Here is a 144,179-nt window from a genome sequence, read left to right on the forward strand (position 1 = left end):
CACTTGTTTTTATGAGTGATTTGTAATATTGCAACATTCAGCTATACGGCATCTAACACCTTTGAGAAATTTGCAAAATGTCCATATCCAATTATCCCAAATTAGTTCCAATCGTGTTAACTGTAAATAGATTAGAACCACCATGTTTTTCCCCACTCAACGCAAGAGCATTTTTCTCTTAATATCTGGTTTCTGTCCTTTTGGAGATAGTATGGCGAAAGCTCAAAAGCAGCTATTGGCCTCTACTTCATGTATTTTTTCGTTTTAATTTGTGCTTCCCTTGTCTTCTGCATTGTTCTCGTTGTAATGGTTTTCAGTGCAGGGCCAAATCTCGCGATTTTGACAGAAAATTACAATTTCAAAGCTCTAGCATTTGAAATAAAATAAGTTTGATTTTTCAAACATCGAGATGTTCAAAATTGTCACAAAACAAAGATGATGTTTAAAGGTCATGCGTTTATATGCAAATTATTTGCGGTACTCTTGCACAGGCATGCAAAGGCCACGGAAACCTGGAGAGACCTCAACGTCATCGGCATGAACCAAGTCATCCGTTTTCAGGTTTCAGGATTTTTTTGCAATGGTGTTTTCACTATCTGTGCTTTTGTAACAGAGATAATTGTGACAATTATCGAGGATAAACGTGAGAAACAGAAGAAACAACCATATATCATTGACGTCATGAACAATGAAAGGACACGCCATCTAGCCCTGAAGGCACCAACCATCACGATTCAATCATAATTGCACCCGGAGTACTGTTCATCAAATAAAAAATTATGTTTCCATAACTCTTCATAACTCCCATAAATATAATTTCTTAAAATACATAGTTTCCTAATATTTAGCAAAATACATTACTTCCTTTCCCTGAGTTTCTGGTTTGGAAATTCATAATATTATTGTACGTTTTATATCCGAGTCCTGCAAGGCCGCTGTGCATGAACAACTACAGCACAACACCTGAAATGCACTTTCTCCGAAGGCCAAATCTTTGTCAGTAATTTCCTCTGGCTAATGATACATTCATGTCACAGACGGTATTAGCTCAACGACATTGAAAGTTTTTGAAACTGTCACGGCTTCTTTATTTCTCACGTTTTAGTTTTTCTGTTGTTCGATATACATGAGATTTGATTTTAAAAAAAAGATGGTGCCGATTATGAGGCCTGCTTACACCTCAGATCGATGCAATGTGTTAAACAATGCTGACCATTTAATGAGTGCATGGGATAGATCATAATTCATGATAGAATCATGGCCCAGACTAACCACACCCATTTCCAAGTCGATTCGACACCTGGAGGCTAGCCTGTCTCTCTAAACTTTTCATAACCAGGGGAAATTTACCGTTGTGCCATTAATCAAACGAAAACTCGTCCAAGTTAATACAAGCTTCTGGCAAAATTCGTCTCACAATCGCTTAGACGTGTTGACTGGTGTCTACTGGATGCGCGAAGGCGTTTGCGCAGACGTAGACGAGCCGTAACGTCATTTCTGCTGCGTGTAGCTCCACGGTAGGCCTAGTCATCCGTTTGTCCTGTAAGAAGAACATATGGTAGAATAAGGCGATAAATAGGCTGACAAAGTGACGATGCACTTGGCAAAGAAATGACTGTGGATTAATTTTGAACGCTGTTTGAAGAGCATTCGCCTGGCATGGCGTTTATTGTGTTCCGGTGGACTCAAAGAAATTTTCTGATAAAGCATCTTATTCGATTTTGGAGCTGTTGCCCTGTACCCTAAAAGTCCGGGTGGTGACTCTGCGAATAGGCCTAGATCATCGGCCTAGATCAGTTTGCAATACTTGTTGTCATTAAAAACAAGTATGGTTTTCCCCCCCCTCTTTTCCCATGTATGTTGAAATACAATTTACAATTTTATAAAGTATTAGCCCTGCCGAGAAGATGTATGAAATCTTATTCTTAACAGGTAAATGCGAATCTCTAGGCTTCAATGCAGTTGCAAACGGTGATATTGGGCACTCCACACGTACAGACTGTACAAACTGTGCTGACAAGTTGGCTAATAGCAATACTATGAAGAGAACGACACAAGTGGCTGCATTTGACAAACAGAACAAGAATGGAAATACAGAAAAGGTTACTATAAAAGGAGCTTTAATCAATTCTCATAACTATTCAATGGTTTAACAACATGGTGTAAAATTTGTGTGACATATGTATGTATGTATGTATTGATGGATGGATGGATGGATGATGGATGGATGGATTGATGGATGAATGAATGAATGAATGAATGAATGAATGAATGGATGAATGAATGAATGAATGGATGGATGAATGGATGAATGGATGGATGGATGGATGATGGATGGATGGATGGATGGATGGATGGATGGATGGATGGATGGATGATGGATGGATGGATTGATGGATGAATGAATGAATGAATGGATGAATGAATGAATGAATGAATGAATGGATGAATGGATGAATGGATGGATGGATTGATGGATGGATGGATGGATGGATGGATGGATGATGGATGGATGGATTGATGAATGAATGAATGAATGAATGAATGAATGAATGAATGAATGAATGAATGAATGAATGAATGAATGAATGAATGAATGAATGAATGAATGAATGAATGAATGAATGAATGAATGGATGGATGAATGGATGGAGGGGTGGATTTAGGAGTTGATTTACGGACGGCGGTTGGATGGATGGATGGTGGGTGGGTGAATGCATATGTATGTATGTATGTATGTATGTATGTATGTATGTATGTATGTATGTATGTATGTATGTATGTATGTATGTATGTATGTATGTATGTATGTATGTATGTATGTATGTATGTATGTATGTATGTATGTATGTATGTATGTATGTATGTATGTATGTATGTATGCATGCATGTATGTATGCATGTATGTATGCATGTATGTATGGATCTACCATCTACGTTTATACGAACATGTGTATGTTGCATAGTATACTCACTTTTATTCATCTACATGTCCGTCTTTTTAACATTTCTTTATCCTTGCGTTTGTCGCTGCATGCATTTAAATTTAAGTGTGTAGATTTTACGTTACTAAGTGTATATACACGGTTACAGCTGTATAAAGACATCGCAACATGTTCTGTCTGATTTCTTTTACTTCCAAAACTTTGACGCCAGTTGATGTGAGTACACATGATTGCCGTCGCTAGAGCCATGCAACCCAAGCAGATAACAACTGCTCTAAGGACGTCATTCGCCATCAAGGTGAAGAAATACCATACTCTACATTTCTTATTTTTTATTTGATGTTGAGAAATGGAAACCTTAGAAAACTCACCAGACAAACGTAGACTATGCTTGGGGGTCACATCTAAACTTACAGCAATACAATCGCCGTTTTCCTGTAGATATTGATATCACATTATTCTCCTAGCATTGTATCCTGTTGTGGTGAACTGTGACGGATGTTGTGGTTGTTGTGTAAACTACGGGGCAATCCGTCCCTCTCTCGTTCTTTTTGCCATGCGGTTACAACACGTGGATGCCTACATCCGAGAGTAAATCGTTTAATCGTGGAGATGAGAACGCCACGTGACATGGACTGTGTAGGAAGTGAAACTTTGCAGGTCGTAGAGGGAGTAAGTTCCGTATATGAAGAGTGAAACAAAACGTGAGACGTCAGAGAGAATACAAAGAAGATAACAAAACTGTGAAATTATTTTGTATTCGCTGATGTTTTATTGCAGTTGGTAAGACTAGTGATGACGGGTTACAGTGCTCGTCATAACGGTGTAACAGCACAGTTCTCAAATATCATTTATCGTTGGTGATATTTCAATCCATTCAGCCTTTGCCAGAGCAGTATTTAATGAACAAAATTTAGACATTTTTGTAATTTTATTACTTTTAGACGCAATTTACATTAACGACTGATTGATTTATACATGGTGTAATGTTTTTACCTGTTTGTTTCTTTTCTTAGTTTATATTTTGTTTTCGCTATACACAAAGCCGCCATCTTTGGCATTTTCTTCTGCCTCAACGCGTTGCCACCAGCAAAGTATCCAATTTTACGCCTAAATGTTTCCAAATCCGTTTCCGTTTTCAAAATCAACGATTATGCACCTTACCAAATTTCTTGTAAACTTCTCTATGCTGCAGTACCAGTCACGCATAAAAATTGTCGAAAATAGCGTAGCGTTGACATTGAGCATTCTGCTTCGTATCTGTTAACGTAACTCCTCTCGGGGAAAGCAGGCAATACATGTAATCGTTATAAACAAATTTAATTTGGATTTTGCATGCATATATCATTTTTTTTTGTCCAAGGCCATGTAAATTGAGTTACTATCGTCCACTCGGGTACGCTCAAACACATTATGGACTGTACTGGTCGACGTAATTATGGTATACACGATTGGAACTAATTTGGGATAATTGGATCTTCATATTTTTCAAATTTCTCAAAAGTTTGAGGTGCCCTATAGCTGAATGTTGCTATAATACAATATTACTCATAAAACAAGTGTAGGCCTATAACTTAAAAAGGAAAGCAGACTTGCTTGCATTTGCAGATGAAACCGACAACACTTCACTATCCAATTATCCCAAGTTAATTCCAATCGTGTTGGTAATTCTACGAGTACGTTACATTATTTACAGCAGAAATTCGATATAGGATATATTTACAAGTCAAATAGTGGGTAATTATTTCTTGGGTTTGTGAGTGTGTACAATAGTATACAAAGTATGATAGACATGTTGTTAATCTACTGATTTTGACATACAAATAATCGCGCAACAAAAAATATAACACACTCGTAGTTCACTATTAAAGCAGTACCATTGCATTACAATACGTAGTAGTATTGTTTTGAAGGGTACTTGCTCATATGGAAGTTATGTGGCGAAGTCCAAGGACAGGAGCGATGGGTCGACCTCGAAATTGAAAGACTTAAATATTTGCTCAAACTTTCCGTAGGGAACTTAAACCTGTCCTTTTAGAAATAAAGGATAAATAAAATAAAATAAAATAAATAAAAAAATAAGGATCACCGTGCAAAATCTGGTACAAGAGAAACAAATAAGCTAATATTTACCAACACTTGACTTGAAATTCAAAATGGCCGCTATCCCTGTGCTAACCCTATAGCGAAAAATTAAATTTTCGATTTGCACAAAGATGAGCTGAAAAAAGTTTATTTACTCCATCCGAATACTGTCTCAGAGGCGCATTCTAACCAAAATCTGCAAAGCAAATATTGCCGAAATGTATGTCTAGGCTGCTGTTAGGCGCATGCTTTCTTCGTACTTACGCGCGTATTTTTGATTTTTTTAAAACTTGTATGCACTTCATGAAGTGCATACAAGTTGTAGAAATTACGATTTTTCCAAATGTTGTATGTGAAGCCCCAAAACACGCACCACAACGCAAAATAATTCAACATTTGAATTTGCACAGCTGTTGAGAAGGAGTCCAATGCCGGTCCCTGCGCAACAGTCACTAATCATCATTCTCTTACAAAATCAACAATAAAAAATCGGGGGTCACCGTGAAAAGTTTGGATCTAGCGAAACAAATTTTGCGATATTTGAAATTCAAAATGGCCGCCATTCCTGTGTTAATTCTACGGGGTAAAAAAAAAAAATTTCGTATTTTCGGAAAACTAGACCGGTGAAATTTTTTTTCTCTTCAAGAGCTTTAAAATGAACCCCGACAAGTGGTAGATCAGAAAAGAATTGTAGAAATTTGAGAGTCCGACTATCTTCCTCCGAGGCGCGATCTACCTTAAAGGGCCAGTTGAAACTGTAAATGTTTTTCTCTATTTATTTGTTTTGCATGACAGTTGAAAGTTCTTGCTTTATTCCAAAAACCACGTCGAAGCACAAGTTACTTAGCTTGTCAACACAGCGTCTGAACGCGTAAAATGCTCTGTTTTTACTATATTTACATTGAATTCTAGTCCGAACCATAATACACTGGTCAACGATAAGTACAGTCTGCAATACATGTACAGGCTAAGTTGAAAAGCTGAACTTGAATAATTTTTATCTCTGTCTGCATGCTGTTGGGAGTAGCGCAAGTGACTGCACTGACTGTAGTTGACATTAAAAACAAAAAAAATCATGAAAAAAAGCACTAAAAGTTACTCTTTCATGGCACAATTACGGCTAAAGACAAAAAAGTCAAAATATTCAAAAATCTTACTGGCTTCAAACTCAAAAATACTCTTTGTTGTTTTGTTCAAATTTATTCAAGTATTCCGTGTATTTGTTGAAATCATATAAGGTCAGTGGTATCATGTGACCATCATCACAGGATTCGTAGCATAAGAATTAATAATTGGGTGACCTAGCCGTGAGCAATTTTCAGTAGGAACGCGGTGATCTGAGCATTATTGACTTTCCAAGGTTATTGAAACAGGAAACAGATCGCACGATTTTAGAAGCAAACCTCCTTTTTTGAAACCTAAATGCAGCGTTTAGTCGGAAATAATAAGATTTTAGAAGCCATATTACAGTGCACGTACTTGTTAACAATATCCAAAATATTAAGCTGATTCCACAAATAATGGTAGCATATTACAAGGAAATAGTTGTGCTCCACTGTACTGTCCTTGGCTCTACATGGATGAAGTGTCAAACCTCCACATCCGAACATGAACATAAATCCTTGCCTTTCCAGCTTTCAAAAATATCTACGTTCTTAATTGGCGTAGATAGACCGAGTGGCTGTAACACTTGATAACTTTTCACGATTTTTGTCTTGTATGTCAATTGCAATTATTTATTCTACTGCCGAAACTTTGCATCTTAAATTGTTAGCACAGTGTCTATGCCTTTACGTGTAAAATGCACTGTTATTACATGCATTATTGAATTCTAGTCGGGACCAGAATTCACTTGTCTACAATGATAATGCAGTGTACACAGCTAAGAACAGGCTGAGTTGACAAGCTTACGCGCGTACGTCACTTCTTCAGCATATGGATGCAATGCAATGTGCAATGAATTGTGGCGGGAAGCGGACAAATCAGTAATATGTCCAACTCTAACACGTGACTGTGATTACCGATGTCATTAACACGGCAAAGGTCCGAGGCATTTACCCAACAACGGCTGGTTTCGCAAGAAAGTTGACAAATTTATGGCTATGTGGATCACATGGCCATGACTTATAGCAAACAACAAAAATAAGGCAAACGTAGAAGACAGATCGTCTGAGGATATTGATTCTCCGTCGGTTAAATTCAAAAGAACCATGTAGCTCTGATCAAGAGTGCGAGATGTCAGGGCAATTGTGCAGCGATCGTGTATGGGTTGCTGTAAGAAACTGAGTAAAAGATATTAACATTTTCGAAGATTTGCAAAATTTTACTTCCGCCAAGCGAAACACAAATCTCTATTAAATGAACTGAGAAACAAATGCTTGTAAATAAATGTGTACGTGCATATCTCCTCTTACTGCGTGAATGTGCAAATTAAAAACTTTGAAGAAGATCACAGCTTGTACCAAATTATCATTTAGCCCTGCAATCAAGACCGGTTAGGGGAAAAGCTTGTTAGTCTCTGTCTGTGTGTGTGTGTGTGTGTGTGTGTGTGTGTGTGTGTGTGTGTGTGTGTGTGTGAGTGTGTGTCTATGTATACCCCCTCTCTCTCCCCTCCCTCCCTCCCCCTCTCTCTGTCTGTCTGTCTCTGTCTCTCTCTCTCTCTGTCTCTCTCTCTCTCTCTCTCTCTCTCTCTCTCTCTCTCTCTCTCTCTCTCTCTCTCTCTCTCTCTCTCTCTCTCTCTCTCTCTCTCTCTCTCCTCTCTCTCTCTCTCTCTCTCTCTCTCTCTCTCTCTCTCTCTCTTTCCCGTCACCTGTTGACTTGATTGACTTGTACAGAAAGACAATTTTCGTGAGTTATCCTTAGCCGATCAGTTTATGAGTGCGTGTAAGAATTAACACCTAGGGAGCAGCGAGGGGAGGTATAGAATATACGAGCCACTGGATCCACGCTAGCTGTCATAGGCAAGTTTAGCATACAAAACGTTTATATAAGGTCACCTGCAGCGTCGGCAGTGAGGTCTCTTGGGTGGCATGATCCCCGCCATCATTTAATCTGACCTTTCGAATGAAGTTTGACTAGCTGTAACGCTTGTGTAACACATGTAAGGCAACGGTCATTATTTACGGCGGGCGGGAGGGAGTCGGAGGAATCTTAGGGGGTTTTCAGTCGAAAAAATGAAAGCTACAAAGGGGGTTGCTCAAAATGTGTAGAGGAAGAAGGGGGCACTCAATTTTCGGTGCAAAATAAATTGAAAGCACCTCTCAGATTACACCAGACAGCACAATTGCACATATCGATTTCTCAAAATGAATTTCATTTTGTTGGTTTCACCTTTTTCAATCGTCATGACATAGCCGATCATAATCTAGCAGCTAGGGTACACCAGGATTTAAAATGTATTAACTATTGCCGTATTTTGTAAATTTTACAAATACATGTATTGATATTTAACTTTTCTAAGGGGGGGGGGTCAGTCAAAATTACTGTAATAGAGAGGGGTACTCAAATTCATCATGATTGGCAGGGTATTACTCGATATTTCAGACTTTTCGATGAAATTCCTACGGATCCCCCCCCCTACTCCAGCAGTAAGGTGATCCCCCGCTCAAGAACTTTGCTCTTGTATCTTCAGAAAGTTCAAGTTGATAGACAAATTCTCGTCGCATCCTGCAAATGGCTGCTTTCGTGTTCAACGTTGACAAGTCTTGGTCAGGAAGCGCGATGTTTCCAGCCTGAAAACTCCAAGACTATTAGATCTCAGCAAGGGCTTCTTTTTCATCGTTAATTTAGAGGTTCTGGGAAATGTATGTGCTTGCTCGTGTACCCTCCTTGAGCATTTGAAGTATATGTACCATTGCAGGAAAGAAGTCACACAGAAAAGAAATATGAACACAAAAATTGATGATCCGACTTACAGCCTGACCTTGGGATAAATTGCATGGAAAGTTACTCCACCATTTCATTTTATGTTGCCGCTCATGTTATTTTACAAAATATCAGGCTTTTCAAGAGGCTGACAAAATAGAAAGGGTGGCATTTCCACTCTACAGAAATACTTTTCTGCAACAGCAATGTTGTAATAAAGGATGTCACAGGTGGGTTATTGCAAAGTGAAGAAAATGCAAATCATTCCTTTAATATATATATATATATATATATATATATATATATATATATATATATATATATATATATATATATATATATATATATATATATATATATAACAAACATTCACGGTCGCATGAATGCGTGAAACTCGAGTAATAGTTACAAGCAGTTCTCATTTTATTGTAATATTGCTCCACATTCCTGCATCAAGCACTGAGGAATTGCAATCAAGTTTTTCTATTTTCCGGTTAAATCGATAGTCAACTCCTTGGGACTTTGGCCCAGTACGATTCTTTTTAACAACACATCATATAACCCTGCACTTGCAGTATTCGGTCGGAGATTTTTACTTTTTATTTCATCTACTGCAGTCACTTCAGTATAATTAAAATCATGATCACCCATGGCTGTGTTCATAAGACATCACGTCTTCCGTTGTCAAAATGAAGCCACTATTAATTTCTGGTGTCGGTAGAGTGTACATGATGATGTTACCATTTGTTGGCAGTTCAGATGTAAATGTGTATTCATCTTGTATATGGATTGACTCCACTGAAAAAACGCGGCATCCTCGCTCCCTCAGTAAGCTGACCATCATTTGCATCGAGTTCCTGACAGCTGTAACGCTGATAATCCGTTGCCCATGGGCATCTTCAATTGCACTCTCCATTTTATACTCCTTTAAAGGGAGAGTGGCATCCTTCTCAAATCAACACGGTGAGAGCTTCAGAGAGATTATTTGCTCAGCGGCCAAGTGTAGATACTGAAATGAAACTAGTATACACCGTCAAGGCCGATGGATTTCCTTCCTGTCGCTGGTGTGAAGTAGGATGACAGTTTCAAATAGGCCTGTAGCAGCTCTACAATACGTCTTTGTGTTAGGAAGGACACCAGCGGAAAAACACTGATACAGCAGAAGAAATGAGCTTATTCATAAACACGTCTCTTCTATCATGTCCCAGGGTGAAATATCATGTACTGCTCAAAATGTTGTGTAGTTTTTTTTTTATTTTTATTTTCGTAAACTCCTGAAACACGAGAGAGAGAGAGAGAGAGAGAGAGAGAGAGAGAGAGAGAGAGAGAGAGAGAGAGAGAGAGAGAGAGAGAGAGAGAGAGAGAGAGAGAGGAGGGAGGGAGGGAGGGAGGGATATGAGAAAGCTAGTCAATGTCTGGGGATCAAAGACTATTTATGCAGAGAGGGAAATAGAGGTCGCATTAAATCAACAGAGAGGAATATTCCTGTCTTAGAGGAGACAGGAATATATATATATATATATATATATATATATATATATATATATATATATATATATATATATATATATATATATATATGTATATATATAATATATATATATATATATATATATATATATATATATATATATATATAATATGAAGTTTGCCTTTCATATGTTTTTCTCGTATACAAAAATAAGTTGTCCATACATTTGGATGTAGGAAAGGTTATATTTTTAAAAAAGACACTTTTGCCATGGTTGAGATAGCAATGTTTGAATATTTATCAATATTACGTGGTGCCAGAATAAATGATGAAGAGCGTTTTATTTGCAAGTACCAGTGTCTTTCTGTCATCCAGATCGGACAGAGGATTGGAGTGGAGGGGACAAACATTGACAGTTGCACCGAGAAGTAATGTATAAAATGTTAGCTTTCTGATCGAGCGAGATCACAGTCAGTCACGAACGGTTGGTTTAGGGTCCATCTCTGTTTGAAGTATAGGGTTTGGCGTCACTGTCCATTATAAACTTCTTTTCTTATTTCACTTTGTTCAAACTACTGGTCAAAGTATTCAGCTATATATCCAATAAACGAAAACGTGTGCATGTGCATATTCGTCAATTGCTAAAGCAGTCAGTCAGAACAACTACATAGATTAGGGAGCGTTCAGTTGTTATGGCCGGGGGTGGGTAGGCAAATTCTTCCTGCGCATCAGTCAAAATAAGTGAACCCCCTCTACCCATTGTACCAAAAAATTGATGACCCCCCTTTCAAGATGACAAAAATTTCATGACCCCCCCCCCCCACATTGCTTGAGTAAATTAGCTGCACACCACAAACACCTCAGGGGTATGGAGCGATGGAATCCTTCCCCCCAAAAAGAGCTTAGATTTTTTCAAATGACCTTCCTTACAAACTCAAAAGGTGTTAATGCTCAGATTTCCCATTCTGACTTGCTATAATTTTGAAATTACCCCTCAAAGGGGTTGGACAGAAATTACTGGTGATCGCAATATTTTTGCGCAAGCGTACGCGTGTGTGTACATATTTTGATATTTGGATTTCATTAAAAATCAGCTGTTGATAATGTTGATTCACTATACATGGTATTCATATATTTTCTCATACATGAATGAGGAATCTATGTAATACTTTCTCAATGCAAAACTATATCTATGCATTTATAGATATTTGATAATTTACATAAATGTACTTAAATGAAATAGGGTTGTTACAACTAGCATGTGGACAAAAAGTTTGACCTTAGAATTTCACCAAAAATGTTCATCAACTATACATGGGAGTCAATGATAAAATTGTGAATAATTTTTTTTCCAATGAAAAACTTGGTATATTTGTGCATATACAGACGTTCAATAATTAACATAATTGTACTTGACTAGAATATGATGGTTAAAGGTGCATATTATGTGTACAAGAAATCTGATTATGGAATTTCACTGAAAATGTTCATCCACTATACATGGGAGTCTATGAGGAAAGTATGAATAATTTTTTTCCAATACAAAAATAGGTAAACCCATGTATTTATGTACTCTCGATTATTGATATCAATGTACTTGATTAGATTAGGGTGGTAACAAATGGATGTGTTCGCCAGAAATTGGATTTTGGAATTATACCAAAATGTAGATTCACTGTACATGGGAGTCTATGAGGAAAATATGAATAAATTTTTTCCAATACAAAGAACAAAATCTGTGTATTTTTTATAGACATTTGATAATTCATTTTAAAGTACTTAGTTAGCCTAGTATGGTTAAAGGTTGATATGTGTGCAAGGAATTAGATTTTGGAATTTCACCGAAATGTTGATTCACTATACATTGGAGTTTATGAAACAACTAAGAATATATTTTTTTTACTATGCTAAACTAAATTAATTTGTGCCTTTATAGGTGTTTGATAAATAATACAAATGTACTCGAATTCAAATAGGGTATTTAAAAGTTCAGATGTGGACAACAATTATGATATTGGAATTTCACCTAAAAGTATTATTTAACTTTTCATGGTACTAGTAGTCTCAGTACAGGTAACTGTTAAATAATTTTCCTGCCAAAACTTGTATATCTCTAATATGTAAGTAATAGGAATTGTTCATTGCACCCAGTGCAGCGAGCTTGATTTATAATAAGACAAGCCTCAGAGTTGTCAAGTCAAGATGTTCATGTGACAGATAATTATACTTTTGTTCAGATTTACAGGTGAATAATTTCAGAGAATGAAATCATGCAACGAATCATTTTTATCTCCCAGAATATTTCTGAACACTGAAACAGCTTTTTGACGGGACGGATACTTATGAAATTAAGTGACCCCCCCCCCCTCTGAGCTGTTTGAAAAATACATGACCCCCCCCCCCCCCCACCTTTTGCAGTTTTCAAATTTGAGGTGACCCCCCCCCCTGGATTTTGCCTGCCCACCCCCGGCCATAATAACTGAACACTCCCTTATGTAACTTGTCAGTCACCCGAGTAAACAGTAAAGTATAATATTCGTAATGCCGTAAAAAGAAAATATTCGCAACCTTCTGACTTTTGAATATGCAACATTATCGAGAGTTACGTAAATATCTTATATATATATCCGCTGAATCGATACCACAGTTGTCGAAATTCGATTATAAATGAACAGTTACTCGATCTAAAAGAGGAAAGAAGAACCCGTTGATTCCATCGCATCCAAGGGTAATCCGAGTCTTGTATGTTACATTACCTCCAGTGTGACGTTGTTGAAAACGGGACAAAACGGTTACGTTTTATGAGGTTACGGAACATGCGATAGCATTATCATCGAATCTTGAGTGTCCTCAATAGTCTAGTCAACTGAATTGGTAGAATGCGCTCCGGTGTGAAATTTTCGGACAATCACATTTTACAATACTATGCTTGTAAGCTGCTCGCGTGACCTCGTTTAGGTTTCTAGGTTAAATGAAATTTCCACCAACTCATTTTTCGACGATCTCGAAAACTTATTTGTTTACCACAAAGCTGGCAAAGTGATAGATATAGCAACTGGTCCGACTTGCAAATATCGGTAAATTTCGGGTTATATGTTTCTATAGTATCAGGACTTGACTCTCGAATACAGTTCTTGATTGTTAAGGAGAGTATTTTAGACGTTGCACGAGGAAAAACTTCCAGCAAAAGTTCAAATATTTCAGTTTTTACGCGCAAATTACTTTCATTTTTGCTTGCAAAATCTGTCCTGAATAGAAAAAGTGTGCGATTATAGAGACGTTCGTAAGGGAAAGTTGCACTGTATAATCGAAATACAGTACATACATACATACATACATACATACATACATACATACATACATACATACATACATACATACATACGTAGGGACGTACGTACTTATTTTTTGAAATTGCAACAATGTTGACGAATTCCTTCCCTCTTGGTTGAAATTAATTCTTATCCGTACAGTCAAGTTCTCGTTAGTTGTAAATCTATCTGTAAAATTTAAGTCTGTTAGATTGTGTAATTTTAATATTACTGGTTGATAATATGTGGAAAAGTTGCAAGTCTACGGCTAATGGCGGAATCATATGTGTGGAGATGGGGAAATTCAAGACAAGATAAATATTACATTCTGCGATGACTTTCAAAGTTTAAAAGGACAATGAAAAATTTGGTAGCTTGAAGGAAAGGACACTTTGAAGGTGAGGTTATGCAGCTACTGTAGAAAATAACTATGGAGGCCATAGACTGACATGTTTGCTAGCGCTGCCACCCAGTTTGCATATATTTATGGATGTTCTTCTCTCTATGGCAACCGTGACTCCAAGGCTAAATTGAAACGTTGGAAATGTGGAGACACACGTCCTACATTGACAACAAAGTGACTGACATTTTATGCAGATAAAGACATATAACAGTAAACATTGTGTTGAGACATTGTGTGTTTGTGTCTCTCTGCATAATAGTATATTTATGGGTAAACATCTCTCCATTTTCTGGACGATAAGGAAGCTCCAGATTTCAACATATCGCTTCCAATTTCCTCGTAAAACACAACCACGAAACAAGAAATTTCATTGGTTTACTTCAAGCGTTGCTCGAACTTTGATTTCGTCAGCATATAGATCAAGGGTTCCACTATTCGACAAGTTCAAACACGATTGGAACTAATTTGGGATAATTGGATTTTCATATTTGTCAAAATTCTCAAACGTGTTAGGTGCGGTCCAGCTGAATGTTGCTATATCGCAAATTACTCATAAAAACAAGTGTGTAATATAAAAAGAAAAGCAGATGAGATTACATTTGTAAAAATGAGTTCCAATCATGTTTTAGTCACTCAAGTCGGTAAATTCGCCTGTTACTTTCTTCCGTTCGATAGGTGTGTAGAGACGTCGTTGTGGTTAAAGTAGACGTGTGCCTCGAAAATGAAGGGAGTATACTTTTACTCAAACTTTTCTCAAGCAAACTTCAAATCATTCTCTTTCGAAATTAAGAATAAAAAACCGGGGGACTAGTGGTGCAAACTCCGGTACTAGAAAAACAAATTACCCAATATTTACCGACATTTGAAAAACAAAATGGCCGCCATCCTTCGACTTGTGTTACCTCTGTTTGGCAAGTAAAATTCCCGATTGTCACAAAAATAAGCCCGTGAAAACTGTATTTACTCCAAGTTTCAAAATGAATCCCTTAAAATGATAGGCTAAAAGAATATTGTAAAAGTTTGAGGCAGAATATCTATCTCTGAGGCACGTTCTACTTTAAAGGGAAACCGTCGGCGGAACTACGCCTGTGCGAGTTTCTTGTTTATACACAATGCATTTCGCGCACGATATCTAGATGCACTCATCATTATACCTGCAACATTTAAATTATACGATGTAGATTATAATAGACATGTTTAACTTTCATCAATCACCATCCTACCTTGGATACAGTGTTTAAATTGGTCGTAGAGGTGCCATGCAACATTTGAGCGCAATTCCGATGAATGTATCCCTTTAAAAAGTCGACGTCGACGCCTGTCAATTTTTGCATCTGGCAAAACTGAGGGGACTTATATGGCCTTGGCTCCGCCAGAATGGAATCAATATTATTGAAAAGAGTAACAGAGACTTTATTTTTCTAAGAGTGGTGTATTAAAAATATTCACGTAAAAGACTGAAAACAAAAAATAAATTGACGAGTTGTGTGCGCACAGGACTCGAGGATTAGACCATGGCGAGTCGTCCACACTCTCGACCAAGCATGTGAACAAACCATTTCTCGCCTCTCATTCCCACTACAAAAGTGAGCCCCACTGGCATGCATATGCACATTGCACATATAGACAGATATGGCAGCAACAAGACTCGACCGGGTGTCACAGTGCTTTCATGCGTTTGACATCAACAAAGGTCCCTCGTCAACCAATGTAAATTTGGTCTACGCTGTTTCGGTGACGTCACTGGCTTACCGCTCTTACACACCAGCACGCTTATTTACCTAAAGACGTATTGAATCGAAAACAGCAGTGTGTTTTTCTTGCGTGTCTACAACCATCTTGAAGATTAGATATTGTGCTTCGGTGTATTAACCTTTGCCACGCATTTGGCATTTTTTGCTTTCTCCTGCCTTAGACGGACGTTGCCTGAAACGAGTATGATCAGGTACATCCAATCGCATACAATTCAACTTTCTAAATATAGCAGTTTTAGGCAACTGTCGGTAGACAGCTGCCCTGTGGATCAGAGGTGTAACGTGATGGGATTAACTGGCGGAGTCAATCAGTTACCTTTGATAGAGTGTGCTTTTAACAGTGTTTCGATGTCGATGTGCGCCTTGAATTACTGCTTTCGAGAGACCGCTATTGACTTCCTGGAAAACAGCTTTGTAATATATGTTCGATCAATATGAGGTTGCAATTAGCTACCCACCATAGGCTCGTGAATAGTATGCGGCAGATGTTCCTGTGTTGTTTAGGTCGGACATCCGCAATCCAAGTATCAAACACCGAGCAAACAGCAATTATTATGACCATGATGATCTATATGTAAGCTGAAACATCAACACATATATTTAAAACCAAAAAACATTTTTTCTGAAAGCCAATGCAGAAGAAGGTGGCATGGCATTACATGAAATTGTTTAAAAAACTCCGCTAACTGTGACTGTTGATGTATTTCAAGTATTTTTGTTCAATCTGTAAAAACAGTTTCTAGTTTTACCACCCAACTCAAGTAGAAATCCTAATGTTCGGCTTGTTAAAGCAGTCGAGACGTATATCTGTGTAATTTCGACACCCAATGCTATTGATAACTCTTTTTTACCGCCGCCTATAAATCATTTGTCACCAATAAATAAGTAACGTAGTATATTGTGCACAGTAAGCTTTTTAAGGCTCCTAGGTGACAGATATTCGGCCTACCAAAATTTTCTAGGGGCTCATTTAAAAACTCTCAGAGTTACAGGCATTTTAACCGTCTCAGTGTTTCGAAAATCGAAAATTTTAGTTTCCCCCATAGAGTTAACACGGGGATGGCGGTCATTATGAATTTCAAATATCGGTAAATGTAAGGTTATTTGTTTCCCTAGTACCGAACTTTGCACTTTGACCCTCCATTTTTATTTTTTTATTTTTGGTGAGAGAATGGTTGACAGTTTCATTGAGGAAAGATCGCGAAAAAGTTTAAGTCTTTCACTTCGAGGCACATACTACCTTATATCTCTGAATTTCGACATACTACAGGGAAAAGAATAAAAACAATTTTATTTTCAAGGATAAAGGTAACGGAAAAAGCCAAAGTCACCGCGTTATTGCCCTTTTCAGTGTTTAATTTGTCAAATTTCTGAAGGACGAGGACACGTTTTCATCAGAGAGAGTCGTAGAAACACAGTCATGTGCCACTGGAAATACATCAATACATTCTGCCGTTGAGTTTCTAGTCAAAATCAATACTATTTACTGATCCCTTGATGGTCAGGATATTGCTACGGTCGTCAAACGCGCAACGGAAACATTCTCTGAGGGCGTCGTCGCAAAAGGCAGCTGTTCATACTCATCGATGCTTTGTAGCTTATAAAATGGGCAGCTTGCGTCTCGCAGTGGCTCTTCTGACTGTAAGATACACAACGTGAAAGGTATACAGTCACCTGTAATCTAAATATGCCCATATATGGTCAAAGGGGCTTTCCTTGTATTCAAAATGCCGATGTGAGGGCGCTGTTTTTAAAAAGCGACCACCCGACTTTTAAAATCTGTGATTGGTTAGATTATCTCTTTCCATGGTAACTGTGGCGAAATTGGAACAGGTGACAGTATACCTTTAACCATGTACTCAGATGAGACGCTAATAGAACTAATGCCCGTCTAAAACAACCAAACGAATCGACGATCTACTCAAAATCAGTCTTCGGTATATTGAAGATGACGGGTCTTTTCCTTAGAATTGCTAATCTCTTGAAACATACTAACATGAATAGGTTTTACATCACATCAAATGAAATGCACCAGGCAGCAGAGTAATTTAAAGGTATACTGTCACCTGTTCCAATTTTGCCACAGTTACCATGGAAAGAGAAAATCTAACCAATTACATATTTTAAGCGGGTTGCCGCTATTTAAAAACAGCGCCCTCAGATGGGCATTTTGAATACCAAGAAACGCCCCTTTGACCATGGTTAGATTACAGGGGACTGTATACCTTTAATGAACATTGACTCTTCAGAATGTGTGATTGCTCTTCGACACAAAGGTTTTGTCCTTATCATTTGCTCATAACATACGTTTATCTCATTACACTGTAAAAGCTGGGGCAAAAAATCATGGATGTGAAAGTAAAGTTACTGATCCACAAATGTAATTTCATTGAACGGTAAGCTTAAGCGATAATTTGTCTTGTTGAGCATGAGTCAGTGAGGACTTTGAAATTTTCTATTACTTGGGAGGAAATGTTATCGCGAAACAGACCTAGGCAGGGGACGTGAAAATGCAGGGGTTGTGATGTAAACTTTTTCGTCCCTTTGCAATTGTTTAAATTGTTCACGCGATCTCATGATATGCATTTTATTAGCGACACACAAGTCGGTTTGTGAGTTCTTTTCACGTACACAATTAACTTAACCAGCTTTCACTTAAACGTTCAGAAAGCTACGAGAACGTCAATTGAAAAGAAACACAAGTATCACTGTCTGTCTGTCAAAGCATGCATGCCGCATGCGCGGTTTTTTTCTGGTGCCAGGTGTGGTGAAAAGAATTCAAGAAAAACGCTAGTTTGGGGTCTGTGAGAAGACCTTCGAAGACACAGGCGAGAAAAAATAGAAGATCAACAACAGTTAGAGGCGAAAATATCTCATCAAGGGTGAAATACCTTATAAATACAGCAGGAGTCTTTTGTCTGAAGAAGCTGTATGAGGTGTGTTTAAATATATATATATATATATATATATATATATATATATATATATATATATATATATATATATATATATATATATATATATATATATATATATATATTTGTGTGTTTATTCAAGAATTAAAGTATGGGCGTTGCTCGTACGTGTCCTTGCCTCGGCTCGCATAATCCTTAAAGAGGAAACTTCGATCCCAAGGACTGGATGTCTATGGAAACGCTGTCTTATCCGTATTGTCCTCCCTTCAAAGGACTGAACTCTCTCGGGTGTTTGTTTCCGCTTTAGGCATCTGGTATTAAAGTGGCAACGCCTTGAACACTTTAATAATCACCTAAAACCAGACTATTTTTGCATAGTGTCATCATTTTTGAACAGAATTCATTACGAAAAAAAATCTGTCAATGTCTTTGAAGGACACAGTATGCTAACTGATATTCATTGTCACTCACATCAGCAAAAAATGACGTTTCAACGGTGGATTGTGCAAGAGGCGAGCATTCTGAACTCAAATCCTAAACTGAATGTTTATATTAACTTACGCCATAATCATTCCCTTTCACACAAGCGAATTGGGGATTTGGGGCGAGGCTGGGTGTCAACCACGGTGTCCCCCTCACTTGTTAAGTTAAAGATTGTAATACCCAAGAGATAATACGGAAACACCTCGAGACACCGGGGAAGCTGTATCTTGCCCGATAGCATCTGTAAGCTTGTCTAATTGAAATGAACATAAGTTGTGTTTTAACAGACTGACTGAATGCCGCGCCGAATTCGCGAAGGCACTGGGGTCCAGCGAAACGTTCGAGCTGCACTGCAACGGCAAAATAAGGGCGGCTGTCTACAGTTACAGTAAGTTGCCTTTATGGCAAGCCGAGCGAGCTAAATACAGGTGGAAAAGAAATGAAGAGACGAGGTGTGAAGAGACAACAGAAAATCTCACAGACACAAAGGTAGAAACTCAAAGACGTGCTACTGTAAACTTTTTCAAAAAATCCGGATATGGAAGCAACTTCGAACATGCATTCAGAAAGCAGTGTCACTTTCTAGATTTCAGAGAACTCCAGCGATATTTTTCTTTCGAAATATCTACTAAAAATTTGCTAGCTCAACAGTTTCCTTAACTGTTTTTGCTAGTTTCGTATTGTGGCATCTCCTATATCGAAGTCATTTGTAGTGGGACGTTTTCGGGATTAAAGTTGAATAGAAATGCGTGTGGCGAGCTTCAACTGTTTCTTGTCTGCTCACTTCTACCTGCAATCTGTAATGTTATAAAGAAAATTAAAATATTTCAAATATTCTCTATTCTTCCAATACTTTTGTACATTTCTGTGTATTTGAAAAATGAATCTTAAAGATGAGTTACAGTGCTTATCAGAGAGGGGTAACATTGCAGTTCTCAATTATCATTTATCGTCAAGTTGGTAGTATTTAAATCCATTTACAGCAATGACCTAACAACGCCCGACGCCTTCACGATTCTCTTCAATTTGGAAGAATTTCGTAAAGTACTTTGAGTAGATATATATAGTGTCCAAAGGCTGTCAGATCTCAGTGGGGTCAGGTACGTTTGAGTGCATGTATGGGACGCCCTCATTACATAATTTTTGAGTTTCTAACTAAAGGGGGCGCCCACCAGTTCTCACTTCCACAGTGAACACGGGCTACGGAGACATTTGTTTTCAACACTGTGGCTTTCAGAGCTCCTTGACTTATGACGACTAATAAAATGGAATTTACGCTATGACAGATGAATCCATTGTATTTAAAGAGCTTCATGGGATTACATTGACTGACTTTCTGGCTGTTCAGAAATTGCTATTTTCTGAAAGTTTGAGTGCCAGCTGTATTAGTTTGAATAACAGGATTTGATGAAAGTATTGATGTAATCAATGCTTAGGTAGGACAGATTCTTTATCATCAAGATTCCCTGAGTTGAGTTGAGAGTTCCTCTCTTTGGCATGCTTTACTTAATCTTCCAGGCCAAAAAGTGATGGCTTTCCTTTGAATCGTATAATGAGCCTTCATGCTGCCTTTTTTGGAAAAATTTGCCGTACAATTATTCCCATTCTAAAAGGACAATGATAGAAAGGTGTGTAAGTTCATGGAAGTTTCCTGTTCAATAATATTTATAAGAAATTGCTCAGTATCTTGGGTTATGCGTGGGATGAGAACTTCAAAATGGTTCAACAATACGAGACCAACGCTAAGACTTCAAACGTTTTGGATGTATAGGCGTTGTTTCTATGTCTGAGAAAGTAGCAAATATTGTCCAGTGAGAGTGCAACAATAATGCGAAGAAAAGTACATGCTACAATAATTTATTTCAATTATTGATTTATTTAGCCAATAGAGTTGATATTCAAAAACTGGTATTCTACAAACATTCAGCTCCATTATGGACTTTAAAAACAAAACCTCAATAATAGTCCCTGAGGGAATACAGAAGATTTATATTGAACATCTTTAATGTAATTCCATCCTTTTTGACAATGGGACGAAGACACATTTGTTAGGCCTATATTGTGTGTTTTCAACTATGTTCTGAACTTGACAATGCCCGTTGAGAAACGATGATAAAACCAAAGGTATATGTATGTTTAGACACACCTTTTTAGTGGTAGGATGGAGTGGTAGGCGATCAGGACTCAGGAGTCATACAAAAGTACCGTATGTACCATTAACGATGAATATTTTATGTACATTTCTTTGTAGAAATCTTCATAAAATAGCTAGCTCAGTTTCAGCCATGTTTTATTTGTCATACTTACACAGGTAATACATGGACTACAATGTATCTTACTGTCTTTTCCATGATATGGAGACTGTTTCCTTTGAGACTGTCCTGCATGACATGACGTCTTAACCAAGACTCAGCCTGTGTGTTATTCTTTGATTTACAGCTTGCCATGGCCCAACACTCTCTATGTGTGATTTCACACGCCCCAACGCTCTTTCACATTTCCCACAGCCAGGTAATCTAATGCTAACATCAAACCAGGGATCGGTGACAAATGATATCAAAATTCCTGAGAGTAATATTTGTGCAAGCTTACATCAAAAGAACTAAAAACTTTCAGAAAGATACAGTTTTAAAAGGTGCTTAAAAACAGAGAAAAACAAGCACGTAAGACTGGTTGTGAACCGTCACGTCGCAAACCGTCACGACAAAGCAATAGCCACACAGCATTGGATAAAAAAGTGCATTATTTGACCATTTACCAGACAAAACAACCATTAGCTGTCCAGCTTTCATCCCTAGAGTGAAATACCTTATATTTCTATACTAAAAGTTTCCAACCAAATACAGCATTCATTGTTGAAAACATCTGTGTAAATTTTGTTTATTGTAATGGACAACATTTCAATAAATTGAAACGATGGTGGGTATTCTCGATACCAAATACTATGACTGGTCGGCTTTTTGTGAGTTTGTCTTCTGTTGTTTTTTTCTTCAGCATATTAGTGATGTAGAATTCACCTGCAAGAATTTCACATACAGAGAAAAACGGAAGGAAAAGTTACAATTGTACTAATGAAGTCTTCAAGAAGATCAATCAAATGCTTCAAATTTCAGACGAAGGAAATGGCTTGGGCGATTAGAATGCTTGATTTTCAAATGATGTCATAAGTCCTATAAAATCAGCATGAACTTTGACCTTCCGTGCCACTAAGGAAATACATAAGTTCATTCATAGAAAACTTCACCCACAGGATTCCCTGTCATTGCATCTCACAACAGACTACATAATTCAGCATAGTTGGGTATATCCTGACCAGCAGAGATTACATACCTGCTTTGTATGATGACCTGACCAATGGGCCGCTGGCAGCGTAGGCAAATCCAAGTTCATTAGCAGTCTGTTCCCAGTGTTTGAATTTCTCTGGTGTGACGTATTCCTTCACTTTCAAGTGTCGCTTTGTTGGCTGCATGTACTGGCCGAGCGTCACACAGTCAACGTCAATGGCACGTAAATCTGGAATGGAAAATATCACAAATGGTCCTCACAGAGTGGACTGTGTCCTTGTGTCATTTACATCGGACTTCAGAGTTTTGGATCATAGTTTGCAGAGAATGAAGTATTTTTGTGTACACAAATAATGGTGGTCACTCACTTTCCTTAGCCTGATTAGTTGTTTACAGCAAACCATTAAAGAATTGTCAATCCCTACAGTGCAAAACTGTAGCAAATTACTTGGCAATTACACTGTGAGGGTATTCACACCCATTCCATTCACAATGTGTGTTGACACATTAATGAGGAAAAGATAGCTTCCTATTTTTAATTTGCTTGTCCCTTCTCGGTGTGGTAATGCCATAAATTCGAAAAACAAGTCTCTTCTTTGTTTTGCAACAGGAGGCACAGAATACTAAATTTCTATTCAATTTTGACAGTTATTCAAAGGAAACTGAAATAATGCTGTGACAGTTCTTAGTAAAGACAGCTGAAGAGTTGTTCTGGATAACTCCATGGTGTGTCATCCACCTATACACGAATCTAAAGGATTTTCGACTCAATGGAATCAAAACATTTTATACTTGGTCATCAGTTTTGGATAAAAAGAAATCAAGCCACACAGTTTAACTGCCTCTTGATAAAACAGGAGTATCCATTAGCATAATGAACATCAAGAGTGAGGCTGAATGCTGTGATGGTCAAAAAACCTGAGAAACTCAGCATTACCAGGAATAGTAAAGTACATGTTGTGAGTTTCAGTGGCCTCCTCTCTCCTAGTTTGGAAGAGAGTGCTCAGAAAATATTTAATATTTGTAGAGTTGAGCTGATGTTTTTTGGCAAAACTGAATAACACTCAGACCACAGTTTAAAAATGTTTACAAATCAATATAATTCTAGGGAGTCTCATCTTTCTTAATTATGGGACTGACCCCTTAAGACAGAAAACCCTGACTGCTTCCTGTCAGGAAGGAAGAATAAACAGTTCAGGTGCACTGAATCTTTCACGCAACAGGACAAAGGAAAATTCTCAACAGCAACCTACTAAATAATCATTGTGACAAGATAACAGTTTACAAAATCTCTATTATAGGGAAAATCTCTCCTGAGTCACCAAAGGAAAACTAAAATAAATGTACAACTACACATTTGCATGAGCATGCAAGACGACAATCAAATAACAAGAAGCAAACAACCATACAACCAGGATGTCAATTGCAAGTCAACAAATTCATTTCACGTACCTTTCATGGTTTGGAGGACTTCGTCATCTCTTTCACCGAGACCGAGCATTATTGAAGTCTTGGTTATCATAGATGGAACAACTTTCTTGACGTGCTCCAGTACAGACATGGATTGTTTGTAATTTGCCCTGGGGTCACGTACAAACCTGCCACCAAAGGATAAATCCAGAAAAACTATCAGAGTCACAGGCAATGTCTTGAAAATGAAGCCAGAAAATTTTTATCATCATCTGAGATGATCGAGCAATCATGAAAAAATATACAAATTTGCAGTTATCACTACAGGCTGAACAAATCTACAAAAAACTTACCTCAGGTAGAAACAAGTAAACCATAGCATGATCGTTTAGATTTTTAATGTCTTTTCACACCCTTTGGCTCATTTGCATGTTCATTTTAGCAAGAAATCATCTCTTCTTCAGTAAATGAATGGTGCATTTGCTAATTATACACAAAATGCTGAGGTGATAGACAGATAGGCAGATAGACTGACAAACTCATGTACAAAAGCACAAACATGTATGTATGCATGCATACATACACACTTACATGTAGAGATGTACACACTTCTGATGTACATGTATATGTACATGCATACATATATTCACAAATGTGCATGAAGACACTGACATACAGGTAGAAAGACAGACAGATATTAGATACAGATGGATTCAGAGCCCCCAGTGCTGCATGTAGTTAAATGAGCTTTGTGATGAACAAGTCATCGTTGATGACACAGTCCCCACTTGTTAATGGTACTTTGATTACGGGTCCTCAGAGAGGATAGAGTCCTCTTCATTAGGTCTGTGATAAAAATACTGTGATAAAAATACTTTTGAATAAATTCGCTTGATACATGTCTGAGTTCAGGACATGAAAAAATCATAACAAAATGGCCGCACAGCAGCTATATTGAATCGCATCACAAAACAAATTAACGTGCATATGTATGACCAATCGTATCACAAAACAAATTAACATGCATATGTATGACATTGGTCAATCTCCTTTTACCAACTTTGAATAAAATCGCTTGATACATGTCTGAGTTATGGTTCTGGACATGAAAAAACGCAATAAAATGGCCACACGGCGGCCATATTGGATCGTATTACAAAACAAATCAATGTGCATGTGTATGACATAGGTCAATGTCCTTGTACCAAGTTTGAATAAAATCGGTTGAGATATGCCTGAGTTATGGCTCTGTACATGAAAAAATCGTAACAAAATGGCCGCACAGCGGCCATATTGGATCGTATCACAAAACAAATTGATGTGCATAGCTATAACATTGGTCAATGTCCTTGTACCAACTTTGAATAAATTCTGTTGAAACATGCCTGAGTAATGGCTCTGTACATGAAAAAATCATAATAAAATGGCCGCATGGCGGCCATATTGGATCGTATCCAAACAAATTGACGTGCATATGTATGACATAGGTCAATGTCCTTGTACCAACTTTGAATAAAATCGATTGAGATACGCCTGAGTTATGGCTCTGTACATGAAAAAATCGTAACAAAATGGCCGCACGGCGGCCATATTGGATCGTATCACCAAAAAAATTGAAGTGCATATCTATGACATTGGTCAATGTCCTTGTATCAACTTTGAATAAAATCAGTTGAAACATGCCTGAGTTGTTGCTCTGTACATGAAAAAATCGTAATAAAATGGCCGCCTGGCAGCCATATTGGATCGTATCACGAAACAAATCGATGTGCATCTGTATGACATATGAAGTAATCCTTGTACCAAGTTTGAATGAAATCGCTCCAGGCATCTCTGAGATATCTGCGTGAACGGACGGACGCACGGACGGACGGACGGACGCACGCACGGACGCACACACGGACATGACCAAACCTATAAGTCCCCCCGGACGGTGTCCGTTGGGACTAATAACATGGTGTATGGTAGTTGATCAAAGTGTCAATGATAAAACTCGAAGAGAACATTTTTACAACCCGGGTCCGATAATCAAAGTTACACGATACATTCTGTCTAGCTCACATAACACAAGCAACCCTCTTTGAGTGAACCCTGCTCTACGACCTTGAGAGACACAACATCACCTGGGATACACCTCACCTCTGCAGAGACTCCACTGTTTCAACATTATGTGCGTACACGTTCAATCCAGACTTAGCAACCGTCGTCACGGCCTCCAGGTCACCACGGAAATCAGGCGTCAGACACTCAACTAGTATTGCAGGATTTCTATGAGAAGGGTAACAAATGAAAGGTTATTCATTTTAACGAAACAAAGGCCTCTAATTCATTGTACACAGAGAGAAAAATCCATGGTGACCCTGTGACATTTAAACCATTCTGATGAGCCTCCATTGTACTGTACTGCCATTCACCATTTTCACTAATGAAATGTCACTACATTGTGAATGCATTTACACCAGTCTGTTCTAATCCCTGCATTCCAGATGCGCTCTCTCTCTCTCTCTCTCTCTCTCTCTCTCTCTCTCTCTCTCTCAGAACAGAGAGCTCAACTCATGAACACTACCTAACCATTGTAATTTTCTTTGGTTTGTAGTAAATCAAGTTTCTTTAGGTAGCCACAGACACTGCAAGTGAAGACTGTACTTCTAATAGTGTGATTTCACAGCATGTTCACAGTTCATAGACTGCATTTTGAGTATCCGTACCTTATTTTGACTTCAACAACTGTCTGTGCAAATGTGAGGCGCCACCATCTTTTAATGTCTGAAGAAAGTAATGAATGAACACATTTTGATACAAACAAACAGCTTGAAAAAAAAAAATCTGTAAAGGCACCCATTATTATTCTTGGTACTCTACGAAATAATCAAGTTGCTTGCATATGAAGTTAATTTTCAAGCAAAAATATTATCAGATAACAGAGGGGATTTTCTTCTTTTTTTCAAGGGCACACAGTATGCAAATTCATGTATGCACTGTAACTTGACTGAAAGCAAGCCAAATAGTCTGTGGACTTCCAATGACCAATCACTGGCTGCAGATGAATTGCTACACTATTCATATATCACAAATTTGAATATGTTTGTTCCATTTGTGAAATATCAAAATCATGTTTGCGACTGGAATTTGTACATGTATTTTGGAATTGGGAGGTGTCATCAGTGTTTGAGGAAATTCAACTTGATAACAGGCCAACAATTTCAATGCTACTCATACTACACTACAGACTTCACATAAAGTTGGAGAAACAATTTTACCTGTCTCATAATTCAATTCATGATAAATCTCTCATTCTATCTTAAATTCTTAGCGAGGAGAATGTAGACAGTAAAAATTTCGATCATGCTTGATGAAGTAACGCTGATCTAAAAAGTCAACAAGTTGTATTGCATTTTTTTACCATCTCTGTCCACTGAAGTCAGCACTACATAATCCAGGCCCCAGCTGGCAATGGCTACAGCTGTGTTCACCGGTTCATATGGGTCAGGAGGTGGTGGGGCCCGCGACGTTTTCACTGAACAAAATCTGCAGCCCCTTGTGCAAGTGTCACCCAGCACCTGAGTTAAAGGAAAACGCCAAAACAAATGGCTAGGTATCGTCACATTACACCAAATCACCACTGGCTATTTGAACTTGTCAACAAATTATATTTACCAATAGGCTGGCATAAGCATAAATTAGTGTGAACTGAAACACTGCCCACATGTTTAATTGAGATCAATGTGTTTTTTCAATGAATTTATAGAAAAAAGAAATCTTATATAACCTTGATAATACACTAATGTGTAGACCTGTAGACAATAAGCAGTTGTCTTGAAATTTCCTACAACAACTTTATAATATTATCATCATTATCAACACCCTGTAAGATGGTGAACACCAAAAATCATTATGCATGAATACGCTTAACAACAAGTGAATGAAATTTTGTTTACCATGATTGTTGCAGTTGCGGTTTGGTGTTCTCCACCTCCCCAGCATTCACCAATATTGGGACATTTGGCTTCCTCACAGACCTGTCAGTAGATAAAGTGTGCACAAATCAGAATCATTTGAAAATTTGACTCATGAGTGTTTCCGGAGAGAACATGATGTACAGTACCGTGTTTTTGACAAACATGTGGCCTTTGACATTAGCCAGTTACACTGTAGTCAATTCCCTCTGCTTTAGCATTGTGTTATCAATTCCCAATTGGTTTTTCAATGCCTGTCTCCAACAGGCAATTGAAATGCAATTTCTAGTTTGGCTTTACATTACCAAACAGAGCTTGGGAGTTGACTCTCCCTGCCTCCATGTACCTGGACGCTGCGCCATTGGAAGCCTTTACAAACCCAAACTAAATGTCACTTGTCTTTTAAACCTGTTTGAATGCAGAAGGCTATCTTGCCAAACACAACCCTTTGCTACCACAAGATGTTTTGGAAGATTTTAACCTCACTGATTATCATTAAACTTGCCTTGCCTGTAACATTGTAAAGCCAAAGCACAGATGACTTTGCATGTACAATATTCAGAAATGAAGAGTTGTTGAAAATACGAAAACAAAATTTCTGGGGCTGGCTCGTTTAGATATGACCAATATGGTTGTAAACTGAAGCGATTGCACGAGAGGTATAAAGAGTTGTTGATGACAAAAAATTCAAATTGCCTTGTTTATTAACTAAAACAGCAGGTATTCTAGAGGTACACGTACCCAGATGATTTAACCTGTTCACCCTCAATTCCCTGTAAACAGGTCCACAACCACCATTGATATTAATGGGGTTTGGGTTAATCCATGGTGGTGAAAGGGTTAAATTCATTTGATCCACACACAGCACACATAATTAGTTTTTTTGTTAATATTACCAACTCACAGTATGAAGTTTCAGGCTTCTCAGTTGCTTTTTGAGTTTGCTGTAATTCTTGCCCATAGGGATTTCTGTCTTTAACCATGGTGGCAGACGTAATCTTTTATCACCTGCTTCTAACTTCAACTTCCCTGTGTAGCCACCACTGCCTTCCAGATCAGCTGAGATGAAATCAGCCAAGTCCGGCCCTTCCGAAAGTTTTTCCTTTTGCTCCTTTGTGAGGGATGCATACCGTCGTTTTGACTGCCTTGAACAGCAGGCTTCATTTCCCTGATGAGAGCAAAATGTACAAATAAACCACACGTTGAAAACTCATTCTTTAGATCCAGTGAGTGTGTGTGTGTGTGTGTGGTGTGTGTGTGTGTGTGTGTGTGTGTGTGTGTGTATACACTAGCGTACATTGCACAATAAACAAACAAACAGACAAAATGATTTTTGATGGGACTACATGTATGTTACAGCACAGACAGCAGAGTTCCCCCTTCTACTGTCCATGGTTATAGGAATTCAAAATTTCACATCCAAGATCCTGGTCTACTGAAAGGCACCTTTACTTTTTATATGAAGAGCTCCAATCTCCTATCGATAAATATTCAAATGAGCACTACCATATATGGCAATAGCTTCAACTGCCAATCAAATACAATTTCTCTATGTAAGGACTCCTTTTTCTGTGATCACTATCCCTGTAGAATTTGAAGTAGATTGAACCAACAACAACAAACAGCAATCGTTTTTTGTTTAAAAAGTTGAATCAAAAGAAGTAAATAGTTAGAATGATAATTAAAAATAATAAGATTCAATTAACCATTACTAAAGCAAACTACACAACTGCATGTCATTATCATTTTTAGTGAAAGTATTTTTTTATGTATTTAGCCAATTTTCTCTGCAGTTTCTCTTCTCAACAGAATTAATTTGCAGACACATATATGACACAGCATTCCTCTCCTCAATCATAATGAAAAGTTGTTCCTTTACCACATACCTCTGTGAATTGTCTTTTTTTTCATTCTTTAATTGCCTTTTTGAATTCTTTGACTTACAAGTTCAGTACTACAGAAACTAAAATAATTTGTGTTCTCACAACTTACTGATCAGTTCTCTAAAATATCTCTTACAACTTACAGAATGCAGCAGTCAATTTGATTCACGTGTGGGAAATTACCTGGGGCAAATGTGGCAGATTAGGTAGGATTTGCCATGAAACTGAGCAGGCAGGGGTGGGGCAATGACCTCATATAGGTCTCTAGTCGGTGGCACAGTTGCTAATTTTGGGTGTAGATTTTCTTTCACCTTGGGATGGGCATTTTGCGAATTGCATAAGACTGCTTACCAATCCCCAAGCATGACACTCTGAGATTGGGAGACTGACATTGACTGCTTCATTACTGTCTGGTTACCTTCTTTAAGAAGGTAACAAGACAGTAATGAAGCAGTCAATGTCAGTCTCCCAATCACATCCATGATAGTTTAGAATAATGTTACCTCCAGGAGTAACACATGGAGGGGACCAATAAGATATACCGTTTATCTTATGTATTTTGCGTATATTAAGTGAAGTGGAGGAACTAGGAGAATTCACATTTTGGTGTTGAAAATTAAACCTCAAAATGTCAGTTTTCGTGACCTTGGGTCCCCTGAATTACATGTAAAACAAATGAAAGCTTTATTGCTGTACATGATGGAAACAGGAACCAAGGTAGTGTCATCTTTAGGTGTGAAAGTGACACCCGTTTCTTTACCTGGCGTTTAGCTTGCAGTGCTGTAGCCCGAGGTTTTGTTGATACCGCGACATTGGCACTATAGGCATTATCGGATAATATTATCTAAGTTATCCAAGTTACAGTCTAATATTAGACGAGTGGGGAAGAGGCAGATGCCCGACATACTGTTTTATCAGATAATATCCGATAAAATCGATAATATGGTCTAAAATCTAAGTTAGAGTCTAATATTAGACGAGTGGGGAAGAGGCAGATGCTCGACATGCAGTTTTATCGCATATTATCGGATAAAGTGGATAATATCATCTAACTTCTACGTTAGAGTCTAACATTAGAAACAGATGGGTGGAAAATTCTAAAAACGCTTTTTTTTATGGGATAAAATCGATAATATTATCCCTATTAGATCACTTTGGTCTCATGTTCCTGGAACTCTCTAACTTAGACATTTTACACGATATTATCCCATAATAAAGAAAAAGCCTATGTCGCGCCTTCATGGAGATTTTGCCTGGGTATTTGGGTTGAGGGGTAAAACCAGACCCAGATACCCAGGCAAAACATCGAGCTACAGCACTACAGCTACCTGGCATTGAGACTACATGACATAGCAGTATCTACTGTCACTTATGTTTCGACACACAGTATGCAATAGAAATTTCTGACGCATACAGCGGCCTTCGCCTTGTATCGAACCACAAGCAACTGTGGATGGAGCTACGGCACCATTCGCTGCTAGCTGCAGTACTGTAGCTCGAGGTTTTGCCTAGGTATTTAGGTCAGACGGCAAAACTTTGCCATCCAACCCAAATACAGATCGTCCATGTAGCCGACACGAACACGAAGTGTCTGTTACCGGTTACCAAAACTATGAAAAACAGTAAAGAATGTGCTACAAAATCACTATCAGTTTTTTGAAGGTAGAATAAGTCTGTGCCTTTGTATAAAATACTATAAAAATAGTAGAAAGTGAGCAACCAGCTGAAAGTTAGTTGAGGAGACCTTTACCGCATATCATTTGCATCTCATTGTCGGCTACATGGACTGTGTGCCCAAATACCTAGCCAAAACCGAGAGCTACAGAACTGCACTGCAGCTATTTATACTATGGCGCACTACACTACAGCCAGCTTGCCGTCTCAGGCTGTAAATAGGGATGCAAAATCGCTTATTGCCGACATATATATTTGAGTAAATATTTGAGCTTTGTCTTTTCGGGTGTTGCTGCTTTATTGCCGAGCTCCTGCCACGCAACCATTAACAATAACACTATATGTTGCATTCAAGTTTGTATCATCGATCCACTCCGATCTCTGACGACATTGCATGGCACATTGGAAGAGAAAATAACATTATATTGTCGAAGGTGACACGATTGAAACTACGAGTTTCTAACAGTTCTTTGTCTTTCACTTACCAGTCTGGCGAACTGGAATTGTAGCACACCCAACTTTTGCTGAATCCGACGACTGAACAAGTCAGCCGCTGTTGTGTAAGACCTGATGGCTGCCATTTTTTTTCCTTCTCATCTCATCGGGAAAGGTCACAGGTTAAAGGGCATACTTTAATACTATTATTTTTCTTATCCTGAAAACATTGAAGAATATCTGAAAGGAAGAAACCAAAGAAAATTATTCACACCAAAATATATCTTATCATTTTTTCGTCTGACAATGGTTTTATTGATCTGCAGACGAAGTCTACACCGTGTTTCATTTTTTGTACTTTTTGGGACAAAACCCAAATTTTAGAAATTTAATATTCCCACTGCCATTCTTACTTCTGTATCATTCCGCGGAAGCCCTCATCGAAACTTGTTCTCCTTTAAGGTGATGGCCTGGCTTGTTGGATGAAATTTTCCTTAGCTGCTGTGTCTCTAATTATTCGATGCGCTCTAAAAAATTATGCTGGTAGGTAAAACGGCGAGGGGTTTGATTTTTGATGGCGGATGTCGAATGAGCAAGTGCTAGGTTGTGCGGTTATACTACTCAGCGGCGCGGAGACTGCACGAAGATCTGTGCAGAGACGGTGCTGGTTCAGAGAGGTGTCCCCAGTGCGTTCGTTCTCCGAAAATCAGGTGTGCAAAGTGACGACAGCATTTTCAACCACCTAAAGGATTTGCACCCTTTTTCGGAGGTAAGTGTAAGCGTTAGGGACCTATTTTTTACACGCTTTATTATTGAACGGCTTTGTCTAAAATTGACCCGGCTGCGTAACGTTCAGATGGCTGTTGCAAATATTGTCGTCTGCATCGCGTACAATGTGTTGTTTTGGTTCATATATAATTTGTAAACGAGCGCGAGAAGGAACAAACCGGAGAGTGACGGTATAATCGTGTACCTTGCAGTGTGCCATAATATAAATAATTTTTCCACATGAAAGTTGTGGCTGGGGCAGTTCATTATGGTCCCGCACACGTAACACATCGTGACTGGATAATGAATGAAAAGTGGTAAGCTGAACATAATGTACACATGTTGGACCAGCATATCGGCCGTATTGTTGCAAACAAAAGAATGGGTCATGTGATCATGCACTGGTGTAATAAACGTAAAGCTGTTGAATATTATAATCGTTTAAAGCGCTTAATAGACGGATTTACAAACCAAGTACCTGTAACTTTGCCCTCCCCTTCCAAATATATTTATTACTAGTACTAGCTCACACTTTGTTTATGTATACCAAAGAGAGCTTATCTTATAAGTCAGTGGCATCTGCTTGTCTATATATGTATTGTGTGTATGTGTATGTATGTATGTATGTATGTATGTATGTATGTATGTATGTATGTATGTATGTATGTATTTGTGTATGTTCCTTCACATCATAAACTCCAAAACTGCAGGACCTACCATCTACACTTTGGTGTACAGGTGCTCCCAGGGGTGGAGATGGGAATTTGGTGAAAATGAAGATGTTAGTGTCAAAAATGCAATGATGTCAAAAAAGGGTAAAATCCTGCAAATTGCTAAAGTTCTGAAATTGCAGACCAGATTTGGTTAAAACTGAGTATGCAGGTTCCTTAACCCTATGAGTGCCAAAGTCTATTGTTGTCCCCTTTATAAAATAAATCACAGTCAATTTTCTCAGATTTTTGCCAAAAATTTTGAGAAAAAAACTGAAGCCAATGAAATGTGATGTCATTGGTCTAAAATTATAAAATCAGGAAAATTCATAAAAATTAGTAAAATATTAGACTAAAATTTGGGCGGGAAATAAATTACAGCGCTCAAAGGGTTAAGGTGACTTTAGCTAGATTTTTTTCAAATCATGGTTGAATTTTCATATTTGTATTTTTAGGGTGATTTTTTTCATTTTTGGTCAAAAAATAATTTTTCTCCGAAACTGTTCGTCAGATTGCTTTGAAACTTTGTATGCATGATCCTAGGTTGACCTCTGTCAGATTTAGGCAAATTGTGGTGAAATTTTCATATTTGTATTTTTAAGCAATATTTTTCCTTTTTTTTGTCAAAAAATTATCTTCTCCAAAACCGTTAGTCTATTGCTTTGAAACTTTGTATGCATGTTCCTAGAGGCAACCGTAGTTAAGCATCTTCAAACTGTGGGGGAAACTTTCATATTTGTATTTTCTGGTCAATTTTTCTCATTTTATGTCCAAAAACCATCTTCTCTAAAATGGCTTATTCCATTGCTTTGAAACTATGTATGTAACAAGGTGTGTGTGTGTCAAGTGCAAAAGTTACCAACCATACTAGTCCTTTGCCTTAGTATTTGACAGATGGTGCACAAAAATGTATTCAAATGCATGTGACATTGTGAATACATTTACATGACAAGCGAAGGCCTATAGATTATAGAAGCTTTTAAATATGGTATGTACACTGCCGCATCTAACAAAGTACGAGCAAAGTGTTATTGACATTATTTTTAATCACATTAGATCAGCATTGTGTGTGTTTGAGTGTGTGTATTATATATATATATATATATATATATATATATATATATATATATATATATATATATATATATCATACAAATTACTTCAAGTACAAAGTAATAATATCTGTAACTTAAGTTTCATGCATCCTGCAATCATCAGACAGATCTGATGATTGCAGGATGCATGAAACTTACTTTGTACTTGAAGTAATTTGTCTTATTTTATAACACTCAGCTTTAGCATCTGGCACTGTAATTTCCCACAAGGTCATTGTATACTCAATATATATATTTATCACATGAACTGGCCTGTATCTCCACCTGTGTGACGTACACCAGCACAGATAAGAAATCCATATTACCCCTGTTGTACGTCATCAACCGGAACTTTTTTCCTGCAATGGTACCGTTCGTACATGCATGTCCTGACACAGACCGATTTGTCGTGATCGATGCCGCGCTCTTATGGCATTTTGACAAAAAGGTGACCCGATAAATCCAGATATGGAAACATAGAAGGCATGTCCAACAAAATTTCGAGTCGCTAAAGCTTTAGCTATTCCCAAGAATTGAATGAGGATACCGTCGATCGTTTTAATGGCTCAGTAACGTCACGGCTCCAGTAGTAAGGCTCAATGTGGATGTCGTCATACCTGGCGATCGCCAAGCGTCGTCGTATCTGGCGATCCCAGTTAGCAATAAACCCGAAAGACACACCTCAACGAAAGTTCAACTTAATAAATGAGTACCGTATAATCTTCGGGAAAGCAACATAGAACGCACAAGCATAAAGTAATTCGACGAACAACGATAAATTTCCTTCATCACACAAATTATTCCGTTTTTTCTCGATCGGAATCAAACTTGCAGCGTAAGGCTGTAGTGAAGACATAAGCTGTCGACCTGTAGCCTTAACTCGCTGTAGTGCAGCGCTGTAGATTCCGATGTATTTCAAAAGTTGACTCGGACAACACCCACAACAGAACAGAGTTCCCGTCAAGTAACAAAATTGGGATGTACCTATGGGCAATATATGTGTCACAGCAAACATCAAAGTCCGTAGACGAAAACGTTGCCGACCAAGATGGCCACCGGTGGAGACTGGTCACGGCAGTGCCCTCTACAAGCGTACACTTTGTGTGTCATCGATCTGAATCTTTCGGGATCGCCAAGGTCGTAAACTTGTGATATTTTAAAAGCCACAGCATCTCTAAGAATGATAACTACTGTTTCGATCGTGTCGTTGCATTAACTTCATAAATACAACTGTAAATATTCTAAATAACTCAAAAAACTATGGTTATCCGTTGCTAACGTGGTGAAAGCTATGTCCGCCGATGGCAGACTTGCCTTGGCAGTGATTGACACACGCACGTGACCGAATGCTTATGTCTGATCGGTGGAGATACTATTCGATATAGAAAAATTTCAGCTTAATCGGATTTATGAATGAAAGCATACATGTACCTGTAAACATTTGCACATCTCCTGGGTGAAGGGCCGCTTTACTCATTAAATGAAAGTAATCCGCATAAATAAATCACAAAATTGCGATAAAAATCATGCAGTTTGTTGCAATAATTTTGATCCATCCACATCAAAGAAAAAGAAGAAGACTGTTCATGTGGTAAATATATAATCCCAGGGAATTTTTCTCTGTTTGACGTCATCGTATACGAGTGTTTTTCGTGGAGCCGTACAACTTTGAGCCGAATATATAAATATATATATATATATATATATATATATATATATATATATATATATATATATATATATATATATATATATATATATATATATATATATATATATATTATAAGAGAGAGAGAGCGAGAGAGAGAGAGAGAGAGAGAGAGAGAGAGAGAGAGAGAGAGAGAATGTGTACATGTGTGTACCTGTAGTATATACATGTGTGTGTGTGTATATGTGTGTGTGTGTAGTGTCATGTGTATGCTGTATACACTTTACAGGTGTACTGGTATTTAAATATATACCTAACATAAAGACATGTGTATGTCAAGTGGTTTGTATCATTGAGATATTAATGTGATAGATAGAGTGATGTGGGTTAAACATAACAGGTGGCAAATTTTGAGATATTCAGTGTATTTTTTAAGGTAAGTGATTAATTTAGTATGTGCATATGTTTGATACCCATGATCGATTTCAAAATTTTTTTTAGAGTCAACTGTTTTGTTCATTCTATATAGTTTTCTTTTTTGGCTATATATTATGTCAAAACTTTATTTTTGCTTTCTCTACCATAAATAAATGGCAGCCATTTTCCCTTGAATTTAGGATATGCTAGTAGCAGAGATACATGTGAAGTAGGCAAGCCATTTGATTATGACAGGCATCTTTTTAAAGCTTTTGACTTAGGTGAATGTATGTACCTGAACAAGTAACAAATTAATCCGATTGGGCTTCTAACCTAGTCTTGGTACCCTGTCGTTATTGTCAAGGGGACAGCAGCTGTTTGAAACGTATTTTCGTCAGGTATCAACAACAGTTGTTCATACTATTCCACATGCATTTACATTGACCCATGTCAGCCATCCTTGCAACACAAAGAGCGTATGTTGATTGTTCTGGAATATACAGCAGTTGAAGGAAATTTTTTTTCTTAACTTTATATTACCCATTGCATGCTCACAAGCTTGACACATTCTAGAGATGAAGAATGGTTTCTGCTCTCTTTGCGGGTTTGTTAAGGGCACCCAGGTAACAATGGTGAATGCATCCTATAGCAAGGATAGGCTGGTGGAAGACAAATTTCCACTCATCTGAGGTTTTACTAAAGTTACCTTGGTCCATTTAACATGCACTTGAGTATAATGTGTCCATTCCATACAAGTTAACTGAACGGTAATATATTACTAATATGTTGGAATCAATCAGAGACAAGTTGATATCTTACATGCAAAGATAAGGGCAAGCTCAGTGAGTGACTCCCTGGAAGCAAATTGATTTTTCTTATAAAATTTTCAAAGCAAAAGAGAGATAAGTGAACATGTAAGCCAAAAACAAAGTGTGCATGTTTTACATGTGTAAATGATGCATGTGGTTTTGGTACTCAGTGCTGGCTTTTTAGAAACTTGAATAATGAATCCCTCTCAAAGTTTTCCACTCACTGACAGTGGATGGGATTTTCTAAAGAGTATTAGTAGATTTTTCCATTCACAGCCTACTGAGCTATGAAATACTTATTATCTGTTGAAAATATAACTTGTATATCTCCAGCACTAAGTAAAGTAAAGTAAAAGTAAAATTTATATAGCACCGTATATCCAGAGAAAAAAATGATCAGAGCTGAAAAAATTAATAAGTTAGTGTTGCCGGGTTGTGTATGCTTTTTTGAAGAGATGTTTTCAGTTTCTTTTGAAAGATGGGAAGTGACCAGGCTCTCTTTAATGTCAGGTGGTAGGGAATTCCAGAGCTTTGGCACAGCATTTATGAAGGCATGTCTCCTATATCTAGGAGTAATAGCTGTGATATGGAGCGTAGGTTACGTGTGGGTTTGTACTGTTGTAAAAGTGTGGATATGTAAGCTGGAGATATTATGTAGTGCTTTAAAGACAGTGGTAAGTAGTTAGAATTCAATTCTCTGTGGAATGGGTAGGCAGTGATATTGTTGAGAGCTGGTGATGAGACAAGCTGATCTGTTCTGTATGTGGTGTAGTTTATTTATGCTATTTATTGATATGCCATATAAAAGACCGTTACACTAGCCCAGTTTGGATGTGACAAATAAGATGCAAGAAATACATATGATATTTCATTGTGCGTGTTTTCATGTTTCACATTAGTTAAGTCTTACACATAAGTTTTAGGAAATAACTCTTTTTAGCTGAATTTACGTAGTCAACCAGCAAAACTGTTGTAGAAGTCAATTCATATGCAACACTGCACATTAAAACTCCCAGAGTTGCAGTCAGTCATTATACTGTAACATCGAACTAGCTCCAGTCACTTGCCACAGGATAAGGGAAATCATCACACAGTGACTCAGAGAGTAAATATAGTGTAACAAAATTTAATTACTGCATTCTAACCTTAATAAGTGTAGAAACATTTTCATATTTGATCATAAATATTAAATTTACAATCAACTAGTTCTGTTGATAGGTAATTTTAGTTGAAAAGTAAACTGGAACTTCTGGCAAGTTTGGATAGTATCTGTGAGCTTACTCTTTTGGTTGTAAAGCACAGATTATTTAGTCACAACCTTATACAAAGAATCAAGAGATGTCTGCCATCTGTAAGTTACCACAAAAAGCAATCAGAATGTATTGAAATATGGATGTTTGCAAACGCAGCCCTGTTTATTACATAACAGAAGGTATTTTCTCTTTTATATCAGCAGTCAGAAGCTTTCAAGTACTGTGTTGATATTCTGTAGTCAGGTGACTTTCTAAAAATAGTGCTTGCTTTTATGTGATTACATTGAAAGCCAACATTTTTTTTAATTTCAATTTAGTTTTAATAGCTTTTTAATAGCTTTTTTAAATGGTAAATGTGACAGACACCAGGATCATCACGTTGCGCAACTCCTCACAAGTGGGACAGCCGCATAGCTGTTTTATAAAATGACACCAAATATGCCCTGCTAAGCAACACTATCAAGGGTAGTAATGTCACTGTCTGGTAAGTATAAAAACACCCGAATACAATCATGTTTCAACTGTAAAGATAATGGAACCCAGTATTCTTTTGCCTGTTGTGCAAAATGACATTAAACTGGTCCAATAATCATTTTCATTCAAGGTAATACATTACCAGGTCCATGGGACATTTGAGATTTACAAATTTAAGTAGGACCATCCTGAACCACTGATAGTTAGTGGTGGTACCAGGTGTCCGGAATGGGTAAGCGTACCCTGCTAGCATGCTACATCCGTCAGGATTGGTCCCAAAATTGTCTAAATATTGTATGAAGTGATACAGTATATGAATCACTGTTATAAGTCAAAGCCGGGAATGCTGTCGCTAATCATTTGAGTGACCGAGGTGTCATATTTGGCCACAATGTCATCATATCGACCGTAGAACTTTTTGAAAGTCCTCACGAGTCTTTTGGATGTATATCCCTGTCTCACTAGTTTTGATACTAATAAGCTGTATCTCATTTGAAAATCCGCGTAGGAATCACAAGCCCTACAATATCTGAGAAGTTGAGACACATACACACCATAAGCAGGTGCAGATGGAATATTACTTGATAAGTGGGGATAATTTATGATTTCAAAATCGAAATCATCCCTTTTGTCATACAGCTTAGTGTGTAGCCCATTAGTACCCACTTGCAGGAACAGATCAAGATATGTACCATGTACTGTAAGCTGTTAAATTTGTTTAAGCATACTCATACAAAGTAAATATTCATGTACAGGTGCAAAAAATGCTGTATGAAGTTGCTTAATAGTGCAAACCAATGTATTTGTATCACTTTGGGTTACTATTCTGTTTTGATCTAGCAAATTAGTTTTTAATATTATGCATGCCCACATAGGTAGTAGTCAATGGCATGTTCAGAGATATTTAGCTGTGATGACTTCCTGAAAAATAATATGTACAATGTAACATAAAATCCAAGAATTTGGAGCGTACATTTTTTACTATGGAAATGCTGGAAACACTGCTGTTAAATATTTGCAGAATTCACTAGCTCCTTTGCACATGGCTATCAATTGCAGCTACAGCATTTTTCTTTGATACTGTGGCCCTCCAGTGCTTCATCCATGATCCAGGGTAAAAGGCAAGGGAGAAACTACCATCACTGTCCCCTGACCATACTTCCTTAGGAGATGTGAAATTCAAATGAGGATCTGCAATCAACAACCTTTTCTCAGTATGAAATTCACATATAAAGCTTTGTAAATTACAACAAACCAATTTTTTTCTGATATAAGGTGGGATGGAAGCCTTCAAAATATTCAATAAATTACATTAAATTTTATATTGATTAGGGGTGACATCACTTGAAGGATACTTCATAAAGTAACAAAATTACAACTTTTGTTACAGTTATTTTGGATGAAGAAATAAAAAGAGGAGTTTTTAATGTAGCCATCTGTGGATACCTATATTGAATTAAATAATCTTTGCATTGATAAGGATATCACATGATATTGTATCGCTGTGTTTCCGTTTTATAATGAATTTGCTTTCTGTATTTGACAGGTGGTGCATAGCTTTAAGCCACCAAATCACACAAATTGCTCAATTGCATGTGCAGCCTAAATGAAGCTCTCTATACGTAGTGCACAATAACTTTCCTATGTGACTGGCTACAATGCTAGAATAAAAAACAAAAAGCATGGACTGTCAAATGTACATTCTCTGTTCAAATGCCATATTTCACGATCCCTTTAGGTCCTCAGAGTTTTCAATTTTTGTTCTATACAGACTAATTATATACATGTAGCAAATGTAATTAGTTGTGACTGTACAGACAAAGTCTTGGGGGACTTATGGATTGGGCACCGTGCATGCATGCGTACCGGTATGTCCATCCACGCAGATATCTCAGACATGCCAAGGCTGATTTCTTTAAAGTTGGTATAAGGATAATACACTCTGGCATACATACCAATATGCGCAATTGATTTTGTTATATAATCCAATATGGCCATCTGATAGCCTTTTTGTTTCACATTCTTCATATCTGAAGGCATTATGTACCTGGACCGATTTCATTCAGAGTTGACACAAGGACAGCACACGATGACTTAAACATGCATGCCAAGTTATTATTGGATATGATACAATATGGTCGCCACAGGGCCACTTGTTATGAATATTTCATGTCAAAATGTATTACTCTGGCATACTTTGCTGATTTGATTCTTTGAAACTTGGCACAAGGAAAATACACTATGGCTTACATACATGTATGCATGAGAAAAAATGTTGTGATACAAGCCAGTATGATAGGGAAATTGTTGGAATTCAATGACAAAAATTCCTGAATCTGTACACAATCTGAATGTATCTGTTTGAGTTTATTTTTGACGTAGTGGACCATCTAGCAAACATGCCATGGAAGAAATCCAAACACAGATTAAGGTAGAATGCACCTCAGGGACAGATATATTTGGACTCTCAAAATTTGTCAATTCTTTTCTGATTTTGGTTCTTTTTAAAGCTCTTGGTGTAAGAAAATTTTTCACCATTTTAGTTTCTCGAGAATTGGAAATATTATTTTTCTCGTCAGAGTTAACACAGGGATTGCAGCCATCTTGATTCTCAAATATCGATAATTCTCCGGTAATTTGTTTCTCTATTACCTAATATGTTCGGTGACCCCTGGCTTTTGTTCTTGATTTTGAAAGAGAATGGTTGAAATATTTTTTGAAGAAAGTTTGAGCAAAAGTTTTTTCTTTCGAGGCACATACAACCTTAAAGCTGCAAGCAGCGTTGGTGGGCCCAAGTGGTTGCCATGGTTTCAAGTACTTACACTGATGATACTTTGTGCAAAATTTGATTTTAATATGGTCTTTTGATTCTTGTAAAGAAGAATTTTGAACATCATCTCATGGTTATTGTAGGTTTTGCTGATAATTGTCGGTTTTTCACAAAAACCAATATGGCCACCAAACCATGTGACTGATGGAAATGCCTTCGCAAACTTAATAGTGGTTTTAGTGAAAAACGTAAGATTATCCGCGAAACCTACAATAACCAAAATTGATTTTCTTCACAGCAAAACAGAATTTTTAAAAGAAAGTTAACATTGGTATTGTTGAAATATTTTCTCATTGGATAGCGCATATTTGAGGCAGAGAATTCTGATTTAAAAATAGTTTTTCGCTTGAATTGTGTAGAAAGCAGGTGTCTCATCTTGAAAAAATGCCTTCGTGTGGCCACTTGACACTGGGTTTCCCTGGGTAAGCAGAGGGTTCATGTTGTCAGCTATTGGATTTCCCCATCCACCACAGGTTTTTAGATTGATTTCCATTTCCCACTCCTATTTATATTGTACCCCTGAAGAAGTTTTGTATTGAATTTCAAAGCTTGTGATGAATGAGAAAACAGTTTGATCAAATATGAGAAAAGTAGTTAATTAAAATTTGTATTTGCAAAATTTCATCATCTTTTAAATAAAACTAAATGAGGTCATCCCTGGAAAATTACATATTAAATTTGATTACCATTGGACATACATTTTCAGAGAAAAAACAATTTTGAAGAAAGCTGAGTAAAAACTAAGAAAAAAATTCTTAACAAATATGCACTTTTATGCCAATTTTATTAAAACTCAATGAGGGTATCCCTAAATAGCTGCATATTGGGTTTCAAAGCCATAAGACTGGTGGTAGCGTTACATGTAACTGTAAAGAAAGCCAAACTCTGACCAAATATGAAAAAGTAACCCCCAAAATGTTTGCTTATGCAAATTTCATCACCATTTGAACAAAACTAAAAGATATCATCCCTAGGAAGTTACAAACTATACTATTGGACAAGCACTCAAGTTTCAGATGAGAATACAAAACTTGCAGATTTCATGATAATTTGGACAAACCTATACATGTATACCAAATACCAATGCTGTCTGAAGAAGATATTTCACCAAAAATCGCAAAAATGGCGGTTTTGTATTTCATCATTATTTGGACAAATCTGATGTAAGTCACCTTGATAGCAAATATAAAAGGAAACTGGACTGATAGTTTTCAAGAAGAAGCTTTGATGATTGACAATAGACAACCACATATTAGATAAGTTCCACACTGCTGACACTAGAGCGAAAAACTAATTGAAACCATTTCCTTCTTTAACGGCAAGATATTTGCAAGTGCTGACAACTGACCTAGTTCAGTGTCAATGGCACTCTACTGTTTCCTTATTGAAATTGATAATTTCATGGAAAGGCAATGTTAGTTATGAAATAAAAGGGCTAAGGTGAAGCAGATATGAATAAACGACTTTTAGAACAGGCTCAGTCTAAGACTAAATAATTTATCAATCTAATCATTACAAATATGCGTTATGTACATTGGAACTTTCAACAAGGACTATTTGAATACTTCAGCACAAAGACCATTATCTTATTACATCACAATCAAATACTAATTTATCACGCTTGAAATGTCACCATACATAACACAGAATACCGTATTAGATGGTTCAGTCTATTGCTACGTTCAGACAGGTAAAAATTGAAACGCTTCTGCAACACTATTTGTGATTTGTAAACACAGGGGATTAATAGTTTGAGTCCGCTTGCGTCCATACTCACAAAATTAAGCCATTGTTTTGGTGTTTAAGACGTCTTAATGCGCCCTCTCGAGTTCAAAAGGTGTGTATGACCAAGCATACGGCATGGTAATAAGATGGCTGAAATGAACGACGTCGTACTGCTTGTCTTCTGTTTTTTTACCTGCTGCATATGCGGTCCAAACCGAGTCATCGTCGCTTTAATGATCTGAATGCAGACCAAATGCAATCGTTAACCGATTTAGCCCTTGCGTTTGATGCGTTCAGAACTGTAATAAAGGGAAAACGGCTCCACGTTTCACCTACACTATTTTTTCGTTCTCTGTGTTCATGTTTTATTTTGTGCGTTTGGCTATTGGTGTAGATATAAGCCATGGCGAGGCGTAGCCGTAATCTAGATGTCGAATGACAGTGTGATCCTTTGACGCTACGTTTCGAAACCAGTGTGGTCTCTTCCTCAGTCGCTTTTTGATATTTTCTCCCCTTGGATTTTTGTTTCACTGTTTGTGGCTTAATCATTGTCAGTGTTTTGTTCGTCCAGTAAGGAGGCTAGAATATTTATATTCGAGTCAGTTGATTGTGTTTCATTTTGTTCGGTCTTTTCTGTAAGATTGTGTACTTGTACATTTATGAGCTTGTCGCCAATGTTTGGATTTCTTTTGTATGCGATGATCAGTTTCATCGTGAATAAATTATTTAGCGTTTGATCTTTTTCTATTTCTTCCTAGTTCTTCAGGAGTGCTTGTTTGATGTCTTTTGTTTTGATATGTGGACTATGTGTGGTAGAAAATATCACTTTATTAGTGTTGTTGCTGTGTGTTTGTTTGTGATTTAAATGTGTTTCTTCGTGTTGCGTAATTTGTTTCCGCATTGATGTTCGACATTTCTTGTTGTGAATATCCTCGTTGTAGCAATTTTTCATTAAATGTTTTGACTTTGTTGTTAAAGTCCTCTTCGTTGTTACATGTCCTCATGTACCTTAATATTTCGCCTTTGATTAGGCCCTTGAAGGTTGATTTTGGATGACATGATTTTCTGTGTAAGAACTGGAATGGTTTTGTGTGCGTTCTAGTGTCTAGTATGTTTTCGTTGTTGTATCGTTGACCTTTGTAAATGCCTAGGTCAAGATATGTTATTTCGTGTGAAGAACTTTCATATGAAAATTTGAAAGAAGGATGTATCTTTTAAATTACTGTTATAAATTTGTGGAGTTCGTGATCCGTTCCAATGAAGATTAGGAAAATATCGTCTCTGAATCTACACCATAGTGATATTTTTGTTGTGTGTTCACATATGATTTCCTGTTCTAATTCGTGAAACGTGATGTCGATTGGCAATCTCGGGTGACGGTGACGATCCCATTGCGCAGCAACATGTTTGTTTGTAGAATTCGTTGTTAAATTCGAATGTGTTGTTTTTCAGAATAATGTTTAGCATAGCTAACAGGTATTCTGTTGGCGTTTCTACTGGGATTGACAGATGGCCGATTACCGAGGATCTGAGACAGTTATTCGAAGAAAGGCATCGGTATTCTGCCTTTGCCGCTCCGTTTGTTGGGGGACACCGCGACATTGCACTTTTATATGATATCCGATATTTACGGCTACTAGACTATACAGTATCGAAGTTAGATTGGCTTAGCTAGATCTATAAAGGGCTGAAATCTCCGATAAATATCGGATATTTAGCGCGATTTGACAGAATCTAGTATCGTCTAGTATAAAAGCAAGAGTCAGTCCTTGGAAGTCGGGTTTGACCAGAACTTTTAAGGTGGTGAAATCTCTGATATGTATATCGGATATTTACGCGCGATTTGACAGAATCTAGTATCGCAGGGTTTTCAGTAGAAATTTGCCCAGGCGGAGAAATGTAAATTATAGGTGAAGAAGGAAGCCGAGGTTGGAGTGGGGACGTCGTGTCGCGGCGGCGGCAGCATAACATTGGCAAGGTATCTTGAACAGCACTTTATCCAGTTTTGTTGAATGTCAGTGTAAAATAAGTTTGTATTTTAAAAACAAAAACTGATTGCAGCGTGTTCATTTCAAATTGACCGGCTACTTTCGTATTTTGGCTGGCTACTTTTCAGCACTGTTTCGCTCTCTGGCCCGGAAATTTTGGTTTTGATAATAATATTTTGATTTTTTTGATGGCCTTGCAAGCCGGAGATAATATGTCAGAAGTGCCGATGTGGCTATATCATGTAGTCTAGCAATTTACGCGGTGAACTTGTTCCTATCACTGTAGTACCGCGATCAGGGAACGTGTTGTACTGGGAATCGCTCTCGAGGTCAACCTTACTTGCCCGATCACAGGCCGAATTATTCGAAATTCCGACGTTCACATCGGGTAAAGCCGAAAATTGGACTAACGTACAATTACGTTATGCCCGCGAATAGCCGACCATTTCCGAATGAAGCCGACTTTTGTTTCGCTCAAACGCGGAAGAGAAAGTCGACGCTTGAGAGCTTTGTTTTCTGCGTAAGAGTAGGGCCTTGTCTGATGGGTTTGGTAGGTTTTTGATCAAATCTAAAGCGTCCAAAGTTACTGAGTCTCATTTTTCATACTTTGAAACGCCATGTTTGTCCATCCATGGTCAATCACGATGTCAATTTCAAGGGCGATCGACATCGCGTTTTGTAGAGGGGCCGTGGTTGTGTGCATCGCGGAAGAGAAAGTCGACGCTTGAAAACTTTGATTTTCTGCGTAAGAGTATAGGACTTTGTCTGTTGGTTTTGGGAGGTTTTAGATCAAATCTAAAATTACTTGGTCTCACTTTTCGTACTTTTGAAACGCTACGTCGATCACAGTGTCAAATTTCAGGTCGACCGATGTGTACTGTGTTACAATTGACTGCCGGTGCTTTGTACACACACGGTGTTGTACAGGCTGGCGTTCGGTGTCGTTAGTTTGAGGTTTTATCAAACATGAACACTGAAATTTAGCTCTCTTTTTCAATAATATTCAACATCACCAAAAATCCATATCAGCTCGCTGATTCGTTTTATTGTGAAATTAGTACAGTGAATTAAAATCACTGAAAATTATGTTCCTATAATTCATTGAATTGATTAAACTGTTTGATTTTACTGTATCTATACTATCGTCTAGTATCGTAGCTGGAGTCAGTCCTTGGAAGTCGGGTTTGACCAGAACTGAAAGGTGGTGAAATCTCCGATATATCGGATATTTACGCACGATTAGAATGAATCCAGTATCGTCCAGTATCGCAGCTAGAGTCAGTCCTTGGTGGTCGGGTTTGACAAGAACTGTAAGGTGGTGAAATCTCCGACATACCATAGGCCTATATCGGATATTTACTTGCGATTTGAATGAATCTAGTATCGTCTAGTATCGAAGCTAGAGTCAGTCCTTTGAAGTCGGGTTTGGCCAGAACTGTGAGGTGGTGAAATCTCCGTTATAGGCTATATCGGATATTTTACGCGCGGATTTGACAGATTATAATAATTAATATAAGTATTATATAAAAATAATAACGCGAATAATAATAGGTTCAATTTCCGTGAAATTTTCACCCTAAGGTATTTTGGGTCGAGAAGACCAAATACGATATCGATTTCACTGCCCTATGTTTCTATGGTAACCATTTTAGGGGTTGAAAATTTCAGTTTTTCTAATATCCCATGAAAAGTTACTTTGATTGTTATGAAAATAATTTAGTGGGGGAGTTTGGGTCAGGGAACACAAAAACCAGACTTATTTTAATGTTTCAAGTTGCCATGGTAACTATTTGGTGATTGAAAATGTTACTTTTTCCCTAATTCCTTTTAAAGGATTATTGATTGATGTAAAAAATTGATCATAAGGATTTTTTCTGGTTAGCAAACCAAAAAAGCACATTCATTTTAATGTGATATATTTCCATGGCAACCATTTAGGAGTAAAACTTACCAGTTTTTCTAAGATTCCACCTAAAATCCAGTAATCAACAGAATGTGTTATATCAAAGGGATATTTTGGGTTAGAAAGACCAAATATCCAGTGTAAAAATCCAGTAATCAACAGAAATATTATACTAAAGGGATATTTTTGGATAGAAAGACAAAATATAATATCCATTTTTACTGACCTGTTTCCATAGTAACCTATTTGCGTTTTAAAAAATCAATTTTTTTCCAAATTCCATTAAAAGTAATCCCAGTTACTATGCAAATGCTCTCCTAAGTGTATTTATCACAGCATGAACTACATGTTAATTTTTGTTTTAGGCCAGAGAAAAAAAAATCTTGTTAATCGGATTTTTTGGACCAAGTTCCAGGAGCGGCGAGCGAAAATATTTTTTTTATTTTTTTTAGGCCGAAGGTAACGCGGTTCTCTGGCATTTTTGCAAAGATGCAGACAAGGCAAGATAATTGTTTCCCTTTTTACCAGAAATATCCCAGACACGAAACACTGATACTGGTAACTGAATTCAAGACTATATTTCCCAACAATAACATAGGCCATTACATTTACAGTTAGTGTTTGCACAACATATTCTGAGTATTTCAACATTCTCTCAGAATAAAACTGAAATGTACAGCAAATCACTGAAATCCAACAATTCAGTATTATCCTTTAATATTGTCCTGGTGGGACCTAGCATCTGAGTTTTTTCATTTTACTTTGGCCCCATGTTTTGACCTCTTTACCACTGTCTATACACATTTTACACAATGGTCTAACAACACTGTACTGTAATCGGAGTGAAGTTATATAGTCATCATTCAGATCGTACTTTAACATCGACGCAACCATGTGTTTTGTCATTGCCGTAATTTTTATACTTTCGATGCAATTTTCATTCAATCGGATGCACCGTCCATCTGCTGTCACGATCTTGTTGAACAAATCGCCGAACGAAATATCAGGACAAACACTGAATAGCGTCTTTAGAACTAACTGTTGGCCATCACGTCAAATGTTGGCGATCAAATTAATACTCATGTGACATGTACTAACCTAACCAAATCGACCCACTTTGCGTCGTGATTCGCCAAATTCAGACGTCACAACAACGTGTTGGCGGTCAACTAAGTCCGTACAAACACTCATTAAAAATCCCGTGCCCGCGAAAACCCGACAAAGTGTAGGGCGCCACCAGCGGCAGTACTAAACATATTTGCAATGCGGAAGTAAGAATTTGCCGCGATCAAAAAAAAAAAAAAATTCCAAATATGCCAAAGTAGAAGCGGCGATTCCGATGAACAATTTATTTTTTCTTCCGGCCTTATGTTGCCTTGGTAAAACATTTTGGTAACCACAGTTTTTTTATTTCAAACCATAGACCCTCGAGAGGGTCTATGCTAAAACATAATTCACTGTTTTTTATTTATTTTATGGATGTCTAAGTAACAACTTAGAAATTTGTTCTATAATAAAAATAATTGTAATTTCTTTGCCTTCATTCTAGGATGAATAGTAAACATAATATATATTGGGGCTATTCTGGTCAAAATTATGTTTTCCGTTAATTTTAGTGTGTTAGAATTAATTTTATATAGACCAGAAATAATTTTTGAAGTATTTTTAATTTTGTTTCATGCAGTCATCCCAAATAAGTGTTATATAGTACAGTACTAACTCATTATGCATCGAATTATGTTTATGCCTTCAAATTAATTTTATGTGCTAAAATTAATTCTACTAGTATCTCAAATTAATTAATTTTAATTTATAATATTAATAATTAAGTAATAATTATTTTTTTTTCGTTAACCAGAGAAGAAAAGGCTATTTTACAAGATTCTGCATATGAAGTGAATTTTCTAGTCTTTTGATGTGTATACTTGCACACCTTTAATACCCATGGAAACAGGTATAATGGACGACAGTGGGACTCAAAAGTTTTGTGACCTATTATACCCGTTTAACCCTCAGAGTTGTATGCAAATTTTAAGTCGCCATGACGACCTGACAACAACATGGCCTTTTCAGCACTAAGACAGTGTAGCAGGGCTAAAAATAGGCCATGGCCCTTCTGTCGGGAGGAGGCATAATTTCTGTGTCATTGTGATTGATACATTATTATCAAAATGCGACGAGAATGCGTTTTTATTGACCATCGTTTCCTGTGTCTGTCATTCAAGAATGCCAGTTCAGATATTGAAACTTTGTTGCAAAGTTCCACCGCACGGCCGGTTGTCTTCGTAATTTCCAGAACAAAGTCATATTATGGCAAATTTCTGTGCCCAGCTGGGTTTGACTGCATGCATTTATCTAGCTCGTCCCAAAGTGACTGACGCATCTTTCAACCTTTTAGCTTGGTGAAAACGCATTTATTGATTCGCCAAAGGCCTGTGGATTCGCATATTTTTGCACAAGTGCTACATGGACATAGGAAAAAGTTCGACTCACCCTAGCCCTCTCGATTGTTGAATACAACCACGGTCCATGATGAGAGTTCTCGAATCAAAAATGTAGTGTAGCCGTGCTCGAATACAAATATCTTCTTATTAAATTACGTCATTGTTATACAGAGTTAGCATTCCAAAGTCTGTCACCCTGTTTAGGGCGGCATTTCCATCTGAATGATTGAACGACGTGAAACGCAAAATTCTATAGCATATGTTCCGGCAATATGTACAGTGTCAGTAGAAATACTGTATACGCTGCTGAGTTACGTAAGCTTATAGCTTATACTCCACAAAATGGCCACAGGCGGCGTGAACTTCTGAAAGGATTTCCTAAACGTCCTACTTGGTACCTTAGACACTCACATGTGATATCCTGAAAAGTATTCTCTGCAGTAATTCCAGTTTCTGTCAAATTCCATCATTTTTAAAGCTCACAACGACACGATAGCGCGAGATCGGAGACGTTCTACTGTCACGCCACGCACTCTCAATTGCGCATGCTCTGGGATTCGCGTCGCGTCTCTGAAGGGCGCGCGCGTGTTCCGACAGAGAAGAACGCGAATCGCAGGGTTTCTGCCCGACTACACTGCCAGGGCGAAACATGCGAAATGCAGAAACAATGTTTATTCTGCAATGCCAATATGACGCTTACGAAATAAGTCTGAATAAGTTTTAAATTATACATCAGAATGAATCCATTGTACATTGGTACGTTTATGAAAGAATTAGTACAGGATACGTGTCTGACATGTTTTTCAATTTTAGGTCAGTTATTAGAGTTGGGGTTTGGGGTTGGGGGGGGGGGGTTCTGAGACCTAACTTAAGCAATTAAGTTAGATTTATAAAATGAACTTTTAATATTACCCCTACTGTATGGAAAATATTCGTTCGGTGGTCGCAGCATAGCAATTTCACTGCAGAGAGAGAGAGAGAGAGAGAGAGAGAGAGAGAGAGAGAGATTTAATTTATATTGGAAATCTTTTTCATAGTCGTGACTTTTGATGGAAGAAAACTAAAAACAAAATTAAATTGAACCGATTGAACGTGTATCCGTAAAGTTCGCACAAAAGTTAAAAGTCTAGGCCTGCTGGTATCGCGTAAACTGCTTGGTGTCACTTTTCCGACAAGCATTTAATTACCCCTTGGCTTAATGATATCCCCCTCTCTCCGTACAGCATGATGCACAATTCTGCGCTGCACGTAAAACAATTGGAAGTCACCCCTATTGACAAACTAAAATATACAACACCTCTTTTTCAGAATTCCCACACAGCTTCAATGAACTGTTATTAGATTTCTATATAATACTTATAGCCCCTAAACTTGTAATAATAATAATAATAATAATAATAATAATAATTTCAGAATTACAGATTCTAATTTCAGAATTACAGATTCTAGTATCGAAGCTAGAGTCAGTCCTTGGAAGTCGGGTTTTGGCCAGAACTGTAAGACGGTGAAATCTCTGATATACATCGGATATTTACGCGCGATTTGAATGAATCTAGTATCGTCCATGGGGTTCTGTCATAGCGATATTAGAGTCCCTAAATCGCCGGTAAATATCGGCAATTTCATAGACGCGGCTTCCCATGGAACAACCACAGTTCATTCTAGTATCGTCTAGTATAGATATTAGTCCCGAAATCGTCGATATGTCAAACTGCGATACTAGATTGTAAATATCCGATATTTAAAAATTGTGCAAAGTCGTGCCTTCATGGCCTGATGCTGTCGACAACTTCTTTGTATTTTAGCTTCAGTGCCTTGAGCTTGCAGTGGCACTGATCTGCTGTCCGGTTTAAACCTCTCTGTAGAGCCTTTTCTGCAATTTTTTTGTACACGAGGCTGTCGGGACACGTTCTCTTTAGCATTCTTTGAATGCTTCGTCTGCCAGAGACTCAGATCAGCAAACCTATTCGGTCGTCTGACCCTTATTTCCACGAGATGTATAGAGCTGTGTTCGGCAGCCATGACCAACGTGAATATTGTATGTTGGTTGTTGTTTGTTTATGTTACAAATATCTGTCGCGTGAAAGCGTTTGAAACGCCTCTGGAGCGGCTCGGTCCGTCCACACAGCGATTTGCGGATAGAGTTAATCCCTACAACGGCTCAGGTCGGGCCGACTAAACCGTCTCAAATCTGAAACGCTTCAGAACCACTTCGGAGTGTCCACACATAACTTTCTGTGCAGTATTGGCCCAGAACCGTTTCAGAGCCGTTTCAATGGCCTGTGTATGAACGGCATATATGATACATACATGAAGACATCAGGGATTGGAAAACAAATTACAGCATAGACACAATGGTGATTTACACTTTATGGTTTGAATAGCACATACATGTATTAATGTTCTTACAAGATTAATGGCAATCTGCATATGCAGGAAAGTTAATTTTAATGATTCACTGGTATGACCCAAGGCAAATGAAATGCTCTTGTGTGTCACTTTCATGTGTTGCTGGGAATGCTTTTCCGCTGTCATTGCTGTTGTGCTCTGACAGTCTTTCAGTTAAATCAGCCAAGGACACCATTAATTACGATGATTCAGTGCAAATGAAATGCATACTATTGAAATGCATCAACTGTAAACCATTAACATATTCATTGTCAATAAATGAGTTATGAATATCATTATAATATAGTGTCTCAGATATTATACACTTGTCATTGTCACACTTCCTAGAGTCAAGACCTGTTTTCTCCAAATACAAATTACCATGTACAATTAAAGTAATTAACACTTTAATATAGTATTTTCAATTTGTTGTAATATGAATTTCTACATCAAAATATGACAAAGCAATGCCTCGCTGGTTAATCTCTTGGATTCTACACGTATTTCATGTATTCTTGAATATCTGTCACTCATGAATCACAAATTACAAGAACATCAGAGAACCAATAGATAATTTACTTGCTTAGGAGAACTACACAGTGTCAGTTTACAAGCACTATCAGAAAAGTCACAGTTATCATAGAATAATTTCATACTTAAGTTGTTAAATATTTATCTTGAATAGATTTATATTGTAGGGAATCAATACAGTTTCAAGTGTAACTGCATAAGGTTTCCATAGTTGCAGTGACTTTTCTTGGAAATCTACTGGTACATAATTCATGAAGTACATGTAATCAATATGAATACTGATGTAGAAGTCTCCAAACCTGCAGGTGTATCCTGTAGTCTTAAGCAAAACTATTACAGGCCTGTTTAAATAGACTGACATAAATTGTCCACACATATCTATAATAGTTTATCATAGATCATGATGAAGGAGATATCACATACAAATAAGTAATCATGGTGATGGGGACCTGGATTAGGTATCTTCTTGTTTTCATGAGATATGGACACAGAGTATGTGTGACATGGTGTTTGCCTGTAATGCTTGATAGGAAATATCAATAATGAAACTGTTTTATTGATATTAATATGAAACATGAATTTTATTTTATCATGGGATATTTGATTTTTGAAGAAGTAAGCAGCAGCTATGTTACTTTGCATGCAACAGATCACCTTTTTGAGCTTATTATACAACACTGTTGTAAATTCATTGTTATTGAAAATTCAAATAGGGCAAAGTTTGGCTTATGTGTGAAAATTTTGAAGCATAAATGTCCAAAAACCAGGCACTTGTGAGAAGAGACACTCATGCTGTAGTATGCAACAGTTGGCACTAAAGTACAAGAAGAGAACTAATACAATTGTGCAACATTATGGCATTTTTAATACTTATTTTTACAACAGAAGCCTTTGAAAATTACTTATGAATAGTCTCAGTCCATTGACAGACTTGACAGAGCAGAAAGTAAATACAGTAGGCACGCAGCCTCATCATATGGTATACACCCTCCAGAGACTGCAGACTGACAATTACTGCTTGCTTGTTCGATGTCTATACATATCAAGATAGGTGCAGTAAGATATACTCATTGATACCTTCTTAACAAAAAATCATGAAATAAAGAAATGTGACTTGTAAATGTATGCATTTCAGGTTCAGTCTAAGCGATCTCCAATCAATCATAGTCATCCATAATCTGATTGTATTACGTGGCTGAGTACCTACAGGTACGGCAGGTCATGTAGCAGTGTTTTCTCTATTGCTACCTCTTACATTAAATGAATATTTCTATTCATTGTGGCCTTGAAAAATTACCCATTTGTGCATATGTGACCAAAACTGTAAAGTTCAATTCATCCATTCACTTTTACTTTAGTGACATATTCCTTTTGACCACCTTTCGACAGGGAAAAACATCAAGCTCTATTAAGTTTATAGAATAATACCCAGTAGAAGAATGGCCAATACTTTGGACATTCTTCCAGGGACAAGGTGCAGTTTTACTTTCACTGTGCTAACAGCAAATTTGCAAGTACATGATGTCTAATTAAAACATTTATGCCCAGGAAAGACTTTTTGGAGGAGTCCAGGAAATACTTGGACAGAGACATTGGACAGTTTCGATGAAAGGCCCATGTTGTTTATCAGCTTTGTAACAAAACAAATTTATGAACTCAATAACACTTTCTGGGGAAAACAAAGGACTAGCACCATGTATTTATGATGTAAATAATCAATGTCAACAAGACATACTGAAGAACAAGGGTTTGAGGACTGTCATTTGAAATGAAGTGGCAATCATAATGAAATTATGGCTTTCGTTTATATAATTTATTGTAGCGGTTGTGAATTTTCATAGTTTTTGATGAAATTTGATGTAGACATTTGCTTCCCTGGCATGCAAGTTCACTCTTATCATTTGGTAAATTGCACACTGATTTTCAGTGTTTATCAACATGCAAGGGAAACAGTGTAAGCTATTTTTAAGTGCATGTACTTGGTTGTATGACATTTTCTCAAGCGTGACATTCTCAGATTAAGTGGTTTTTGTGGATGTGTATGTACATGTACACGTATACCAATGTACATGTCAGTGTGTGAGCAAATAGTTGTGCACAAGCTCTTGTTTGTGAAATTTGTACTGCTTTGTTAGTAAACTAGAAATTAACTATAGATTAAAATGTCTTATAAATGGAGTTCAATATTTGTCATATCAGAAAATTGATGCAACATGCTGTAGATGAAGTGCTGATCTGGTAACATTTTATTGCGTATATACCATATCAGCATATGCAATCCATGATATACAGAATGTACCGGTATCTGTTGAGCCGAGAATTTTTTATTTTAAATTGAAGTTAGACAAACAGCAGACACATACTGGTACTTCAACAAGACATTGGCGGGTTAACTTTCTGCTTGATGCATTTTGTCAGGTGACAATCCCAGTGGTAGTACAATTGTAAGTGATATGATATAAGCAAAAGAACTATTTATAACTTTTCATGCCAGTTTTGATAAAATAAAAATCCATTTTCAAATTATTGATGGGAACAGTCAACATTACCTGACAAATTTAATGAAACTTGTTGGAGGTCGGACTGCAAGTACAGTAAGTAGGTTTTGCCATACTTTCCACTGAGTACATGTACAAGCCTTGTGGAAAAATGAGACAGTGAACTGTAGCCATGCACGATAAAGGGGATTAATTTCCTGTGTTTAAGCTGTGGAGGTAATGATTTATGTGATTCATGTATCAATATCTAGCCATACCTAACGTCTGTCAGCTGCTTTTCAGCATATACTGTAATCGTGATATTTATGCAAATTCTCTGATATGCTTCAACTAAAATCCTATTATAAAAGGACATTTACTGGTTAGGCTAGAGCTATTAAAATATCATTAAAACAGTGCAAATAATATAATACATATATTTCCATAGATTATTGAATAGGATAGTCTATACTATAGGAGCAGTATTTGCATAATTATGCAATGATTGCCATTGGTCAACTTAAACCTCAAATATGATGCATATAATAGAACTTTTTGATCGTTATTGAAACACAATACATGTTATGGCAGGGGTGGGGGGTAATTCTTTGTGAACATTGAACACATGTACTCATGAGAAATCAAATAAGGTGAAAAGTACATCAGTCATAGCTGAGACCAATAGATAACAAAATTTAGCATTGACAAATTTGCCACAAACTGTTTTCCAATACTGAAGAGTACATATAATTCAATTTGATATGTAACGACACAGATATTGCTTTATGAAAAAGTTGTAGGAATGTAGTCTTAGACTAGTATCTACATGTTTTTAGCTGTTCCAAATGAGTATTAAGTTTGAACATCGACTAGATACTGGATAGTGAAATAATTGAATGGTAAAAACAAAGGGACTTGTTGGTTAGCTCTTAAGTGACCTGTCACTGCAAAATTTTGGGAGTGGCAACTCAAGGCTACTTGCTCAGTCTACATGTAGTTCTGTGAGTATCAATCCGAATCCGAAAGTTGCTAGGCACAGTGTATGCAGAGCTGAAGCAGGCTTGGAATTGGTCTCCAATTGTAGATTAAATGTGGTCTGCCCATTGTGTTTTTCTAGATTATGTAAGTGTGTTATGTTCAACAACTCTATGACTAAGAAGAGCAAGTTTATGGCTTTCAGTTTATTCCTAAAGGCAGACCAGATATTTTGATTTGTACAGGAAGAAAGGATACTACAAGGACTGTCTACTTATATGTACATCATTCAGATAGACTCGATTGTTAGTCCCCACAGACACCGTCCGGGGGGGATATATAGGTTTGGTCATGTCCGTGCGTGCGTGCGTCCGTCCATTCACGCAGATATCTCAGAGATGCCCGGAGCGATTTCATTCAAATTTGGTACAAGGATTACTTCATATGTCATACAGATGCACATCAATTTGTTTTCTGATACGATCCAATATGGCCGCCAGGCGGCCATTTTATTACAATTTTTTCATGTACAGAGCCATAACTCAGACATGTTTCAACCGATTTTATTCAAACTTTATACAAGGACATTGAACTATGTCATACATATTCACGTCGCCACCAGGCGGCCATTTTATTACGATTTTTTCATGTACAGAGTCATTACTCAGGCAAGTTTCAACTGATTATATTCAAAGTTGGTATGAGGACATTGACCAATGTCAAAGATATGCACGTCGATTTGTTTTGTGATACAATCCAATATGGCTGCCAGGCGGCCATGTTGTTATGATTTTTTCATGTACAGAGCCATAACTCAGGCATATCTCAACGGATTTTATTCAAACTTTATACAAGGACATTGACCTATGTCATACAAATTCACGTCGATTTGTTTTGTGATATGATTCAATATGGCTGCCAGGCGGCCATTTTATTACGATTTTTTCATGTACAGAGTCATTACTCAGATAAGTTTCAACTGATTGTATTCAAAGTTGGTACAAGGACATTGACCAATGTCTTAGATATGCACGTCAATTTGTTTTGTGATACGATCCAATATAGCTGCTGTGCGGCCATGTTGTTACGATTTTTTCATGTACAGAGCCATAACTCAGACATAGCTCAACCGATTTTATTCAAACTTGGTACAAGGACATTGACCTATGTCATACACATTGATTTGTTTTGTGATACGATCCAATATGGCCACCATGTGGCCATTTTATATTACCTTTTTTTCATGTTCAGAACCATAACTCAGACATGTATCAAGCAAATTTATTCAAAGTTGGTACAAGGAGATTGACCAATGTCATAGATATGCACGTTAATTTGTTTTGTGATACGATCCAATATGGCTGCTGTGCGGCCATTTTGTTATGATTTTTTCATGTACAAAGCCATAACTCAGGCATATCTCAACCGATTTTATTCAAAGTTGGTACAAGGACATTGATCGATGTTATACACATTGATTTGTTTTGTGATACAATCCAATATGGCCACCATGTGGCCATTTTATATTACGTTTTTTTCATGTACCAGAACCATAACTCAGACATGTATCAAGCAAATTTATTCAAAGTTGGTACAAGGAGATTGACCAATGTCATAGATATGCACGTCAATTTGTTTTGTGATACGATCCAATATGGCTGCTGTGCGGCCATTTTGTTATGATTTTTTCATGTACAGAGCCATAACTCAGACATAGCTCAACCGATTTTATTCAAACTTGGTACAAGGACATTGACCTATGTCATACACATTGATTTGTTTTGTGATACGATCCAATATGGCCACCGTGTGGCCATTTTATATTACGTTTTTTCATGTCCAGAACCATAACTCAGACATGTATCAAGCAAATTTATTCAAAGTTGGTACAAGGAGATTGACCAATGTCATAGATATGCACGTTAATTTGTTTTGTGATACGATCCAATATGGCTGCTGTGCGGCCATTTTGTTATGATTTTTTCATGTACAAAGCCATAACTCAGGCATATCTCAACCGATTTTATTCAAAGTTGGTACAAGGACAATGACCGATGTTATACATATGCACATTGATTTGTTTTGTGATACGATCCAATATGGCCGCCATGTGGCCATTTTATTACGATTTTTTCATGTCCTGAACTACAACTCAGACATGCATCAAGCGAATTTATTCAAAAGTATTTTTATCACAGACCTAATGAAGAGGACTCTATCCTCTCTGAGGACCTGTAATCAAAGTACCCATTAACAAGTGGGGACTGTGTCATCAACGATGACTTGTCGTATATACCTCTTTGAAAATGGAAGAGAATCATTATAGCTTTGCCTATAACTAGTACTATTGCTGAGACGTCTTCAACTACTTATAACAAAAATGTAAAATCGAACTGTAATTCCTGGTTGGGTGATATGTGAAGGATGTGTATTTCACTTGGGCTAAAAAAGAAAATCAGACTAGCTGATAATAAGCTTTAATATGTTGCGTTTCCTTTTACCACACAACAAGTACACCAGTACATGTATAATTCATGGTAATGTTATTCTTGTAATAGAAAACCTTGTGTAGGCTGACTTTGTATTGGAGCAAGGTAAAGAGACCTTGAAAGTTTTAGTGAACACCATATGGATAAAGAAAGGCCCAAGGCAAGTATTAAGAAGGAAGGAGCTTGCAGAAGTTGTTTATGATTCATTGGTTGCTATGTACACAGTGTACAATATTAGGCTTCGGAGGACAAGTCCTTTCAAATCACTCAAGGACTGTTCCCTACTGTTCACGTTCTTACAAGTATACATTTTATCTGCATGTGCTCAGTTGATGTTCAGATGCCCTTGTGATCAAGTGAACTTACCCAAATATAGGCAAATGATATGCCATTGAAATGCCATGGAGATGTCTGTCTGTCATGTGTACCTATGGTGTAATATTCTGTGTCTCTTGGAGATGTCATACATACATACTTCATACTGTTTGTCAAACAAATCATTGTACTTACACAGCACTGGTACATGTGTACTTTCTGTATAGTATGGTATTAAAGGTAGGTATAGATGCATTTCCTCTTCTTAATCCATAAAAAGTGTCTAATTCTCATGTCTACTGGTACTTGTTAGTTGCCTTGATTCCATTGATATCAAGGTTTTGTGGCATGGTCGTTAATGTTCCGTTTGCCTGTAGGTTCGCAGAGAACATTCTGTTTGTGAAGATACTTTTAAATAGCTACAGTTCATTTATAATATAAAGACAGTTTGATACACTTGTCTCAGAAGGTTCTGACGAGTCTGAGCCACCAGAGTGTTACTGTGATAGGCATTTCTAAAAACGTAGTATGGTATTTTGATTGACTTAAATTGTCTGAGATGTCATTCTGTGAAGCGGATCAGATCTGTCTGTAAAGTGTGTATTTACAAATGGGTGTTGCGGAAATTCAAACAATGTTAAATAGTCTCTTCAAGCAAGAGAGGTATTGTCATTATAGACCTCTTAAGTTGTAGTATAAGGAAATTTGACGTGATACTTTACATCCCCAGGGCAAAGAGATTGTTTGTGTCCCTCAAGAAGGTGATTTCCATCAGGTGATACATGTAACAAGATTAATACTAATGAAGTCCAAAACCCCAATCGGTTGCTGTCAGGCTCAGAGATGAAATGTACGTTTCACACTTGTTGGAGAATTTCTGTCTAGGAATGACAATGAGCATTTGTCATGCATGAATACATTACATTTATACCCAAGGTAAAGTGTGATCCCCACTTGAGTTCTCACACTCAAAGCATACCAGGGACTTTTAATAGAAACTACACCACACATGTGACCACCTTCAAAATGTTGGGGAAATCTTTGAGCAATGTTATATGCCCCTCAATTCTGAAAACGACTTTTCATTTCACAAATATGTGCAAACAGTTTGATTTTGCATTTCATAAGAGACCAATACATACACAAAAGTTCACGTTTCTGTACTTGATACACATACTCAAAAAGGATTGATTATACTTTGTTCTGCAGCTATCGTATTTACAGTAATGTTTTATGTATACAACATCAGCTATTGTATTTAATGTATCATGTATACAACATCCGCAGTATACACAGTATTACTTTCCAGGCCGGAGAGTAAACATATAAAAGCATAATTGCTAGCTATACTATTTTTATTACATTGGAGTAAATCACATGTTTATATCAACTCCTAGACATAGTACTTTATATAACAGATCCTTATTATGCATATTTGAACATGCTTCAGATTTACATTTGTAAGTAGGACCTTGGTTCATGTTCCATTTGACGCAAATTCCATCATCATTTTATAACAGCATTACATACTCATCACAATTATTTTTGGAAGTGCAATATGTGAATAAAAATACCATTCAATGAGAATGCAGGGTATAACTCAATTTGCATTTCAACGCCCACAAAGTCATGCATAGCAGAACTTTACTATATGTAATCTGTTAATCTGCGTCATTATTGTAAAATTTCAACTTGCCCACAAGACAAGGTAAGACAGTTTATGTTAAGTATATTAAGAAAAGTTGAAAACTTATCAACCCTATGTAGAAATAGTACAACATATTATTTAGTTAACTTTCGATGTGCATGTAAATGTTAAATATCACATTTTATCTGTGATTGAAGTCAAGTCAGGAGTATCTTACAAATGATATATCATGGTAGGATATCTTGTTTAGCTTGAAAAGTTTTCCACTAAAGGCTTCCCAGTTTTACAACATGAATCATTAAATATTTACCGATGTATGATTTAGTGTTTTGTCTGCCTTACAGCAGTCATCTTGTTGGGAATTGTACTCAGAAGCACTGTCCAGCATATTACCAGTATAATTTATGTGATCTAGGATAGGTTGTGCAACTGTACTTGGAAGGTCAGTCACCCAGGGAAATTCAGATTCTTCAGACGCATCATGAGTTTAGGCTTGCAATTGAAAATGTAAGATTGATACAAGGCAATTCACTCAAAAAATAATCTGAAATTGTAGAATTAGATGACTTTGACATTTATAGCTGAAACATAATCCAAAATTCATTTCAGTGTGCTACTATAAACTTCCCAGTATGTGAATTAATGAAGTACTTCGGCAAGTTTAATATTGCTGCTTGTCATAAAATTCTGTTTTCAATAGTAGCTGCTCAATAAACTTACTTATTCCAAGACAGCAATACAGAGATGTCACATACATTATTCTCAGTTTATGCAGTGCAGGTTCCAGATACAGTACATGTTTGTTTTATGTTCATCTTCCCATCTGTACATACCATACCGGTACATTAGTGAGAAATTCACTGTTTACATTTAATACCTTAATCCTAAATTTATGATCAGATGAAGGAGAAAAATTCTGTCTTCTGATCATTATTTCCTTCTGCTCTGTTGAAAGTATTCCTGTGTCCAGTTCACCAGCAAATGTTTTAATTCTGAATTTTGGTAGATTGTATTATCACAAAATATTACCCAGTAAATTGGGAGGGGGGTTGCCTTTAAATGGTGCCTTTACAGATGCATATATATTGAATATGTGTCCTGCATGTTGCCAGGGAGTAATATTACATTTACCTGTTGAGACTTAGTTTTCCCAAAATAGTATATCCGGGTGAGCTTGAAACAAGCTGGTTGCTGTTTTGCCTTCGGTGACTCATCCCGAGAAGGCTATATGTATATTCTTTGCACAAAAATAGCTCGTCAGTCTATGACTGCAGTAGTTTAATGGGAGCACAAGTTGTTACTTTCAATAATTGTGAATCATAAAATTTAGAAACTTTATATAGGGGTGTCATTTTGTGGATACAATGTTAGTAATTGAAAGTAAGTGTGGTCAAGTCATACGTTTTCACTTTGCGGCAACAACTGTGATAGTGTCTATAAAGCAATATGGAAAAGTTTTCATGACAAATATGTAGAAAAACAGCTGCAAGTTGCAACGGAAAGGAAAATGAAAAAAACAGCAAATGAAATATTGAAAAAAAAGACCAATAATATGAAAAAGGTTGGATTGTTGGTCAGAAAGTGAAACACTTTCAAACCATGAATGAACCACTTTTAACTTTTTCCCATTCATATGTTAAAGATCAACAACAAGGAAATAAAAGTCAACTCAGGATATCTATCAAAGTGCCTTGACACTTTCAGAAGTTTCATAAATACTCATCAAAATGCCTTGACACTTTCTCATAATTTTTTGACGTTTGATATGCAGATTGAAACATCAAAGGAAATCAAAAACGTTTTATGCACAGTATACCAATACATTAACATCTACGGTTATATGTACTTGCTCAAAGAATGGTTTCTCAAAATGTACATACTCTCCACATGTAGTTTTGCAAATCGTGCTGACTAGGAACATTTTTTCTCTGTTAATAGCTATGAAATACCAATTTCAGAACAGATAGTTTCATTCAAACAGTGATCATGTTGATGTTTGTTGTTGTTGAAATGGAGATTCACCAGCTTTTCACTGAAATACCTTTTGTTCCGTAAAATCAGACTTCATTCCAAGCACAGTTATTGCAAATAAAACATCACCATCTAATCTGAATTTTCCCATTTCTGATTTCAAATTATAGTTCCTAACGTTAAGACCATTTACCAACAAGTAAAGTCTATTAACTGTCAGAAGCACTCCAGCAGTGTTTGTTGATAGAATCCATATGGAAAACTGAAGTTGTCAATTTTCATTTTGTTCCACAATTACTAATCATATATCAGCCACAAGTTCCACGTTCACACCGTCATATAACTTACCACTTTTAAGTGTGAAAGATGGCCTTCAGGAAGATTTCCAAGGTGGGCAAGTTCAAACTTACCTTCACAATCTCTGGCACTTTTTAACTTCATAAATGCTGACTAACAGGCAGTACGCTTGTCTTAGTCACTGTTAAGTGACAATAAATAACTACATGTATGAATATGAACACCAGAATTTTTGCATATTCTATTTCAGTCTTTCCAACAGGAGTTTCCTCTGCACTGACGTACTTAATGTTTTAAATATTTAACATATGCATTCTATTTAAATTGCAGATGAAAGAAATTATTCACCGATGAAATGCTAACATCTATCAGAAATCAGCATGCTTAGTTGTACGTACCGGCATTTGACAAGGGGTTGGATCAATGGATCGTCAAGCCAAGTCTATTGCCTTGGAAAAGGCACATGTTCATGATGTCTATGAGAAGATTGCACCTCACTTCAGTGATACCAGATACAAGGCATGGCCTCGAGTGAAACAGTTTCTCCTGGAGTTGGAACCAGGCAGTTTAGTAGCTGACATAGGTAAGTTTTTATTCTCAGTGCCAGCATTCCATTCCTAAATATTAAAATAACCCGTCATCCATCATCATTTTAAAAACAAAAGTTTTAGATTGAGGTGCTAGTCTTTGAACCCTCTACATGTGTACAGCTCATAAATCAAGGTTACTTTGAAATTGAATTTTCAAATTTCATCCCCCTGATAAATTAACATAACAAAAAGCATGTGAGAGAAATTATTAACCCAAGGGCAAAATTGTGTATATACTCTGCAGATTTTAAGGGATCCCTGAACTTCTTTTGATATCAATGTTTTAAGTTCAAGGGCACTAATTAGCCTTTTCATTTATTTTGGTATAATATGAATAGTGAAAACTAATTATCATTGGCATATGTACCCTATTGTAATTCAAGTCTCTTTCCAAGTGTGTTCATATTTAAATTCTGAAAGCTAAAGAAAATCAGGTTTGACAAATGCTGTACCAAAGATAAATTACTGGTATACTTTGAAGAGGTCTACATTTATATTTGAAGGGTTCATTAGTATTCTACACGTATGTAGCACTGTACAATGCAGTGGCATGTACATCACTCTGTATCTAACAATTATATTAGTGAATGAAATCTAATGATTGAGAAATATGTCCTTCGTAAGTGACAGCCTTTTTTTCAAAGCTATCAGGTGCTCATGCTGTGTAGCTAATATTGTTGGTGTGTGCACGGGCAGAAAATGATTAGATTTTCTTTGCTATTTCTGTCTCAGAGAATGGTCAACAATTTAATCCTAGTGATTGTTCATATACTAAGACGTCATTTCATGAAATAGACCCGCAAAGCAATTTGAGTGGCCATAATAAAAATTATTTGCAAGTCAGAAAAAATTGGCATTAATGATTCACAGCAATATCATCTATAATTTTTCAAGGAAAATAAAATCTTTCATCAGTTGCTGTCTTTTGACATCATTTTTGTCAGTTTATGTTTCTTTAGGGAACTTAACTCATTGTGGTTTGAAAACACTGAAAGGGTCATTGATAAAATGTGTACGCAGTAAATATCTCTACCCTCAATTACAGACATAAAGAAATAACGATATACCTCATGGTATCAAACAGAAATTATGTATATAGACATTACTGGACGGCATCTCTTACATTAACCATACATTTTGGCATGGAGCACAGCAGGATTACTTTTGAATGATCATACTCTGCATCTACTTTACATAAGCGCTATATTCATTTTGAGATTTCCAATCTATTTCTGGACAAAAAAATAGCAAAAAATGCTCCATGAATGATCCGTTACGTTAATTAAGTGGTTCCCTAGCTTATTCTGTAACTCATCCTGTATAAGGATATTCCCTTGAGGGTAACCTTTTCAAATTTGCAATGAAAACATTTTTCCTACAATGAAAACAGATTTATTGATTTTTACAATACACAATCTCTGTTGTAGCATCATGTCTATGCCCTTTTGAAAAAAAAGCCACTTCCCACATGATGTGCCAATCTGTTTCCAGTAGGGATTTGCTCATGAAATACAGTGACTGCCAGACAACTTCCAGTCGTCAAGCGGCTTACTTTCTCAATGGAGATAAATGAATCGTACAATTGCATCTGTCAGGAAAACCAATCCGTAATGACGTCGCAATACTCTCAATCCACCAGTGTGTAAAACTAGCCAAACAGAGCAGTGCAGAGAATTTATGGCCAATCACCTTCCTATACATTGTACATCTCACAAAGACGATGTACACCTTTCAATTGTCGCCCCAGGTTAATCATGATGAAGGGATGGCAAACAAGCCACTGACAGGACAGACTCATTTGTCACTGAAAAGCTGGTGATTTACTTCACAGGAAACTGGGAGACTCAAAAAACTACATTTTCACTGCCCTTTCTGCCACTGCTACATGTATCAACAGCTTTTGGTCATTCATTCACTTTTCAATTTATTCCTAGGGCATGATCACTCTGTGTATGTTCTTTTTTTTTTCTATCCCTGTAAACCTTTTGAAGTGCACCTTGAAGACTGTTCATTTTGCAGGTCAATTGATCATTCAATTAGGATGTGCAAGTTACAAGCTGCTTAAAATTCAAACTTTCTGCCATAGCAGCGCATGATTTCTCTCAATAGCTGAACTGTATGTAGAAGTGACTTTTTTTAAGTTTTCATTTACTATATATCTATTGCATGAATTTATACCCTACAATTGGAGAATCATAAGTTACAGAGTACAGAAGATATCCTACTATATGTCAGTGTTGTCTAGAACCTTGCTGTATTTCTGTTATGATAATCAAAAAGTAAGTTTTGAGTATCATATCAAAACCTCGTAGAGATTCTAGACAAGTGTCAATGTGTTGTTGAAATATTGGTACAATAATAAATGGGTCACTGATTTAATTTTTTCAAAATAATAATTGTACATGTACAGTAATATAGGGTAATTTAAACACATAGTGAAATGGATGTAGGACGTATATTTATTAATAATTTATGAATGCAATTTTTCTGGACTAAAAGATAACTGATAAAGCTAGTATTTTGTCTGTACATGTATGTCTCCCATTTTAAGAATTGATTATAAACTAGACTTAGTATTTAAACAAAAGCTGAAACAAAAAATATTCTGGTCATTGCAGTTACTGGTACTGCTTGTCAATATGTGATATTCTATTTTCTATATCTCCAGTCAGAGTAAATTCAGTGTGACAATATTCATGGCATGTTACAGCTGTAAAGGCAGCTTTTACATTCACCAGGGCTTTACTGAAACATCGTAACTGCTTTTCCGGGTGTGCGTGTGATTTGCCTGTAAATGGCTGTGACATTGTGATGGGTATATAAGCCTTAAATTTATCTGTTTCACATACGGTGCAGGTACACCTTAGATCTTCAAGTAATTTAAAAGCCCAGGTCCATTTCCTCTGAATCTGTCACATTCCACTGAGCTGTAAGGTCTTGATACTAATAAAGTTAATAGTCTCCTCGACAGGACTTCATCATGTCGGTAAATCCCTCGAAGGCAATACCTGTCAGTTTCTTTGAGATATATTTGATGACAATGTAAGGAAAGAGCTTTGTATTGTATATAATTCAATCATTTATAAATGAGGTTGTTTGACGCAACATCACACTTCAATCTGCATATTTCAATCACACGCTTTCCACTTTATGGTGACCCATAAGTTAACTGATACACATTATTGTGAACTTTACATGTACTGTATGGACAGATTTTACTCACAAATTATATTCAAGTGCTAGATAATGTGTTCGTACAATGTCTTGTATTTTCAGGAGAAAAAAATAATAAACTGAAGGTCTTCACAATTTCCAATTCAATAGCATTGTAGTAATATATAATGTACATAATCATTTAATACAAAAATTTAACAGCATCCAAGATATGGCAAGGAATATGATAACTTATACTTCTGTATCTGGTAGATGTGAGCTTGATCAGCATGAAAATTGACACTATGCAGTCATGATATCTATTATGAAAGGATTTTCTCAAATTGGAAATTATAACAGCTGTATGCTGTACTTGTAAAACGCTCAAAGGCAAATATCTACTGACTTTGGATGTGCATGGAAACATTTTGAGCTCTGAAGTACCTGGTGTATAGATTAATTAAAAATGCTTTAACATCAGATTTATTGTTTCTGATGTTGTTAGTACAGTAGTATTTAGTATTTCAATAGGCCCTTATTGTACCTTCAGAGTGTAACATCTCTGACCCATTCCTTAAAAATTTCTTAGTAAGTTTCAGTGAAAAAAAGCCTGTTCACTGACTTCAGTGTGTTTCTTGGCAACATGGAGGGTCAATTAAACCCATATGATTTTATGTATTATGGTTAGCAATCATATTGCTGTAACACCTGAAACAGAACATGATATTATTACAAAGAAGCTAATAAGTCTTGTTTTCAAGAGATGTTCATACATAAAAGAGTGAATTTTTCTAAAAATTGGACTCAAAGTCAAGTGTTATTAGCAAAATGTTTGAGTGGCTTTGAAAATGACCAGTAACACAAGTATATTACATGTACTTCCTGTTTGACCGTAAGGTCTACTGTTGACTTGAAATGTCAAAGGGACACATCGCAGTCAATGCCAACCACAACATCTATTTTTAACCCTGACAGGAAATCCTCTCACTCAAAATAGATACACACTGTACACCATACTCAAACTTGTGTAAGTGACATTGACTGTACATTACACATGCCACAGGTGTCCGGAGTTGCCGGTGTACATGCATAGAGAGAATGGGAAGGTTTGACACAATTTTGCCCTCCGGAATCCTGTAGACAATAACAATCCACGTATATCAACGCATGCAGTCAAAAAACTACCTTCCTCCGACAGATAAATACCTTTGACGTTTAATGTCCAACCCTGAGACGTGTTAATTGTTATTTAGTCTCTCTCTTGGCCCTAAATTCCTGGTTACGTACATCCTCAGGCTGTTACTACGTCAGCCATTTTGAATGGGGCGAAATTACCCATGGTTCAGCGCGCATAAGTGATGAACTCGTGACCTTTGCACGATCAAAACAAACGTAACAATGGTAAACTTTCCCATGACTTGAGTTTGTGCAAAACGCAAAGCTGGACGTTGTGTGCACCAATACTTGTAGCCCTTTGATAGTGAATTTAAATTTAGCGGTTGCGGGGTCACGGGTTCATGTCGAATGCTAATGACCCGCACTGCACTATGGGAAAGAATCTGGTTATTAAAATGGCTGCCGTACGTAACAGCCTGATGAACGGGGTTACCAGAGAGTTTTGGGCCGATATTGAGACTAAATGCTAGTTTGCCCACTTGAAACTTGAGCGTTAAAGGCAAGAGGTATTTCGCTATCGGCGTAGACCTTTTATTTGACTCTAAACTCCTTATTTGTTTGGATTCACGGTCCGGCGGGCAAAATCGTGTCAAACCTTCCCATTCTCTCTATGCATGTACACCGGCAACTCCGGACACCTGTGACACATGCAGTGTTGCAGCCAGGAAATTTAAATTAGGGGACACCGTGTCCCACTATCGTTTATTTATGGAGATATTTTTCACATTTTGGGGAAAACATGCGGCAGTTGTCAATCAAATTTTATATTATTTTGTAACAAAGTAGTTTCACCAACAAAAAGTAAAGATATCGACACCACGCCACAATGCTTGAATTTCGTGCAATTACACCGTATCTGCCGCCAATCAGAGCTCGGTCAAATAAGCACCTGGAGATTCACACTGTGGTTTACACCACCATTTTGATTGACAGCGATTTCCAATGAAAATCCAATCGTTTCTTTTCTAACTTTTCAAACAAAGGGATGAAAAGTAGGTGTAAAGCATGTCAGAATTCAAAACTAAGTGCTGTAATCGAGTGGTGATATATTTGTGATGACAACAATATGGTTTTTGTAAGTCAAAAAGCTGGATTTTTCCGGAGTTCTTTCCCTGTGCTGCTTGGTGGGAGGCATCTGCATAATGAGTGTCATCCTTTTTATATTCCAACCGGCCCTTTAATGCTAATTTTGCATGCTGTAAGTTAATGTTCTTTGTCCCCGCATTAAGCTTCTATACTAGTTGAGTGGCCTATTGCATTTTAGCTTTGGTAAAGCAGTTTTTAACCACAGCTTGAGTGAGCTCTTTATCTAATCAGAGTGACGTGTTGATGTGATGGACAAGTATAAATATATTTTACAGTAATTCAGTGAGCAATGTATTTATAACTTCAAAGATTACAGAATGGGACATACATGCAACTTTACGTCATACTGTGTTCTTAAACATCAAAATTCAAGCATCAGCATACAGCTGCATGCTTGACCATAAGGCTTTCAGTGGACTTAAAGTCAAAGGTGACTTGCTATTTTGATATTCTTTATACGTCAGAATCTGAAACATATTAATCTTCAATCTCCTCTATATTTAGATATTATTCCCTAATATTTTCTTCGTTCAGCGAAGGAAAATACGAGTGACGTAATGACCGTGTCACCACGAGTCGAAGACGAGTGGTGACACGGTCATTACGTCACGAGTATTTTCCGAGCTGAATGAAGAAAAATATTAGGGAATAATATACTTATCACATGCACAAGCCAAGAATTCGTTATTTTTTGCAAAATAAATAAGTTTTCCATGACGATTCCGCGTTTAAACTTTTGAACTACTTTAGGAATAAATATCAGTACGCCGTGCACAAGTTGTCAATCATTTCCAGTCGTCCGTTGTGTGCGTTAGCGCTCACGTTCGTTCGTGTGTTGAGCAAATGACAGCTCTCGGTCTACACGTAGGCTACCTTCCACAAAGTTATACTCTACTTCAAAGATAGTATAGTCCTAAAAATTATCACAGACGAGATACGCTATTTTTCGGGACAAATATCGACTGAATCTCGACGGCGCGAACACTGTAAACGTCGCGCCTGACCCTGTCTGCAATGCGTACGTACGGAACCCACGGTATACGCGACCAGCTTCGAGTTCGTTGTTTCCGCAAATTATTCATGTAATTCCCTCGGATATACAGGCGGTACACTCTTGTGTTTACATTGTTCGGATTAGTAATGTCGTAGTCTGTGAAAATATCGATTTCATTACTTTTGATCGTGAGAGAAACATCGGCCGCCATGTTGTTTGTTTACATATTTACGAGCACACCGAAGATCGACAAAAAAGGTCCGACGCACCAAAATTGATGACATAGACGCGGGTTGTCGTGACGTAGAACGACCAGAGAATAAATCCCGTATTTTTTGTTCGGAGACGACAAACTTGGCTTGTGCATGTGATAAAAGCCATATGATACATAACAGTTCATACATTAAGTGATATTACTCACTATGTGTAACAAATGTTATTACATTAAAGTATTTGTACAATCAAAGTGATACACTCATTTTCGAAATCAACTTGTGTGTCATATTTCATGTAGATAACACCCAAATGATCAATTTCTTCAGTAAATGAATGCAACACTTATTGACATTGCAATTGATGAAAGAATGAAGAGGAGAATTTATCATCAGGTTGTTGAAAGTGTCACAAACAAAGGTCGACACATATCTTCATAAGCCATACTTCACTACCGGTATATCTTATTATTTGACTTCTGTGATTAGGCCAAAAAAAAAAATGAAATGTTTCTGGTCAGCGCGCGCGTCACTTGAACAACAGCGCGTCACCCTTTTTTTCCTGGTTTGAGGCCCGCGGCTGTGGCAAACTACATACTGATTACTATAGCACCAAACCAAAACGGCTGAAGAGAAAGAAAATTCTTTGGGGCACATGATCAGTGACTGCATGAACAGTTTAAATGTTACTATATTGATAAAACTATAAAACTCAGTGTTATCCCCAGGCCATAGCGGTCCCGCTACGCTTTCGCCTTCCCCCCCCCCCCCCCCTACGCTTTGATTCTCCCCGCTACGCTTTAAAATATTCCCGCCATCCTTTAGTTCACACGCTCTGCGTAGCTACCAGCTGATGCATGCATTGTCTACACATAAGCGCTCACTGCAACTTTTAACCTGGTGAAAGAGTGGAAGGTGTGAAGTATGGTATGCATCGGATAAGTTGTCCGGAAGTGTTGAGAGGAACGTTAAAACAATAGAAGAATCGGCTGGGTTGTTCACAAATTTTCATTCCAGAACGACTACTACGACCAACAAAGACAGTATACATCGCGGACAAGTGTTCACAGAGGTAGCGGTGTAGCACTAGCAGGGCCTTTGATCACATTCCCATGCTTTGATCAATGAAATGGACCGCAAAAGAAACAAGAGTTGACTGGTGAGGTTGATTATGATTGTACAATGATGAGTTTTGTCTGAGTACGATCACGATCGCGATCGAGTTCACATTGCATAAATTTCAATATGGCGGCGGCCATGTTGGTCGACAGGTTTATAACGTGTTGACATTGATCCTGGCGTCGCGTGTGGTTCCACTCTGCAGACTCTGACACGTTCTCTGAAGATTTTACACCTGATTTTCGAGGGATTCTAGTTGTACTTAGTTCATGTCTTGTGATCATCTTGGTGGTATTTTTAAAATCAAGAATCGAACGACGATGTTCAGTGGAAGTAGAAGTTATGCGGGGGGGGGGGGGGGGGGGGGGGCGGCTGGCTGAAATCTATCCCCGTGATGAAAAATTATTCGCGGTGTTTGTCGTTCAAAAATGATATAAAACTCAATTGCATTTGAATTGTGTAAAGCTTAAATTTGTGAATTTTCCTCTTTGTTGGCAAGTTTTGACAATTTATTAGCAATATAGGCCTATGTATTAAGAAACTCCAATCAGACGAACCATTTCTTGCTCTCAAAGTTTCAATCTGAATCTTCTGTTTTAATTGCAATTGTAATTACAATACTGTGATGATTTATTTAAGTGGAATAAAGAGTTTCCATGATGTTCAAACTGCACACTTGTGTGTTACCATTGCATTTTGTTGTGAGTGTACATGTATGTGTGGATGCATGTGCAAGCTTACATCCATATGCAAATATAAATTAATGATATGCAAATGATTATGCAAATAGCCGCCTAAGCTTTGGCGCTTTAACTGACCCTGCTCCCTCCCTTGAGGAGGAGGAAAAAAAAAAAAAAAAAAAAAAGCCGCGTCGCCGCACCATTTTTTAAAGAAAGGCCTGACCAGAAACATTTCTTTTTTTTTTTTTGGCCTTACCCTCCTGTACACCAAATGTCATGTTGTTATACAATTATATAGGTGTTAACACGAATTATTTAATGATCATAGCCAAGAACAACATACTTCCCTTAAATGTACATGTAACATGACCCCAATAAGCTGATCATTATTTATGAGATTGTTTTCATACAGTTTCTCGATAATGTTTCCAGACAAGTGAATTTTACTATGACTCATATGAGTTAATCCAGGAAAGCCAATTACTAACTAAGTTTCTTCAGCAACCTTTGCGATCTTACCAATAACATGAAGTCATATACCAGGTATACCGGTAGTGGCACATTTTAATGCCAAATACTGGTGTAGAAATGAATAGCAATGAAATAACAGAATGCACTTCTTTAACATTGTGATAAAAAAGCCACAGTAAAGATCCATGAGTATTCAGTATGCCAGAATCTAACCTATGCAAGCACCAGTCAATGGAGCCTTTGATCAAAGTGTACATGTATAAGCTGATGTAAAGTGAAGAACATACTATATAATTATACACTTCATTGCAATAGAGTGCAATAAGGACATATATACACTTCATTGCAATAGAGGGCAATAAGAACATATTATACCGGTACACTTCAGTGCAATAGAGTGCAATAAGGACATATATACACTTCATTGCAATAGAGTGCAATAAGGACATATATACCAGTACACTTCATTGCAATAGAGGGCAATAAGGACATATATACACTTAATTGCAATAGAGGGCAATAAGGACATATATACACTTCATTGCAATAGAGTGCAATAAGGACATATATACCGGTACACTTCATTGCAATAGAGGGCAATAAGGACATATATACACTTAATTGCAATAGAGGGCAATAAGGACATATATACACTTCATTGCAATAGAGTGCAATAAGGACATATATACCGTACACTTCATTGCAATAGAGGGCAATAAGGACATATATACACTTCATTGCAATAGAGGGCAATAAGGACATATATACACTTCATTGCAAAAGAGTGCAATAAGGACATATATACCGGTACACTTCATTGCAATAGAGGGCAATAAGGACATATATACACTTAATTGCAATAGAGGGCAATAAGAACATATTATACACTTCATTGCATTAGAGTGCAATGGAGAACATACTTTATTATACACCTCCTTGCACTAGAGTCCCTTTGAGTTTATTAAAGAATGTACAGGTATGGTATGCATGTTGACAGTGATTTCTCTTGATTCTGAAATATATGTTTATGTATTCTGTTCTTAGTATGATAAATTCAATGAAATAATGATAGAAAGATACATATGTGCATTTGGTTATACATTCAATACATGGTTTTGTACTGGAAAACATACCACTGATCTTGAAATTCACATGATCACAAGTGCATGAGATTAACCAAAACAAAGGACATTGAAACCAAAATTTACATGAAGCATCATCCATTGGAGAAATGATGTTCGCAGTAAGAATGAGCTACCAGCTGTTACACCATCAGGCTACCTCAACTTCTGAAAGTCAAAGGTGATGCCAAAGACTGCTGTTCTAAAATATCTGTATGATGCCAATAGAAATTTGTTTTTAAACAGCCTAACATACTGTAGCTTCTCAAAATAGAATTGATCAGTTTCACTTGTAGATGATTGATAGTTGTCCAAGTTGTTAAGCAGTGAAAGTTTGTTAAGCAAAAACGTAATACCCATCACTGTAGATATCAGGAAAGAAACATCATTTGTTAGTATTGCAAACTCTATAAAGTATTTAAGGAGTAATATTTGTAAGGTTATGAGAATTTTCATATTATTCAAGATATTGCAGTCTTCACAACAGAAGGTAGGAAGTCAAAGGTCAAAGTTCAAGATTTCATTGTTGCTACACCAACTTCACTGTTAGCACAACTGCCAACAGTCAATGTAGGAAAGTGATAGATGTTCACTGAAACTGTCACATTTAATATACTACACAATTCTTGGTACCTTCGAAAGCTATGTTGCCACCTAAGTGAGTCTCAAGCAGTCAACCATGTTTTCAATGTTGCATTTTTCTATAGGTAAAACACACAAGATTACAGAAGCAAAACTGCTTTAGTTTATACAAGAATTTAATGCCAGAAATGCCTAAAAAGATGAACAGATCAACGAGTTTAGCTAGTTTCTCAAAAACAGAACTTTTTTCTTTTTAAATTTGTGCAAAAAGTATTTATGAGATCAGTATATCAAACTATTGCTGCTGTGAAGAGTCTACTTTTTACCCACAATGCATTTCAATATTTAGTTTGCATCCCCCCCCCCCCCCCAGCACAAGACACAAGCTGTTTAAGATTGTGAAAATATTGTACAGTTTGTGTTGCATGTATCTTAGTTACCATAGGTGTCAAAAAATGACTGTCTTTTGTAATTTCAAATGAGAGTCATGTGTTTTTAATTCATTTTGAAACAAAAAATTGAACATTTATTGGTACACCTATTTATAGATTGTAACTCGAAATTCATTTCTAAAATACCAGGATACAACTACCTTAAGACTCAATTGACACATAGTACCAGAGCATACCCGGTACTGTCTGAAATGTGAGCTTAACCAATGAATTGATCTCATTGGCACCTCAACAAGATTATTATATGCCTCATGTATTGAACGTCAAGCACTCCATAACATTTAATGGTATCTTAATGATGGCATAGCGGGATTTGAAAATAATCAAATTCACATGTTTTACATAGGAAATCTGGCTTTTGAAAAATTATACTTAGAAATTTCAATAAACCACATAACAGTGATTAAAAAATATCATTGCGTTGTTGGATGATGAAAATTGTTCAAGTTTTTCAAGTTTTTCATTTATATCATTGAAATAAAACGTATGGATTGCTTATCTTTTGCATGTAAAAACCCCAAAATTCTGAGTGAATACTGTAAGAGAGGCATATTATAAAAACACTACAGCCCAAACAAGAGACTATATCCACCCTCAAGGCAGGTGACATTTTGCCCTCCTGATGTCGGGCACATAGTCCCTTGTTTGGGCTATAATATATATCCCTTGTTTGGGCTATAATATATACTGTATTACCTTACATGTATTTATTCCATGAGTAAGAGAAAGCATGAAATTACCATGTCCATTTAGTCATTAGATTTCACCAATAATGCAAGACAGAATTCAATATAACCATTGCCCAAGCTAGCGTAAAACTTTCAGAAGATAATGTATTGAGCATATAACGTGACTGAAGTTAACTGAAAAATGTAGATGTTACTGACTTTCTGTGAATCTTAACTGATATTTAAGCACGTCTTTCTTCTATGCCCAACAGATGCTAAAATGATTGTCAAATATTTGATGGGAGTCACAAATTGCCCATTGACATGTGACACCAAATAGTTGCTTTAGACTAGAGACAGGGTCTAAGGTTGAGAAGTTACCTTGGTTACAACAAGTTAGGAGATAAAATTTGGAATTACTTTGATTCCCCAGTTGCAGACAGTCAGTTATATTTCTGTCTGTTATTGCAATATGATTTCTCTGTGTTGACATTACATTCGAATGGATGTGTGTCCTGGGAGATAAGCAGTCTTAACAGGGGAGTGACTGTGTGCATTTGCTGTGTATTATCCTGTGAAATAGGATATTATGGGCTGACTGAACTTTGATTTTATACATTCAGGCAATATTTGTGCCAAGACCTTTTCAGCATTGTCTGTCAGAGCTTAAGTTCTGTTTAAAAAATGTAATATTTACATATGTAATGGCAAGCATGGGATGTCATCATTTGTCCTTCATCAGAAGAATAGTGAAGGGTAGAAATATATAATTGCTGCTGAGAGAAATGATGGTGTAAAAATTTGTCAAAGGCACACTCTATTGTGTGGTGTGATAATGAGAAGCACTCTGCTAATAACCAATGCCATTCTCGCTTATTTTTCCATTTGCTATAAATAAAAATAATTTACATTCAATATTATCAATATAATTTCAACCATTTAAATCTCATATGTGTTGTGATATTATGCATTATATCACCATAGTAATCAGTGTATAAATGTAACATGTAAACAACCTAATTATAATTAAAAAACTATCAAAACATGGGACTAGGCAGTGTTTACTTTCCAAGCATCATTAACAAATGAAATATTATCATGAATAAAATAGAACATAGTATAGTATAGTTCATTTTTCTGGCCATCTATAACATGCTGCTCAATGTAAAAGTAACACGCTTGTTAAAAACATCCAGTTTCAATTAATATACGCATAATGAGAGCTTGATAATCAGTTTTCATTTGCATGAAAGTTTTAACAGCTATTGCTGAGAAACATGATGTAACAGATACTCTGTATGGAAGATTATGCTTGACATTGTCTGTGTACAGCTGCAGATGTTACATCGATAGAATAAAGTGGATGTTTGATGTTTTGTAACATCCTAGAATCAACCTTGACACGGCCATTATTTCCACACAGTGCCCTAGTCATCTAATCCCATTATATTATAAATGAGTGTGAGAGATTATATTCTCAAAATAATCTGCTTTTGAAAAGCAGTTTTCAACATGAATTTATCAGTATGACAAATTCATGACAACAGTCATATTTTGCATGCACATAGGCATGACAGCAGTTATATTTTGCGCATAGGTGAAATAATATTTGTGCTGTACACTTATAAATGAGTGTGGAAATGTATGTTCAGTGCAATAAATGCATTTTAAAAAAAACACTTTTCAAAACAACAGTGTGTCTACCAGCATCAGGGCAGTCTATATTTTCAGGTCTGTATACAAACACCAGTGAATTTCTTCTCATTGTCCATTTAGGTTTTTGTAGCAGTTTGTGACAGATGTCGTAAGGAGTCAGTTTCATACATGTATAATCAAAGCAATCATGTACCGTTATTATAAAAGCGGTTTTACCTCATGAGAATGTAAATTACAATTATTAGGTGAATTATTATGGGAATAAATCACAAAAAATGATGTGGATTATTACGTAAGTAATTTAGCTAATAAATGTAAATTACTTTGTATACAGATGAATGCGGGGCAAATTTTCAGTTGAGAATGGAAAAAGCGTGGTCTATTCAAGAGACCTTCAGTAAGCACCTACTTATACAATAAATACATGTAGCACAGGGGAATCATCTTAAAAAATACCCTCTTCACATACAACACTGCCTAGATGCTATTTATTACATGACTGGATACAATTTTGCAAGTTGTTTGTGTGAATGAATTAAAAGACAGCAAGTGTAACCTCAAGGTGATTCTTTTGAAGGTAAATTCAATTTCAGTTCTAATTCCTGCCTTTTGTGTCAGCAAAACAGTGCTCAATCAATTCAATTTAGACTTTCCAAATCTTGGAAAATGATTACTTCCACCTGAATTCATTTTGAAACAGGTTGATCGATTGACTTAACATTTTGGCGACAATCTCATCTCAAGTCTTAAATGTTACCATTCAATTACCACACTCTTGTTCAGTATCCTTTGCATTTTCATTATGACTCAATTACTGCAATCAGCTTCATTTATTACCAACTGCACAAAGAAGAGTGAAATACCATTAAAACTGTGCCAGAGGCCAGGTAATACTATGTCTCGACAGAATATAAATTGTTCTGTCGGTTAAAGGAAAATTTTAAGATTCTTCATACAAGGTCACCAGGAATTAGAAATGCTGCTTACCAAAAATTAAAATACAGATTTAGAAGATGAAAATTCAAAGTATTTATTTGCATGAGCAAGTAAATAGGTACATGTGCAACAAACAAGTGGTAAAGAGATGTTTAGTGTTTATATTCAGAATTGGTATATATTAGTCGCGCCAGCGGCTTACTGACTACGCATGCGCAGATTCATAATAAACTATGCAAGTAACCGGAAGTGTACCCTCCTTTCCGTGGGCGCCGCCATGTTTTTTTGAGTACTCGTAAATAAACAAATACGAAACGTGCAAATTATCATTTTATAACATGCCATTTATAAAATATATCTCTTTTATTAGCCAGTAAGTGTTATTATCCACCTTGTCGCTGATGCAAATATTGTTATTATCATGCATAAAAAATAGAAAAAGGGAGAAAACTGTTGTACATATGAACGGGGGCATAAGCAAAGAATGCTGGGATTGAATTAGAAAAGCGCCCCCTGTGTCAATAACTAGATTCAAAAAATGCCAGTTTTTAGACGGAACGCCATAGTTTTCAGCTTGCAAGTGGAAGGTGGGCAGTGCGGTTGCCATTGCAATGATAATGGTGGCATAATACATGTACGTCCATAAATGTTTAACACAATAGGCTGTTAGCATGGTAAAAATTGCCAAATTTTGTCCAACATTTTTACACATTACAGAAAATCTATGCCTGCACTGCTACAGGGTTTGACGTTGTGTACGTACTTGAACTGCTTTCATCAGAGGGAAACTGGGCATAGTTGTCATACAAACGTACGTGAAGTAACAATTAATTCTATTTCATCATGAATCAATACAAATAACATTGCCTATCTTAACCCCTGGCGCGACACCAAGGGCTGAGCCCTTTATAATATTTAAATTTGACTTCAGCAAAGCATACAGTACAGTGTTACATAGTGTACTGTACGTGTACGTGTGTAGATCTACTAAATAGACAGCAATTTAATACCATGTACAATATTTAATCTTGATCTACCAGTATTATGTATATTGAACATACAGTGTAATTAGCATATATTACTTTGTTGATTTCTGAAGTTTCAATGTATGAAATCTGTCATCAGTTTGCATCTGCACAATCAAACATTTCAAATGATTCACAGTGCTATTTGCTGATCTCTGTAGATATAAATATGTAATATGACATTTTTATATTTTAGGCTGTGGAAATGGCAGATACCTTCCCATTAACAGTAATGTCTTCAAGATTGGTTCCGACCGTTGTGACAAGCTTGTTGAAATTGCTAATGAACATGGCCACGAAGTCATGGTTTGTGACAACATACGGCTTCCCTACCGCGACAACTGCTTTGACGCTGTCATCTCCATTGCTGTCATCCATCACTTTGCTACGGTCGAACGGAGAGCACAGGCTCTTAGAGAGTTGGCACGGATCTTGCGGCCTGGAGGGAAGCTTATGGTGTATGTGTGGGCGATGGAACAGAAACAGAGAAAGGTGGGCACAAGTTGTCAGGTGTACATGCACCTACTTTGTTTAGACCTCTAACCACCAGGGATATGTCTTTATCTTTTGTTGTACAGTGATAATGTGTAAAGTAATACATGCCACAAAACTGGAATACATGCCACAAAACTGGAATGTTCAAACTTTTGCTGAAATAAGTCATCTTTCAAAATCAAGAATAAAAATCAGGGGTCATCCTGCAAATTAGCTAACATTTGAACAATATTTGAAATTCAAAGTGGCCACACAGGTCCTGTGTTAAGTCTACAGAGAAAATTTTTTTTTTTCATTTCCACAAAGATAAGACCCTGAAAACTCCATATGTTTAACAAGCTTGAAAATGAGTCCACACAAGAAGCAAACCAGCAGAGTATCATAAAAATACTAGTCTGAATACCTGTTCCTTAGGTGCATTCTACCTTAATTGTTCCACACATATTCACAAATGGAAAGAAATAAGGAAATTATACATTTCAGTATCTGGACACAGTCTTTCCATTGCTTTAAAGTGCCTTCTATGATCCGTTTCACATTCATGTAAGCAATACCAAAGTCTCACAACCATTTTGTATTAAAAACATCTGCACTCAGCCTTATCCAGCATTCATTCAAATGGCAGGGCTCATCCAGTTTGACTCCCACCTTGCCGGGGGCAGCTATTTCATTCCAGAAAAGAGAAACAATGGGGATGTACAACTGACTTGAAAGATGCAAAAGTAATTCAACATTTGAGCTCCATACACAAGTTTGGTTTTTGGAGTTACAATTTTTGGAAAAGAAAATATGTACATGTGCATTCACTGAAACTGTGATCATTCTGTGAAGATTGTATATGTACAGAACTTAACTTTGCCCAGTGACAATTTGATGCCAGTCCTTAAAATGAATATTAAAGTATGTGACAGCATTGAATAATTTTGTGATATACAGCATTAACATGATGAGCAATAATGATAAATTGACAATATGTTTGCATTTTGCTTTGTCTAATAACAGTAATGCTTAAATGCAAAACCATATTTTCCTGTTGTCATGGATGCCATTTGTAATGTTTTGTCCTACAGCAGTTCATACAATACATCTGTTTTGGACAAAGTCCCTAAACAAATTGTCTGAAAATTTTATCCAGACTGTCCCTTTTCAATGAAATTTATGATCAAAATAGCAAAGGTCCAGTACAGCTGTAATTTTGACGATTTTTTTCACTATTTTGTATATCGATTGCAAATTGTCATTTTACTCCCTAAACAATGTTGAAACATATCTTTTAGCATGTCAACATGGCATCTATAGTATGTATGTGAAATGCACTGTTATTGTTTGCATTTGAATTCTGGTCTGGACCATAGTTCATTTACTGATAAAAACAAACACATCTACACATGTACCGGGTTCAGGCTGAGTTGACAAGCTGAATACCGTTTTTCTCAACATGCATTTAAGAAGGAGAACAAGAAACTGTAGTTGAAATTAAAAATCAAAATGGTGAAAAAATTCTTCGAAAGTTACACCTTCTGGCCCTTAAATTAACTGAATTGTGTGAGCTTCAAGACAAAAGAAACTCCCAAGTTAATGTGCAGTTTGATGTTGCCGTTATACTGTATGGATCTTACCAATATGTGGCCACAAAGATTTTGTTGTTGATAAATGTTTTATGGTATAGAAAAACAACTAGCTCTATTTTCTTTGTTCCAGTTTGATTCCCAAGATGTGCTAGTACCCTGGCATTTACAACCACGATATCATAAGCATAAAGGTAAATGGACATTTCTCAAGTTTCACCCTTATTACAACAACGACTCAATCAACCATCAACTATACACCTACAATTCTACATTTGCAGAGATAACCTTTACATGTTCCACCAGCTAGCATATGTGTATGCCATTAGTGTTCAGTTACACTTTCACAAATAAATTTCCTTCAATTCTCGGTACCTTATATAAGGTTTTGCCACCTAAGTGGGTCATACAAGCCTCGGGTGGTCAACCGTATTTTCAATAGGGCAGATTTCTACATGTAAACACACAGATTACAGAAGCAAAAGTAAAGTTTGAGGTTATACATGTACATGACTGTCATACCAGAAATGCCTAAAAAGTTAAAAAGATGCATGAGGTTTTGCTACTTTCATGAGCAAACAGAACTTTCTGCCATGGAAACAATTACATTTGAGTTAAAGTATTTATTAGATCAATATCTCAACTTTTGCTGTGGTGAGAAGTTGACTTTTTACCCACAATGCATTTTGATATCTTATAGTTTGACCCCAAAGGCTATTTGCAATAGAGACAATTATGTTGAATGTAAAAGTCACATAGTAGTATATAACATCATGTGTAGGGTTCATTATAAGCTGAATGGACTTGCTAAGTCAGCTATTGAAATACATTTGCAGAGTGTTCCAACAAAGGTGAGCTTTGAATTGTTGAAATCAATGCTTTTCATCATCATCTGTTTGATGCTTTCAGTGGCATTAAAACACTTCTTCAAGCAAACAGCTACATGTACATGTAAAAGTTTTCCTGGAAATAGTTATAGCTCATCATATTCACAGTACAATATGTTACAAAGTACTTTAATCTTTTAAACTATGTAACAAATAATGTTGCGATCACAAGCAGCTCAGTCTGTTGAAAGAGAATGCCATTAAAGTAACAAAACCATGAATTTGCCAACAAATTGTTTTTCCCCAGCCAGCATGTATACATTGTGTTTGAGCAGCAAGTGGCATGATTAGGTGTTGTCCGATTGCGGCACTATATCCCCTTATCAGACAGGTCAGGCATGGCTTGCCAAACTCATGGAATCTGGCAATCTGACAGCATAGATGAAAAAAAATTGATAACAATTAAATTTTTAAAAATAATAAAGCCATGACCATAGCAATCCTGAATATTGTAGTTGTGTGTATGTATAAATGTATATTTATATGTACAATCTTTATAAATTATCTGAATGGCATTACAAAATCAGCTATATAAAGGCCTTAATATTTATTCAAAAAATGTTTAGACATTAACTGAATGTGTGTGTTGCTTACTGAATAAAAAATACTGTGATTTCTTATTCAAAATTATATAAATAATTAATGTACATAAGGAACCAAATTTAGCTGCATTAACTTTGTTAAAGGTCTGAAAAAGGTACATAAAAGTATCCAGAAATAATCTGATTTGGAAATATAAGAAGCTTTCAGAAAAAATTGCTTTTCCATTGGTAATTGTTTTCAATTTTAATTTTAATAATTGCTCCATTCTGACATTTTAGAAGGTCATAACTTTTATAAGACTGAAAGTTGATATCACATTATCCTTGTATGTATACAGCTTTACAGGGATCTTTCCACTTATTTGTGCATCAAGACATCATTTGAATGCTCTTTGATAACTTTTACAATTATCTAGAGTACTTATGAGCTGTATTGTATTTCTGTCTGCCACACAGCAAAACGTCTGCAAGACTTGAAGAAAGAAAACACCAGTTATTGTAGTTCAACCAGTGATGATGACCAGCAGTCAGAAAGGACCGTCAGGAAACCAAAACCAAGCAGCAAACAGAATGGCTTCTCCCCAAGAGACAGTGAGACAACTGGTAGGCCAGACAGCTGTAAGAGATGTGGCCTTCCCCAAAGATCAGTGTCAGACAGTGGTCTCCTCATTAATCAATACAAAGAAGATACAAAAGAGTGTTACGATGACTTTGCCAAAAAGAGGAATAATTCACTGACAGTTGTCCACAAAGAGACATCACCGATTGAGACAAATCATATATTTGCAAATGGTTGCAGCCAGATCTATCAGAATAACACGGCTGATTTGATTTCAAACGACTGTGATGATCCTTGCAAGGGAGATGACTCCTTGAATAGATGTAATGAAACCATTGAGGCCATCGAGAGGAGGATGTACAGTGTTCAGCAAGATGAAGTTGTGAATCATTGTAGCAGCCTGTACTCTGAAGGGAATGCTGTTGCAGATACCAGCCAAGATGACACAAATATTGAAGGACGTAGAGACCAGTACGACAGGACTGCTGCGTGGATCACTGGTGGAAAAGATGCAGATCATGTCATCTGTAATGGTAGCACTGGCATTGACGTTGGCCTCAAGGATGAAATCAGTGGTTCCCACTTCACCACTGGGTCCACCCATGGAGAGGCAGTCAAAGCAAACTCTGGTGATGTCAAGCAAAACTTTGAAAGTAGTCTAGTCTTGAAAGACTTTTGTGAAGCTGCCCAAAGCAATGCCACCTTGGATACATGTATAAGCCAGAACAGTGGAAATCAACATGATCGTTGCAGTGGTGCAAGTAAAACAGAAAATGGAATATCAGATGGTGATGTCAATGGTAATTCGGAGGCTTCCCAGAGTGGCGTTGATGATGATGGCCCCAGCAGTAGTAGTGTGAGTAATCACCTTGGTGCAGTCAGGCCACATGAAAATGATGTGACCCAATGCAGTACAGACCCTGATCATTCCAATGACATTTCAGCTAACAGACAGAGTTCCATGGGTGAACTAATCATCAGTGGCGTGAGAAAAATAGTCAATGGCATCAGCGGCGAGAGAACTCAAAATGATGTCGAAGAGTATCCTCAAGCAGACTCTAATGCTGATGAGTCCTGGGTTCTGGTAGAAGCTGAGCACAAGAAACTTTGTGAACAAGACGATGCCAAAGTGAAAAACAGTACTGAAATTTTGTCAAATGGACTTGCTCAGAAGGCGGAAGAACAATCTGAAATACTAGAAACTAAATTAGAGGATACAAAATGTGTACATTCCAAGGCATCAGATGCTTTCATTTTTCACAGAGATGAAGACAATGATGAGTCACAGAATTTGAAGAAGCACAGTATCTGGAGGGATGAGAAGGACCAGAGAGCTACAGGTTTGAAATATAGGAACAGTGGTACCAAGAGTGCAGCGTGCTCTGACTGCTCTGATAACTCCACTGATAATGAGAATGTCTCCTTGAGAAAGTCCAAAAGCGAGAGCTGGCTGTTGAACTTTGGCAGTAAATTCTCTCCAAAGCTACTTAGGTTACGAGCTGGCAGAACCACTCCGCCCATCGCTGAAATAAGCCAAGCCATTGCTAGAGGGCAACCTTTTAGGCCTAGTCGCCTCTCTATCAACAAGAAGTCACTGGTCCTGTCAGAAGACGCCTGCAGCACCTCATCATTAGACAGCGAAAGTGATCTCTCAGGAAACTTCACAGAAGAGAAGGCGCCCTCTACCAGGCCAAGCAGGAGGAGGAAGGGAGAAAGTATAGAAGTTGAACTGTGTGCCTGTGACAGTGAAACAGATGAGAGTAGATCAGTTGGCACAGGCATTGGCTCAAGTGATCAGCATACAGGCATTGACTCCTGCAGTCGAGGGAACACTAATGGTGCTGATATTACTGACGATCCATCCACCTTCAAACGCTACTACCACGTCTTCAAGGAAGGAGAGCTTATCAGTTTAGTTGAAGAGTATGTGGAGAGTTTGTACATCCTTCAGAATTACTACGACCATGCCAACTGGTGTGTCGTCGCCGAGAAGGTGCAGGTCTGGAAAATATAAAAGACAGCATACATACACAAGACATGGAGCATTTATATAGACTGTTATCCTCATCACAGAGAATCCACATCAACTTGAGATTTAGTAATGACAATAGTTTGTTAATTAATGTGGTGTAAATTGAGGATAAAAAGTTAGCTGTATCAATCAGTGATGTTGTTTTAAATACTGCCAATTTTCAATTTATGTACAATTTTTATCAGTGTTTCAGTTTTTTACATCAAATATGTTGCAATTCTCAACAAAGAGAGTAAGTTTTTTGTTTTCCCTGTAAAATGACCACGAAGATACATGAACATTTCCCTTCATTTTTATTTTATAATAACAAGTTTCAAAACCATGAAATATCGTATGCACACATGTACTTATGATAGGTATTCCAGTGGAATGTTCTCCCGCTAACATCAAGTATAAACATGAAAAGACCTGTCATAAAACATATTTTAATCCTTGCTCTGCAGTTCCATATATGGTACCTCAATAACATACCGTTGTGTCGGGGGAACCAATATGGCTGAACTATACACAATGTTCAGGTAGTTAGAGGGCTAATCATGTTTGATTCATCCGGAATAATTTTACATTGCAGTTAAATTGATAATGATCACTGCTTATTAGAGCTGCCAAGGCATATCTCATCTGAGTGTTCTTAACTGACAGTATAGATGATGATGCAAGATAAAATACTCCTGGGTGTACATGTTCATCTCGCTGATATGTCTTGCTGCACACCCTTGATATTTGCTTTCACATCAGCCTTCATTGCTTGGCAATAATTGCCATAAGGAGTGTGAAGAACTACTAGCACTGAGTTGAGGAAATCTATCACAAGAAACTCAGCAGATCACTTACAGCTGTAACAGTATCTCCCTCCTCTGTTAAAAAGATGTATTGTAAATTGCATTCAAAAAGACACCTTTTATCAGATAGATGATTAGGCTATTTTTGTACACACGAATACACAGTATTATACAAGATAACATGGCTAATAATCAGCCTGACGGGTACCATTAGGATAATTAGGAACTGTAAAATTCAAGATCCTACAGCACTAATTTCATATCTGTGTGTGAATCCTTATCAATTTACCAATGAGGAAATATTACAGCAGATTTAATTATTTTGAGATATGCTATCAGGAATAATAAATGTGAAGAAACATATTCAGTGGCTTTGCAGCTGTGCCACAGTAGATAAACTTTGTATGTGTTATCGATTTCCAGTTTAGCTATACAGTGGCCAGTATTTGTAACCTACCTATTTCCACAAATATCACCCATTGCCAAATAAGTCTTCAATAGCTAATTAGTGCACAGTCGTGAAACCGCCACTCTTGAAGAGTAATTTGTATCCTTACCTTGCGATCGTCAACTTAGGGCTGAAGAAACATATCGACAGCATTGTGATTACTATAATGACCACCGACTCTAATGACATGGCACTAATGACTCTTAGTCATCGCTGTCAGTCTTGTGTCAGCCTTTCTACCTGTCACCCCATTTACTGTTACACAGGTCCACCCACTCAATTTGTAAGCAATGTTGAAAGGCGGCAGATGTAGTCATGCTTCAGGTCTTAATCTACTTCTGACCATTGTTGAAAAAATGTAGGTTTCCACATATTTCTTAAGACAGTACACTCAATCAAAGTATCAAAAAGTGTATTGAATTTAAAAATTAAAGCAAAAATTGATGTACTGATATCGATATATTACATAAAACAAACTTGATGAATGCTAGTTCTGACAAGACGAAAAGGTACATACGATCACAGAACATAACATTGAGAAATTTAGAGCTTCATTATCTGTAACTTTTTGTTTTCCGGTATGTTTTGTTATATCTGCAAAATATAATTTCTGATTCCACTCTCCAAATATGTCAAAACTCGGTAATGCTCAACATGTCAATACAGCCTGTATGCATACTATCTCTATGTTATTGTTTACAACTTTGAATTTCAGTCTGGACCTGAACTTATATGTCAACAACATTGCATACTGTGCACAATGCAGTATGATGACGAGGCTTATACTACTTTAGGGAGCAGAATAAGAAATATACTTTTAATAAAACAAAAATAATGAAAATATTACCAGGTATTGTCCTTTTCAAATCGATTTTTCATTCACCAAGACGTGTAAGTTTAAGTTATATACCTGTGCTTATATGGTTTGCTCATTATCATTAGGTTGGTATATATGTAGATGTATAAGAAAATATGAAAACTTGAACAGTGCCATTAAGGTAGAATGTGTCTTGGGGACAGATACGCCAATTCTCAAATTTTAAAAATTCTTTTCTAGTCTACAATTTGTGGTGCTCAATGTAAAGCTCTCAGAATAAGTGAAGTTTTCAACATCTATTGTGAAGTAAAAAATGCAATTGTTCCCACATACAGTTAACACAGGGATGATGGCCATTTTCAAATATCGGTAAAATGTTAGGTTATTTGTTTCTCTAGTACTAACATTGGCACAGTAACCCCCAATTTTCGTTCTTGCTCTGTTAAGAGAATCATTAAAAGTTTCATTGAGGAAAGTTTGAGCAAAAGTTATAGGTCATCTGATTTCTACATGTAGGTGAAGTGCATACTACTTTTAGTTTCATATACCTGTCTATAAGTCTTACAGTAATTGGAAACTGTCATGCCAGAGTTACGGACTTAGTGGACCTAGCCACTGCATTCCATGTCCCCCTTCTACATCACACTCCAAACCATGTTGTGAATCAGTGTACAGAAATAGCAGTTGCCATGCCTGCACGAGTCTATTTTACCAGCACCTCATCAGGCTATATTGACAGCACCATTGTACTCTGGTACATCCTGTGCATTAGGGAAACTCATTCAATTGGGATTGAGAAAGAGATAACACTAATTGCAAATTGTCAGTTATCAAGATTGCAGTACTCCCAGGCCTGCTTCAGCTTCCTACAAAGTAATACTTGACCAAATCACTTAATGGAAGCGTGTGTGTAGGATGTGTGCCGGCTATTTCTGTCAGATTAATCTTTAAGCCCAGAATGTTCTGGTCATTTACATAGAAATTACATTTTCCTGAAGTTAAAGAACTGTACTGTGAGATGACTGGTCTGTACTTCGTACTTTCATCTCACATATACATTCATCAAGTACTATACACATCTATTATGTTAATGTCTTGATCAGTTTGGTAAACAATAGTGCAATATTTTTCAGTGATATCCAGTCTTGTATGTGGAGATTGGTTCGTTGTGCAGTATTGTTTGACAAAAATGGATGTATTGATGTGTTCATTGCTTTGTAAACTGATCTATATTACCATAGGATGAGATTAGATGCAAATCTATGTAAGTTGTGTTCAGTGTTGATCATCCAGTTGTACATGGCTTGAAAGTCTTCTGGATGCAGTGAAACTTTGAGTCACAAATAAATGCAATATGGTGTTCATGAGTCAGAGAATATCCATACTTTTTGATAAGATATGAAAACATAAGCATGATATATGTACAACATGCTATGATGTTATACACAAATGTGGCATGTAGAGTCAAATGTATCCTGTTCAATTGTGTTTCAATCACCCAAAGAGGACTTGTCAGATGGATTGAAAAGGTGTTTTTATTGTGCTTGTGTGTAACACCCATATCTGTTTTATCTGTGCTGTAAGATCATCCAAGTGTATCTTTAGGTAGAATGTAGATTTACCTGACTATGAATTTAGGCAACACAAGAGAAGCTTCTATTTTGAATAAGAATTGCTTTTGTAGTTTATATGGAAGACTGTATATATTTTTGTGATGTCAATGCAAAATCTATTCCATCATATCCAGATTAATGAACTTTTGTGACACATAAATGAAATACACTCAGTACAATCGTTAGGTTAAACAGAATTGTAGTTTTTAATAGCCTTTGCTGAGAGATTCACTCGATGTATTATCTTGTCATAGTGCAATTTGACTTTGTGTGCAATGGCTTTGAGCAAAATGGCACTATTTCCCTGGAGATACAACTCGGTTGTCATTTCTCTTCTTGTCCATGTTGCATCTCAATATTTCATAAGCACAGAACTAAAGTTGGCATGTTTTGTCTTTTGATTTTGAAGTGACAGTAGAGTGAATGGCTGAACTTTTTCTTAAGGATAGAATGCGCCTCAGAGACAGATATGGCGCACTCAAATTTTTACAATTTTTCCTGATCTTACTACTTGTAGGAGCTTATTTCAAAGCTCCTGGAGTGAAAGTGATGTTCACCATCTAAGTCTTTCAAAAATCATAAATTTTATGTATTCCCCATAGAGTTAACACAGGAATGGCAGCCATTTTGAATTTCAATGATCTGTAAACGGTAGGTAATCTGTTTTTCAAGTACCAAATTTAGCACGGTGAACTCTGATTTTTATTCTTGATTTGGCATGAGAATAGTTGAAAGTTTCATTGAATAAAATTTGAGCAAAAGATTAAGACTTGCACATTCAAGGCACTTACTACCTTAAATCATTTTGACCCGTAAAATAAATCAGATAGGTAATTTGGTCATTATTTTACACCAGTTACAGCTGGTTGCTATTGATTGAGCACTTTCACACATACAGTTTAGCTTTATCCTATTTTTTAGAGGAACTGCCAGTAATATTTGCAGTAGTATTTTGGCAGGCATAAAGCAAATGTAAATCCTGTGACATTGCTTTTCCCTCTGTCAGACATGTTGTTATATACACTGGCCCAGCCATCCTATTTAAAAGAATAGGAATGAACCAGAGTTTTGATAGTTTGTTTGACTGTCCCTGCTGTATGCTTAAAATTGTCATGTACAGTGAAGTCTTCAGAAGTGCAGAAAATCAGAAAATAGAAGTGGACATGTGGATGTTGAAGAGTAGATCACGTAAATTTTTAGCAGAAAGATTAATTCAAATACATATCACACAGTGACCTTGATTTTAATGGTGTTTCTCTAATGTGCAATGTTAAGCAATCACTGACATATATTGTTGTCTTCTTGCATGATTTTAAGAAAATTGCTATTATTTCTAGTGATGGATGTAATTAGAATTTCTAACAATATTTTTAAACATTTCATGATAGAGGAATCTAACAGCAAATGTATTGTAGCAAGCATTAAGGCAGGTGCAAATAAGATATATGAAATCTTGTGCAAGAATAATATTTTTATGTAAAAGTTTGGAATTCCACCATGTTTTATCATGTTGTACAAATATTGTGTTGTTATTGATAATAAAGAAAATATTTATATTCAGCCTTCTGTCCACATGAACGAGTATAACATTATTAAAATTTGTCTGCACCTGGTGCATGTCTTTCAGTCACCTTCTGAAAATGATGAACACTTAAAAAAATATTGTATTTGTTTTAGGGGTCATCATTATGCATGGGCGGAGGGTGGGAGGAATTGCCTGAAGTATTTGTACCTTTTGAGTACCTCCTGTCAAGTTTATACTTTCATCAGATTCTTTTATTATTCCAAAAATTACATTATCAAAAAATGTTTGTCTCTCACATTCAATAACTGTACAGAGCAGTTGTTAGTGAACTTGTATAACACATGTGCGATAAAGAAACGACTCCTCTCTGCACCACCCCTCCCCCATTTATTACCTGGGACTTGCACTGTTTATTATTTTTTGAAGTGGGCGGCCCACTCCATCCTCTTGCCATAAAGTGTGATGGCTTCCTTCCCCTACAGGAGAACATGTCTACATTCACCCAGTCCACAGTCATGGCCATTGCAATGAGATTGTTGTCAAGCTACAACATTCAGATATTTTTTATTGTTTTCAATCCAGAACCATTTGGCATACTATGATACTGTATAGCTCTGCAGCTCTACAAATTATAAAAATAGCGCCAATGGCACTTGATCACAACTGGCTCATTGTGAAACTACTCTATCTCTGAGTACACCTGTACATGAAATACTGAATGGGTAGGTGCTGCGGGTTTGGAGTTTGTCAGTAAATGCACACAGAAAACAAAGTCCCGAAGTAGCGAATTCCAGCCATTTTTAAACCACACTGTTTGTCAGTGGGGTAAGCAATATTCGCAAAAATCACATTTCCAGGCTAATAGACTATGTTTTACGAAATCACACGTCCTTATTACAAAATAAAACGATCTTTGTCTTTAAATCAATGCGCCAGTAAACAGGTCCAGCAGCTAATTATGTCATTAAGTCTGTAATGTTAAGGGTCATAACAAATGTGAGAAATCTAAAACATTAAATATGTTGTTTTTTATCAATTTTATTACCAAAAGCGCATGAAAATCTCTGATACTTTGAATCAGCCATCCTGCATATTTGTAACATTCATCAAAACCTCATTTCTGTTCCACAACTCATTAAATGCAATGCAGGATTGGTGTACATTCCAAAACTACATATATGAAAGACCCCTAAAATCAATTAGTTAAAGGGGGGTTAGAAATTTCCCAAAACTATCTAACCGCTGCTCCGTTTGGCTCCATTTTTCGGAATCGGAACCTTGGAATTAGTCTGAATATCTCTACCAAATATCAATGCAGTCTGTTCAGCGGTTTTTGACTTTTTGTCGTTTACGGAAAATGGACACTGTCCACCACCGGTTGAAGCTAACCCTACATCACAACTTCCAGATGTGATAATGACCTATGGTCATTATGTTAAAAAATACCGCCAATGGTGCTTGGACATAATGACCGCCTAGTATTATCGGCATTTATCAACAACCACACTCACTGTGAATTAGACAGACCACGAAGTCAATGAGCAACATACAGCTGAAAGACTATTTTTCACATTGCGATTTTAAGCTCATTTCTATGAGAAAAGAGACATGTATATGTATATGGAGAAAAAGCAGAAGACATATTTGTAAATTGTTTGTTAAGTGACAATCATATATGCATCTCTTGAAATTTTGTGGTTATAAGGTATAACAGTAGTGTAAGAATAATGAGGTATGAATAAGTTAGTAAAGCTAAGTTGACAGTAATTAAGATTGCAAAATTATACAATAAGCTGGGGAAATCTGATTGAAATAAATGTTGAAAAGTAGCAAAGTCATGGTCATCTTTTGTCTAATACCTTGTGTAAGTTCATGAACTGTACATTAAATCTTGCTATAGATTTGTTGCTAATGGGCAATAACTGTGTTTCAGATCATTTGAGAGCAATCTATCCATGACAGGTTTAAATTGTAATATACTTCTATTTAAAGGAGAGAAACTTCTCAAATAATTTTTTTCCCTGTAATTTGCTGTGAGAACACATGGACAGATGCTCAGGACTCTATGCTGTTGCTACCTTGATAACTAACCTACAACTTGTAACGTCATTGTCTAACCTGTTCACCCCAATTTCCTGTAGACAGGTCCACACTCTCCATTGATAACAATGGGTTTGGGCCATACCATTGTAGTGAAAGACTGTACGATGTGAGGTTGTGGATACTTAATCTCTGGAATGTCAAAGTCTGTATATTGACTCAAGGATGTTTACTTAACAAATGCCTAGGGTCATCTCAAAAGTGAGAATCTAAACTATGAAATATGTTTTTTTTAATGCTTTTGATGCCCAAAGACCATAGAAATCTCTTATACTTCGAATCAGCCATCCTGCATATTTCTAACATTCATCAAAACCTCATTTCTGTTCAACAACTCATAAAACGGTCCACAATGCAGGATTGGTGTACATTCCAAACTACATATATGAAAGACCCCTAAAATCAATTAGATAAAAAGGGGGGTTAGAAATTTCCCAAAACTATCTAACCGGCGCTCCGTTTGGCTCCATTTTTCGGAATTGGAACCTTGGAACCAGTCTTTGTATCGGTATCAAATATCAACGCAGTCTGTTCAGCAGTTTTTGACTTTTTGTCGTTTACGGAAATGGACGACATCAAACACCGGTTGAAACCACCTCTATATCACAACTTCCAGTTGTGATAAATATCGTCCAAACTTCAAGATAATGGGGAGATGATCTTGAAAGTCTACAAACAGTGTCTCGTTTTCTAGACCTTTTCACTCGGCCACCTTAATTTAATAATCAAAGCAAAGTGGCGCCGCTGGGCTAGGAGTGAGTTGCTTCACTCCTCGCACACAGAGCAAAAGTCCTTGTTTCCAACTACTAGCGCCACGCTTTACCATAAACGTTATGCATGTGTAAGGCAAGTATCATCTGCAAAGCAATTGAAAGCAAGGCTAGCATTCGAGCTGAGAGAGTGACGTTCTCAAGCTGTCCTGGAGAGGGCGCTATGCATGAGCAAGCTGTCATATTGACAGGCTGTTCAGGCCACAGGCAGCGCCATAATTAATAGCACTATGGTGCTGCCTGCGGTTCAGGCTGGTCGTTATTAGTCATTAAACTGAAAGTAAATTTGGAACATCTGGTTACCATTCAAACCACTACAAACAAAAGAAACAAAAACAAATTTGAAAGAAATGAAACTGGTTCAAAACTGGACATGCTAAAAGAAGAGTAAATAATGAAAGGTCAAATTTTAAACCTTTTCATTTCTTGAACCAAGCAGCAATTTTCAATAGAACATATGCGCAAATAAGATGTCCTACATGTCTTGTGACAACCTGAGGTTATCCCTAGCAAGGGATCCAGGTGATTTCACCTTAACCTTGATAACTAATTACTGCTGACTTTGTCACTTCAACACACTAGTATTGCTAGTGTTACAAGGCAACATTAAAAAGATACTTTGAACAAAATGTAGAAAAATATTCTTAAATACCATTGCATGACTACAGATGCCATAATTTAATGTTACAATTATGGACCTGCTAATGAATTTACGTATCACTGCCCTGACATTTTTTGCCTAAAGCAATGAATTCAGGCAGATGAATATTCTTGTGATATATAATATTGTGATGAATATTCTTTTTAAAATAAGAACACCAATTATTGTCACTGTTTGAACAGATCTTAGTAGGGCTAGGATCAGCTCATGAACTTTTCACATATTCCATAAAAGCAACTGATTGAATAATTTCTGGAAAATGTGCACATTACAAAACCACATGAAGGTAACAAAATCTGCCTGACCTGTTACATGAGCCGTGTACATTCAATCCAAGGTTACGAAATCTGCCTGACCTGTTACATGAGCCGTGTACACGTTCCCTTGACAGAAGGAAACTGCCAGTTTTCTGATCTGTGAGCGTAGCTCTATTCCATTCACACGCAGAGGAAGTTGACATTCTTGTGTAACTCCGCTATGGGTCATTTATTTGTCATGAGAGACATGCAGTGTGTCTGGGTGACTAAGTCCGCAGCAATTAGCTATTGAGTTAAAAGCAAAACCTTGTCACTTGGAGTATAAAAATACATGTTTACTACGGAGAAATACAGTTATATCTTGTGCAGGCCATTTTGAGTCACATTGCTTCCATGCATGCAAGACTATAACCTTGTCACACATTCCAAAGGTCATACAGTATCACGCTTGTTTTTAAGAGTATTTACATTTTAATGTTTTTTCGTCAAAAATCATATCCATTACATAATAGAAAGACTTTCTCACGGGACAAATGGCAATTCCATTCATTGCATTGAATTTCACTGTTGACTGGCAACTAGCAAACAGTGCAAAGTGGCACAGCTTTAAATACTAGTAATTTACAGAAAATAATATTTCAATTTTTTTTTCAAAACTGGATCATCAGTCACACCTTGGACAGAAAAAACACAAACTTCATTTTAATTGCCTGTCCATATTATCCATGTTAACGACTAGACAAGGCAACAACTTCTTATTTCCTTGAGATCAAAATGGCACTCGCAGCAAAAATCCAACAGAAAGAACATTTTTCCATCTTCAGTATGGCCCCCCCCCCCCCATCCGCAAATTACATTTATGTAAACTCAATACGCCCATTGCACACATCCTCTGATAGTAACACATGAATGAAACCTGGTCAACTCTTTCATCGACAAAGTCTTTTGTTTTTTTCTCTCTTTTCAATGTTTTCTGTCTTTCTTAGCAGCTGCCATAGTACGATAACTTTCAACATATTCCTTGTGATTCATTCAATGTCGTCTACAACATCTCCATACTTGTTTACAGTTTGCCCTGTAACACAGAATGATAAAAAGTGACATGAACAACATAAACATCATCGAATTTGCTCGCGTGCTTGCTTGCTCTCTCTGTCTCTGTCTCTCTTCATCTCTATCTTCTACAACTCTCACACACAAAATCCAGTTCCTTATTGTCACAGTAAATATTCATCTAACAAAGCCCTTTGCTCACCTCTTGACACACTTTTACCGAAGTGCGCATCTGGATTAAATTTTTGACCAAAGTGCCTCTGCCTGTCCTGCTCACTGGGTGACACTGGCTGAGTTGGCATGCCTGTACTGGACCGAGGGGCGTGACTCGGAGGCGGCACGTACCCAGGTGACACCATGTGCCGCTGTTCGCTTCTGTGTTTTTTCCGTAGCTCGTCGTACGTGACTGTTTTCTTGGTATCGTCTTCAGGAGGACTCAGAGGGGCAAAGGCTGTAAGAGAGGGCAGTATAGTCGGTGAAATTCAAGTAAGTTTCACTTGTATTCGCTGCTGGTATTTTGCACCAGCCTTTGAGGTAGAATACCAGTAGGCCAAAGGGACAGATACTTGGACTCTCAACATGTCACATTACTTTGCTTGTCAACTGTTTATGTGAGCTTATTTTCAAACTTGTGGAGCAAATGATGTTTATCATTGGCAAAAAATCCAAACTTTAATCTTTCCCCAAGGAAATAAACTTAATATGGGAATAGTGGCCATTTTGATTTCTACATTCAGGTTTTAGGTAATTTGTTTCTCTTGCACCAACATTTTACAGTTCTTACTCTGATTTTGACACTTGACACTTGATTACAAAAGAGATTGGTTTAAAGTTTCCTTGCGGACAGCTTCAGCCAAAAATTTCAACTTTCTGTTGCAAGGTGCCTACTACCTGTAAAAGGAGGTGTTGGGAACTTCTGCATGGATATACAGCTATTTAAAGTACACGTCAGCGGTAATCAAGGTCTGAATACATAAGTAACTGTTCCAGGAACCACAACATAATTCTTGTGTGCCTTAGCATGATTGCTTTGCCATGTCTCATGCAGCAAAAATACATATAATGTCGAGCAAAACAGTACTAAAAATAGCTGCATTAACTCCATGTAGCTGGCAAATAAGCTTGACTGACTCAAAAGTCACTCACGATTCCAGCATTTGCCAGGACTTTTTTCCAAATCCTTAGAAATTCAAGGACTTTACAGGAGTGTGAACACCTTAGTGGCACAACTATACTTGAGATGACTGGTCTAGCCCCTTACCTGACACTGTGTCATCCTGCCTTGCTTCCACCTGTTTTGTTGGATCAATGTCCATACTCGTGTACGTGTCTGGGCTAGACATGGCGATGTCACCAATGTCTCGTTGTTGAAACCGCGCTGCACCAACAGATGAATACTCAGGCATTTCATCGCGGTGCATGGAATCTTCTCTCATTCTTAAAGCACAAAATATCAAATAACAGACACTAGGTAAAACGCTTTCCATGAAATAAACACCATACAGTCATGATAGCTGAATGATGGATGATTTGTGCAAACCTTCTGAAACTAGTTTGGACACATCCTTCAAACTGTCTTGGAAGCTACATAAAATCACGAAGCACTGACGTGCAATTCTTCGGCCATTTATTCATTGCTTTGATGGACTTTGTGTACATAGAGCATGTGTGTATGTGTGCGTTTCACTGAAATTCAGCTATGTGGAGGGTTGTAGTCAAAATTATGCCAACCTCCATGTACATGTAGTTCGGTTATTGAACCACCTTACACGTATAGAGGTGAGGTACGCAAACAGGCAGTTTTGATCAGACTTCTTTGCTGGGTTAATTGGCACTACAGGAAATAACTGAATTTGAAATAATATCTTTCCGTATCAATAACTTACAGGTAATTTGTCATTGTTGTATGTTTCCTTTGTGTGTACATGTGACATGGCAGGCCACTATTTTCAGCAACATCATCTCTCAGAAGTTGAAACAAGATAAAAACAGTATAACTTGTGACTTTTGATTCTTTCATGGCTATATATTTCACAGACAAGTCTTTTACTTAAACAGGAAGTCACAGGACAGTGGGCGCACAATAGGGGGATTACTGATGACGCAGCCATTTGCATACACTGGGTGGGGGTGTTTGAATTCTCAGAGCATCGCTTTGAACGTATGATAAATTTGAATAGTCATGATGGGGCACTTTCGTGACATATGCAAAGAGGGGTCAAATGGTCGTACATGAAACACATTTTGAATCATATGCATTCTCCGACAAAAAACGGAACATTTTTTCAGTTTATTTTCGACTCAAGTTTAGTCACTATGTATTCACAGACATCATATGCACGATTCAATGACGATGAACGCCTGAAACATGGCAAAATTGTGGGATTCTGGGACCAAACACGACGCGTCCAATCAGTAGCGTGGCTTTTTTACATTTGCATTGATTTACGATAATCTGGCTTTTATAGGGGAAGTTCCTGTTTAACCCTTTCACTACCATAGTTTGGTCTAATCCTTGCTGTTTTCATAGGAAATGTGGTCCTCTATATAGAGAAATGGGGGTAAATGGGTTAGAGAACATTCACTTTTACTGTTAAAATGCTAGAGAATACTTAAGTTTCCCTTTTTTCATGAAATCTTTGTAGAAATTTTTATATTTTGATGTGGTAAATACTTTGGTCATACATAATGAAAATTATACATACATAATGAAAATTGCAGTAATAATTTCTGTGTTTTGTTGGCTGTGTTCAAGAATTGACAAAAGTAGTTTATTGACACTGCTGGTATTAGGAACAATAGTGGCTGACTTGCACTGTGTGTTCATGTCAACGCTAAATTTGTGAAAGCATACACATTCATTATGATCGTATAAATCACTTTTGGCAACTCTTTGTTTTCCTTTAGGTTAAATTTTTGTTTTCTGGTCTCCTAGAGCTAATTTTTCAACTTACGGAATGGGTCTCATTTTCTTTCTCATGGCCTCTGCCATGGGAGAATTCTCAAGTGCCATGATCTTGGCTCGACACACATTCAGGTATGAAATTTACCAATGATGTATCCAAAGAAGGCAGCATCTGGCAGAGAAGTTGAGAAGAGAGAAAATAAAACGTGACAAACTGGAATAGACCAAGAGTTGACATGAAAATTAACCCTTTGAAAACTGTAATTTTTTCCCACCAAAATTTTACTGCAACACTTCACCTATTTGTATGAACTTTCTGTAATTTTTTTTATTATTTTAGAAAAAATGGACATAACATTCCATTGATAACATTTTTTTATCAAAATTTTGATGAAACTCTGAGCTACATTGAATGGGGTATATTTTATAAAGGCAACAAAATTTGACTTTGGCACTCAAAGAGTTAAAGGTATACTGTCACCTGTTCCAATTTTGCCACAGTTAACATGGAAAGAGAAAATCTAACCAATCACAGATTTTAAGCGGGTGGCCACTTTTTAAAAAGAGCGCCCTCACATGAGCATTTTGAATACCAAGGAACACCCTTTTATTTGGGCATATTTAGATTACAGGTGACTGTGTACCTTTAACACACAATATCTTATGATGTGAACAACTTTATCTCATTTACCATCGGAAATACTTTGGTGTGGATCCGACATGCAGAAGTAAGGGTTCAACTTCAACAGTCAAATGTTGTCTTACACTGGCAATAGCAGACACGCTCTCAAGTCAGCAAATTTGAGTTTTTGGTCAACAAAATCAGAAAGATAGATTTCATGTCAATGGAAATATGCAGTGCAAATAATTTTCACTTCAGATGGAAATATACAATACCAGTTATCTTCATATTGGTTTTCATACTTACAGGCCATTTTTGGCACAGGTCCATACTTTGGAGATGCTGTCAATTTTCCTGTGGTACAGTAGAAATCATGGAAATGCAAATTAAATTAATTTCTGTACCCTACCTACCAAGGTACTTTTGATATTTTCAGACAAGAAGCAAGTAGTTAGGCTTGGAAAGTTGCGTAACAAAAGCTTGGTTTTTATCTTCAACTGACAGTACTGGTATTAGTTGACTTCATGTAATGTCTGACTTTGATCTACTTTATATAAGACACAACCATTGGTAACCCTCATTTTGCCAGGCCTATCGTTTCCTCATCTTCTGGGAGAGTAAAAAGCAGTGTTGAGCCAAAACCTATGCGTACTCTCATCTACTTAGCGCAATTGCAGACTACGTCCATAAAAATCGTATTTACAGTATCTATTTTTCCAGGGGCATTGAAATTCTCAAGCCTTTGTTAAGAAAGCAAAATACGGGACATGTTGCCAGTGCTTGTTTGCTTGTATTAACCATCTCAGCCTGATGGTGAAATATGAACTGGGCAGGATCTGGGTTGAAGCCGTCCCTCATTAGTATTTGTTCATTTGAGTTGAAGTTTTTTTCTTGCATAAACAGACTATGCAGAATCAAATGACAGGACGGTCAATGGTGGGTGGTTTCTATTAACTTATTTCCTTACCTAGTTTAACGAGATAGTAAGCTAAGCCGGCACCAACCCCTCCCAATGGTATAGCTGAAGAAGTAACAAACAAACAATCATCATTATGTTGAGTTTATATCAAATAAAAATTTACAAGAAACAGATTAACCTTGAGGTGAGGAAAACAAAACCTTTGATTGTTTCAAGTCATACCAACATCATTTAGAGATCCCCCCTGAAGCATGTTGAGATATACAGTATTCAGCTTGTCAACTCAGCCTGTACATGTGTAGACTGCATTGTTGTAATTATTGACCTCAGGTGATTTCTGGTCTGGACGAAAATTTAAATGTAAATGAAAACAGTACATTTACACATCTGGATGTTATATTGAAAAGGAAAATAATGTGTAGATCAACATGCTTTGGGGAGTAGAACAAGAACTTGCCATTGACATAAAAAACAAAAATAGTGAAAAAAAATCATCAACAGTTACAGCTACTGGCCCTTCAAAAACTTTTCAGTAACATGGTTTGTCCCTAGCCCATTGTTATCAACTGTGATTGTGGACTTGTTCACTGGGAATAGGGGTGAACAGGTTAAATGCCAAAAATGGAGTTAAAATATTCTGTAGTCAGTGAATTTATAATTTACATCACACCAAGATGTTTAAGGTGACAAAAGGAACTGAAAAAAAAAATCTTTTTTGCCAAATTTTGAGAACCAGAAGCAAAAAATCTATTAATGTTGACATTAAACCAGTATGTTCGTTGGTAGCTCACAGCAAGCGGAATTGAACTGCTGTTACAGCTTTTTTCCCCAACTGGGATTTAGGAGAGATATTACCGACTACCATGGAAACTGATAATGACTTTGCAAATTATCATTAAATGGCAGACATACACCGCAGATGTTTGGGTTTGACAAAGATGATTTGTATTCTCTGGTTTGACATTTACCAAAATACTAGTTTGTTTTCTCTGGTTTGACATTTACCAAAATACTAGTTTGTTAAATTCATCTGGGTGACCATTTTACCGTATACTGTTAATATTTTAATGCTGACATTAGGGAGAAACACAGTTTTTTTCGCAAAACCTGTCAGTGCTGATTTTCCAGCTTGTTGAATTGTTGCATTTCACCATTTATTTTTTTTGTACAGAAAATATCAAAATGTTTTCATTTATTGTATCAAAATAATATTAGTGTGTATCGAGTCTCAAACTATGCTGAGAACATTGCAGACGACAAAAGAGTGTAAACAGGTACTTTAACCCTGTTACTACCGTGGTTTGGTCTAAAAGCATTGTCATCAATGGGGATTGTGGACCTTTCCATAGAGGATGGGTGTGAACAGGTTGAATACACATTCATACCTCTGAACCAAGTGCTTTCATTTGTACATTCCTTGAGTACTCTTTTCTCAGCTTCTGTGAGTGTCTGCTGACCCTGCTGAAAAAAGGTGTAAATTGAAACAGGTGTCAAAATATGGTATGTTCGTCTTTTCATTACTCAAGTAAATGCAATGTTTGCCACATGGTTTATCATAGGTAGTTAGAAGCTGAAAATTCTGAAGCAATGGTCGACTGAAATTCAGATTTCAGACAGGCCTTACACGTTATACATAGGTTATACCCCTCAACTCTTAAGTTCAGGAATGGCATTGCAATGGCTACATTGACCAGTATGTATGTTGAAAATCACCTGGAATTAGAATATTCATTGGCAGGAATCAAGATTTGAGGGAATTTACATGAGCCATGGAGCCATGAGCCATACCTCCATGCATGAGCAGAGCAGTACCCAGAGCTGTGAATTCATGCCATTGTGTCACTTGTACATTGTCCTTGCTCGTTGCAGCTGAAGACAATGCTCAATGCCTGACTGTCTAGAGAGCACCAATCAAAGTTTTATGGAACAATAGATTGTGGAACAAAGATTGTCATTGGATACAATACCCAAGTTTTCACCCAATCAGGTACATGTTGGTGTTGGTAGATTGTTTTGATATGGTGCAATTTTCACAACAGGCTAAATCTGGGATGAAACCCAAGTTGAAAGCTTCTCCGGCCATCAGCTGATGAGACAAAATAGCTGATAGTCTTTTCACTTCATATCAACTGTTCAAAAATAATATTACAAAGAACAAACTGTTTGAACAAAGAAGTTTCAGGGAGGCTAATCAGTGTTTGAGGTTACTCATTTCCGTCACTGTTACAAAACGATTGAGTTGAAAAGATGCAGTGAAGTCCAGTGGGATCTTGAAGTCAGCTTAATGAGCGAGACCAATGCAGAGTGCCATCTTCTCAGGAGACGGACAGAATGAGCCAGAACACCTCTGCCTTGGGATATACAAAGTATTATGGGATAGCCACCTAGGAAGAGTCTCAAAATAATTTGATTGACAGGTACACTGTGTACTTATCAGTACCGTCACATATGCATGGTTGGACTTGCATTTGGTATGGAAACACCTTTCAAGCTCCACACACCACACCTTTAGACCGTGACGTATTTTCCATTAAACTTTTTGTTTTGATGAAAAATGGTTTCTTAGTCTACTCCCAACTGTGTTAAAATGCAGAGTGTTAAAACTAGTTTAGCAGAACCTGTATGCGTAATGTCGAATGGGATCATTGAATATAACTACACTTTTTCCAAAGTGTAGTGTTTGAAAGTTTGATACCTTGTCTTTCGACATCTTTGGGGACAGAGAATAGGAATAAATATGTTTTTAGTTTTCTCAATGTTTCTACGTTCATTGTCCCTTGGTGCATTTCAAAGTACATGTACCTTTAATATTGTGAAAGATCCTGTGAACAGCATTTAAAAACTGCGACGGACTCACAACTTTTGCATAGACTACTACAAGTATCTTCAAACTGCAGCATCAAGTTATCAGGCAAACAAATAGTATAAAATTTGGCTTGTAATGATGGTTGGTGTTTTCGCGATGCCCTCCATGTTTGTATCAGACATGTGGGGCTAGCAAGTTCAAGGGCAATGGCAAATCCTTGGGGATGAGACTTTCTACTTAAATTGCTCTGAACCTGTCCCTATCACAATCTGTTACAACCCCATTTTCTTCTGACAAGGGGCTTTAAAGGGTTTCATCTGATCATCTCTGGTTGCGCAGCCTTCTGGTCTCGCTGTGATCAAAGTACTCGTCTGGCAACACTGTTATTTGTGAAGATTTGAGAAGATAGGTAAATGGTTTATGGAAACCCCTGTTAGAACACTTTCTGTCATCCCATAACATAATTGCATTGAGGTACAGGAGGCAAGGGGAAACCCCTGTAAACCGTATGTAGGTAAACCACTGTTGCAACTACTACTAGCCACAACTAATATTCTTTCCCCTTCGCAAAAAGAAAATAAATTATCACCACAGGCTACCCAGACAGTATTAATAAGCTTATTATTGAGTTTTTCTCACTGTTTTCTCTATCATTTTCTCTCCTTTTCTTCATGCACTGACTGATCGTAGTACGGTACTCGTCCGAGTATAAGCCCCCCGGTTCGGCAACAATAAACAGCAGTAAAACTAGGGGAGGGGCTTATACTCGAGCAACCCCATGTTATCTGCTATGGACGCTTAATTTATGCTAATTTTATGCACGATTTTCAGGGCATGAGATTTAAAAAGTGCTGGTGAGCTGAAAATCACTCTCCTAAAATTATCTGCGGGAGTGTTACGAGAGTGATAAAACTACTCCCCTGAAATGCATAGGGAGAGTGAAGCAAATAAAAAGAATTATGAAATCGTTAATTGTGTCTTGTGCATTCTAATTGAGAATATCTATTTTTACTTTTTTTTCTTATTTTTTTTTTGTTATATTTGTTTGTTATAGGAACTTAATGTAAGTATTATTATAGTAAGAACCAGTATCAGCAATACAGTCCTGATCACTGGACAAGTCACAAAATACAGACAACTTGCTGTGCTATGATATACCGGTACACACTATCGATATAGCACTCTGTAATTAACATTATTTATAACCACCTCTGAGCTAATACAATCTACGATGATCATTTTCTGTTGACAAAATAATTTTTTCTTTTTATCGCTTCAGAAGTTTTACATACTTCATAATTTTCTCTTGTTGCACTCCTCTCAGAACGTCTACTTTTGAAGTTCGATATCGCGATGCTCTTTTGTTTGCAAGGCTGGTTTTCGCCCGAGTGCTCATGGGTTGAATGAGATTAACAATGGCCGCGCGGATACGAACGCTTCCCTCGCATAGAGAGAGAAAACTAGGCTTTGGCTAAGTTTATAAGCGCGGCTGAGCACATCGTGTACCTAGGCGAGGTGGGTGTGCTCGAAAACGAAGATCAGTGCAAGTTTTGGATCTAAAATCGGCTGATTTCGGCGGAGAAACTGCGCGCCGTATTTCCGAGGAGGTTTTCATACGTCGTATTTCCGAGGAGGTTTTCAACGTCTTCAAATATTTCTCCAAACTGCATATTCAATTCTTGTCGAAATCTCTGTGCTCCTAATTTATCGAGAATACGGTTCTTCCTAATTATGAAATCAGCTAAACGCTTTTCAAGAAAATAAGTACGAACAAATGAGGAGGATCGCAAAATTCGTGTTGAATGAATTGCCTGTAATGATCTATGGGAGCGCCCGCTCCGGACAGATGCCAGGCTTACGTTCAATATAGTCCTGGTTGCGTACTCTGTACAGACATCGCATATAAAGCAACACAATTTGATGAGTTTTACTAGCCACGGCCACGGCTAATCCCCTGTAGGGACCGTGTATAGCAAAGCTTAGAAATAGAAGACACGGTATTGGCACACGTACGCATGGCCTTTGTTTCTCTTGTTCATATGTTCGCTACAATTTAATTAATTTTTACAAAAAAGAAGCTGAAAGTCTGCAGGCTGTAGCCTGTCATTCCGATGATGAACACGTGCTCAGACGCCAGTTTTTTTGCAGTGCATTCATTCTGTGAACATGTCGCAGTCCTGTCCAAGTTGCCGCGCGAGCGGAAAATCGTTCGCGTGGATTTTGATTTGCGCGAGCGCTAGGCGAGCGGAGCGATCGCTCGCCTCAAATCTCATGCCCTGGATTTTTTTCAACACCACTCGATCTTTCTATCGCCCTCAAAATCGACTTACACATCCAAAGAAATTGATTGTACAATCTCTGAATACAGAAGTGACATTTTGGTGAAATTTCAGAGTCGAAAAAACCTCAAACTTGAAACAAAGACGTCATGGATGTATGCTGCTGATGTGAACAGGCATGCATTGCCTACAAGGAAAGGCAACTCAATATTCCAGTATCAAACTGTCTACATCTTGTGAAAACAACAACATAGCAGTGAAAATTGTAATAGTCACTAGGAAAAGTCTTCACAAGTGAATGGATAATTGCTTCAAACAAAAGAAATTGCATGTTTCGAGCATGAAAACATCGTGGCCGTGAATGAAAATAAACAATGGCGGACGTGAGTGAGAATATTCTATTTAGGCGACGGGGGTGAGCAGGGTCAAAGAATCAAGATAGTACTGGCAAAACGTGTCATTTTCCTTACGATGCTGTCACGGAAACTCTAGTTTCCCATTGTTTTAACATCTGTTAATAGTTTCTTTATTATCTAAAAGTAATTTTACCAAGTTAAACGACCAAATATACTCTCCTAACTTTCTGTATTTGAGTTACACTAGGGTAGGGGCTTATACACGGATTTAATACATTTTCTAAAATCCTCTGAAATCAGTAGGGGGGCTTATACTCGGACGAGTACGGTAAATAAATAAATGGTTATATAACGTAACCTAGCCTCTGTGACTCTTTATTTATTTTACACCCCATTATAAGGACGTATATCTCTCATACACACATGTTGTAATTAATTAGTCAACACAACTAATTATGCTAATCCGTGGACTTATCAGGGATTTTACGGGTTGGTCAACATCGCGAAAGATAGGAAAGGTTACTCCTTTTTCATTTACATCTCTATCTTTCCAATGCTGACCAACCCTTGATAAGTCCACCGATTAGCATAATTAGTTGTGTTGACTAATTAATTACAAGATGTGTATATGAGAGATAACTGTCCTTGTAATGGGTGTAAAATGAATAAAGAGTTAAGAGGCTAGGTTAGATTATATAACCGTTTATTTTATTTACTCCGATCAGTCAGAGCATGAAGACACAGTCCCTATATCCATAGACGGACTGTGATGAAGAAAAGGAGAGGATCTGATAGAGAAAACAGTGAGAAAAACTCAATTATAAGCTTATTAATACTGTCTGGGTAGCCTGTGTTATCACTTGATAAAAGATTCTCTGACCTTCTGTACACAGATTAACATGCCAGCTTCGTGATTTATTCACATTTCAAAGACCAAACAGCAAGTACTGCAGGTTCCAGGTCTACTGTCTGCCTCATGAACAGGCCTCCTAAATGAATCGTAAGGGTGACCTTCTAACTCTCTCTCCAGTATACAGTGAAATGAGTGAACTAAAAGAGGCTGTGATGTAATACCAGGGTACAATACATACACACACTCTCTATTTCAAAGCATCATACTTGCACCAAGAATGATTCCTGCAATTATTATGTCCACCATGGAAACTTGATATTGCTGAAATATTATTACCGCAGGCTAAAAATCAATTATGCCGCAAGTCAACACTAGTTACTCTTTTATGTTAATATCGTATTAATCAGTTTTGTAGAAGTTTTATTTACGATGAATGTCCGCAGGAGAAAATGAAAAAAAATTGGGAAAAACTTTCAAACTTTTCTTGGCAGTGATATCATTTAGAGTCTGTGGATCTAGCGGGATGGTCTCATTGAAATGGATGTGTGACATTCATTGTTTGCAGGAAGGGACTTTTAACCCTTTCACCCCCAGTTCCCTGTATACAGGTCCAACTTTACCATAGAAAACAATGGATTTGGGACAAACCATGGTGGTGAAAGGGTTAAAGGATTCTACAAACAAGTCTTTCACGTGTCTCTCAGCTCTGTGAGGGTGGGAGGTAGCTGAGCACCCATACCGTACACGTGAACCTCAATGCTGCGACTACCGATGCAGTGGCGTCAAGTGTGTATAAAGACCACTACCTGACAAAACCCTCATTACCAGTAGCCTAAGGAGTCTTTTGGCCAAACCACTGCAGCTTAAGGAAATGTATCACTACACTGCGTATTTTTGTTGGTTTTCCTCGTAGATTTCCCAAACTGCAATTGCAGTTAATCCTGTAGTTCTATTACAATTTTACTGAAACATAAAATATGGTAAAATTCTCCATTCACAGACAGCTTTTCCCATGAATAACAAATATTATAATGTCGTCAGTGAGAAAAAATCTCAGCTTGTCATATTTGATGATCTTAGCATTCACTATAGTATTACACTGTCATAATTTGTATATCAATGACTTTGAATCTTGCCTATTCATTTCTTTTAATTTTCATTTTCAAAATATTTACAAATCTAATAATTCTAACTTATATCTTTAAGATGGACATTATTTGTTTTGGGTTTATTAGCAATGAACTTACATGTATTGTTATAATGTTAATTGAACATGTAGAAAAGTGCATTAATTGTGAGTGTCATTGTTATAATACTGTTCATTTAGTTTAAACAAAAGGCTAAAGTATTAAGTGAATACTTAGTTTTGCATCCATGTGTGCGTGGTATTTTGAATAAAAGCAAAGGTTTTTGCTAAATTTCCATCGTTGGCGATAATTTGCTGAAAAACCAAACAACGACTTTAAAAAATAAATTTTACAGTAGTTGTATTAAATAAGCTTCGGGACAGTAAATATTAATACACACTCTGAATGGCATATCGAAGTAAGGAAACATAAAGTAAACAATAATAGTCGCGCCAGCGGCTTACTGACTACGCATGCGCATATTCATAATATACTATGCGACTAACCGGAAGTGTACCCTACTTTCATGGGCGCCGCCATGTTTTTTTTGAGTACTCGTAAATAAACAAATATGAAACGTGCAATTTATTATTTTATAACATGCCATTTATAAAAAATATCTTTTATTAGCCAGTTAGTGTTATTATCCACCTTGTCGCTCATACAAAATATCGTTAATATCACGCATAAAAAATAGAAAATGGGAGAAAACTGTCGTGCATATGATATGAACGGTGGCATACGCAAAGAATGCTGGGATTGAATTTTAGAAAAGCGCCCCCTGTGTCAATAACTAGATTAAAAAATGGCCAGTTTTTAGACAGAACGCTATAGTTTTCAGCTTGCAAGTGGAAGGTGGGCAGTGCGGTTACCATTGCAATGATAATGATGGCATAATACGTCCATTGTTTAAAGGGAAACCTAAGTCCAGCGACATTGACCGTTTATCCCTTCCAAAATCACCCTTGAATAAAATGCAGCTCAAATTTGCAACATAATTGCACGCGCCGACGACTACGGAGCGACGAAAAGAGACATTGAAGTAGACGACATTTATGGAAATGAGCTCGGAATTCCATGGGCGCGAAAGGGCTCATGGGAGGAGCGTGCGTGACGTCATCGGCGATACACACGGATTGTAGCTTGCAGCTGAAGGAGTTCTGTAAACAGTTCAGCGCGTTTGTAAGACGACTATGGAGAGTTCGGACAGCGATATTTCTGACATCGAGTATTAATTTTCCCCGACTGAAATCAAACCATACTAATTTGAACCAAGATATCATTAAAGCATCTCAACACATCGTTCATATTTGGTTGTTTGCGTTTTGTGTATGATTCCACGAAGGGAGTCACTGTGCTTGTACAGACCCCGAACTGAATGGAGACACTGAGTGACCCTACGATCCTTCAACGCTACGTTTCTAAAACATAGTTTTTCTTTACCACTCGCTTTAAATTAATTTTTGGTTCGTGAATGATACGGAAGGATTGACTGATTGTATGTGTTACCATAGACCCTCGAGGGTCTATGGTGTTACCATGTAAGTCGAGCTTGGCCAGATCTTTAAGGTTGCGAAATCTCCGATATGTATCGGAAAATATTTATTCGCGATTCGACAAATCTATAGTGTCGTCTATTTTTCGAAGTTCGTTTCGAACTTAGGAAGTCGGGCTTACTCAGATCTACAAAGTGATGAAATCTCCGATATAGTGGATATTTGCCCGCTATTTAAAAAAGACAGTATCGTCTATTGTTGTAAAGAATGTATTTCATACAAGACCAGCCAAAACTCCCGATGATGTCCGATATGTCCTCTGTTCAAGTCCCGATCGATCGCCAAGTAAAAATGTATTACCTGTACAGAATGTAATTCGTGCAAGGCCCTCCCAAACTCACGGTGATATCCGATCGGCCCTCTCGACGAAGTCCCGATAGTAGTGTATGAAAGTTCTTGTGGACATTTAATGAACAAATGCTTTGCATGTAAAACATGTATTTCGTGCATGAATAAATCTAATAATGTAAAACATACAGTATTCTTGACTACCGGCCATGGATGGTATTTTTGAACTGAGAGTCGGACAGAGGTAGTCGGATCTGTTAGGTGGTGAAATCTCCGATATACATCGGACATTTACCCTCAATTTGACAATGTATCGTCTAGTATCAGAGTTAAAGTCCTAAGTCGCCGATATTTATCGGATAAATATCTTATTTCGCAGACCCGGCGTGCCGACACCACACAGTGCAAGTAAATCTAGCGACAGTTTTTCAGACAGGGTAGTGAATTTCGCTCAAAGCCGTTTCATAAATGACGAGCACTGCGAAATCTTATTACCATATCCTTCGAAACTTTATTGCGCTTATCCTCAAACTGTTGACAGGACGGAAGTGTTATTTAGGGGGTCAAAGTTGCCAAATTGTTGACCCCATGTTGAGTGCGTAGTAATTGGACTGCTATCGCAGTAATCGGACGTCGTATTCGAATGTGATTAAGGGGCTAAATATTGATATTTTGAAACTTCAAACCCCCGATTTTCAATTTCGACGTGTTTAGAAAACTGTTTGTAAACATATGTGATAAATTAGTTACGTCTAATCCATGGACGACGCAACTATAAGCTTATTTCGACGTGTATGGCGCTTAAATATCGGACATGGGCTGTCTCTGTGTGTTGCGTTCGACACCTTGTATCGAACGGTGTGGCTAAGTTTGTAGCCCGAAATAGCTTCTACCGAAAAAATATCCGAAACGGGACAACAGCGTCACTTGACTTAATATGCTGTCACATGACTTGTAAAACACTATCAATACAGAGCGAAGTGAGTACAACGAACAGCATGTCATTAAATGTCCGAAAACCGAGGTCGTCCGAAAACAGCCACACTGAATCGTCTGCATTAGTCTAGGAGTCCCGGCGCAATTGATATTTATCGGGTAAATATAATATCGGCGATTTGTCAGACCCGCCGTGCCGAGACACAATAGGCGAGAAGTCATTCCAGTATATCTTGTTATATCAATATTACCAGATATAGTCCCGAATTGACTATATTTATTGGGTATATATCGGCGATTTCGCAGACCCGGGCTGTCGAGATAAGAGACGCTTTGTGTAGTTTCCGTCTTCGGATTTTAGAGTCCCGAAATCGCCAATATTTATCTGGTTAAAACCGGCGATAGTAGGCTGACTCGCATGTCAAGATACGAACCGCATTGTGTAGTATAGTCTTGTATCGGTATCAGAATCCCGAAATCCTTATAAAACAATCATCCTGAAAGAAGTAGAACATAACTTTGTATCTTTTACAGATTTTAAAGCTCGTCCGACTTTCTTTAGCTACTGTCTTCGAAAAAGCTGTTCTGTGGGACGACAATAAAAGCTGACTCCGTTTGTTCTTCCTTGAGTGATTTAGGCACTCAACTTAACAACATTTGATCATTTTTATGCTACCTACAGTTAATAAAGAGTCGTAACGTGCAGAACTGCACTGCTGCAGTCACAGACTCCAATGCTTTGGTAAGCTGTCGCACGCGTTTGTGTATCGCCGATGACGTCACGCCCTCCTCCCATGAGCCCTTTCGCCGCCCATGGGATTCCGAGCTCATTTTCATAAATGTCGTATACTTCAACTTCTCTTTTCGTCGCTCCGTAGTCGTCGGCGCGTGCAATTATGTTGCAAATTTGAGCTGCATTTTATTCAAGGGTGATTTTGGGAGGGATAAACGGTTAAAGTCGCTGGACTTAGGTTTCCCTTTAACACAATAGGTTGTTATCATGGTAAAATTGCCAAGTTTTGTCCAAAATTTTTGGACATTACAGAAAATCTATACCCGCACTGCTGCAGGGTTTGACGTCGTGTACGTACATGAACTGCTTTCATCAGAGGGAAACTGGGCATAGTTGTCTTACAAACATTCGCGCTACAAGTTTTGCTTGATATTTTGTGTAAGTTGCTTAAAAGTATTGTTATTGAGAGCTTGAACTTACTAGTCACCTTATGAAATATCTTCGAATTAAATCGTTCATCATGCTGATTACAATCATTACTGACTTAAAACAGGCGCGACACCAAGGGCTGAGCCCTATACCATAATATTATTACATTTAATAGTAAAAAAATCACTTTTTTCACACATTCTATTGAAAGCTCCATTGGCTGTAAATTTAAAATATCATATCATTCATTGAAACCAGCACAATACCATATCTCATTCACTGAGACCGGCGTAAATACCTAATCTCATTCACTGAGACCGACACATACATGCCAGGTCTCAATCAAGGAGCTCTCTTTGGTTTTGGCATACGCCTTGGGGCAGCATAGCGTACACCAGAACTGCTAAGAGGACTTAGATCAACCATGTTTCATTCAACAAGACCAGAAAATATACCCCATCCTATTCAACGAGACCGGCATCTATGCGACTTAGCGTACAGCGTTTTAATCATTCAATAGGACTGGTGTGTACCATCTCATTGAAAGTGACCAGTGTAAAGTGTTGAGAAGCACAGTCACTTGTGGTTAGGCCGTTCACGGCGAAGGTTCCTCTGGGTTACAGATAGCTGTAATAATTGTAGCCCTAGGGCCGTGCCCTGGGGCCTGGCTTGGCTGTGTAGTGCTGGTAGGGATGAGAGCGCTGTAATAGCACTGTTCACGATCACAGGTTTGTTACTAAATACAGCTGTACGCGCGTGACATCGGCACGCAGCTTGAAATGCTGACAAATTTTATCAATGTTGCATACATGGCCGTTTTTGCAGCTTGTACTCTGAGTCGTGAATATGCCTTTTAGTATTCATTGTTACACTAGCAGTCACCTACTAAGATGTGTTTTCGTCGTTTTTGCATGCATAATTTTCAAAAGCATAATCTAAAAATGCGGACATATATTTATTTTTGCATATTAATGAGAGAACAGTGACGTAAACTGTGAACAGCCCTATTAAAGCAGTATATAAAGAGAGGCCTTCGCCATGTAACTGACCACAAACAACCCAATAGAGGAGATAACACGGCAGCAAGATCACAAGAAGTCAGAGAAGGCTTTCATTTCTCAACGAGAAAATCTACTGCCACCATGAAGCGGAAGATATCACTTATTTGACCCACTCAGACTACAGTGTCACCAGAAGCCGGTCAGGGCAGACATGGCGCTCAGATCTGACACCTTAAGATGACGGTCAGTGTCTGTAAAAGGCTGCAAACATTGGGCGAGTCAAGGCCATGAATGATTTTCCACAGTCAATTCTATTTGCTGATATTTGACGAGTATTTTGCAATTTTGTGAAATGTTCTAGCTTTTGACATGTTTTTGTCATGATGTCACGCGATCATCCTCTCCCTTGAAATATTATGTTTAGGGATTATTTTCTACCAAGAAGAAGGGTTACAGCAGAGTGGGGTGGATTTCGTCAGATAACAGTGTTTTGTCAGGTAGTTTTCTTACAACTGTGTACTTACTCTTTCACAAAACAAGAAAATAGGTGGTTTTCGAGAGGCATTCCGCCATTGCACATGGTATATTCTTGTGGCACCTCATCTGAGTACCAACGTCAGCGAACATTTGAATCTGACCAATCACGTAGCCTGTATCCTACGCATATACACACATGGTTTGTGTGTCCCAAAAGTTATGTTTTCACAGCTCATTGCAAACTTATCGTACACAACATAAGCATGGTCATGACTTACCAGAATCTGGTACACAAAGTTCAGTAATAAGCCATTACAGGGTAATATTTTTGACTGGTCAGATTCAAATACTCACTGACGTTGGTACTCAGACGAGGTGCCACAAGAATATACCACGTACAATGGCAGAATGCCTCTCGAAAACCACCAATTTTCTTGTTTTGCGAAAGGTATAAGGTGAAGTATGGACCGGAATACTGTAATATGGAAAATGACAGCTTGCCTTAGGTTGAAATTTTGCCGTTCAAATGTTGATTTGGTGATAATTTTGTCAACTGAAGTTGACTTATACGGATTAGAGGATGGAGCAACTTGCAACCCTTGAGTGTATGTAGATAGGGTACTTTTCGCTCGGCTGGTGAACTTTGGCTGGAATTCAACATTGCCAATGGTGCTTCATAATGATAATGATGATGATAATGATGCAAATAATAACAACAACAACAATAATAATTTTCATATCTTTCATATTTCTTTAATAATTTTCATATTTTCCATAATATTTTTTTATATTTCTTTATTATCATTAATGACTACTGAATACCCTATGGCTTTACACTGGCATGTAAATCTAGGTATTATATGACAATCCAGTATTCCTCACATGGTATCGTTATTACTCATCAGTAAACCACACGGACTGGACCAAGCACAGGGGTAAACAAGTAATTGTAGACACCCCACTGACAGACCAAGCACGTTTTTTTGAACATGACTGCGCAGGGAAGGAGGTACCTCACTATAGTTCGATAGTACCATATGTATGTAGTTTGTATGTAGTTCGTAATCACGGTCCCTCCACAAATGGATCCTACTAATTACTGCCCGTCACTGCCCGTCAGGAAATTAGCCTTCCAATTACTGTAATAGTCGATATCTCGATACCAAAGACCACTACTCTTTGTAAAGACAAAAGAAATAATAGTCCCAGATCAGAAAAACGCTGATTTTCGAACGAGTAGCAACGCTACTCATGTGATCGTACATGCATCCAGTTTGGACGCCGGATTATCAACAAGAAAGATGTCCCCAGCTTTGATTGTGAGATCATACCATTCAGTGCAAGGGGTGTTAGGCTGTCAAGCTGCACGCGTGCGGCTAGGATATCGTACCACCTCTTGCACTGAATGGTATGATCTCACTATCAAGTTGACGACGTCCTTCAAGTCCGGCGTCTTCTGAGTTCCAAAACAGCTGGAGAAATCATCAGGTTAACGCCAAATCAATGATATTTTTGGTTGGCCGGGCATGATATAAATTAAATCTAGTGGCTTAGAGTTAAAATGGGTGAAATTTGGCCTAATTTTTCCTCGGGCAGTCCTGGGCAGTCCTCAGGCAGCTACGGGCAGTCACGGGCAGTAATTAGTAGTAGCATCACCACATATATACTGCCCATCGACGTCAACCACTAACCGTCACTGCCTGTCGGAAATTTACCTCCAATGACAGTAATCAATTGATATCATACCAAAATCATTACTCACTATAAAACCAAACAAAATAGTCGTCCCAGACCCAAAAACGTTGATTTTCAAACGAGTGGCAACACTGATCGTATTCGATGTCCGAACACTGCCCGTCACTGCCATAGCAATTTATTAGCATTAGCAGGACTCGGGCGTTTGGAGTAAAACAGACTCTTATTTTGTAGCTTTCTATAATTACAAGTGATCTTTCGTATTGAGATATCGACTGAATACAATAATTGGAAGGTTAATTTCTTGACGGGCAGCGACGGGCAGTGACGGGCAGTAATTAGTAGGACGTTCATATACTATTTTTTACATCCATGAATAGACCTAACCTGGCCAAGTGGACACGGATGATGGAGGTCCCTTTGGTGGCGTCCTTCACTGCAGTCATCAACTCTGTAAGGGTCAACCCCGCCACGCTATTTGGTGTAAATTGACTGACTTGTCGACACAATTCCACTCTCTAATAACAGATTGTGCGTGTAGTCGTTAGGACATGACGTGACCGATTATCACCGGTAGTACGGTACGCCAATGAATGTGATGTAATTGTCCATGTGATGGAAAGTTACGATGCCGACACGACAGTGCGCAGTGTAAGTTTGTCACGGGCCCGTCACATTATATTGAATATGCCTTTACATTGGGATAAGTGCACAAGTAATCAATATCTATAGCAACTTCAAAACGTGAAATTTACTATCTTCAGCAGCCATAATCTTACTCACCGGTCCTCCTGGTCCCGGAATGTTGCGGACAGGTGGACCACGTATGTCTTGGGCACTCTCCGCCATGTTATGTGACCCGGTTCATGGACCCGGTTGACCTTATTTGTAAAATGTAGAGGGCGGTGTTGCGGATTGGTCAACAATGTGGCGGTGGATGGACGTGGAAGCTTGCCGTATGTATATATTGCACTGTAGTGTAGGACCGAGCAAAATTGACGGCTGAGAGGTTGGGGGTTAAATTCATGCTGGGGCCGGGGGGTCTGAAACAGTGAGGTGTGGGGACTTTTTTCATAACCATGAGGAGCCTCCATTCTAAAAGCTCGAAGCAATGCACACACTGTTATGTTGTGAACATAAAGCATGCACTCAGATGTTCTATCCCTACCATAGGGTCCTCAGTCTCCGATGATATTGATGATGATGATGATGATTGAAGCTTAAATATTTAAAAATGGAGAAAAATAAATATATATTTGGACTCTGTAAATTTGTTGTTGTCGCTGTTATGATTGTTGTTGTTGCAATTTTGCAGCGCACATGTATAGTTAGGCTGTATTGAATTTCGCAGCGCATACTTTGTTCTTTTCTGCAAATACTATCAACAACAGCAACAACAACAACAATAACAACATCAACAACAAAAATTTACAGAGTCCAAATATATTTCTATTTTTCTCCATTTTTAAATATTTAATCATCATCATCATCATCGTCAATATCATCGGAGACTGAGGACCATGTCCCTACCACCCCACAGGTGCCTGGAGTCGCCGTGTAGTATACAAAGAGAGAAGGTCCCCTTCTCTCTATGTATTTAACGTCAACTCCACGCACCTGTGCCACCCAAAACCGGGAGGGGGTTACTCCCATAGAAAGGTGCAACATTATGTGCCACACGAATGGGTCACTTTTTCAGGAAAGAATCACTAAATATGGATTTATCTTTCATTAAAAACGAAACATAGGGCAATAACATAGGTAATGTCCCATGACAGAAACTGGAAACCTTCACATGAAATAACGGTAAAAATTCCCAAAATTTGCCAAGGAAATTACCAGCAAGGGTCATTTGTTTGAAATATGCATGGGCAGACGTTTTCTACCTAGGCTGTATAACCTTGTCTGACAATGTTGGAATTACTCTCCTCCACCCCACCCCACCCCGCTCCTTTGTGTTCACTAAGGCTTTTCTGCGCCTATCCTAAAGTATCCAAGTCGACAAGACCAGCTTTCACTGTTTTGATTACAACACGGGCCATGGTGCAGGAAAAAAAGTAGGGAAGTTTTTTAAATAAAAATTGTCATGCAGTAAGACTTCATTTATATTGGTTCTTATGGCTTATGAACTGTATTATCGGAGAAGGAACCGTACGCAATTTGTCACTTAGTCTCCCTTTTGCTTTGAAAATTACTTGCAGCAGCCATAAAAAGTCATGTCAGATGGACGCCATTGGTCACACATAAATGGGGTCCTCACTACGGTGTTGAAATTTGAGTACTTTGATTATAAATTAGTCGAAAAATCCGAGTTAACTCAAGATCTTTCCCGGAATCGACTTTTTAATGATTTTAAGCGGACATTCGCGCTACAAGTTTTGCTTAATATTTTGTGTAATTGCTTAAAAGTATTGTTATTGAGAGCTTGAAATTACTAGTCACCTTATGAAATATCTTCGAATTAATAATAATAATAATAATAATAATATTTATTTCTTACACGCACTACACATACGTCTCAGTGCGATTTACATATTTTAAAAGAAACAAACAAATACTAAAAACCAGCAAAAGCAATAAAAGAAAAACGAAAATAAACAATGTCAAAATCTGTCAGCACCTGTACCATTCTCGTACAATAAACAAAAGACGGTGATAAAAATTTAAAAAGTTAATTCATTATAAAAATGAAATAAAACAAAAGACGGTGATAAAAAATTATGAAAGCAGTAGAATAAATTAAAAAGTCCCAGTTAAAAAGTCCTAGTTAAAAAGTCCCAGTTAAAAACCATACAGAAGATGATCCTAAAAACTCAATCACCAATAGAACTGATTAAAAAGATGAGTTTTTAAAAGACGTTTAAAACAGTCCACAGATCTGGCGTTGCGAATCACTGGCGGCAGCGAATTCCACAGAGCAGGTGCACAAACAGAGAATGCTCTCTGCCCGTATGCCTTATTAAAGTTTCCATGAGGTGGCACCAACCGCAAAGAGTCAGCTGATCTGAGATCTCTCACTGGGGTGTAGATTTCAAGTAAATCAATTAAATAAAGTGGTGCGAAGCGATGAATGGTTTTATAGGTGGTTAACAAAATTTTGAATTTGATGCGAGCATCAACCGGCAGCCAGTGCAGATCAATGAGAACAGGTGTGATGTGATCGAATTTCCGAGTCCGGGAGACGAGACGAGCCGCAGCATTTTGAAGTGATTGTAGGCGATCCAGCTGAGTCTTATTAACACCATACAGGAGACTATTGCAATAATCAAGCTGAGACGTAATGAATGCATGAACCATCTTTTCCGTTGTAGGTTTGTCCAATAATGGGCGGATCTTGCCAATTCTAGATAGTGCATAGAAACCTTTCCTGCAGACATGGCTAATATGATCAGAAGCAGAACCGTCGTTGTTGAGCTTAACACCTAGATTTCGAACTGACGTGGACGGGGCAATATCAACCTCGCCTATCCTAAGGCTGGAAATTTTCACCGCATCTGATCTCAGGCGTGACGAAAACTGAATCACCTCTGTCTTATTGTCGTTGAGAATCAACATATTGGATCTCATCCACCTGCGAATTTCATCTACGCATAGCTCAAGAGAAACTTGAACTTCATCAGGTCTCTTGCACACGACATAAATCTGTGAGTCATCCGCATATAACATAGAGTTGAAGTCATGCTTGACAATGATGTCTTCAAGTGGCGCTGTATACAGTGTAAAGAGAATTGGTCCAAAAACCGAACCTTGGGGGACGCCATATGTCATATCTGTACTGGGTGATGTAAATGAGTCTATCTTAACACGCTGATTACGATTGTTGAGATAGGATCCGAACCATGATAGAGCTTTACCAGTGATGCCAAAACGGAATTGAAGTCTGTGAAGGAGTACATCATGGTCAACCGTATCGAAGGCAGCAGACAAGTCCAACATAACAAGGAGAACATCTTTCTTTTCGTTGAGAGCGAGCATGATGTCATTATGGACACGCAGAAGGGCAGTCTCTGTGCTATGGTGAGCGCGATACGCACTTTGGAACTTGGTTAACAGTGAAGGTTAGCCAGGTGAATGTTCAATTGCGAAGCAACAACCCGTTCAAGTAATTTCGATAGAAATGGCAGATTTGACACAAGTCGGTAGTTCTTCAGATTGTTTGGATCAAGGTCCGGGTTTTTCAGCGATGGTCGAATGATCGCAGATTTGAAATGACTTGGAACGACACCAAATGTCAGTGATGCATTGAAAAAAGATGCGTAATAAACGGTGCGAGAACAGAGGCGAATTTCTTGATATAGTTTGTCGGAGAATGTCCAGATCGCAGGATTTTGGAGCTGCCCGCTCAATAAGAGTACGAACCTGATGCACGGACACCTCACTGAAAGTTGGTAAATTATGAGATGGTAAGGTGTTGCCGGTGTCGGTACTGTAACTAATGAGGCCTTCACGAAGTTTGGCAACTTTGGAGTTGAAATAGCTCAGGAATCTAGATGGTAGTTCCTTCAATGGAATCTCACTGGGTAGAGCATTAGCGTTGACAGCTTTCGTATCAGATAACTCAGAGACGATCTTAAACAACTTCTTGTCATCTGCCTCTTGGATGCGAGCGCGATGGTAGTCGGCCTTTAATTCGTCACAGCGGCGAAAATATTCGATTCGCTTTATCAGAAAAATCTGCCGATCAATCTCAAGCTTTGTCGAGCGATACTTTGACTCAAGCCGTCTCACGTTCTTTCTTACATCAGTAGCTCTTCGCAGTACCATGGAGCACGTACTTTGTCGGTCACCAATTTCTTCTTTATAGGCGCTACAGTGTCTAATATCTCAGTAATGGTGTCGCAATAAAATGTAGATATGGCTTCAACGTCAAACTCTCGTGGATAAGTGGACAACTTGGAAGAGATTTCATCTTGAAAGACATCGATGTTAACAGTTCGGAAATCGCGACGTGAAATACTCACTTTTTTGGGTGCAGGGCGTCGAAGATTAAGATCAAACCGTATGAGACTATGATCAGAGTTCATAAAGTTCGATACATCCACCGATTGAACAAGCCCATCTGTCGAACGTGTAATCAGGAGATCTAGAACATGGCCCTTGTTATGCGTCGGTGTGAGAATATGTTGATGTAACCCCATCGAGTGCAACAGGTTCATAAACTGACTGTGTCGGTCGAGTTCTGCTCATCAAGGTGAATTAAATCGTTCATCATGCTGATTACAATCATTACTGACTTAAAACAGTTGCGTAAAGAAGTTTTGTAGTTGCCTGTAAGGTTTTCATTCGACTATTTACCAATTTGACCTTTTACTTCAAAAACATGCCATTTTGAAATCAATTTCTAGTAAAGTGATTTTTTTGTATTTGATCTTGCGATGTATTTCCTTAAGACAGGGATAAAATTTTAGGAGGGGGTTGCATTTTGTCTGAGAGTGTAGTCCCACATGCATTTTTTCAAATGAACGTGTAACTCACGCATCTGTATAAGCGCCCTCGCGCGCTTAATCTGAAAAATTCTTTCTTTTTTGGCGAAGGTCGACTCGTGAATTGCATGCTGCAACAATGGTAGTCACAGTAAGTCAGAACTAAATGTGACAAAACAGCGAAACGTACGTTACACTTTTCATGAAATGATGATATCAAAACTGTAGAAATTAATATCACTAGCAGCTTAAAATAGAATTCATCAGAGATGCTCAGACTCCAAAATTTTCATAACATTTTTCTAGTATTCTGCTTCAAAAAGTTGCGTAGGACTGATTTTTAAGCTTGTGGTGTGATTAACTTTTCACGGTCCAATCTTTTTGAGATTTGCCAGTTTAGTTTTTTCCCTTTAGAGTTAACACAGGTATAGCGACTAATTTTAAATGTTGGTAAATTTTAGGTTATTTATTCTCTGGTCTACATACATTCGTACGATGACCCCTGATTTCATTATCGGTTCTGAAAGTTAATTTAAAGTTTCCCCTCGCGAATTGAAATAGTTACGTTCCGAGGCGCTTATTGCCTTAATATAAAAGATGTTGGCTGTTCCCTATGATGACCGAAAGTAAATACATCAATTTCCGTGTGATAGATCTTCACTCGACAAACGCGACCACCAATGATACTCTAACGACTTGTCCGAGCGGCACACGAGAAACTTATTAGAATGCGCCGCATGGATAGATACGCGGACTCTCAAACTTTTAATTTTTTTTTTTCGGTCTTTCACCTGTTGAGGCTCATTTTGTGCCAATCCCCTCCACCTCAAAACGAACCTTCATAAAGCGAAACTGGTTTTATGAAAACTGTGTTGTTTATTAATTTGAAAGAGATCGGTTGGAACATATCTGGGCTATTATATAGCATTAGATACGCAAAACAAATTGTTACAAAGTGACAGCTAGTTTTCACATCAGATCATATTGATGAGCATAATTTTCATAATTGACTGTTCTTGTACAAGTTTGGAGCAAAGAAAGTGTAGCAAATCGGGTAGGCCCAGAGAAAATAGAATAAATTGTTCCTGGAAAGTACCGCTTCCACTTTTGCCGAATCGGATTTAGATTTCTCCGGAAACTTCGTAAAATAGCTGCAATTTATTCCACATTGCAGTTACCTATTAAAGCAACGAAGGTGATGGCGCAATCATTCTCTCCATGGAGTTTGCGCCCTCTTTACTTTGAGTACTACACTTTGTAAAGGATCTGTGAAGGAGGAAATAATCTGCGATGTTGTGTTCTCATAGAAGAACATTTTGCCACAAAATGCAATCATATCTAGTAATCATTCAAAAAAAATCACTTGAGTGCCATATTGCGTGTGAATTTAATCAGTCATTCTTTATAAAATAAGTGAGAAGTTGATTTCACAAAGACTGACATTAGTACAACATATGTTCCGGTTAACGAACACAGGTAATAAACAAAAAGATTTTACAATATCTGGGAGTCGAAACGCCGCCACCGGCAGCAGACCGACTATTACTAGAGGCAGTGATTCCGCCCAACAGCAGGTATCACCAAGATGTAGAGACATTTGAAACCTGAGAGGAGGAGAGAAATGTAACATTAGTTCGATCTCTAAGTGATTACACTAGTACTTAGCTTGTTCGATGCTTAGTTGTTTGAATTTAAGTTTTAACTTGACATGCTGCTAATATCAAAGAACTAAAGCAGGAAATTTGTTCCTGCAATAATTTCACTACGAAATATCTAGGCTGCATGACTGGTGAATAGAGTACATCAATATGCTCGAACCTCTACTCGCAGTGTGGTCACCCAAATGCGTTGGCGCATGAAATTGTAAATTGTAGTGAACAAATAGGTTATGTACTGTACGTAGTATATTTCGTCTGAAATGCAACATCTACATAATATGTAATGTAAGTGTCTTAGGAGTAAAAACCTGCCTTAATTCGATTGTGACGTATATACTTTTGTACAGTACCTCGCCACTAATGTAGCTGCATACTTTACTTCCGTCCGTTTTCTTCAAATGTTGGGCTGTTACCGGCGGATTCTCAAGGACACTTTTTAAGCATCGTAAAACTTATCATGCATCCAGACGCAAACTTTTATGACTGTTCAAAAAAAGAAATACGCCGAAATACACCCTATGGCATTGCTTTCAAAATTTGTTGTGAAGTCAGTCGAGAAAAAAATACGGGGTAGCATATACATGTCAAGTAATAAAAGCGTCCACTTAGCAAGACCAATGAAACCCTGTAAAGACTGTAGCCATACTCTGACCAGATTGAATTTTATAGCATTTTGCGATGTAAAGACATTCCTTTCCACAAAATATTCACCAGAAGAAATAGGCGTTTAATGTTCTTTTATACTGTGTCGTTTAGTTTACAGTGTCGTTGTGAAGTCCCTTGTGTCCTCAAACTAACCCTTTGATCTGTTTATGTTTCAAAAACTCTCCCATGGCAGAGGATCAGGCTAACTGTTGGTTGCACTTTCACCGTGGACAATGCGGTCAAGAGACACAGATAGCTTTCATCCACGTACTTTTCAGTGAAATTAGTTTTGTTATACCCATTGTGTTCTGACATCATAAATTATACTGACAGAAATTACAACAACAACAACAACAACAAACACATTAACAAATGAGAACGAACCTTACAAAATAAGCTAAGGAGTTCAGGCAGTGCGGTCGAAAGAAAGACATTTTCCCTAATCAACGTAAGATGTCATAAAACATTGCATCAGGTAACTTGTATTCATCTTTTTCAGTTTATCATTTTACTAGTAAAAACCAATTCGAAGATCGTGAGGTCGAGTTATAGACATTCTTTGTACTTTATGAATAGCTCTGCGATGCTGCACTGGGCACATACTCCTCCCCTTCATTGCTGAACAGTATGCTCACGGACTACAATTACAGCGAAAGTCATTCATTAAAGTTCACTTAAAAAGACTGACACTTCATACAAGGTCGCTCACTAGCTTTGAGAGAAAGAGAGAGACAGACGCACAGACAGACAGACAGACCGACAGAGACAGACAGACAGACAGACAGACAGACAGACAGACAGAGACAGACAGACAGAGACAGAGAGAGACACAGGGGAGAGTGAGTTCGGTGGCTTCATGTTATTGAAGTTTGCAATAGAAAAAAAATTCAGGGCAAACTAATCATTTTGTAAAAGGCGGAATCTAACATTCCAATCGCAGGAAACAACAAAATTTCATTTCTACGTAGACACACCAGTCGACAAAACTGATCACATTGCATGCATTGTGCACGGTCGACTGAAAGATCCGTCGCTCGAGACACTCTCTACTCTCCCCTCCTGGGATGCGTAGAGAGCATATTACAACAACAACAACAACAACAGCAACAACAACAACAACAACAACAACAACAGCAGCAGCAGAAGCAGCAACTGGGGAGCGTAGAGAGCGCCCTCGAGCGATGAATCTTTCAGTTTATGTGCTTGGTTGCATACAGACAACTATATATACTATGTCACCAGTGATTTGAATTCTCTCACGAGGTACTGGGTGGTGACCTTCGACCCGACCGTAGCTGACCCTTTCTAAGGTAAATGGAACCATTACAATACGATGAATACCCTTTTCTTGGTTGAATACGCGCATATAGACCACCATTTGTCATACCTACCCGTAAACAATCGTGAATATCGTTTACGAGTACATAGCTAGCTACCTAATAATGTGACTGTTTGTCCAGTCCAGTTAAAATTCACATTACAAGTATCATCAACCGAATCGGCTGGGCTGTGGGAGCAGAGGCAATGGCATATACAGCCGATTTTATATTATTTCGGAATGCCAAACCGTTTCAGGATTTTTTACTCTGTAACTGTTGATTTGAACAGGCCTCGCTAGACAGGCTCTGTCAGGGGCAACACACCGTACCTCTGGCAAAATTTTGTCCTATAACCATCATGGTCTGTGAAAATGCGGTAATATCTTTCCACGGTTAGTGTACTTTTCTATGAATAGTTCAATCCCATAGAGGTTTGTATTTGTGGCAACTTTTCGATAGCACACACATGTCTGCTTGGAAACTTGTAATGCAGGGTTCGAAATTAATTTTTTTGTTGGTGGTCAGTTTGACCACCAGATTCAAATTTTGGTGGTCAATTGCAAAATTTGGTGGTCAAAAAAATTAGTAATACCAGAGTGTAATTCTTGTGGAGGTTGGGGTCCATGGGGGTGAATAGTGGGCTGTACACGCTGTTTTGGAATCATTTCACCATGCTGCTACACATGTTAAGTTGGTTTACATGTATGTGGATGCCCAGTAAATCCACTGGAAAATTTTCAGTCATTTACAGATCAACTTGACCTACTGCATGAGTGACTGACTGACTGGTTATATGCAAAGGACTTGAGTTACAGATTATTTTAAGTTTTGACAGAATTACTGTGTAATAAAGAAATGACAATTACTGCTTGTATAACTGACAATTATTGCATTTTTTTTGGACTATTATGAAGTTTGTATGTGTCACTTTAATGACTATAGACGAAATTTGCTAGGAGGTGTTATTCAACGTTTGCAGATTTTATCACAATAATCATAGCAGTAAACAGTAAAACAAAGAGAGACATTGTCTATTTAAAGGAACACTCAGTTGAGTAGTGGAGTGGGGTTGAAGGACTGACATTGAACCACAGTGGAGGGACTGTGATTGAACAGACAAGACATGTACTAGATAATTGCTAAAATATCTATCTCTGAGGACAATATATTGTTTCTAGATACTCCTAGCAATAAACTGTGAGAGGCATGTAAGATTTACAGCTCTGCAGTGCACTATTGTGACCTCCAACAGTGTTTCATCTAGGATGCTACACCAGGGGGGGACTGGTCCCCCTCTGCAGGAATTTTTGAGGGGATTTTAAAATTTTGGGGGGATTTAACTAAAACATATAACCACGGCTTTACAGGTAACTTTTAATGTTGCAATGATGTCACTTGTGATACACATACTACAAACCATAAATCACTTGCTTACACAATCCAAGCTGCTGGCTGCAAACACCATCCTATATAAGATGTTTTCAAAAGTCAACAAATTTGAGTATCTCTGTTGTGAATGTATGTAGAGCTTAGAAGAGTGGCGGATGGCTCATTAATATTCGTAAGCATTAATATTCCTGGAAAACGTAGCGTAATTTGTATGCTACAAATGCTGTATGTTTGTTAACAGCTAGCCATTTCCACTGTACATGAACCTTCAAGGGATTTTTTTCATTTTTAACTGAACTGTGTGTACTTACACAAAGCAAGAAAAATCTTTAGTAGTTATAAAGGAATGCTTTCCTATCTTCTGAAAAAATAATATATATTTGTTTGTCACGTTTTTACTGTGCTTGTATCATCCCTAACCACAGTAGAGTTTGGATCAAGATTGCCCTATACAAACCTGTTAGCTGTATTTTTCTAGTGACCTAGCTGGTCTTGTAGTCTTGTGCGCAGACTCAGTAAAGTTAAAACGAACAACTTAGGAGGTCTCTGTCTGCCGTGTTTTGAATGTGGAGTTTCTCGATGTCAGATTCGCTCCAATTGCTTTTTGTCAGTCATTTTACAGTGGGAAAATAACAAACAGAAATGTTGTTGTCATCAACAGTTAACTTTAGGGTTTATTTGCCCGAAAAATAAGTCAATGTTTGTTCACTGAATTCAAAAACCGGGCCCATTGACACTACAGCTTGCTTGTTGTGACCATGGATGTAAAAAATAGACCCATGTTGTGACTCTCATTGCATGCAATCCCGTCACGTCACAGTGCCAATGCCATTCACTGAACTGAAAACGTTTCTGTAACAGTAGAGTCAAATTTCCGAGTCAATTTTTGCTACCAGAATTATTTTCATAGTGTTACGGACATTCATACTATGCACAAAAACTTCAGTTTGTCTCCTGTTCTCGATCGTACAGAGATAATGAGACAAGGGCAATGAACTTTTGTGAACGTAACTCTCAATGGGCTGACATGCTTTCATATGCAAAATCAGCTACGGAAAGTACAAAAAGTATCAAAATCGAACTAAAATTAGTTCCTTTCATGTAAATGTTCTTGCTACACTATACAATGCCTGTTGCCAAAGTATTACAGCGAGCGCGAATAGAAACTGGACACCTAATTAGCAAAGTACCCAGCTGTATTGCGAGGCATATTGCTATTTCCCTTTGTAATTCGCCAGTGACTTTGTTAACTTGTCAGCGATATCGTTTTATGTTTCAGTCAGCTGCAGACACTTTGAGATGTTGCAATAAAGCTTATCTGGGTTTGAGTAATTCAGTATAGGGGTGGCTGCTTGTTGCTTGGTGGGATTCAAAACGAGTGAAGATAATAATGATATTCAGGTGAATATCAGAAACTTCACTAAAAATAAAGATATTTGTAAGCTACACTTGTGGTCTCATTTAGTGCTCTCTTGAATTTCAATAAAATCCCCTTTTGTTTGTGTCTACTTCTTGTATCGTGAATGAGTCAACTGTGGTTTCTTCCAAATAGAGTGGCTGGCGCAACATTCGCGAGGTGAATGGCGGCAAAATTTTTATGTCCAGGTTCTCACATCTGGCCACATTCGTGGTATCCACGCAAACAACAATAAAGGAGTTTATGCTTGAGTCCAGGAGAAGTGATCATTTCAGCACAATTTTGTAACTTTTGAATTGCATAGAGAGTGCAACCGGCGATTGTGGAGGTAAAAAGAGATGCTGCGATGCGATGCGCACCATGAAAGTTTTGTAGAGGTTTAACACAATATCCAGAATATAACTGAATGCGTGCCTTCAGTAACACAGTCTCTCTTATTGAGGATCCGTATCATGAATAAGTATAGCGTACGCGCACCTAAATTTTGCATTTTCTTACAGGTTTTAATGTCAAACCACAGTAAAAAGGGTCCATACATTTATATCGGTTATAGAGACAATTTACCCAGCTATACCTAGTGACTTTCCGCTTTCACACACGACCAACGGCCGTCGGCAAGTCTCACCATTCCTTATCTGGAATAAACTATTTTGTGATTAGGTCGAACGCGTTTCCAGCGGCAACCGTCTCTCAGGATAAAATCAATTTAGAAATACCACAAGTATTTTACCTAAGTGAAGACAATTATAACTTAGAAATGTAAGTGGAAATTGCACATTGACGTAATGTGATTTAATCCTTAAATTGACGCTAAATGTACTGAAGTCTAGTGCGGACGCCCCTCCAAAGAAAATGCATCCGTCTCCGTTTTGTCACATGACACTAAATACTGTTGCATCTTTCAAATAAAACTTCAACTGACAGAGATGTCGACCCGTCTCAATATCGATATGCGACTGAAAATTATTGATTTGTCTACGGCTGGAAACAGTGTGCGTCAGATCGCTGAACAGCTGAATACGCCAAAGTCTACGGTTCAGAACGTGTTAACCCTCTTTACCAGGACAGGTTCCGTTTTGCGGCAGAAGATACCTGGAGCTCCCCGATCAAAATGCTTGCCGGACGTAGTTGAATTTGTCGAATTTCTCAAATTCAAAAAAGCATCGATCACTACCTCTGAGATACGGGCAGAACTCCTTCGTGAAAGCATTTGCACGGAAGAGACTCTCCCAGCATGCAGAACGATATACGAAATTCTCAGGAGAGATCTGAATTACTCATACAAGAAGATACAAAGTATTCCTGCTGAACAGCTGACTGAACGGAATTTACAGAGGATTATGCTGTATATTGATGCAGTCACCCAACTGGACCCTCTCAGCGTTCATTTTTCGATGAGGCAGGCATCAAAGGACAACCGCTAACAGACAATACGGGCATAGTTCAATAGGCCAGCGTGCGTTTGAAGTTCAGCGTTACACATCAGACGTGAATTTTACTTTAAACCTCCTTCACTGCGCGCGAGGAGTGAGTTACTTCAGTATTCTTGACGGCCCTTCAAACGGATTAGAAATGGTGCACTTTTTCGAGGAGGCCCTAGAAATGGTAGATGACCAAGGTCAACAGATTTTATCACCAGGCGATACTGTGGTAATGGACAACTGTGGTTTCCACACGGGCGCTTTGCAGAGACAAACTTGCGCCAACTACTGAATGACCGGAGAGTGGATCTGATATTTCAACCCCCTTACAGTCCCGAAATGAATACGTGTGAACTTTGTTTTCGCTACGTGAAATGGTACCTTCAACAGCATGATATATTTGCTACGCAATTTACAGAAACTGCTATCATAGACGGAGTTTCAGAAATTACACCGATAATGTCTCGGAATTTCTTTAGACTATGCGGCTTCCCGTTGTTTTGACTCTGATCATTCATCGGCCTTGGGACCGAGCATCACGCGAATGATTACTAATCAGCTGTACATGGCATGCAGTATTTTACACATGCGTTTATGTTTTTCTGTTGCTGTGGGCGCAAATTTGTACCTCATTAACTCAGATTTGCCCACAAAAACTTACCAATCACCTATCTATCTTTGAACTTTGTGACATTCTGATGGTCCCGTAATCAACCGAGCGGAATACAGCTGATCTGCGGACTTGAAGTCAGCTGGACTAATACATGTCAACGTTGTCAGAGTTTCTCTCACGCTCAAACTTTTCTTTAAACATAGGTTTGGATTATGTAGTTGTTTTCTAGATTGATATGCAAAACTGGCATGACACTGATGTTCCTAATCCATGTTTTGAAGCGTTCTCCTCGGCAATACTGAGACTTGTATCAAACTACCGTTATACTCTGTAACGCGATATAGAATAAACGTTGTTGACAAAAGTGAGACTTAGTTGTGCACCTGTATTTCGTTACACTCAATACATCCACTGGTTTTCACATTCAGTATTTACAACACATCAATTGAATATTCTTGTAAAATGCAGTATTTTAATAACAAAGGAAAAATGTCATCCTAAGACATGGCACATCTGAAAGGAAAAGTTTGTTGTAGGTAAATATAATCTTCATGAATAAACTCAATACAATTGGCCATGGGTTTTTTTAAATAACAATAGAACATTTTTTTTGGAAACATAATAAGTTTAACAGCAATGCAATGTGAAACGTTTGGGTACGCTTATTATGATGAAAAGCTCAGATGGAAATTATTTACGATGTAAATAAGCTTTGTATCAAACGGCCAAAATACGACGAATTTACCGGTAGAACAGCAAAAGTAGTCTGTTGTGCACACTCGCTGACAAGATATGTACCGGAAGTAGCTGAATCACATGAGATAATGAACGTGGAGTGCAGTATTTTTATGCACTTTTTCAGCAGTCCAAGAATGCCAAAATATAAATGCATACTGCTTGACAAGTCCGCGAGATCATGTACCGGTAAATCCAAACTTCAATGAGAGTCATGTGTCTGTCGCGTTCTTCTTCGACGTCCCAGTTTGTAATAGCAAAGCAGCTTCGAAGAGTGCATCCATATTTGACATGTGTTGTTCAGCATGACGATCTGTTGCTATCGGGGATGGCCGGTGGCAGCTGGTGTCGGTAGAAATTGCTGCTGCGGCCGTGACTTGTGAGTTGGTGGTGCCCTAGCTTGAATATCTGTACTACCAGATATTTGACGTAACCCGGCGTCAATCACATGAGTTGCATATTTTCGCGCGTTTCCGAAAGCATCTCTGATGACGATATGTTGTGCGGTCGAGATAGAGAGTCTACAGGTGTAAACTGCCCGCTCGTTCTGTTTCCTGTATCTTGGAATGTAGCGACTTGGTACGACGGAGATAATCCCATTCCATAATATGGGAAATTTGGGCCTTGAGTTGACGATACGTGTTGGGAGGAATAAAATGGATGGCGAAACTGTTGGGCATATACATGGTCAGGCAAAAGTTGTGCCGGTGCGCGTGTGTAACCTGGATCTGGAGTTAACGAGGGCTGGAAATGGAAAGGATAAATTGGCGGAGGATAATAAAACATGTCGCGGTAACTTTCCCGGCGATTTGCGCGAGCGATACCCTTCAGCTGATGAGGTGTAATGTCATCATCTTCCGACTGCGAAGATTCGACGTTCTCTGCTTCACGATCTGCACAACGCCCAATCCTCTTACGGCATTTCCGAATCCTTTCTTGCTTGTGATGTCCACTGGAGTTAGCGCACTCCGTATCGGAGAGGTCCGAAGTTTGATGACTTTTCATTGTTTGCACCGGAGACGCTTTGTGAAAAACGAAATGAAATAAAAGGAGATTAAAAATAATCAATAAACAAGCAAATAATACATTTATACATATTATGAACGACTTTATGTCGCACTGCTCACTACATTCATGAAGTACAATTTATTGTTGAATTCAACTCAAAATGACTATATATGTTTACTTACCATTGATAAGAATATCGTATATTTTTGTACAACTTTCCTTTTCCTCTGTCGAGCATCCGCTGTATTCACTGTTCATGGAGCGCAACTGTTCTTTGATGGCCCTGGAAAATATTGTACGATCATTTTCGGCGTTAGACAGTGCGGGAAGGTTCTTTACTTGGTTATTGAAGGCTTTCCTCAGAATGCTTAGGTCACGTTGAAGGTCAGTTTTGCCTGTCGTTGTTCGACGATTGTATTTATCAGGGAAGGCAGCGAGGAGCCGTGGGGTGATGGTTGTTGTGAAAACACTGGTAGATCGACTTTGAAAGTCATGCAACTGCTTTAGTTCGTTTTCTTTCGATGTTATTACTTTTGTTAGTTGGCTTTCCCGCTCCTTTAGTTGTTTTAGACGTGCCATGTAGTCATGTTTGTGCTTATCCGATCTTCCGCAGAAAATGTAACCTCTGCAAGGCTCACCGAGTGGACAGCCCTCGCTGTTCCTATTGCCGGTAGCCCTGTGTCCGCGGCGGTGACAAATGTTGCAAGTACTTCTGAGATTAGTTCCCACGGGTTTGGCTTCGGTAACTACTCTGTCCATTTCTTGCTTCTGTGCTATCACTGCCACTTTTTCACTTTGAGAAATTCTATTTCCTTACACATCTCTTCTCTTTCTTATCTTTCCATCGTTTGCTTTCGACTTGACGGTCTCTAACTCATGATCAAGTTGTAGTTGTTGTCTTGCTCGTATCCGTCTTTCGCCATCTCCGCCTGCACTGTTGTCATTACTAGACTCATCCCGATCTCTTTTTCGGCCTTGTAAAACCATAGCTGGTGAACACCCTTCGCTGACCATAAGTTTTAATCGAACGAAGTCCGCATTATGAACTGGTGCAGCGCATCGGTACATATCTTGAAGATCATATTCATTATCACTGAGAGTGATGACAGTCTTCTCATCGTTGACGTACTGTAACTGAAAAGCTACATTCTTGAGCGATGGTATGTTTTGAGTGATGAAAGACGTCAATTGGGAATATTGTTTGAGTTGTTCTTTGGCGTACACCTGACGGGTTCTGCCGCGGTAAAGTATTTGAAATTGGTACATAATGTTAACTGTGTTCATTTGAAACTTCACTTCGCGAGGGTGAAACCGCTCAGCTAACTACCTGGAAGTTTTGCCGCCAAGAAGTCGTGTGACCACTCATTGGCCGTCCTCTATGGAAGATACCACTCATTCACAAACTTGCAACGAACATCATGCACATTTTATCGAAATTCGATGAGCAGTAAATGAGACCAAAAGTGTAGTTTGAAGAAATATTTTTATTTATCAGTGAAGTTTCACTCCAGTAGTGTATGATTCGGATATTATTATCTTCACTCGTTTTGAATCCCACCAAGCAACAAGCAGCCACCCCTATACTGAATTACTCAAACCCAGATAAGCTTTATTGCAACATCTCAAAGTGTCTGCAGCTGACTGAAACATAAAACGATATCGCTGACAAGTTAACAAAGTCACTGGCGAATTACAAAGGGAAATAGCAATATGCCTCGCAATACAGCTGGGTACTTTGCTAATTAGGTGTCCAGTTTCTATTCGCGCTCGCTGTAACAGGTGCCGATAATGGGTCAAAAGCATCGAAGTGTGACACCCATGATATTTGGATATGCCATTCCAGCCAGCTCAGTGCAGTGCGCGATGGGTCGCCCCTTCTACGTACACTTAGCGGCGCGCAGCACACCATACCAAAATGGGGGAATCGCGCAGTCGCGCAGCCTAGATGAAACACTGCTCCAAAAACTTGGTGGTCAAGATTGACCACCAAAAATAGAATCTGGTGGTCCAAATTAGATAATCGGTGGTCTTTTGACGCATGACCACCGGGTATTTCGAACCCTGTAATGCATAAACATTTTATTTATCCATCTTATCACTTGAGTTGAAACTTTCTTTAAATCTTTTTTTGTCACAAAATAAGTTGTGTTAATATGAATAATCATGACAACTCACCTGCGTCAAATTGCAAATTTGCTGTCGTAAATTTACATATGAGATGCAAAAATCCCTCAAAGCTTCAAATGTGACTGTAAAGTGAGGGATAACATTCGTTCGCGTAGTTCTACATTTATTGTCTCCGTCTCACCCCTCTTTCAAAGTCAGTGTGGAGTTGAAAGTCAAAGAAACGAAGCCCGCAATTTTCTTTCACTTGACACATTAGAGAAACAATCGGTTCGTGTTGTGACAATTTGAAGGGCAGCCAGGAGATGAAGGCAAGCCGTATTTCACTCACCAAACATACCCATAGGATTTCAAACTACTTACAGAATATCGACAGTCATGACAGTCTGCCTTATTAATTTATCCGTTCGTGATTTATCTTGTCCACATAATTTTGATCTCAGTAGATTTTGATTGCAAAGTTGATTGGTTGCACTCATACGCGACAGTTCAGATCCGTTGTCAGATTGAAAATAAAAAAACAACAACATCACAATCTCTTATGACTGCCAATGAGTCAGATCATCATTGATCTGCATTGTCATGTCAGAACTGTACTTTGCTGTACCAATGATGACGAACAACGGGTCTTTATAGACCCATGGGGATGTAAAAACTCCTTCATTCACGGCTCGCACTCGGGGTTCTTGGACCCAGAGATCGAGCATTGCATCTTTTTGCACCATCAGAGCAAGTCTGATCTTCGTAAAGTTGATTTCATCATGCCAGTGCTCTATTGGAGGAAATCTAGTGGAAGGTCAAGGTGTTGTTGTATCGGCCGGGAAAGGATAAGTTTTAAGCGGCTTTCGAGTGTTGTAATCAAATCCCGTTTTCCCGGCGTCAATCTCTGTTTTCAGTGCCGCAGTAATTGTGGTAAAAGCAACCACAAATTAGTACCCGGTTGCGATCGGAGACGTTGAAGTCTCCTCCGTAAATACGGCTGACATCGTTTATTTTCTTGCCATGTTCAAGAGGAAAGTGACCACGCACATCACGAGTATTGCTCGTGACTAGTCAAATGTCGGGAATGCTAACTAGTGATTGGTTGCCCATTGTATCATTCCTGAGTTTCATTGGTTGTTTGTACGTACAGTCTTTTAAAGAGATCAGTTTTCAAGTGAAGTGAGCATAAAGAGAGTATAATTCTGTTTCAAGAATCGATTCAGCGTGGGCGTTGTTTATGAAAAAAGGCAGGGTTCTTCCATAGTGATTCCGCTACCTTGAACCCATTAGGTCATGATGACCCGGTATTGCACAACATTGCATAAACAATCAAAATGGGAAATTATCTTGTACTAATTGGCGGGACTAATTTTTTGTGTTCTAAGCACGTAGAACAAGCTATACAATGGTAACAATAACACCTTTTTTTCATTCCGGTAAACTCATGTGCGCAATGCGTACAAAAACAATCTATGGTCAACAATCTATTCAATTATACTTCTGTATCATGTTTCATGCTGATCACTCAATTGTCCGAAGTCTCCTTTTTTCAACGATCAACAGACCTCTCAGGTGACAAAACCGCTCACATTTCCATAGAGAAGACAAAGACAACAATGTAGGTCGAAAGTATGTTGCACTTTCTTAACTCTGAAATAAGACCTTCACCCGATCAAAAAGTCCGTGCCCACGCCATGAGTTCAATCCAATTCAATGCAATGAATACCTTTCGTCTCGCTTCAGTGTGCACTTATAGCCCATGAGATGTCGTAAACTGCCGTAAACAATTTTATTTAGTAGAAATTTCTATGGGCTAACCTCATAAGGACGATGGCTATAGTTAGGTACGAACTGTGCTTTTGAAAGTTTTCCAGCCGTCAGTTCAGCAGAGCCCTGTACGTAATGCCACCTGAGTGATGCTATTCGGCTGTATTAGACGGACTTTAGCAACTTTTGTTTTAAATATCAACCACAAGTCAACTCCCCAGTATCTTGAAATACTAGTCTGTGATCAAACACATCAGATCATACGCAACACAGTGACAAAACTTTGTGTAGCACAGTCAAAGGACAAATACATGAAAAAGGTTGGTAGTATAAATCTTTATTGGCAATACATATCATAGTCAAACTTATTAAAATAAAATAAATAATAGCGAAAAGCAACCTGAGCTAAGACCAAGACACCCCTACCCCCGTCCCCAGCCCATGGATGGACATTTTCGCTAGACCCCATAGTTCCATCATGTACAAGAGCGTCAATGGAGATGGTAAACAGTTATCACGTTCGTTTATCATCAAGTAAAATAAACATAAACTTCACTACTTCTGCCAGCGTGATACTTGCTGCAAAAAGTATGGTTCAGGTTGTTGTGCTTCTGTTGGTTGATATGATGAACACGGTATCGGCATGCAAGTCTTTGCTGCATCCCATACTTACGTGCCAACCATGTTACACCACGCTATATGACTCTAAAAACTATACCAGATTGGAAACTACACAAAGAACTTCGTGGAAACGAAAGTGTGTTTTATGTTTCAGTTAGTAACAACTAACTATTAATGTACGGTTGTTGTCTCACGCAATACAAACTATACGTGAGACAACAGCTTGTGCAGGGGTGCTTGACGTAAATTACGTGATGTGTGCTAGAGTACAATTGCGGCGGTCTTGCATGAGTGTTATGTGTAAATCCCGTTGATGAGCTACAGTTGACAACTATGGGTTTTGCACCATCTTCAGTTTCTTAGTGACTAGAATATAAGCGTTTATGTGGCCAGGCACTTTTATAAACACCATTAATTTATTGTTAGCCGTGTCCATAAAAGGAGGATTGTGAGTGACTGTGCAAATACCTGTACTCACAGTAATGGGTGGCGCCCAAGTCAAGCAGTTCCATTTTTGTCATTTTTTTATTCACAGTACTCGAAAATGACAATTTTTTTTTCTAGTGAAGTTTTTGTGAACACAGAAGGAAAGTAATGGTTGCAGATACGACTGAACACATACTTTCTAGTATGACAAACCTTACGAAGACTTCTGGAAATTACACCTAAATTAAGTCCCAGCCGTGAGGGCCAGTGCAGTGACTCACCAACCTCGTTTTTATTCAATTTTTTTTTTGTGAGCACACAATGGTGTACTATGGTCGAACACAAATAAGATGTCTCCTGTATTAAAGGTACAATGATCTGGTGAACCGTCTCAGATTGTCCCATTCAGTAAGCAAACAAAATCCATCGTTTAGGTCAAGACCTCTAGTCTCTGAAAGTGTCAATCGGTGGTAGCGTTGATCTCCGCCGTAAAGAGACAATTTCGACTCATCTAAAGAAGAAAATCATTACATCAACGCAAACACTGCCGACAAGACAACAAAGGCACTATGTGTTGTCGCTAACGCTCGGGTTGTGGTCCACAGTCACAGGGCAACGTCATTTAAGCCATGTAATTGACTACATATAGGTGTAATGTTACTTACGGTATTTTCTTTCACAGTAACGCAGACGGTATACTGCTGCGCAGGTGAACTGCTAGGAGTTCCTTTCTAGTGTGTTGTGCCGAGTTTAATAAAACTAAAACTAAGAAGTGGAGTTCTTTTCAAATTCCTAGTCCAATCAAACTGAAGAATTTAGAATTTTTTCGGCCTTTTAGACTTTCACGACAATCTGAGACGGTTCCTGATGTCAAAGCCGCGCAAGCTCTGTGAGAACTAGGCGGGGTTAGAAACCCCTTACAGTGACCTCTTTTTGAAGCTAGCGCGATCCTAAAGTTTAAATAGAATAGTTAGTAGGTCTGTATCGCTCCAGAGAAAATGTTAACGAAATGACCTCTAACTTAGGCAAAAAGGGAAGGTGCAATTGCGAGAAATAAGTATTACACGACAAACTACTCAAATGGGAGTCTCGGGATGAAATCTCAAATAGATGCGCAATTTTTACAGTTACCAAAAGTGACCAAGGCGCAGACAACAAAGAAAGTGTGCGTTGTCGTACGTGTAAATGGTCGTGTAGATGATGGAATCGTTCTGCGTCTTGTGTGAAAATCTTGAGTAAATCTTCACAGATCCAAGCATTTACAGACTGTGCCTCCTAAATGTCATAAATCTACACATAGATGCAAACAAAAATTTCGGCTCCTTTAATCTTTAATGGCCTGGTTTCATGGCTTCTCTCCTTACGACAAGCAAACTTGCTTGAATCGATGGACCCTAACACAGACACTGTTGTCATGACTTTGAAGCGAGGAGGTTTGACTGGTCACCAACCGTGACCGAGTACCTCTTTCAACTTATGACGGTGATCTAGGTCACGTGACTCAGTTTAATGACACCTGATAACGAACGGTAGCTGGGGTTGAAAGATGTGAATGAATTAAAGTGATGTGATTCTTTTAGATGCTTTACATTCAATTACTGTACTGCAGTATAAGTAAGGTGCCTTACTGCACTCTCTGACAGTGCATACCGTTTACTGAGATACTTGAACTCTCATGTTGATGATGTTTTAGTAGTAAAAATGTAGAATCAAAAGCGACGGACAATGATTGGAAGAACATTTTTTCAAGGTTCAGACAGCTATATACAGGTATATACTTCATGGTCTATTGATTTTCACAGGCATGGTGGTAAAGTTATTCTTGACATTACCAGTGGCCCTGACACCATGACGTCACAGCCAATTCGTCGGACCATCGCTGCTATTCAATAGTACATGGTAACATGAAAGGAGGATGGCTGAAACTGTACGACAGAACAGATTCTGAAATAGCCCGAGTCATCATTCCTCATTGACACAATGTGCATAGCATAGTCCGCGTGACACCTATACTCACTGTGAAGCCATCATTATTTTCGGCATCAAGCCTTTGATTTATGACCGATCATGCATTACATTATAATATATATTGTGTAGGTTCGTTTGAGATGCAAAATAGCTATATCGTCAGCATGAAATTGCTAAATGACCGGTAAACTTCAATGTTCGTATAATCAATGGTTGAAGTAAATCCATATGATCTAATGCGGTCATTCTGAGAATTTTGACTTCTGGATCACTAGTATTTATCTATGCACGTTGCGTCAACCAAATTATAATGAGTTCTTGCCATCACCGGTTAGGTTCCAGATTGATTTCGATCCCATGAGCAATTAATGACATACCAGGTCAACAGAAAGACCGTAGCCAGAGATCGAAAGACGTACACATATATCAACAATAACTCACATGTAAACTAAAAGAAACCTTTAATAAAAGAAATTACACCCAATATTTTACATTTCACAGCCCTCCAATATGATATAACTATGGTAATATTTATTATATATCTTACAAGAGGAAATATAGTCAAAGTCCCCATGTGAATATTTATGTTCAAGTATGACAAATGAATGTTTCGAGTTTTTCTTTTATGTAAAATGTATACTCCCTTTTGTATGCATCCTGTCAACACCTTAACGCAGTTTCTTCAATTGACCCTTTTAGGGAATGTTAAGCGTTGAACTGGAGAAAATACAAGATAACACAATGATTTTTCCACAGTCAACGAAGTTCTGAAATCTTTTGAACTCAATGATACTTAATCGCGAAAAGCATAATATGCTATAAATATATAAGCACTGATTATCGAAGGCAAACTAGCGTTGCATGAATAAGAAAGCAACGGACTGGTATGGTAACGTTATTCCATGTAGTGTACTTGTATACCTTGATTCAATTTAACAAGCCTGTATAATATTATTCACCTTATAAAGCTCCAACCAGAGAAATTATCCTGATTATTTTTTCTCTCGTGGGAGACATGATTTTATAATAAATCACACCAAAAAGTTTGCAATGTAACTATTTTTGTTTTGATTCATTTTGAAGGCTGTATACCTCAGCTTCCGTCTATTTAGAATCCATATCCGGACCGTTAATGTTTTGTCCATGAAGGCAAAAGGTGTATAAGAAACGCAGACATTTCCATTATCCAGATGATACTCAGCCTAAAAGGGTAGAGGACTCGTTCGTGATGTTGGTCAGCGGACTCGCCATGGTTGTAGTGTCCTTTATGGCCCAGGCAGGCATTGTGTCGAAATCGAAAATGACGTAACCATAGGTGTTGATGAATACATTAAGTAATAGTATTGTCATGATATTCATCATCCATCCTGCCTTGAGCTGTTGAAGAAAAACGACAGTATTGAGTAATATATATATATATATATATATATATATATATATATATATATATATATATATATATATATATATATATATATATATATATATATATACATATATATATATACACACACACACACTAGAAAAGCTATTTGCTTGTCAATGCAGATAAAGTATGTTGCATTTCTGCAGGGCAGTTATCCTGAAAATCTAGGAACTTGTCGTCTACAGGCCGTTGTATGCGCTAAACAATCATCAGGACTCCTGATAATTGCTTAGCACATGCAACAGCCTGTAGAGTAACAACTTTAAGTCTCAAGTTCCTAGATTTTCAGCATATATATATATATATATATATATATATTATATATATATATATATATTTTTTTTTTTTTTTTTTTTTTTTTTTTTTTTCATTCATATATTTTTATGGAGCCTATAAATGGGACTTGTTCCCGTTGGTCTTCCTTGAAATAGATAAATAAACAGATAAATAAATAAATAAATAAATATCTGTGTCATTACAAACCCAAAATCTTTTGAAACTTTAAATATCTACCGAAGCAAGGAGAAAGCAAACACAGGTAAGGAAATTCTTGCTATTTCGCAGTACTATAGTGTTAGGTCTGGATGTGATTGTGACTTACCATGTCCAAAACTGTGACGCTACCAGATGTGTAGAGTATCATGATCGGTGGCGCTGATATTGGAAGCATGAATGTTAGATTCACCGCAAAAACACTGGACACGATGTAGTAGAGGGGATTGACGGATGTCGCACTTGCCTGCAAAGTATGAGGTGAGAGTAATCTCAATAGGAAGTAAACTCAAAGAAGGCCGAAACAGGTATATTAGAAATCTTCAACAAAGTGTTCGTTTGTGACCTCCTAAAAAGAGAGCAATGCTCAAAGTGGGACATATTTGTGTATCACCCTGATATCTAATAATAACCAAATATGTAATAACAGTCATCCTCATATTCATAATACTGACCCATCATGGAATAACCTTGAACAAATATGTAATGCTAATAAAAAATATGTCATGATACTACGCCCAATATGTAGTAACACTTAACCCAATATAAAATACTAAAAAAGTGTTTTCTCCAGAACGCGCGGTTGTGTGATTCCTCCCCTTTCTAATCTAAACCCCCTTAAAATAATAACAAACGGGCGCAATGTCAACCCGTACAATGAGATCTTGAGATATCGATTACACAGAATATTGGCAGTGGCATTCTGCACCATGATCAGTGCTCGTGATTGAACATGCATGCCCAGACTTTGTCTCCAAATTACAAAACTGAATTCATATGACTTAAAGTGCACATGACCAGTGTAAGATTCTAATATTTTGGTATATAATGGTATATACATTTCCTGTACAGACAAGAAGAAAGTACGGGAGACTTTTTAATTTAATATTTGACCCACATTTTAACCTTAATGTGTTAATACCTTGACAAACCTTAATTTGTACAATTTAATTTGCATAATTTATCACGGTTCCCCTTCGATAAGAACCAAATCAAATCCCAACCCCCCCCCTCCCCAAGGAGGGACCTTCACCTCTTGTGAGAGAAACCTGGAGAAAACACTGTCAATATATCTGTCTGTCTGTTTGTTTGTCTGTCTGTCTGACTATCTCCATGGTCTGTCTGTCTGTCTCTCTGTGTCTGTGTGTCTGTCTGAATGTATGTATGTATGTATGTATGTATGTATGTATGTATGTATGTATGTATGTATGTATGTATGTATGTATGTATGTATGTATCTACGTATATATGTATGCTGTACATATATTTAAATCTTACCAGCGATGCAATGATAGGGAAGGTTATGATCACTACAGGTACATTACTCATGAGTTCCGTCGCAATAGCTAACGTCACCGTTAAGATCAATAAAATAACCCAGGGTTCTTGATCGCCTACGTTTTCTTCGAAATAGCCTTCGAGGGTTGAAGATATCCCAGAATCCTTTCAAGAAAGAGCGAATCGAACGTCATTATCAACTTTTTGGCTTTTGAGTTTTTTATGCGATTGAAACTTAGGGAGTTTGTTGTCTTTTTCACATTTGGTCGGGGATAGCAGACTGCGACTGGGTCGTGAGAGGGACAAACGTTTGTAAATAGGTGCACCTTGTTACATCCGCTTTATGAATTTCAGAACTTGCCATCGCTGCCTCGATAAGAAACTAAATTTCCCCTCTGATATAAGCCGAGTTAATGAATATATTTCATTTGCATTGGCATATAGGTCGCCAATGTCATCCTTTGGCGTCATAATTCAATCAACGCGACGGCGGCGTCATGTCATATCAATTTCACATGTCCATAAATTCTTTGTGAGAAGACGGAGGGAGAAGTACAGAATCCTGTGTACGCCATCGACGGAAGGTTTGAAAAAGATACACTCAAAGAAGTTGGTTGTCATAATCAAACCACGAGCAAAGGTGCTGGGTATCCAATGTACCAATCAGTACCTACGGTCTGTATAACAATGCTTGTTTGTTTGTCACGTACCCTGATTCCCTCCGCCAATGCAAAATATCCGCCGATGATCAACACAAGTTCCCACGGCAGTTTGTTGCTGACATATCTCCACTCTAGTATTGTTCCGTGTTTTTTAGTACTTCCTGCAAAAATGGTGTCACGGTGTGTTAGTTCATCACTTCTAAGGCTGAGTTAAGATAGTACACTTCTCGAAAGTGAAAGACTTCAACTTTTACTCAAACTGTCCTCAATGAAACCTTCAACCATTCTCTTACCGAATCAAGAATAAAAGTCAGGGGGCCATCGTGCAAAGTTAAGTTAAGAAGAATTACCTAAAATTTACCAATGTTTGAAATTCAAAATGGCCGCCCTCCCTGTGTTAACTCTATGGGGAAAAGTAAAACTTTCGATTTTCGAAAAACTGAGAAGGTAAAAAATTGTATTACTTCAACAGTTTTAAAATGAGGCCCCGGAAATGGTAGATCTGCAAAGAATTGTAAAAATGTGAGAGTCCGAATATCTGTCCCCAAGGTACATGCTACTATACGTTACTAGCCCTAAACCAGAGGGACTGTGCCCAAGCCCTTGCAGTCTGAACGCACATGTACGCATAGAGACACTGAAGAGTTGTTAACAAAGTTGTCACGTTTGTGGAATGCAATTAACACGTGTTTTATACAAAAGACGGTCGCGCAACAACAACCTTTCAAGCTTTGACATCATACTTACATCTGTGAAGTAGTATACTTTACTTACTTGGGGTGCGGCAGTTCGGCTTGTCATATGGAATGATGAATAAGAGAATCGCTATTCCACACGTTATGCATGTATTACTTGTGTATCTGTACGAGAGAGTCGTAACAATTGCGATGTGTTACATACAATTTGATGCTATTGTTTTTCGTTGTTGAGACTCTGTAGCGGTTTTAATGTACAGATCCCTTTGGTTAAAATCGTGTATGTTCAAATATTTTCTAACACGGAGTATTTCGCGATGATACAACAGACGAGAAAAGACTGCATAAATGTAGCTAATCAAATGATTTTCGGAAACCTATTAATAGTTCTGGTGGTAGCGATAGTGACTGATGTGGTAGTATAGTGTTGATTGTAGCAGCAACAGTATTTAGCGAACTTTTCACTTAGCCCAGTTATTGCACCACTATTTTTAAGGGTGGGGATATAGCCAAGCGGGTTTGACAGCCGATATTTTCGCTAAGTGAACAGATACCGTATACGTTGTCTGTTCGAATGCGATCGTGCATTTACTGAATTTCCAGCGTCCTTCCTTTATTTGTTTGACTAAAATAATTGATGATAGTAATAATGGTATAAATGATCATTATCTTGGTGTGTATGCATATGTTCCCAGGTCAGAAGAACTGCTCCAGAAGTAGATGACCAATGTTTACTTTTGCTGAGATTATTTTCTTGTCGAGCAAATTATCACAACATACCCCTTGGGAAACAGCGACTTCCATCCTTTCATGAATTGCAGGTCCGCAAAGAACAACAGCAGTACGTATGTTGACATCAGGAAGATAGTTACAACCTCCGACCACCTAAGTTCAAAAGAGAAGACGGTATTGTTGATATTGACATATATCATTACGACGACTTGAGAGAATGATGTTTTTAATGTAAAATGTGCCTCGGGTGCATATATTTGGACTATCAAACTAAGCAAATTCTTTTCTGATCTAACTCTTGTGGGGGTTCATTTTAAAGCTCTTGGTGTAAGGAAACTTTATTTTTATCCATAGAGTTAACACAGGGATGGCGGCCATTTTGAATTTCAAATATCGGTAAACTTCCTTTGTAATTTGTTTCTAAAGTATCAAAATTTACACGGTGACTCCGATTTTCATTCTTGATTTTGAAAGAGGTTTATTGAGAGATTCCTTGAGGAAAATTTGAGCGGAAGTTTATCATTCACTTTCGAGACGCATACTGCCTTAAGGGGCTTTCTATGTTTATCAATCACACAAATGTTCAGTATTCGGTATTTTGAAACTTTTTCGATTTGCAGAAACCGACTTAGGGTATATGTTACCCATACACCGATACTTACTTCATGCCTCCCAACTTTGCGTACTCAGATCTGACGTACTGTTTCACCTTGTCATCTCCACCGCCCGATTGTTTAGTATCGTCCTCATCCTGGCTCCTCCCTGCTTTGTTTCGTCTGTAAGCGGGACAAACTTGACGTCAGTTGATTGCAAGCGTGCTAGGGTTATTCATGACGTCACTCACGAGTGTTCCAATGTCGACGTCGTTGCTGTTCACCGAAATGAGTTGCGTCGAAATTGGCGCGAAGTTTTATTTTTTTTTAAACAGATTTTTCTTTATTGTACCAGTTGCATTCTGAATGGCAGCGCAGAAAGGTCGAAAACTAAACAGGGAAAAGGGGCTGTTCGCATATTTTGTCTTGTTTAAGTCAAACGGGCAAATCACATCAATTACTACTACAGTCTGAATCTGATTTTGTTATTGTGACATTTTAAGCGGAATATGGGTAATTTCGTTTCTGTTTCAGACTTGAATCTCAAACCTTCACCTATCATGTAATTTAGATGTAAATAAGAAACTGCTTAGCGGAGGGCTATGGTGACGTCTTAGTGTCAGCTGATCAGCACTCACCTTTGTTTACGAAGCGATATCCACATAAGAAACACCAGCCAGATGTAGGCAAGCGTTAAACACGCCAGTTGCAGGGGTAACCCGAATTGAATCCATGCATCAAATTCTATCACGCTGTCTGGTCCGTAGATCCTGGCCATCCGAAGAGATAAAATGGAAAGACGCTAAATCACCATAGTATTTATCTTAAGCTGCTGTGGTTTCCCCTACAGCATGATGATTAGGAAGATATTTATTGGAATAACGAACAAACAAATGTTTACTGATGGCGTCTTTGTATTGGCTATATATTTCTCTAGTTACCATTAATGTTTTTTGAAACTGTTCCTATATACATACTCATTTCTATTTTCATGTATGTATGTATGTATGTATGTATGTATGTATGTATGTATGTATGTATGTATGTATGTATGTATGTATGTATGTATGTATGTATGTATGTATGTATGTATGTATGTATGTATGTATGTATGTATGTATGTATGTATGTATGTATGTATGTATGTATGTATGTATGTATGTATGTATGTATGTATGAATGAATGCATGCATGCATGCATGCATGCATGCATGCATGCATGCATGTATGTATGTATGTATGTATGTATGTATGTGTGTGTGTGTGTATGTATGTATGTATGTATGTATGCATGCATGGCTGTCTGTCTGTCTGTATGTCTGTCTGTCTGGATAGATGCATGCATGCATATAAGGAAGGAGAGAAAGAGAGAGAGAGATCACTTGGAACGGTACCTTGATAGCTGTGCATTTGCCACGATGGGGACTATAGTTCCTATCAGTGTCGCCGAACCTCCAATGGTATTACCATAACCCATGCTCAACAGTAAGTAACTGGTTATAATAGGCTTCTTCCTGTTACTCTCTGTCAATCGTTCTTTTTCTTGCTTCTTACTGTCCTCTACGATAACAACATTCCTAGGAGGTGCGAAGGAGGCATAGAAAAAATCTTAAAGATGTGTACAAACAACATCATTTGGCTTTATATAAGCTATATCTATTAAAACTTTTGTTCCCAGAAGATAGTTCCGATGCAAAATGTATGGAGATTACTTTAAGAGTTTCACTTGACTGGCGATATTCCCTT

The 144,179-nt window shown here is 37.7% G+C and overlaps 6 protein-coding genes across 9 annotated transcripts in view; 2 read left to right on the forward strand and 4 right to left on the reverse strand.

Annotated features, from left to right (window-relative positions):
- Positions 1-21,087: 21,087 nt before the first annotated feature.
- Positions 21,088-63,198, reverse strand: LOC139131689 (lipoyl synthase, mitochondrial-like). 2 transcript variants are annotated; one of them, XM_070697866.1, is made up of 11 exons: positions 63,141-63,175; positions 59,307-59,482; positions 31,924-32,113; positions 28,786-29,049; positions 27,864-27,944; positions 27,329-27,485; positions 26,634-26,691; positions 26,065-26,193; positions 23,968-24,113; positions 22,562-22,744; positions 21,088-22,248 (listed from the first exon to the last, which is right to left on the reverse strand). In XM_070697866.1, exons 3-11 carry the CDS (start codon positions 32,017-32,019, stop codon positions 22,112-22,114), a joined length of 1,251 nt encoding a protein of 416 aa, XP_070553967.1. In that variant the 5' UTR covers positions 32,020-32,113; positions 59,307-59,482; positions 63,141-63,175; the 3' UTR covers positions 21,088-22,111. The 2 variants fall into 2 exon arrangements, with proteins under 2 accessions (XP_070553967.1, XP_070553968.1); XM_070697867.1 differs by lacking the exon at positions 59,307-59,482 and having other exon boundaries at positions 63,141-63,198.
- LOC139131688 (protein starmaker-like) lies at positions 32,482-90,251 on the forward strand. Of its 2 annotated transcripts, none has more exons than XM_070697863.1 (5): positions 32,482-32,642; positions 63,358-63,610; positions 79,145-79,440; positions 81,145-81,205; positions 82,897-90,251. In XM_070697863.1, the coding sequence occupies exons 2-5, from the start codon at positions 63,451-63,453 to the stop codon at positions 85,011-85,013; spliced, it is 2,634 nt and encodes an 877-aa protein (XP_070553964.1). In that variant the 5' UTR covers positions 32,482-32,642; positions 63,358-63,450; the 3' UTR covers positions 85,014-90,251. The 2 variants fall into 2 exon arrangements, with proteins under 2 accessions (XP_070553964.1, XP_070553966.1); XM_070697865.1 differs by lacking the exon at positions 32,482-32,642 and adding an exon at positions 59,286-59,351.
- Positions 90,252-94,452: 4,201 nt separating this feature from the next.
- Positions 94,453-114,907, reverse strand: LOC139131690 (uncharacterized). Of its 2 annotated transcripts, none has more exons than XM_070697868.1 (8): positions 114,823-114,907; positions 100,889-100,961; positions 99,552-99,605; positions 98,891-98,938; positions 98,012-98,134; positions 96,319-96,494; positions 95,260-95,508; positions 94,453-95,079 (listed from the first exon to the last, which is right to left on the reverse strand). In XM_070697868.1, exons 5-8 carry the CDS (start codon positions 98,068-98,070, stop codon positions 95,033-95,035), a joined length of 531 nt encoding a protein of 176 aa, XP_070553969.1. In that variant the 5' UTR covers positions 98,071-98,134; positions 98,891-98,938; positions 99,552-99,605; positions 100,889-100,961; positions 114,823-114,907; the 3' UTR covers positions 94,453-95,032. The 2 variants fall into 2 exon arrangements, with proteins under 2 accessions (XP_070553969.1, XP_070553970.1); XM_070697869.1 differs by having other exon boundaries at positions 100,889-100,964; positions 114,823-114,895.
- Positions 114,908-126,816: 11,909 nt separating this feature from the next.
- On the forward strand, positions 126,817-127,314 carry LOC139132277 (paired box protein 1 homolog). The gene has a single exon (XM_070698666.1). The coding sequence runs from the start codon at positions 126,817-126,819 to the stop codon at positions 127,312-127,314; it is 498 nt and encodes a 165-aa protein (XP_070554767.1).
- A 1,789-nt stretch (positions 127,315-129,103) lies between these two features.
- LOC139132279 (uncharacterized) lies at positions 129,104-130,451 on the reverse strand. The gene is made up of 2 exons (XM_070698667.1): positions 129,850-130,451; positions 129,104-129,681 (listed from the first exon to the last, which is right to left on the reverse strand). The coding sequence occupies exons 1-2, from the start codon at positions 130,424-130,426 to the stop codon at positions 129,104-129,106; spliced, it is 1,155 nt and encodes a 384-aa protein (XP_070554768.1). The 5' UTR covers positions 130,427-130,451.
- A 6,548-nt stretch (positions 130,452-136,999) lies between these two features.
- Positions 137,000-144,179, reverse strand: part of LOC139131691 (Na(+)/dicarboxylate cotransporter 3-like) — an 18,707-nt gene continuing 11,527 nt past the window's right edge. The window contains exons 6-14 of the mRNA XM_070697870.1: positions 143,828-144,010; positions 143,072-143,203; positions 142,503-142,616; positions 141,889-141,993; positions 141,188-141,273; positions 140,462-140,574; positions 139,752-139,916; positions 138,583-138,720; positions 137,000-137,932 (exon numbers count right to left, since the gene is read on the reverse strand). Of these exons, the coding sequence (XP_070553971.1) occupies positions 137,753-137,932; positions 138,583-138,720; positions 139,752-139,916; positions 140,462-140,574; positions 141,188-141,273; positions 141,889-141,993; positions 142,503-142,616; positions 143,072-143,203; positions 143,828-144,010 (1,216 nt within the window). The 3' untranslated portion in view covers positions 137,000-137,752. The remainder of the gene's footprint in view (positions 137,933-138,582; positions 138,721-139,751; positions 139,917-140,461; positions 140,575-141,187; positions 141,274-141,888; positions 141,994-142,502; positions 142,617-143,071; positions 143,204-143,827; positions 144,011-144,179) is intronic.

The sequence above is a fragment of the Ptychodera flava genome, chromosome 4 (assembly GCF_041260155.1).
Source record: "Ptychodera flava strain L36383 chromosome 4, AS_Pfla_20210202, whole genome shotgun sequence".
NCBI lineage: Eukaryota > Metazoa > Hemichordata > Enteropneusta > Ptychoderidae > Ptychodera > Ptychodera flava.

Coding starts and splice junctions, on each gene's coding strand:
- LOC139131689 (XM_070697867.1), bottom strand. CDS start 32,019: ATGGCAGCCATCAGGTCTTACACAACAGCGGCTGACTTGTTCAGTCGT. Junction 26,692..27,328: donor GACTTCAGTGGACAGAGATG/GTAAAAAAATGC, acceptor TACTTTCTTCAG/ACATTAAAAGATGGTGGCGC. Junction 24,114..26,064: donor ACAGTGGAGTCTCTGCAGAG/GTGAGGTGTATC, acceptor CTTTGGTGGCAG/GTTTGTACGTGACCCCAGGG.
- LOC139131688 (XM_070697863.1), top strand. CDS start 63,451: ATGGATCGTCAAGCCAAGTCTATTGCCTTGGAAAAGGCACATGTTCAT. Junction 63,611..79,144: donor CAGTTTAGTAGCTGACATAG/GTAAGTTTTTAT, acceptor TTTATATTTTAG/GCTGTGGAAATGGCAGATAC. Junction 79,441..81,144: donor TGGAACAGAAACAGAGAAAG/GTGGGCACAAGT, acceptor TCTTTGTTCCAG/TTTGATTCCCAAGATGTGCT.
- LOC139131690 (XM_070697868.1), bottom strand. CDS start 98,070: ATGGCACTTGAGAATTCTCCCATGGCAGAGGCCATGAGAAAGAAAATG. Junction 95,509..96,318: donor GCAGGATGACACAGTGTCAG/GTAAGGGGCTAG, acceptor CCTCTCTTACAG/CCTTTGCCCCTCTGAGTCCT. Junction 95,080..95,259: donor CGGTAAAAGTGTGTCAAGAG/GTGAGCAAAGGG, acceptor TCTGTGTTACAG/GGCAAACTGTAAACAAGTAT.
- LOC139132279 (XM_070698667.1), bottom strand. CDS start 130,426: ATGGACAGAGTAGTTACCGAAGCCAAACCCGTGGGAACTAATCTCAGA. Junction 129,682..129,849: donor ATACGATATTCTTATCAATG/GTAAGTAAACAT, acceptor TTTTTCACAAAG/CGTCTCCGGTGCAAACAATG.
- LOC139132277 (XM_070698666.1), top strand. CDS start 126,817: ATGTCGACCCGTCTCAATATCGATATGCGACTGAAAATTATTGATTTG.